The 143,078-nt window shown below is 41.7% G+C and overlaps 5 protein-coding genes across 20 annotated transcripts in view; all 5 read left to right on the top strand.

The window, feature by feature from the left end:
• The window catches only part of srgap2 (SLIT-ROBO Rho GTPase activating protein 2), a 57,475-nt gene extending 34,707 nt beyond the window's left edge, over positions 1-22,768 (top strand). For 7 of the 9 annotated variants that reach the window (XM_026168308.1, XM_026168307.1, XM_026168312.1 and 4 more), the window contains 22 exons: positions 757-949; positions 5,001-5,163; positions 10,061-10,123; positions 11,245-11,460; positions 11,779-11,907; positions 13,087-13,308; positions 13,398-13,499; positions 13,613-13,807; positions 13,936-14,020; positions 14,607-14,634; positions 14,933-14,963; positions 15,605-15,665; positions 15,876-15,953; positions 16,060-16,194; positions 16,280-16,385; positions 18,531-18,755; positions 19,595-19,674; positions 20,007-20,205; positions 20,927-21,064; positions 21,244-21,460; positions 21,558-21,668; positions 21,764-22,768. In XM_026168308.1, the coding sequence (XP_026024093.1) occupies positions 757-949; positions 5,001-5,163; positions 10,061-10,123; positions 11,245-11,460; positions 11,779-11,907; positions 13,087-13,308; positions 13,398-13,499; positions 13,613-13,807; positions 13,936-14,020; positions 14,607-14,634; positions 14,933-14,963; positions 15,605-15,665; positions 15,876-15,953; positions 16,060-16,194; positions 16,280-16,385; positions 18,531-18,755; positions 19,595-19,674; positions 20,007-20,205; positions 20,927-21,064; positions 21,244-21,460; positions 21,558-21,668; positions 21,764-22,294 (3,308 nt within the window). In that variant the 3' untranslated portion in view covers positions 22,295-22,768. Of the gene's footprint in view, positions 1-378; positions 503-756; positions 950-5,000; positions 5,164-10,060; positions 10,124-11,244; positions 11,461-11,778; positions 11,908-13,086; positions 13,309-13,397; positions 13,500-13,612; positions 13,808-13,935; positions 14,021-14,606; positions 14,635-14,932; positions 14,964-15,604; positions 15,666-15,875; positions 15,954-16,059; positions 16,195-16,279; positions 16,386-18,530; positions 18,756-19,594; positions 19,675-20,006; positions 20,206-20,926; positions 21,065-21,243; positions 21,461-21,557; positions 21,669-21,763 lie in introns of those variants that run through there. The other 2 variants (XM_026168313.1, XM_026168305.1) reach the window with 2 other exon arrangements.
• A 2,970-nt stretch (positions 22,769-25,738) lies between these two features.
• On the top strand, positions 25,739-42,175 carry ikbke (inhibitor of nuclear factor kappa B kinase subunit epsilon). 3 transcript variants are annotated; one of them, XM_026168314.1, is made up of 21 exons: positions 25,739-26,040; positions 27,575-27,674; positions 27,909-28,046; positions 28,142-28,271; positions 28,349-28,530; positions 33,773-33,933; positions 34,091-34,201; positions 34,328-34,507; positions 35,385-35,584; positions 35,780-35,838; positions 35,953-36,044; positions 36,161-36,262; positions 36,704-36,761; positions 37,374-37,486; positions 37,576-37,652; positions 37,739-37,778; positions 37,883-37,984; positions 41,191-41,287; positions 41,458-41,549; positions 41,690-41,761; positions 41,851-42,175. In XM_026168314.1, exons 1-21 carry the CDS (start codon positions 25,754-25,756, stop codon positions 41,912-41,914), a joined length of 2,457 nt encoding a protein of 818 aa, XP_026024099.1. In that variant the 5' UTR covers positions 25,739-25,753; the 3' UTR covers positions 41,915-42,175. The 3 variants fall into 3 exon arrangements, with proteins under 3 accessions (XP_026024099.1, XP_026024101.1, XP_026024100.1); XM_026168316.1 differs by lacking the exon at positions 25,739-26,040 and adding an exon at positions 26,048-26,266; XM_026168315.1 differs by lacking the exon at positions 25,739-26,040 and adding an exon at positions 26,048-26,294.
• A 2,137-nt stretch (positions 42,176-44,312) lies between these two features.
• On the top strand, positions 44,313-69,469 carry rassf5 (Ras association domain family member 5). Of its 5 annotated transcripts, none has more exons than XM_026168300.1 (6): positions 44,313-45,417; positions 56,794-56,921; positions 66,336-66,446; positions 67,296-67,629; positions 67,717-67,832; positions 67,949-69,469. In XM_026168300.1, exons 1-6 carry the CDS (start codon positions 44,649-44,651, stop codon positions 68,090-68,092), a joined length of 1,602 nt encoding a protein of 533 aa, XP_026024085.1. In that variant the 5' UTR covers positions 44,313-44,648; the 3' UTR covers positions 68,093-69,469. The 5 variants fall into 5 exon arrangements, with proteins under 5 accessions (XP_026024085.1, XP_026024083.1, XP_026024086.1 ...); XM_026168298.1 differs by having other exon boundaries at positions 44,314-45,417; positions 66,333-66,446; XM_026168301.1 differs by lacking the exon at positions 44,313-45,417 and adding an exon at positions 48,249-50,910 and having other exon boundaries at positions 66,333-66,446.
• Positions 69,470-73,662: 4,193 nt separating this feature from the next.
• dyrk3 (dual specificity tyrosine phosphorylation regulated kinase 3) lies at positions 73,663-83,951 on the top strand. 2 transcript variants are annotated; one of them, XM_026168296.1, is made up of 7 exons: positions 73,663-73,707; positions 74,231-75,206; positions 77,249-77,358; positions 80,069-80,274; positions 80,391-80,694; positions 80,783-81,199; positions 81,295-83,951. In XM_026168296.1, the coding sequence occupies exons 2-7, from the start codon at positions 75,164-75,166 to the stop codon at positions 82,027-82,029; spliced, it is 1,815 nt and encodes a 604-aa protein (XP_026024081.1). In that variant the 5' UTR covers positions 73,663-73,707; positions 74,231-75,163; the 3' UTR covers positions 82,030-83,951. The 2 variants fall into 2 exon arrangements, with proteins under 2 accessions (XP_026024081.1, XP_026024082.1); XM_026168297.1 differs by lacking the exons at positions 73,663-73,707; positions 74,231-75,206 and adding an exon at positions 75,223-75,294.
• A 19,250-nt stretch (positions 83,952-103,201) lies between these two features.
• mapkapk2a (MAPK activated protein kinase 2a) lies at positions 103,202-139,639 on the top strand. The gene is made up of 10 exons (XM_026168295.1): positions 103,202-104,088; positions 123,552-123,691; positions 131,051-131,115; positions 131,315-131,394; positions 131,525-131,651; positions 131,760-131,835; positions 131,930-132,054; positions 136,410-136,495; positions 136,740-136,820; positions 137,814-139,639. Exons 1-10 carry the CDS (start codon positions 103,843-103,845, stop codon positions 137,955-137,957), a joined length of 1,170 nt encoding a protein of 389 aa, XP_026024080.1. The 5' UTR covers positions 103,202-103,842; the 3' UTR covers positions 137,958-139,639.
• The last annotated feature ends 3,439 nt before the right edge of the window (positions 139,640-143,078 follow it).

Here is a 143,078-nt window from a genome sequence, read left to right as displayed (position 1 = left end):
TATGGGAGCGTAGCATTAATCTGTCAGCTGTCAGGACTGATCCAGCTTATCACCTCTGTGTGTGTGTGTGTGTGTGTGTGTGTGTGTGTGTGTGTGTGTGTGTGTGTGTCCTTGGCTGTGCAGAAGTGCTGCTGTGTATGATTTGTGTCTCCTGTTCTGTAGCTGCAATGAGCAGGATTCTCCAGAGAACTTTTTTGCGGCCCGTGATTGAATACGGTTACTGAATGTGCCTGCACTGAGTGCACTCTATTAATTTGAGGGCCAGACTGGAGAGCAGCGAGGAGGGCGAGGAGGGAGGAGGCAGGAGGAAAATGAAAAGTGATAAGCTGGGATAAATGACTGCCTCTGGAGATATGTCTGTGTGGAAGATGATATCTGATCCCGCACTCACAGATGCACACTTATAAATATGATGATGCGCACGCACACGCATGCTTAGCCGTCTGTGCATTGCGGACGGGTGGGAGGGGAATGGAGTTCAGCCAAGCCAACACAGTGCCAGGTGTTTTACTGGAACATCCAGTCATTCAGTCAGCTGTAAAGGGGTTGTTTTAACATCTTACACATCGTTGTGAAATGTGTGTTAATGGTAGTGGTGTATAGCCAACAGCAACATATGAAAAGGCCTTTGATTTTTAGCAAAGACCGATTGCACATTAAACATCGATTCGTGTGTTGATTTCACCTGGCCCATGGCTATGTTAACCAAAAAGCTAACGTCATCTCTGACTCTACTCCTTCCTTTTACCCTTTCAGAGGTCCGTGCTCAGCTGGTGGAGCAGCTCAAGTGTTTGGACCAGCAGTGCGAGCTGAGGGTGCAGCTGCTTCAGGACCTGCAGGACTTCTTTCGAAAGAAGGCAGAAATTGAGATGGACTACAGCCGCAACCTGGAGAAGCTGGGTGAAAGATTCCTCACAAAGACGCGCAGCACCAAGGACCATCTACTCAAGTATGAGAAAATCACACAGACAGCACACGTAGTTTTATTTTGACAGTAAGCCTCAGGTTATGGCTTTTGGTCGCATACGTGTATTTTTAAGTGCCTGGGGCAATTAATATCCTGCCCCTGTAAAAGTCCCTATGTGAGACAAAACTGACCCAGCTTCCATATTTAGCATTTAAAGAAAAAAAAAAAACAGCATTGCTTCAGAGACTGGTGACTTCCTTCCTGATAAATGTGAAATAGCTGCTTGACTTGTAGCTGCGTGCACACTGCATTTTAAGGGCTCCTTTCGACTGTCTTTGTGGTCCTGTGAGTCAGTGTTCGTGTCTGAGGGAGGGAAATGACAACTTTTGCCAGAAATGGTCAGGTGGTGATTTTGTGCTCTGACTATTTTGTAGTGTCTTGCTGTGAGTGGATCATTGCCCAAAGGATTCACTGAACTGCTAGCTATTCATAAACTACACACACACAACATATCCTATTGGATAGTACTGCCTCACTGCATCTCACTTCCATCTTTTACCTTGTGAACAGGAATTTGACCGCCAACTCTGAGGATTGCTAAATGCTGAGATATAATACACAGGTTTATGCTGGCAACAGCCTTTAGATGCAATAGTACATATAATGGGCGATCCCTGCCGTTTAGCTGAACAAGCAATAAGCTCCTGTTGTCGTTACTGCAGTATCATTAATACGTCATTAACCAACCCATAGGGACACAAATAGCTCCACTAAATGTCTGATGACTTGTCACACAGCTGTGTGTCATCTGTAACTGCTTACTCTTAAATGAGCAGAGACAGCCCTTTCTGCAGAAACAATATCGTCATCCTTCTGTGCGTTTGTCTCTTTCGTGTTCCCTGCTAGGACTGAAGGCCCAATTAAAAGAGTCACATGAGAAAACAAAGAGACACACAGATTCTGTAAATTGAAATTTACCCTCATAGGGTTTCAAACCAGCTTTCAGGTTTTTTTTTTGTTTTTTTTTATGTTTGTCACGAAGGCTTTACATTAAGGGACAAAAACAAGCATTTGATTAGACAGAAACATAATTTAGTACTTTGATTTGCATTGCCTTGATGTAATTAAGGCTATCGTACAGATTAATATGTTTGTCTGTCATGCTCAGAAAATGGGAATTCATTCATGGAGCAGCAGCTTATGTTCAAATGCTAATTGATGCATTTTGTTAATAATAATGGACAGATACAGTGTTTAACCCTGTGTTTGTGAAACTAACTGGTAATAACAATAATCAAAAAATCATTAGCAGAGGCGCTTTTAGCTACCAGCTTTTGGTTTTAGAAGTGTTAGAGGTATAGCTCATTTCCACAGAAATGATCTTTTGAATTTTCGATACTCTGGATTTTCCAAGTTAACTGAAACTGTAACAAAGGACAGGGACTTTTTCCTGCTCAGCTTTTCTATATTTTCTTTGACTTCCTCTAAACTATTACCTCCTAAATACCAGCCTTCCTCTTTCTTCCATAGAGTGACTGTTCCCTTTTCTTAAGCACCATGCACCCTTCCAGAGATATTAATATCCCTGCTGGGGGCAAACCCATGTTTACGTGCTCTCTCGCAGACTCAAAAGGATCAATAGGTCCTCTAAACGAAACCCAATTCCGACCGTGAGGACATACCCCACATCACACACAAATTCACTCGGCCTCATACACACCCTCCAGCCCTGATCAATACTGAGACAGTTTCAGATTGTGCGATGCATATTGGTGGGGTGGGCGAGGGAAAGAAGATGATGAGGAAAAGGGAGAGCAATAAACAGAAGAGAAGATGTAGGTTACCTGCTCGACTGGAGCTCCAGCAGCAGCAGGTGTTCTCCCATCATATCCACTAAGTCATCGTAAGGCACCAAAAGTATGACTGAAAACTGTTCAGTTTGTAGTTTTCATTCATTTCTGTGCTCTTCTCCCACCCCGTTTGCTTTTCTTTTCTCCCAACATCTGTGTATTTAACAGTCTTGCTGCATCTGCTGCTGCTCAGTCCGGGTGCCATGCTGGAATTTCAGTTATTTTCCGGCTATTTGTGCTTATTTGTGTGTGTGTGTGTGTGTGTGTGTGTGTGTGTGTGTGTGTGTGTGTGTGTGTGTGTGTGTGTGTGTGTGTGTGTGTGTGTGTGTGTGTGTGTGTGTGTGTGTGTGTGTGTGTGTGCCCTTAGGCTGACAGGCTGATTGGTCACATGGAGAAGCCCTCACAAATTGTGCACTCATTCAAAGCCTGCCCTTATGTTAAATATTAGGACAGTTTGACTGTTAATACGATGCAGCCTCTTGCACAGTCCAGTACTTGAATGAGATTTTTTGATATCTGATCACATGATTGCATGACCACCCATGGGATGAAACAGTAAAAATCCGTTTTATATGTGCTGTTACTTTTTAAGTTTAAGTCCACGGCTTTATCTATTTGCTCCATTAAAATACCACAAAATCAAAAATCATGCACCAGGAATTAAAATCAGTTTTCACACAGATTCATGAAAGCACATTTTAGTTCTCCCAGATTTCACATATTGCCCCGTTTTTCTTTTTTTGTCATTTGTATTGTCTAGTGTCACTGTCTAAATCAGGCGCTCAAGTAATCCTCAAGCACAGATGGATTGCTGCAAAAGCTGTAATGCCTGCGAGGAAGTAATGAAAATAACTTCATGCGGGGATGAAGCCTTTGTAACAGTATGGAACAGCATCTGCACCATGTGACCTAAGGGGGGCCAATTATGTTTCAGTGTTTACCTTGCAGTAGCTGAAGGTCAGAGAGGGATTTGGATGATATTTCACCCAGTGCCGCAGTGCCATTGCCATGGTTATCGCTGGTGGATTCAGGGTGACGAGTCACATGGTGGCGTTGAGGCTGTCTTCTTGAGCTTACGGAGGAACTGGAGTCACATTTTGTGTTTGTTGTGCAACCAGTAAAGACAGACGCACCGGACATGAATCAGACAGAAGAGAGAAGTTTGAAAGGAAAGTGAGGTACATCCACATAACAAGTGCGAGACGGGTTCCAGTATTGAGGTGGTGCGGATGGATTGTCTGTTAGACTCATGTAGTTAGTCATATGACATTGAGACCAGTGTCACCCAGTACCAGTTTATCACATCACCACCATTGAGTCATCTCATTCGAACCACCCTTACACCCCCCCAGAAAACCTTCTTTACTCACACACATGCACACAGTCCCCTCACCGCCCCCGCTGTATACCCCCACTTAGTCAAATCAAAGACTTTCTCTGTCTGTTTGGCATCGTCTGTGCTGGGGTCACTGTTCTACTTTCCGTGACCCCTGTGTGTGTGTGTGTGTGTGTGTGTGATATAATTGCCTTGCAGCTCTTTGCTGTCTCTATCCAGTTAAAGCTCCTCTTAACAACACAAAGGCCTTCTTTCATCCACTTACACTCACTCATAATCCATTTTACCCACTAGATCATCCATAACTCATACTATAGTACACACACACACACACACACACACACACACACACACACACACACACACACACACACACACACACACACACACTTTTATAGTGTGCACACCCCATAAAAGCTGTTGTATTGTCATGTAAGCAGGGCATTAACAGCTTTGCATTTGTGTAATGGCTTTGAAACAAAGAGTGCAACACCACTGAACCATTATATCGTTAGTCAAATGATTACAGTCTTCAGATTGCCCTCTTTTTTCCATCTTTTTCTGCTCTTGCTTATTTCCCTCGACAGCAGCTGTGCTTGCAGGGGAGCCTTACCTCTTCCTGCTGGGTCTTGTACCCTGGCTGAATCCTGCGTTGGGGCTGGCTTACCAACCCTTTGTGTATGTATGTGTGTAAGAGAGTCTGTCTACAAACTCTCTGTCTATCCCTGTTATCCCAGTGCCCTGTCTCATGTTTGTAAAAGCTGTATTATGGGTGTACCGTTTGCTTGATTTTGCATATAACATAAAGTAGACCTGTGTGTACAAGTTTGCAGTGAACGTTAGATGAAGGAATTTAGATTACAGCTTCCCTTGAATAAAGACATGTCATTTCTCTCTGTGCATACAGGAAGGAGCAGAGCATTTTATCTCCGGTGAATTGCTGGAACCTGTTGCTGCAACAGGTGAAGAGGGAGAGCCGCGACCACGCCACTCTGTCTGACCTCTACCTCAACAACATCATTCCCCGCTTTGCACAGATCAGTGAGGACTCAGGGCGCCTCTTCAAGAAGGTAAGCACCCACTCAAACACGCAGAAACATCAGAGCCTCGCTCTGATTGTTTTTCCTCACTGTAATTTTGTTTAATTGTCCATCGCGGTTAGCTTGATTTATGTGGGGAACCTAACGGCGTAAGGATTTGCCATTCTCATGTGTGAATACATTTTAAATCCATGCTGCTGCTAGCTAGATGCTCCTTCCCCATTCTTTCACTTCACGTAAAGAAGTGAAAGAATTCGGCCCGATGTGCTACATCCATGTCATATTTTGCCATGTCCAACCCCCCCCCAGCATCTGTTTTCTGTCTTGGCTGATTTATTGACTGACAGCGAGGCAGCAGAACCTCAGGCCAGGAGAGTTTATACTGTCTGTTTCATACCGAAACCTCCTCCTTGTCCGCCCTGATCTTTGCCTTTATAGTCTGAGAGATGAAAGAGTAAAAATGTGGAGGAAGAACAAAAAAAAAGAATAAAACAAAAGAACTGGAACAGAGCGAGTGGGCTTTACATGACAACAAATGGCAAGGAAGTATTCTCCCCTGGGAGTTTGCTGCTCATCTCCAGGATATGAGACCAAATAAACAAGCCCTTAGTGACAAAAATGCAAATAAAATTTCACTTACTTTTCTCCAGCGCTTCCTTTTTGCTCTGTGTGAGCTTCAGATTGTGAACATTTCTGCAGGGCATTCTGGCATTTTTTAGCAGCCGTATTGGAGCTTTGAGCGATGGACACAAAGGGCTGAATTTAAATTTACAGTAAGTGTTAGTTTGGATATTAAGAGTTGACTCTAAGGTAAAGGTCACATTGAAGAAGGCTAGGGATGGGCGCAGGGAAAAAATTTAATCAGAGGAAAGCCACTCCAAGTATAGAAAGATAAGTGTCTGCTCCGACAGCAAAGTGAGGCCATCTGTGAGTGGAATGTCACGGCAGAGGCTGCTGATTTCCAACCCGATAGGCTGTCTTTGAACTACATTTACAATCAGATCCCAAGTGGCAGGAGCGCACACAAACCTCTACTTTCATTTCTCTGCCTGTCCGACATGCAGCACTCATTCCTGCCCTCTAGCCTCTTGGACATTGATTTAAATTTTTCACGTTTTTTTTTAATACTGGGTGCATGTGCATGTGGGTTGTTTCCATCATGTCTAGGCCATAAGCAGGCTGCACAGAGAATGCTCTGATGGCTAATTAAGTGGATAATTGGTTCATTTATAACATTTCCAGTCAGTGGCATGAATACCAGTAGTGCCAGGGGCTGTTATACACAAACACAACTCATGGAGATGCAAAGCACAACCCGTATTAGAGAAGCTAACACATTCATCTCAGGCTCTTGAAATAGAGTGGGAGTGTGTGAGATTTTAGTCACTGGCCAACAGGAAGCAGTAATGAATCAAGCTGCACTATTAACACGTACACAATCTCCACCTAAGCCACAAACATCAGGACTAATGAAGCCGTTGCTAGTTTCTGCTTTGTAGTACCTGTAGAGTGTAAAGTAGACGACCACAGGCAAAACAGGAAGTTCAAAGGTCGACATCCACGGTAGGAGAGCTTAGCCATGACTATTGCTTTTTGATTGGCTGTGGTCTGGGCTTTGTCACCTAATGTGTGCCTCTTTAGAGGGCAGGAAAACTACAGTTATCCTGTTACCTCTTTTGTCTGCCGTGCTATCCTAAATCTCCTTCCGTACCACTTTATCCCCTCTGTTCCTGACCTTTTTGTCCCTTGTAATGATGTCACATAGGTTCGACATTATGATATCTGATCCCCTACACGCCTCGCCTTGTCTTTTTCATATACCACCTTCAAACCTCCCACCCTTAACCTTTTTTGTTTTCGCTGACCTGTAAGCCTCCGAGCCTTCTCTGCTCCTTTTTGCGCCCTCATCCAGGAGAAGACAGATGTTCAACATGCTCTGCTTTTGCTTTCAGTCTGCATTCCTCTTCTTTTTTTGTTACTTTCACTGTCCTATTTCTCTCCTCCTTTCATTTCCCCCCTCCCTATCTGCTGCTGTCTCTCACCATTGAAGCCAGATTGTGTACACAGATTTGCATTATGTGTAAATCTGTGTGCACACATATCGTAACCACTGCAAACACTTCCAATAGTAAAAGGGATATTGTTCAGTTAATGTGTCAGATATTGGTTTCCTTATTTCTATGAGTTCCAGTGGCAATCAATCTGACCTTTTACTCCCACGGCTAGATTATCACAGAGGTACATGCCACGTTTTACAGAAGGCACACATGCTCTGAAGCATATCTGCAAGAGGCTGCAATGCAATTGAAGTATATCGAAAGAGGAAGCTCATGTGTGAGTTTGTGTTGAGTGTGTTCTGAACCCTGTCAGTGTAATTTCATGTCATTCAATCACCAGTCCGAGCTACAGTGACTATGTCACAATGGAATGCAACGGCCTTTTTGGCCTTTTGGGTTTCTTTTTTTTTTTTTCTGCAGAAACAATTATGAATTTAGAAAAAGTAGAAAATCACAAAAGAAAGCGAAAACAACAACATGATTTCCATATTTTCAGCTGCCATTGCAACCATCCATCCATCAATCATCCTTTTCTTATTTAAATCAGGTCCACGAGGGCGCACTGGAGCCTACTCCAAACTGATTAAAAGGCTGGGATACCCACTTGGACAGGTCGCACCTCTGTCACAGAGAGACCAAACAATTACTCTTGCTCACAATTACAGCTCCTTCATTGTCAGTTTAGAATTACTGCTTAACCTTACATGCATGTCTCTGGATTGTGGGAGGGAGCCTTAGTACCCGGAGACAATCCACACAGGCACAGGAAGAACATCTAAACTCCCCACAGAAAGGCCCCAGCCGGCCAGTGCTAGCAATGCTAACAGCTACACCGCCATGCTGCCCACATTTGCTACCAAATGTTTAATATGTTGCATAAAAGTTGGGAAATTGTGGGACTGTCTTGAAATATCAAATATTGATAATGTATCACACTCCAGTGCCTTCTTGTCACTCTAAAATAGGTCTGCGTGTCTGCTGGGAAAAACTGTGTAATGCAATCTTTTCTGCTTCCGAATTCTGATAAAACTAAAATGATCAAGAGCAAGAACTGACAGAAAGATTTTTGTTGGCAGTTATTGTACTCTTTCTTCGGATCAGCTTATCAAAGATATCACAAAGACTTAAAAATGTCTTTTCTGGTGTTGGCTGTCTCAGACAATAATTCATGCTTTTGTTTCATCCGAATTGATTATTCTAACTTTTTGTTTTTAAGGTACATAAAGTCTTCTAAGCATAAAACTCTTTGATTTGATCCCATCTCAACAATTTGGAACTTGACTTGAATTAATTCTAACCTAAACAGATCTGAAGGAGGTTTTGATGATGTACAAAATTCAAAATGGGAAAAAGTGGCCCTTCATCATTCTGAAACAGTCTGACTATGCTCTTAATACAGTGAGAAGCATGAGCCCTTTCCTATTCATATTGCGATTTGAAAAGAAATCAGCAAATTCCAGGGCAGTTTCCTGTCATGGCACCACAGACATCTGCCTCCATGACTCTGTTTAGGCCTTAAAATCTAACCCGGGGACGTCAAATACATTTTACGTCTTGAGCCACATACAGCCCACTTTGATCTTAAAAGAGTCGGACGAGTGATTTTCCTCTTTTTGTCAGTATAAAGATGTTTGACTACACATTACATCCCAGAGATATCTTAATACAAGAAAAGGAAGTGCAATTTCAGCAGCATGTTTAAGATTTTCTACATGATAAATGTGCAAAATTACAGAAAAGGTTTTGGTAGCTGCCCAGATTGTCCTGTGAGTATAGAGTTTTTGTTAATTCACACTGGAAATGTTCTTCTTTTTTTTAAATCAAAATTTGATAAAGAAAAATGTGATGACAAACAGGAACATTTCTATCATTTAATTCTCTGAATGGCCTTTGGGAAGGTCTTTCTCAATAGGAAATACAGTTAAAAACCCCAAAATGTATGCCCTCTTTTTCCAGCCTTCCAGTGGCCTGGATTGTAGTCTTTGTCGGGCTGATTTTGGCCCGCGGGCCCTATGTTTGGCACCCCTGATCTAAACCTGATAATAATATTTTCTCTTTATTGTTCAATCGGTTGCTCTTCTTTTACCTGTCACCAGTTATCATTTTGGTATCTTCCTACCTTGTATGTTCACACTGTACATTTTCCATATGGATCCATTCTGAACACACAAAGCATGCGTTGCCAGTCAGACAGAGGTATCCTTTGTCTGTTACTCTTCCTGTTTTTTGGGACAGGCACTGTCCTGAGGCAAATCTGTGATACTGAGTGATTTTAAAATTTTATGTTTCGGTTTGTGATAATATTAAACCCAAGTCTGGACCCTGGTGCCCTTTTAGCAGATTAGCAAAGTCCTAACATAGAAATGTTGAGAAGGGCTCTGAATGGATGTGTGTGTTTATTCATGTGTGTGCACTAATATGTGTGGAGTCTACTCATCTGTGGGCTGCTGTGAAGTCATCAGTCAGTAGTGGCTCCTGGCAGTTATGTCTGGAGAATGGTAGCGCCTGTATGACTCCCTGTCCTCCCTCTCTTGTTTCTTTTTCTGTCTTTTGCCACTTCGTCATCCCACCCTGTCCTTAGCTCTTTTGTCCTCTCGCCATCTTGGCCATCATGTAGAGATCAGTATCTGTAGCTCCACATCCATCGGGACCATTACCGCCTCACTCATTTGTCTGGATTAGACACTTGTCCACTGCTGTTTGGCCAGATAATCTACTCTTGATTTATTGATCGACCACATGGCTGAGTGGGTATAGTGGGACCCCATCAGTGGACAGCCCTTAGAAGCTGCAAGTTATAACACTGTGTCAATGGTTGGGACTGTTTCACCACATGTGCTCTCTGTTTGTCTCTCTCTCTGTCTCATCAGAGCAAAGAGGTTGGCTTACAGCTGCAAGAAGACCTGTTGAAAGTTCTTAATGAGCTTTACTCGGTAAGGAAAACCCTTTTTATTACAGTCACAAGCAAGATTATAATTTTGTCTCACGATCGCCTGCATTTCATACAGAACAATGAGAAAGAGCCCTGCCCTTGTTGTGCTATGGGTAGGTGTTAGCAGACACTAAAACTGCTTTCTTTTACCTTTTTTCACAGTGTATTTAGACAAATATGAGCTCATAAGAAAGTAAACAGTTTAACTACAGTTACCTCAGTCATTTCCTTACGTTCTGTGGAGTACGACCACCAGGTGTGAGTTTGAGCAGCATTTCTTGCCGTCATCAGCTTTATGGTGCCTTCAGGGCCCCTAAAGTTTTTAGTTAGCAGTATCGTCACATTCATATTTAATATTTTGCTCGATCTACTCCTTTGGTTCACCACCAAAATGCCTGCAAAACTAATGACATCAAATTCAACTGTACCCTGTTTTTAAAGCTGATTAGCGGATGTGCCAAAGCTAAATGGTGATCGTGTTAAACATGCCAAACCTCACTGTCTTCTTCCACCATCACGGGCATCTAAGAGTCTGGCTCCACATTTTCATGCTACTGCCGAAAGCACTAAAGCAGTCTGAGTGTGTTTCACTGTCTGCGTGTGTGGGTTTTCTACTACAGCTTAAAGCTTCAGCTAAGGCTCAGCCAGGCCCATAAAAGCAACTTTTGCACTGTAATTATAGTCTATAGTAAGAGATAGGAATAGATCTGGTTTGAGTGACGCTCACATGCTTGCTCATAGACAAACCAGTGTGTCTGTCTGCAGTGTTGCTGGAGGGTTTGAGCAGAACAGCATAATGATGGCTCTAGTGGTGGTCGCTTGAATAAGGCTGACGCTGCACACGCTCTCGTTTCACGTGTTTAACTCTTCACGGTAAACTCAAACCACACCCCTCTGCCATCCAGCACGGTGCTGTGACGCCTTCTCTTCAATATTTTGAAGCCAGCCATTGCTCGAGGTTTATCCAGAAAAGAGAGCCAATTGGTGTTTTGAGCTGTGTGTGCACTGAGCTTTGGTGCTTCGCTTGCTCACTGGCAAAAGGCCCGCTTTTGATACGGAGCCAGAAGTGAGCGAAGAGACACACATCTGTGTTTGTCTACAAATCTCGACCCTTGTTTCCAGGTGATGAAGACATACCACATGTACAACACTGACAGCATCAATGCTGAGTCCAAGCTCAAGGAGGCAGAGAAGCAGGAGGAGAAGCAGATGGGGCGCTCTGGTCGACAGGATGACCGCCAAACGCCGCGTTCCCCAGACACCCTGGCCAGCATAAAGATGGACGAGAAACCCGTCCGGCGTTCCAGCGTCAAAAAAATCGAGAAGATGAAGGAGAAGGTGAGCAAGCCTGCGTGGGATTAAGGGGGGAGGGCAAATCGAGGGGAGCGAGCAGATAGATGAGCAGATAGATGACGGCTGTTTCTGGGCTCCCCACCTGTTGTCAGACAGATCTATGTTTGTGTCTCATGAATGATTTATAAGTGTGCGCTTGGCTTATTGCTAACCCTGTTTATTATTACTGGAGCCTGTCACACCAGCACGGTTCCTCTCTTCTTATTACCGGCAATCAATACTGAGACGTTACACTGAAACACATATTAACCCTCTCTCTTCCTTCTCTCATTCTGTCCCTATTCTTCTTTCCTCTCTTATCAGAGGCAAGCTAAGTACACAGAGAACAGACTGAAGGCCATCAAAGCCAGAAATGAGTACCTGCTCGCCCTCGAGGCCACCAACAGCTGCGTCTTCAAATATTACATCCATGACCTCTCTGACATCATTGATGTGAGTATAAGCGCACCGCGTTGTTGTTGTGTCTGCGTTTGAGCCAGCGGTGGCTCCTCTGCTTGATTATAACGCGTCACGGCCTGTTGAAATAACGAAGCAGTCATCAGCACGTTTCATTTCTGAAGAAACTGACACGTGTCTGGACAAGCAACATTTAACTAGGTAGGAGGTGGCATGTAGCAATACATCAGTTCTATTTATTTGTTTGTTTGTTTTTTTACAGGTTTTTTTGTTTCGTTTTAGTTTAAAAATTGTGTATAATTTTGCTTGGAACCAGCAAGCAGGTACCAGCTGGAGACAGTGTTCCTATCATGCCTGTGAAGCAAATTAAGGAAGCAGTAATCATGCAATTATTCATGTGTATGCATAAACAGTTTCTGCAAGGGTGACCTGAAAGGGCAGCGAAACAGGCTCATGACCTGAGTGTCACAGAAAGCTCCAGCGGCCCCAATGGCACTGGACAGCTTCCTGTTGCTGGAAAAGAGGATACTTATCTCAGCATGTATTCAGCCTTTTTTCTGTATTTATTCATCCTGTAAGTAAACTGCTACACCTTTAGGTATTAGATTATATCCAGTTTTATGTTTTAAAAATGACACATCTTTATGGTACTTCATGATAAATAACCATGAAATCACTTAATAGTAGCAGGTACAGAGAGAGGGACATATGCTATCGTAAAACAGCAGAACCAATATTATTATCAGCACTTCTTTTTTCTTTTAGCAAGATATTCCTCCTCTCCAATATCACAATGTTCATTCATTCATCAGACTTCGAGGGTCAGGTTTAAAAAAGTTCTTTGTAACAGCTTTTTTAAAATATATTTTGAATGAATACCATTAAGGAGAAGTTAGGGTAGACTACGGTTATTGTAGTAAGACGATATTGATCGTACAGCACTTTCCACTTGTATTTGATAAATGATGCTGACATAAAAATACAGGTCAGCAATGTGTGGGAGAAGTCTAGTGACACTGTCATATACCATGTTAATTCAGTGTTTCTGGTCTGTTTCTGGCTTTCTCTCTAAACATTTCCCATGTGCCACTGAATAAATGAATGAATTGCAGAACAAAGGGGCAAAACTATAAAAATTACAAAGTTAAAGAGAGTGGGGTTGTTTTTTTTTAACCAATAATGTTTATTCATACCATATGTCTGCATGTGTGATAGTGCTGTGACCTGGGCTACCATGCCAGCCTCCACCGAGCGCTGAGGACCTACTTGTCTGCTGAACAGAATGTGGAAACATCCAAACAAACAGGGCTTGGTGCTCTAGAGGGAGCCACAGAGAGTCTTGAAGCCAACGGGGACAAACAGAAACTGATGGAGACCTACAACAATGTCTTCTGCCCACCAGCTCGCTTTGACTTTCAGTCCCACATGGGAGACACGGTAGAGTCGCGTTGCTCGTTTGTGTGTTAGAGTAAGTGTATAAATGTGATTGTTCTAATATGTGTAGTTTTTATTTTTTTCATTTATAGATGGGAGTGATGTGTGCACAGTCGCCACTTGAAAGCGACCTGATCCAGAGGTGTCAGCAGCTGCAATCCCGCCTCTCCACGCTTAAGATTGAGAATGATGAGGTCGGGCATGTTTCTTTTCTTCTTCTCGTTTTATTTATACATTTAGCCTCCCACACTTTTCACCTGCGCTGCGTGTTAATCCCAGCCTGTTTTATATCATTGCTGCCATTCAGGTGAAGAAAACCATGGAGGCTACTCTGTCCACCATTCAAGACATGGTGACTGTGGAGGACTATGATGTCTCCGAGTGCTTCCAGCACAGCAACAGCATGGAGTCAGTCAAATCCACTTGTGAATCCTATCTCAGCAAACCCAGCCTGGCCAAGCGACGGGCCAATCAGCAGGAGACGGAGCAGTTTTACTTCACAGTCAGTTCCAATTAATGCTATCATTTATCTAGCAATGACTCTGGTCATTAATGTTCATTTGTGTTGGCTGGAAAGGATAATCTGCACAAACTGTAACTTCATCATGTGTGTCTTTGTATGTGTTGTAGAAGCTGAAGGAGTTTCTGGAAGGCAGGAACCTGATCACCAAGCTGGAGGCCAAGCATGACCTCATCAAGAAGACCCTAGGAGAGGGTGAGTATGACTGCCAAAATGTCCTTCATATCTTTTAGAAGTTGATCTTTTTTCCTTCCCATCTGGGTGAGTGTTTACGTGCTGGGAGTCCTCCAGTGGGACTGAGGAGGATTCAGGATTCATGAACAGTCCGGTGCCCAGAGGCTAAACAGGGAACAAATCTGAGAGATGAGTGGTGCAGTGGGGCGCATCAGTGAGCAACGCAGGGAAGCAGAATCACTTTAATATATCTAATATCCACACGTTCAGTGTGTGTGACAGAGGGCGAGGGTAGGTCAAAGTGACAGTGACCATATGTGGATGCAGCTGTTTGCTTAACTTAGTTTGTGTGTGGGGAAGGTGTAGCAGTGGGCTGAAAGTGCCATCCAGTTCACAGCGTTGTGGGAGAACCCCTCCTGAGTTGTGTGTGTGTGTGTGTAAAGCTAAAAGTGGGAAGTGTGTTTCTCTTTTTTTTCTGTTCCATCAGACAAATTTCCTCATGCGTCCTGTTTCTGCTATAACTGCCTATCTCTCTCTTCTCTGTCATAACTCCCTTTACCCCACTCCACCCCCATCCCCTTTTCCTTCCTGCTTCTCCCTATTTTAGGTCAGAAGACTGACTGTTGCCTTGCCAGGTAGGTGTGGCGTAGGAAGGAAATATGCTAATATACACATATAGGGACCCACACATGCGCGCACACACACATATATATTCACACACATATTTACCAAAGCAGTGTTAAAGCCTGATTTCTTGGCAGGCAGGGTTATTATTTTCCTTGTCAGTGTTTATAGATATCCTCAACACATGTCCATGTGTGTCTGTGTATACAAATAGAGTATTACCAGAGTTGGGAGTATAAATAGACTTTCTCTGGAGACATAATGACAGAGTGCCGTTCTTTTTTTCCCTTTTCCCTCTCTGCTGCGTAGCGGACGGAGAAACTCAACAGTACGGAAGCAGGTAATTATTTTTTGAGCATTTTGTGTGTGTGTGTGTGTGTGTGTGTGTGTGTGCTTTGTTTTTAACTCAGGCCACGTGATTTCTCACAACATCCTCCTCCCATAGGGTGAATTTGTACCTATTATTTGTATCGTATTACTCATTTTAATGTAACCCGATATAGCAATGCACAAACGTACATGTCTGCTTCTACAGTTGCATCTGTAGTAGCTGATCAGCAGGCAACCTTTTCATGAGAGAATCTGGTGTTTGTAGCTCCCCCTTGTGGTTGTGTTTGTTTTAAGCGCTGGCTTAAAATGTAATCCCAGTAATTGTTAATTTTAAATTATATCTAAAAAAAAAAAAAAAACATAACTGTGATGAAATATCTTTATATTCTGAGCATGTACTGTCTAATATGGATTCCTTGGACTCACTGCCAGAGATTTTTTTGGAATCCCCAAACAAACAAAGGGAAAAGGAAAAGGTGCTGTCTCCTAGCAACAGCTGGGAACCCAGTGCCCACTGTCCTTCCCCCATGTCTGATACCCGTTCCTTCTAAATGTGTGCACCCATGCATGTGCATTTGCAGACATGTCAGAAGAAAGAAATGTGCCGTTTTCTTCCTCTGACAGGAGTAACTCTTTTCCCTCTTATTGCAGGAGTCGGGCGAAACCATTCCCCTGATGGTTGAGAGCTGCATCTGCTTCATCAGTCGCCATGGTGAGGAAATTCTGCGGTGAAGTGATAGGTTTAGGATCAGCTTTTTTCTCTCTGCTGATTGGTTAAACTACTACAAATGCGATTGGTTCTGGATCTCTTTGAACTGGAAAAAATGTATCAGAATTCTTCCCTCTAATTTCAGATTTGTGAATCTCTGAAATTGAACAAGGGAATTGATATTGACTTGTGTGCGGTTGTGTATGTGTGTAGGTCTGCAGCATGAGGGAATCTTCAGAGTGTCAGGCTCACAAGTGGAAGTCAATGACATCAAGAATGCTTTTGAGAGAGGTAACACTGTCCTGCAGGAAAAACAAGCATTTCCCCTCTGTTGTGTTTATCTAGCGCGTTATTATCCGTTGTGTCCCACGGTCCCTCCTCTTCTCATCCGGTGTAGGTGAGGACCCGCTCGCAGGGGACCAAAATGACCATGACATGGACTCAATTGCTGGTGTGCTCAAGCTTTACTTTAGAGGCCTGGATCACGCCCTCTTCCCTAAAGAAGTCTTCCATGACCTGATATCCTGTGTCTGTAAGTGTTACTTCCTTTTGGCTGTTTGTGTGTTTATGAATTTGAGAGTGTGAGTAATCTCATGGGGGTTCATTTTCATTTTCAGCAATGGAGAGCCTCACAGAGCGGGCAGTTCATATTAAGAAGGTTCTGCAGTCCCTACCAAGTAAAACCCTCATCATCATGAGATACCTTTTTGCCTTCCTCAACCAGTGAGTACCAGAGCGCTCAGAGGCCAGATGTTTGGGATTAAGCTATAGATGTATCACTAACTACAATTTTGAACATAGATGGTGTGTATTAATGTGGTAGCACAGTCTAGTGTAACGCTTTGTTGGGAAACTTACTGGGCCACACCTTTTAATCTTTGAATTCAGGTGTTTTCACTTCCTGTGTCGCACATAACCTGCTCCTGCTCTTTGACACAGTAGGAACAGTGGATTCACTAATCTTAAAACAAACAGCACAAAAGTAGGCATGCAAACCTATCACAGAGCTACTGCTAATAATTAAATGTCATCAAACTGTTGATTTGGACAACAGAGTTCAAAATGTATGTATAAAAATGTAAGTAATTCACTGAATCTTCATTCATGAAGAAATATACTTTCAGTATCAATCAATGTAGAAAGAGTCCACAGAGCAGAAGTCTAAAGGAAGTATGGTTGAAAACAACATCTACTACATAAAATCTAAAACTTGCTTAACCACGTGTAAAGGTCACTATAAGCAGCCCTATTCTGATCCACTTGACCTATAGCAGTGGTTCCCAAACTTTTTTGCTGGGCCCCCTTTTGTTTTACAAGAAAAGTGTTTGCTCCCCCCCCCCCCACACACACACGCACAAACACATCCTCGAACCACACAGAGTTCGTCACGCAACGTTAAAGGTATGTGCCTTTGATCATGTCACGCTGTGCGCACGTTATTGTTTACATGAGATGAACTGCAGAATGATAGAGACAAAATACTGTTAATCTGACTATCTTCAGGTTTTACACGCTTACATACACACGCGCAGTTACTGTCCCTCAATTTAGAAAGGCAGAGGCGTCACGGTGTGATTATTTTACGTGTAGTTGCTTTTTTCCTGTGTAATAATATTCAACATTGCTATCAATACATTTCTCAAAAAATGCCTCTCTGTGCAAAATGGGTTTAAAAACATAAGCAGCTGTGGGATACTGTTTGTCCGTGATTTGAACCGGGGGACAAATCGTGGCAGGATCAGCCTGATATTATTTGTATCCTGCTGTAACTTTACTGTATAAAGAGCTAATATCTCCAAAATGTCAGGAGTAGTTATTTATTACAAGAAGTGTAATAAATCACTTCTTGTAATAGTTTATAATTACAAATCACGGACTGTTTGTCCGTGATTTGGAGAGCCCAGCGCTGCTCCCGATGCAAGGGAAACTAATTCTGTCGCAGAGACCTACCTCAGCAAAGGAAAGATATGCTTCACCATATTTTCTAGTCTTTGGCTTGGAATGAAGTTGGTTTGGAAACATATTTGGTGATGCTTCATCTCCAGCTTTGCGTTTGTGTGGGAGCCCCGTCACAAAACCAGTCAATGATGTCCAAGGGTTCTTTTTTTGTTTTTTGTTTTTTGCGGGCCCCACACTTTGGGAATCTCTGACCTATAGTCACTTGATTATTTGGTAAACATCCGATTTTATATGGCCATCTCACACAGAATCAAAACATCCTTCAACTTTCATGGAAAGTCAAGTTCGGGGTCATAAAAGTCCACAAAAGAAACTATAACAAGCCCTTTATTACTCAAGAAACTGTAAGCCTTCCTCTCTGTGAAATTAATAAATTTCCTCCATTGAGTTTATTTTAGTAGTTCAATATTCTGAAATGGACTCAGTTTCATCACACTAGCCAAAAATCCAATCTCTTTAAAAAAAAAGTGAAGGGCAAACAAAAAAGCTTTTTTAACAAAGGTACTAATCTTGTATCAGTTCAAAGAAATATTAAACTAAGAGCAAGACCACAAAAAAACTGTCTGAGTGCATGTACGGCACGCAGAGACGCAATCCATTCTGTCCAGTCCGTCCTTAAAAGCCGTGACTAAACCCTTCAGTTAAAGGGAGAAAGGGTAAAAAGCAATATGGTGTGGGAGACGTGACATTTGAGACTCATGGGTAAACCAAGTGGTCCCAGACAGCTCATGTGGAGAAGGGGAGTTTCTTTTACGTGAGTGATTTACAGTCAACCCCTAAACTCCTGCTTCTTCTCACTCACTGAAACGCGCACACACATCGTCAGAGTCTCTCCATCACCAGGTTATAAATGACTTGTCATGGTTGTTTGGGTTTATATGTTGAGACTCTGCTTTCTCTTCTGCCCAGCCTGTCTCAGTACAGCGAGGAAAACATGATGGACCCCTACAACCTGGCAATCTGTTTTGGCCCCACCCTGATGTCTGTCCCAGAGGGTCATGACCAGGTTTCTTGCCAGGCCCATGTCAACGAACTCATTAAAACTATCATCATCCACCATGACACCATCTTTCCTGGACCGCAAGACCTGCAAGGCCCCATCTACACTATTCCTGGAGTTGGAGATGACTTCTGGTGAGGCTTGGGGAAGAAACCCCATAAATCACAATGGGATGAAACTTAAATTACTAAAGCTTCTTGAAGCTAACTGGATATATCTTCCAATTGTTTTTCAAACTGCTGTAGAAGGGACTTAGAGATGATGAGTAGGCCAGAAATGGGGAGTGGGGGTTGATTTAGAGGCTGCCGGGGAGTGATGGAGGCTCAGCTTGTCTGCCCTACTCTGGGTAAGGGGCCACGAGGATCAGCTTACCCTCTGTCACACTAAAGATTAAAGCCCCGCCTAACCACAGAGCACAGCGTGTACACACTCACACACCACAACGCACACAATGGTTACTTTCAGTTTTACTATAATGACAAGCCCGGGCACCAGTTATTATGATTGCTGGCAGTCATTCCGGTTGTACAGACTGTATGTCACACAAAGTATGGTGACTACATTCACGCTAGCATATGCTAACTTTATTTGAATCGACCAGAATGATTCTGTGAGCTTGTGTCATCGCTACAGAAAATATATCCACAGGGTAGTCGATTGTTTCATTTCAATATTTTAAACATCTTATACAATCCCTGCAAATGACAAAGAAATTCCAGCAGTCTGTGTTTTTCTGTTACATTCAATTCACCAACCTTCCAAAACAAATTTGTTTTTGATGGCAGGCAGCTCAGAATGGGTGAACACCACGTTAAGCACTATGTAGAACCTGTCTAACCTTAAAAGGCTCTATATAACTGCAGACCACAACTTGGTCTGCAGTTATAACTTGGTGCAGGATTTTGAGGTCAGATTGTGAGTTATCAGAGAAGTATGGCATCCTCTAACTCCTGCTGCCCTCCATTTACTGTAGTGACAGTCAACACTGTGAGCCCCCTCTTGTGGAAGAGCCAGCACCTGACACTGTCTCTGTCAGCCATAACAGCGAAGATGGTAAGTAACATACAAAACTAACTACATGCACTGTATGTGCTTTATATACTGGCTTGTTTTTCATTAGTTTAGGAGATCTCATGCTTTCCTAACCATTTACTGTGGCTTAAATTTTTTTGTGCAAGCTCACGTCTTGCTCCCATTAATCTGTTTTGTTATTGCGCAGCAATTTTTAACGTGATTGCAGTCACTGAATGAAACAGCACTAACCTGCCATGCGCTAATCAGGCTTCCTCTCTCCTACACCTCTCTATTCCCTCATTTTTGCGGCTCCTCTGCTCCTCTGCTCCTCTGCCACATCCCCTGTCTCTCCGCCGTTCTCTGAATCTCAGGCTCCTTGGCTGTTTCAGAGTCTGATCCAATCGAAGCCATCGCTAGGTTTGATTATACAGGCCGGACCGGTCGGGAGCTGTCATTCAAGAAAGGTGCCTCTCTGCTTCTATACCACCGAGCCTCTGATGACTGGTGGGAGGGACGACACAATGGAGTGGATGGACTGGTGCCACACCAGTATATTGTGGTCCAAGACACGTAAGATCTGTTCTAGTAATTAATCTACGTCATACATTTTAAGAGGCTGACTTTTGTATTCATTAAATTAGATGTTACTTTAAAATTTTTGTCTGATATGAATGTTGGTTATAATAATAATATTTTACCCAGAGAACAAAGAGGCCTCTGTCAAAAGCATAAACTGGAATGATGTCAAACACTGACCATGAGTAAATACAGAAACTAGTCCAGTGGAAATCCCCGTTGCTAAGGAAGTGCAGTCATACAGACTGCATATCATAGCAGATCAATTTCCTCTTCAGCTTAGCCTCTTGTTTAAACAAGCATGCAGAGAGGCTTGTTGCGTTAGTGTAAGGATTTTCCCTCCCTGCTACCCAAGCACAAAAATCTGAACCTCATGTTCACTTTGCTGTTGCTAACTGTTCTGCAACTGCATTGCAAATGACTACAATGAGATCTGGGATTTATATAGAGAAATACCTTATTTCTTTTGTACAAGTATAAATGTAAGAGTAGGTCAAGGCAGATTTCTATTATTTATTTAATGCAGCTAAGACTGTTTTTTTTTGACTGCTCGTGGTTCGCGTGGAAGTAAAGAGCAGCTGCTATATAGCTTTAAAATAAGCTTTTTCTTGCAGATGTGTCAGTGTGCGTTATATTCTCTGCTTTGTAGGTTTGATGCAAGGCAGAGGCAGAGCGGGAGTAACGCGATTTTGCTGTGTTTCTTTTTTCCCTCCAGGTCTGATGTGGGGCGAGGAAGTCCAAAGCCAGACTTGGACAGCAGGGATCTGCTGGAGGATAGAGTACCCACTCGAGTCAGTGCTGCCTCTCCTACAGGAGCTCATGTAGCTGACATCTATCTGGCCAACCTGAACAAGTGTGTATCGTGTGCAGATACGTCTCAAAATATATACGTTTCAGTCAGATGACAGTTTGTGACATTAGTCATGTGTGGTTTTATTCTTTTCAGATTGTTTTTCCATTAGCTCCATGAACATTTCGTAATGATTCACAATAGTATAGAAAAGAAATGAGTAAAACATTTGTGTTATTCAGGCTGAGGAAACGGCCGGAGCCCGGGAACATCAGAAGAACGTTCCGCTCAGAGAGCGACAGCACAAGTCCAGGAACCAGCGGAGGCGGGGGAGGAGGAGTGAGGACCGCTTCTCTTCCTGTTGGCGGCGCTCTTGTAAAAGAAACCGGGGACAAGCGACCCGTGAGCGCTCATAGCATCCTCAACTCAGTTACTCGCCACTCCTCACTCAAGACCAAGGTACTGTAACTGGATCTCCTTTTGTATGCAGACATGGAGTGACTGCACTATTGCTGTCTGGGAAAACATTTAATTGAGGCCATTGTGCTGCTTTTAGGTGGAGAGTCCACAGCTGCGGAAGACGACTACAGCAGGGCGCTCCAAGAGCTTCAGCAACCACAGACCACTGGACCCTGAAGTCATAGCCCAGGTGGATCCCCTCTCACAGGTACTGCTTTCATTTCAGCTTCAAGTTTAAACATCTGGAACATTTCAGCTTTCTGTGTGTGTGTGTTTACTTTATGTCGGATTCCTTCATTACAGGACATTGAAACAACCTTAAATGAGTTCAGTAAGTTGGAAAGACAGAGCACCCCGAAACATACACATACCCCTGACGTGGTGCTGGACACCCTGGAGCAGCTGAAAAGCGGAGGAGGAGCTTCAGAGCCCTCTAGTCCACTCCACTCCCGTCTGTTGCGGGACAATGAGGGAGGCTCACACGCCCATTCACTCCAGCGCAGCGCCTCCTCAGCTAGCGACGTGCCCTCCTCCTTCCGCCCTGCCAAGAGCCAGCCACGGAGCCCCCTGCCCTCTGCCACGTCCCCGTCTTTGTCCACCTCTCACTCCTCATCCCTATCTTCCTTCAGAGAGTCGCGCCCGCCAGCAACAAGGCCCAAGCCGGTGGTGTTCCCAAAGGGTGGAGGAGGTAGCGGCAGTCCAGCAATGGGCTCCCCAACCTCCACTGTTCCCCCTACGCCTCCTCCTCCACCTGCAGGCCACACACACTCTCTCCCCCACACGCCTCCCCCTCCCCCTCCATCCCAGTCTAATGATAAATCTTGCCCTGCTTAAGTCCCAAAATGGAAATCCTGATTCTTGCAAACTCTTAAGATTCTTGCAGCTCTTCTGTCAGGTGCCAAAAGCGCTTCGCTTGTTACACATAGGACCCATAACCCAATTCTCACATGTAGCATTCACTACTTGGAGACCAGATGAGTTCCTTATGATGCCATGTTCAATTTAGTGTCAAGTTTTTAATCTGCCCTCTCCTGCCAGCTCTGCTTTACTACAGCTCAACTATCACTGATAAAGCAAAAGACACTTTTTCTCTCTTTTTTTCCTTCTTGCCACCACAGAGATTCCAGACTTTGCTGGATTTTCAAATCTTGTACAGGGGAGCAGGACTCAGGGTGGACTCATACAGGCCCTGGAGCTTGCATACACTAGTTTGCGTTGTATGAAATTCCATTTGAGTGGGCGTGCAAGAGTGTTACTTGCCTTTTATACACAGATTTATGTGAGGAATAAAAAGCACTGTTTTTTTAATTTGTTTGGTTTTTTGTATAGTAGATACGACAGCGTTTTTTATCTTTTTAATGACCCCGTGACTAGCAGACCAGATTTCAGAGAACAGACTGTGAAATGCTAACCTCTAACTCACACACTGACCTGCTGCTTCAGAAGTGGAAAGCTGGAGGTAAAGGCAGACTTTTGGGATGATAACGAAAAGAAAAGAAAACTGGTCCAAATACCTGTGCAAGTCATATGATGGAGAGCTTTACTTTGCCTTTTTCCTTCAGTGTTCAATATCATTTCGAAATATTCTTATTTTTTAATATTTCTTTTTTTGTATTCGCACCACAACAGGAGCATAAAATAACATGGCCAACAATAATTTTAAGTCTACGTAAAGCAATACAAATGCTAAACCCTGGTAGTTTGTGGCATTATGTGCTGCTCGTCTCCTGCAGCTCGGTTTTGTGTGTAGGGGACCACTGAAGACCCAGCATTTTCCTATGTAGTGTTGGACTGTACATGCAAACGTACGTTTTCTTTAAACGTATGTGCGTGGCAGTGCTTTTGTTTTGTGGCAGCTAAACCCCTTTCAGGTTTTCCTTGCATGCTGGGGGCCGCTGACTGCAGCCACTGCAGCAGCAGCAGCTGTCCGAGTCCAACTCCAAACAGAGCTACATTTTGCTCCTTTTAACGACATCCTTCAAACATAGCCGTAAAAAAAGGAGTTTTGATTATTCTAACAGTGTGTATGTATATTTAATAATCACAATGATAACTGGAAGCACGGAGCTGAGATTCCTCCTGAGTGTGTTTATATAAAAGCACAACCAACCACCTCATCAAATACGTTCTTAAGCAAAGTTTGTTTATATTCTCATTTGGGGTTTTTATTTTTTATTTTTTGGGTTTTTATGCTCAGAATTTGTAAATTGTGGAGTTTTGTAGCCACCTGGGTAAATGCACATGCGTGCTCCTGTGTCAGGCACGCATTGGCAGAGTATGTATGCACCTCACCCAGCCCTTGCCTAAGCAAAAATGGATGCCAACCAACAGCGACTGCCTGGAGACACACAGAAACTTCTCCGGTGTTTTGGAGTGCTGGCCGCCTGAGCGCTGAACAAATATGCACTGTATAAATGTCACCAGATAAAAAGCGTACAGGGATACTTAAAATGTCTTTGTTTGCCAGTTGTCTTCACCCAGATCCAAGAAAGAAAGCCTTTTTTTGTAACCGTGTTGAACAAATGCTAAACTCACATTACCCAGCACATAGTGCACTCATGGATGCTCTCTCTCTCCCAGGCAATGATTTGTTAGTGTTAAGGTTTATTTTTAATCACTGTATACTGATTGTGTGTTACCTTGTGTATTTGTGTTGCTCTTACCTCATCATGAGAACTGGAGGGATTGTGCGCGCGTGCATGTGTGTTCGTGTGTGTGGTTGTGGTGCAGAAACATGAAATGACATTGTCGGCACAAACACTCTCGCACATACACACCATGCATGTGGGTGGTTGGTGTGTTTTGTCCCAGTTGTGCTGTCCAAAGGGAACTGGGAGCCTCTTTTGATCTCAAATCAATCATCGTGCACTTGAACAACTTGGCTTGCATGTGGACTAACTGTGTGGGGATGATAATGTAGGCGTTGAATATTGTTACATATGCATTTTTGTGTCAGTTTGAAAATGGCAGAACTTAAAAACAAAACAAAAAAAAGACCGTAATGTCAAATCTATTTATAGTTGTCTCTGTATTACTGGAGAATCCTGTGTTCAGATTTACTTTGTAAATACAATGTTGTACATTACAGAGGTACACTCTTTTTTTGGTACAATATTGTACAGTAATAGCAATAGTAGTTTAATCAAATAGGCCTTATATAATATTCCACGTGTAGTTCTTGTTGTAGATCTGCTTTTTTGTTCTTTTTTTTTTTTTAATAAACATTGCTTGCTATAAAGATTCTTGATTTGTTTGTAACAATAAATTGACAACATGAAACTCCCAGGAAGTCGTTCTTTAAAACGTTATTTCCAATTTTATGTCTGTCCACTGTTATTTGTTTATTACGTCTTACTATTGTGCATTAGTAAGACGTAATAAACAAATATCCACGGCACGAAGATACAGCTGTCCAAAGGGGAGTTTAATCGATTTAATGTTAAGAAAGTCTGAAAATCCCTTAAGCCGTGCAGAACTCTCAAAGAACTCTGCAAAGTGCCACACAGAAAGTTGGATGAATGCATATATTATATATCTTCAACATTAGAAAAGACTGTGAAACGGGAGAAGAGTCGGTCAAATATGAACATTAAATGGGGGCAATGTAGCATTGTGTGGTGATATTATGTTTATACAGGGACACCAATTATCTATATTTTATTGAAGTATTAAAAAATATCATATTGCCATCAGTCTAAAAAGGTCTGATAAGGACTGGCTGGATTATGGTGTAGTCACAATAACACAGTAATAAAGACGATTGCAAAATAAGTAATTTCTATATAACCCTTCCGTAAATCCGGTTGATTACAACATATTTTCCATTAGCAAATGCTTAACTCATCATTTATATCTCATTACTCCTCCTTAGTATGCCATTTATAAATACAGATCTGATACTATGATGATTATGATTAATGCTGGCAGTGATGTAGAAGGAGTGACAGCTGTACATAGTTACAGCATGTACAGCAGTGATAGCTGTACATGCTGTAACAGTAACAGGTGGATAAACATAACACAAATGGCATGCTAAGGAGGAGTAATGAAACACTTGCTAATAAAGCGCTAAAAACACACAAACAGCAAAATTAAGCGGCCAATTTTCATTTTAATCTAATTCTTTGGGGAAGTCAGTGGTGAAAGGAGCAAAATGCACAGAGATAAATAAGAGCATTCATTACCAAGTACACTTAAAACTATTGTATGGTTATGTAAGAGAGTAGCAAAGTTTTGTTGGTGTTTTTTGTTTTTTTTGCTACAACTTCCCTCTAGCAAAAACATAATCCCAGTATGGCTCCTGGGTTTTCCAGCCCCAGTTTCTCTGATCTGATCTGCGTACTCTCACGGCAGTCACTCTCACACAGGCACAGAGGGAAACTACATTTCCGCCTTCATCTAAAGTCCGTCCCACAACGTGAAGTCCGCACTTCCCAAACGATAACGCAATGCGGCCAGCTGCTGCCTCTGAACGAACCCTCCTGGATCCCCGTTACAAAAAGTGACCCACGGCACACTGAGCCCGTGTCCAGCAGCACCTCCTCTCCGCGTCTCACCTGTTCGGAAAGGAGCCCTTCCAGGTATGAAAGCTGCTTCTAACTGCGGAAGAAGTTTCACACGTAGGCGTATTTTGTTTTCATACGAGCTGGATTTACAGTAACCCAGAGGGCAGTTGGAGTTAGTAACCAACATTACCAGCAGTTATTTGTGGCGGCACGGCTGAAAAAAAGCGGTTTTCTTGCTCCTGCCACGTTACCGTCAGGGCTAAATTAAAGGACGACTGACGAGCAGCAGCACCGGGTCCAGGTGAGGTCCGGCTACAGCTCCTACATAGGTTAGTAGCGCGAGCCCTGCTAAACTAATTAAACACCTAGCTTCAAGTAGCTAACCGCGTATTAACGTCGTTTTAATAGAGCCTTTGATGTAGAAGTTTAGTAAAATGTAAAAAATCGTGTTAGTGGAGATATCCGTGGAGGTATTTGTCTACTGACAGAGCTTTAATTAATGTAACACCTGCTTTTACTGGGAAAAATGGCTGCTGTGACGACATGAACTCAACTAGCCTGTTTAAAGCGAATAAATAAATGCAAATACTAGAGGTGGGCGGATCGATTCAAAAATTGAAAGTATCGATACCAACGCCGGTATTGGTGTCAGATCGATACTAGCATAATAGGATCGATACTTTGTTTTTCTATTCTCAGTTTGACATGTAGCCCACTGCATTGTGTTAAATTATTTATTTATTTTAGAAATATAAAAAAACCTCACCTCAAACATTAACCTTATTAGTGTCTCGGTGTGGGTTGGAGCCTGTCATGCAGTATGAAAGATGTCTCAACCTTGTTGTGTTGACTGTCACATTGATTTTGTTTATAGCCTACAGCACATTTTAATTAATAAAAGATGACCAAAAGTGCTTTACAGACAGGCACATTTACATTCCAGGCCTCCCCCCAAAAAAAAACCCAGTTTCACAATAAATGAAAAGCCGAAAGGTTTTGTTTTAACAACTAATTGTTGTAGAAAGTAAAAACCACCATGATTTAGTGATCTCTAAATCTGTTTAGAATACTTTTGTGCTGGTGCACCTAAGAAAAAAGTTAGGCACACCAGTGCAACTGTGGCAAAAAGTTGGTCTTAAGCCCTGATTAGATAACTGCTTGGCTAATGCTAAATGAATGCTCAGACAACGTGATTGGTCAGTTGCGATGGTGATTGTCGACCGACACCGCTATGATGATGTAGGAACAACACCAACGCTGGGATATCAGCAGATGTACATCTTCCATTAGGACAGCAAACAGAGGAGTTTTGTTTAGAATATGCAAATTGATCCTGGTGCATCTCGTATGTCATGATACACTGCTATACCCCAGGTAAAGTACCTTTACAAGTCAAAAGGTAATGCTGGCCCTGCATTACTTGGTATCAGATTGACACCAGAATTTGCAGTATGGCAATGCACTGACAAATACTACAACAGCAGGCCGTACGGTTATCCGATACTAACCTCTTTATTTTAGCATTTGTTTGTTTTATGATTGGATAACCTTGGTTCTGTCTCCCAAGGCTTTTCTAATAATAGTAACCCTCCCTTCTCATTTCTTCCAGTATGTCAGGTATTACAGCCAGTACAATAAGCTACCTGTGGTCTGTAGACGATGTCCTCGGGCAGGGGGCTACTGCCAGCGTCTACAAAGCACGCCATAAGGTAACCACAGGATGGTTTTATCATCTCATCGTACTCACAGGAAAAGTCATTCACATCAGTGCTGCCGTCATTATTGAAATTTCAGCCTGCTTTTCTTCTTCTTCTTCTTTTGCTCAGAGCAATACCAGGATGTACGATAAGAAAAGCTGTGGTTTCAGAGATGCTGTTGATTGCTGACACATTTGCGCAATTCTGTGATGTATCTGTGATGCAAATGTGCATGCGTGTTTGCAGAGGTCGGGTGAACTGGTGGCCGTCAAGGTGTTTAACATAATGAGCTACAACCGCCCCCACCAGGTCCAGATGAGGGAGTTCGAGATGCTCCGGAAACTCAATCACAGCAATATTATCAAGCTATTCACCGTGGAAGAGGTAAGAATACAAAAAGATATCTATATTAAAAAAAAAGAAAAATATTAGCAACATGTAAAAGAAGCACACCTCACGGTTAATCCCTCACCTTTCAGCTGCCCTCTAAACAGAAGGTGCTGGTGATGGAGTATTGTTCAGGAGGGAGTCTCCTAAGCCTGCTCGAGGAGCCGGAAAACGCCTTTGGTCTCGCTGAAACAGAGTTCCTCACAGTATTGCAGTGTATAGGTGGGTGTGTATATGTGGTATCGGTCTGTAATTTTATGCACCTGTTCCTGAAACTTTCCACCCTCTGTTCTCTTCAGTGCAAGGTATGAATCACCTGCGGGAAAATGGAGTGGTACACCGGGACATTAAGCCAGGGAACATAATGCGGCAGGTTGGGGAGGACGGCAGGTCTGTTTACAAGCTGACAGACTTTGGAGCAGCAAGAGAGCTCGAAGATGACGAGAAGTTTGTCTCCATTTATGGAACTGAAGAGTATCTGGTAAGATAGCGGACTCACTGAGCAAACCTCTGCCAGGTTTCCTACAGTGGGGCAAAAAAGTATTTATTCAGCCACCGATTGTGCAAGTTCCCCCACTTAAAATGATGACAGAGGTCAGTAATTTGCACCAGAGGTACACTTCAACTGTGAGAGACAGAATGTGAAATAAAAATCCATGAATCCACATGGTAGGATTTGTAAAGAATTTATTCGTAAATCAGGGTGGAAAATAAGTATTTGGTCACCTCAAACAAGGAAAATCTCTGGCTCTCACAGACCTGTAACGTCTTCTGTAAGAAGCTTTTCTGTCCCCCACTCGTTACCTGTATGAATGGCACCTGTTTGAACTCATCATCTGTATAAAAGACACCTGTCCACAGCCTCAAACAGTCAGACTCCAAACTCCGCCATGGCCAAGACCAAAGAGCTTTCGAAGGACACCAGGAAAAGTATTGTAGACCTGCACCAGACTGGGAAGAGTGAATCTACAATAGGCAAGCAGCTTGGTGTGAAAAAATCAACTGTGGGAGCAATCATCAAAAAATGGAAGACATACAAGACCACTGATAATCTCCCTCGATCTGGGGCTCCACGCAAGATCTCATCCCGTGGGGTCAAAATGATCATGAGAACGGTGAGCAAAGATCCCAGAACCACACGGGGGGACCTGGTGAATGACCTGCAGAGAGCTGGGACCAAAGTAACAAAGGTCACCATCAGTAACACACTACAACGGCAGGGAATCAAATCCCGCAGTGCCAGACGTGTTCCGCTGCTGAAGCCAGTGCATGTCCAGGCCCGTCTGAAGTTTGCCAGAGAGCACATGGATGATACAGCAGAGGATTGGGAGAATGTCATGTGGTCAGATGAAACCAAAGTAGAACTTTTTGGTATAAACTCAACTCGTCGTGTTTGGAGGAAGAAGAATACTGAGTTGCATCCCAAGAACACCATACCTACTGTGAAGCATGGGGGTGGAAACATCATGCTATGGGGCTGTTTTTCTGCCAAGGGGACAGGACGACTGATCCGTGTTAAGGACAGAATGAATGGGGCCATGTATCGTGAGATTTTGAGCCAAAACCTCCTTCCATCAGTGAGAACTTTGAAGATGAAACGAGGCTGGGTCTTCCAACATGACAATGATCCAAAACACACCACCCGGGCAACAAAGGAGTGGCTCCGTAAGAAGCATTTGAAAGTCCTGGAGTGGCCTAGCCAGTCTCCAGACCTCAACCCCATAGAAAATCTGTGGCGGGAGTTGAAAGTCCGTGTTGCTCGGCGACAGCACCAAAACATCACTGCTCTCGAGAAGATCTGCATGGAGGAATGGGCCAAAATACCAGCTACTGTGTGTGCAAACCTGGTAAAGACCTATAGTAAACGTTTGACCTCTGTTATTGCCAACAAAGGTTATGTTACAAAGTATTGAGTTGTATTTTTGTTATTGACCAAATACTTATTTTCCACCCTGATTTACGAATAAATTCTTTACAAATCCTACCATGTGGATTCATGGATTTTTTTTCACATTCTGTCTCTCACAGTTGAAGTGTACCTCTGGTGCAAATTACTGACCTCTGTCATCATTTTAGGTGGGGGAACTTGCACAATCGGTGGCTGACTAAATACTTTTTTGCCCCACTGTAAATACTTTGGGGACCTTCGAATAAGTGAGTGAAGACTGATTACAGTTTATTATGTTTTTAGTGCTGGTTTGCTTGTGATAGTAGCATTAGCAGGGCTCTAGAGTGCGACCAATTAGGTCGCACATGCAACCTAATTTCTGAATGGTGCGACTAAAAAATATCCTAGGTCACACCGGTGCGATCAGCCGTTTGAGTAAAAAAAGTCTCCGCAACTCTGTCTACGTGTGGTCAACAACAGACACACATTATGCCCATATCGTGGTCTAAACCAATCAGAGATAGTCAGGGGCGGGACCTCTCTGGTTGGCCCTGGTCCAAATATTCCTGTAGGCCTAGGTGTCTATACGTTTGAAAGTGCAGGCGGATAGAGAGAGGTGAGTAGTCAATAATCAATTTGATTCATTATATCCTGATATAATATAAATATATTTTATCAGAAACGCCAGAATCTCAAGTTAAACCTCACAAAACTATTTCAAAAACCACCAAACAGCTAAAACAGTAAATGAGAGCAGGGAAAAGGATTCCGGACAAAGACGTAAACACAAAGCATGGACCCGATGCATCAGAATCTGTGAGATGTCGGTGTGGTGTGAATAAGTCACGGTGGGACCACAGATCATCATTTAGAGCCATTTATTGTTATCAGCTGCAGCTCTTAAGCTGCCAGCCACGCATCACATCACACCACAACTTCCAACCCACAACCCCTGCTCCCCCGTGTTTTAACACAGCGGGCGTGATCGCGGATGCTGTGCAGGTGCGTCTGCATCGATGACCACGCCTCACCACAGTCGGCTTTCTCACCCAACGGCACTTATGCCCCCACGCTGTCGGGGCTGAAAGCCGACAGCTCACAGTGAAGCTGCAGGTGTTGTCTCTCTCCAACCAAAATTCACTGAAGAAGATCAAAACTACACTTCACATTTGATAAACATCGCCATTAATTCCCTCTTACTTTTGCTGTTTTGCTTCCACCATGATAAAATAACACTTCCTTCACAGCTCTTTCTCTATTTTGAGAACAGTTTCCCATCTCAAATCTGTTTTCTTCGTTATTCATTCGCTTGTTACAAACAAGTCGTGTACAGCGCTGTCGGCCGCTGTTTTTTTTTAATTGTATTTTTCCCAAGAATGACCTCTGACAAGAAAACCGAATTTCTGCTGTTTAATACTGAAGAAATGTAAACTTTTTTAAAATTATGCCAAATTGCAAAACTAGCTGTGTCTCTAATAAAACCTCTGTAACACTGGTCCAGAGACAGCATCAGATAATGAGCCACATACGATTGACTCCGAGCCAGAGCCCATTGAAAGCAAAAGGGGGAAAGTATATACAATAGAAGAGTGGCTTGACCAGTTTCCCTGGCTAAGATACAGATAAAGCTGACAACATGATGCACTGCATTTACTGTGTGGAAGGACCATGGCCGGCAATACTGCAATTGTGACTGGTGCTAATACTTTTCGAACTGAAATGCTGAGACAGCACAGTGTATCCAGAAAGCACATTATATGCCGCGATAAATGCACTGCCCAGGTGTCCCCTCTCCCCACTGCCTTTCACAGCAGGAAACAGGTCATCAGAGGAGGCAGAGATCATGATTAAGTTTAACATTGCCTGCAATATTGCCAAAGAGTGGCAAAGTGCCAAAGCACTTTAAGCACAAGCACTTTTTCAGTAACTTATCTTTCTTGTAGAACTGTGCTCAAAATAAAGAACTTTGTGCTGACAAGATTGTTAGTTAATCATTTACAAATCAATATGTCTGTATGGACAGCAATTAAAAAAAAAAAAAAAAAAAAAAAGTGAATATGTAAAACTGTCGTGTTAAGCGATGCGGTTGAAAGATTTGGGTGCACCTAACTTTTGTGCTGGTGCACCTAAAGCCCTGATTAGATAACTGCTTGGCTAATGCTAAATGAATGCTCAGACAACATGATTGGTCAGTTGCGATGGTGATTGTCGACCGACACTGCTATGATGATGTAGAAACAACACCAACGCTGGGATATCAGCAGATGTACATGCTTCCATTAGGACAGCAAACAGAGGAGTTTTTAGCCACCGCACACGTGCTGCCATGCAGTCCTTCAAAATCCTACTGTACAGCACTGGACTTGAATCACCTAGGAGTCAATCGAATGCTGATTCACCGTCGAGTGGACCAGAATAGAAAAGGGAGAATGTGGAAAAAAAATCAAAGATTTAAAAAAAAATACAGCAGGAAACGCACAGACAATAGCTGTAGTGGATACTTTCCATCGTTTTTGTCTGTGGGATGAACAACAGGACAGGGAAGAGTAGCCCACTCACTGACTGAAATACATGTTTTTTACACTGCCTTCATCGACAGCAAGTGCTCTGTGCAGGTCCACTATCCCGCCTAAAGAATAAAGCAAGCAGTGGTTAGTGGACATAGAGTTGTCTTATATTATTTTTTCAGGTTCGGGTTAGCCTGCAGGTGGCCTTGACATGGTCCGTTGCATTTATGCTCCATTTGCACTACAGTTAAAAACATTTATGATGATGCGTTTTTCCATCTGTAGGTACAGTGGTGAAAGAGTGCATTCACTCCCATCTAATAACTGGGGTCAATAAAAAGTATATAACATAACATGTTCGCAAGGAGTGTTGATTTTTAAAGTAAAAGCTTTAAATCGATACACTTTCATATTGCAATAATTAAGATGCTTCCTTCAGCACTCGGCTTGCAGCCTTGTCCCCACTAAACTATTTTGCTTTTCCCAATTTCCCCAATGGAATATCTTACCTTGTAAACTCTGATGTGAATCTCTGTGTTATGTTAGATTAGGTTGAGACCAACACCTCTGCGAGTGATTTAACCTGAGGTAGATGTGAAAATGTTTTGTTACCAGGGTCCGATTTCACAGCAAAGTGGACAGTATCCAAGTGACATTTAAATGACAATCTTCAGGAGCCCAAATTTGAATATTTAAAGGCAGCCTGCATGATCAGGACTAGGTAGCCATCTAGTGGTCAAATCTATTAGTTATAACAGCCATTCCTAAAATCAAGAGTGCTGCAGCCCACTTAAAAACCAGAAAATCCCATGGGGCTCATCTAGTCTTAAATCTTCACTCACTAATCAAAATACAAGTGATGTATTTTCTTGAAAATTTTATCAGAAAACCATAAAAAACACGATTATGGCTATAAATTTCAAATGCTACCCAGTCATATGTAACGTCTTAAAGGCCAATGTGTGACCCACCTGCCACTGGCACACAAACTTTGATACAAGAGCAGCGACTTTAGGCTAAAATAATGAGTAATATCCCAAACTCACAAGCTTTTATCGCCAGTTTTAAGTCACTTTTTATATAAATAAATATATTTATAAAAGTACATACATCTGAGGAATTTCAAACTGACCTTCTGTTGTTTCTGCGGCCCATCTGTGGTACCTTTGCACCCCACAAGGGGGCCCCAGCCAGGGAATCACTGCGTTATCAGAACAAAAGGTGAACTATGTAGACTTGACTGATACACAGTGCTGGATCGAAATGGCGCACTGTGGCTCACTATGAAGGTGCTTTGACTGTTTTCTCTTCTTCATGTGTGTGTGTAGCACCCAGACATGTATGAGCGCGCAGTGCTACGTAAGCCTCATCATAAATCTTACGGGGTGAGTGTCGACCTGTGGAGTATTGGTGTGACCTTATACCACGCTGCCACTGGGAGTCTTCCCTTCACACCATATGAAGGACCACGCAGGAACAAGCCCATTATGTAAGTTAATACATTAGAGTTCTTCAAGCCCCCAACTGAAACCATAGCTAACATCTGTACATCTACATGTACCAGCCATGATCAATGTTAGTAACTGTGCCTTAGGACATATATTTATGTATTTCCTCTGAACCATTTTGGGGGTTTTGTTTTATAGGTTCAAAATAACCACAGAGAAACCTATGGGGGCGATAGCTGGAATACAACGGAGAGAGGGCGGACCTATAGACTGGAGCTATCACCTACCTCACAGCTGCCAGCTGTCACAGTATGCCACCTAATAAAAACAACTAAATCCTATTTATACACACCTTGTCACCATCAAACCCTCATGGTTTTTTTTGTCTCTCTTTGTTGTTCCCTTTTCTTGCTCTCCCTGTCTCTGTGGCTGTAGGGGTCTAAGGGTGCAGCTGGTTCCAGTACTAGCAGGTATAATGGAGGCTGACCAGGAAAAGTGTTGGTGCTTTGACCAGTTCTTCACAGCCACCACAGATGTGTTGCAGCGGCAAGCAGTTCACCTCTTTTCTCTGCAGCAGGCCATGGCACATTGCATCTACATACACCACTACAACACGTAAGTCTGCAGAGGCCTTTATGGGTGGCCTTTTTTTTTCCTTTGGCTGTTTTTGTTTATTAAAAAAATGTAGTGCAAGCTCAGTATCTTGATGAGAGTTTGAAATTTTTACTGACAATGACGTGAAACCATTTTGTTTTCTGGAATTTATACAAGAAATACGCAGCAGAAGAACTCGCAGAATAATGAGGTGTAATATGTGTTATAGTTTTAATGTGGTAATGCCAGTAAATTCTGTGCTGAGCTGTGGATTATATCTGTAATCTCAAATTGCTTTTTTAAAGCCTTTCACTCTCAGTTCATTGAATCTGTGCAGTAGAACTCAGAGCGTTTGAGGACAGAGCAGATTTGTATGTTACGTTTGTAATTTAAGAAATAGTGATTTTTATGCAAACATAACTGCTGCTATTTCCTCATCTTTTTTCACCCCATGTTTCCTGTTTTTGTCTCTGCCAGCACTGAAAAAAAGACAAAAAGCTAAAACAAATACAATAATTATTTTACATTTATTTTTGTATAAAAATATGTCTGCAACTCAGCTTTATGGTAATCTGACCATTATTATTTTGTCATTGTTTATGAAGCGAACTAAAGGTTTAAAAGACTTACTGACACATGTAATCACCGAAATTTAATACACTTTATTTGTGGGGATTTGGACATTAATAAGAAAAACACCAATGACAAGAACAAATCAAAAGGGTATTCAAAGCCTCCAGCTCCAGGAGAAAAGTCAAAAAGAAAGAAGTTAACTAAATAAGCTTCACTCCAAACAGCAGCGACCAGGCGCACTGAGAACAGTCTTAAGAAGCAAACTTGCTCCTGAAATTTAAAAATGTGTCTAACAAAATTAAAATCTGTCTCTCTTCTCAACCAGAGTATCAATCTTCTTCGAAGAGGTGGCGTCTCAAACAGGTATAGGGGTACAGCAACAACATCACATGTACCTTGGACATGACCTGCTCTTGGAGGGCAGCATGAAGGTGGTCAATCTTCCACGAACTTCACCTTCTCAGCCCCTCATTCTGCTCAGCTATGCAACTGATGAAGCAAACACCAGCCTGCCATTCAGAGAACGTAAGACCGAGACTTGCATAACGGAAATATGTGTGTGTTAAGTTTTGAGAAAAAGGTGTCAGTTTCTGTCTCAACAGAAATATTTTAGCTGGTTTGGTGTGAGCATGCAGTTGTTATCACACAGTTGCACAGACATGATTGCACATTTTCATGAATTCTATATTTTTTGCGATGTATTTCTTTTGTCCTCTGCAGCAGAGAGTCCCGTCATCCCGGCCAGGTTTGACGTCATGGCAGATTACAATTTCTCCAAGGTAAATGCTCCCTGTTATTACCGGTAGTTTAAAATATTATTTAATATATTATTTTATATACTAAACACTTTTCATATCTGCCTTCTTTTCCCCCCGATCCCCTTTTATTTTTAGATTGTAGTAGGTGTAGTCCACCAGTATCTGAGGATAGTACGGCTGCTGCACACGCACCGGGAGTTGCTGCTGCAGGGATATTACAGCTACATGTGAGACACAAACACAGATAAAAATTATTTGTTAGTCTTCTTGGAATTCTGGGCCTCCCGGGTGTTATTTCCCTTCAGTTTATGTTCTGCGTTTCCCTATTTTTCTTGTTTCTTAGAATGAAATTGCGCAACGAGTGCAGAGAAGCCTTGCACAGTATTGCCATGGTCACCATTAGACTGCAGTCCTGCCTCAATGCAGAACACGGGATTCGCACACTGTAAGTTTGTCTGCACACTTTTTAACCCTAAGCTGTAAAAGGCTGAAGAGGTATTGTTGTTGCAGCAAGTTTTCTGGAAATCTTGTGAATGTGATAGCTCAAGAAGGGAGTCACCTGGGATTTTCAAATGAATACATACAGTGTATCTACTAGAAGGCTGAAGGGTAGCACTGGCACCCGTAAGTGTTTTTAGAATAAGCACAGAAAATTAATTCTGTAAAAGTGCACTCGAGATGGTAAAGTGCAGTGTTTGCAATAATTCGGGCATACTTGTTACCTGAGGTAGATTTTTTTTTTTTTTTTTTTTTTTTATCTTGACAAATGAGGCTAGGTCTTGTGTAAACATAGACACAAAACATTTCTAATGTTCCTGATACTGTAATAATGCCATCTTTAACCTATAACCTTCCTTTCTCCTCCAATATCTGCTACATTTCTTAGAGACCCTTACACTTCAGAAAATCAAGGCTCAGCTGCTAATGGTCAAAGGTTGCGGCAGGTGAGTACCAAGAGCAAAAAACAGAGACAAGCTCGACTGATGCAGTTATACAGGTCCCAGTTAAAACTGTACAATTAAAACTCAAATTATGTCTTGTCTTTGTGAAGGTTTAATACCTTTTTGCTGGTACTGTAGTAGTAGTACTGGATGCTGCAGTTTGTGGTGCACCTGATTTACATGCTGTTATTCTAAAAACATCATAGAGGGAAAGCAGATATAATCATCCTGCTTTTTATGCTACCTATTGGCAAATATTAACACTGATTGAGTGTCTTTGAGATGGATATTTAGTTGCTACTAGAATTATAAGATACTGTATTGTAGTTCAAATTTTAGAGGATGCTAAATTTTGGTTTATTATGAATTTATATATAAACAGGCACATTGCCTTAGTGTTATAGTAAGATTTAAACCTGGTATGCAAAGGAGTTAGAGTTCCCTCGCAGTTGACTGAAATTCAATATCATGAGAGACAGGCAGACAGCATAGCTTATATTTGATGCGTCTCATATTGAATCCCCTAAATGTGAGTGCTTGAATCATAACTGATTGCACAGATTTGTGCTTTGTTGATGTGTTGTGTGTAAGAATCTGAGATGCTTGTCTCCTCAGGTTCATCAACACCTACCTTTGTACAGTGCTGGTATCCAAGAGTTTCAGAACCGACTTGATCAACTGCAGATAGAACAGGCCAAGTTGTCAGAGACTCTGGCCAATGATAAGAGGTACTATCGGGGGCAGGGATTCAAAACTGCAGAATGGACAATTGGTTTTATTTATAAGTGTTTATTAGAACTAATTTCTTTTCTTATAGCTGCCAGAAGATAGAGATGCTGCTACAGAAGATAACAGCAATTCATCAGCATTATCGTAAAGACAGGCTGACTGGCAGTATGCACAGCTTCTCTATAGATACTATAAATTTCTTGTTTGTGTTTCATATTATTCATCTGACAGATTTCTTCTTTTTCCCACAGAGCTAGCATACAATGATGAGCAAATCCACAAGTTTGAGAAGTGAGTGCGTGTGTGTGATTATGGATTTGTGTTCCCACAGCTATGCCCCAGCCTGTAAAGTACCTGCGCTGTCGTGTAATCTGTTTGTCGTTCTTCCTTGACAGAATCCACCTGTCGAGCCACATTAAGCGAGTGAAATCTCTGTTCAGAGAAGACTGTGTGCAGAGATACAAAGAGGTTTTAGACTCAACAAGAACATGGAACAGGTCAGAGCAAGCTACTCCTTCATTAAAATAACCTTTAGCAGTCATTCAAACAGTTGATCAAAGCTGATATTGTATGTTATTGATTAACCCTGGTCATCATCACTGTATATTTGTGTAACATGGAATACAGGTTACGTACTTTATGCACTTTGATTCTCTGTCTTTCAAATGTGTTTAAGTAGAGTAGAAACATTTTATTTTAAAATACAGGTTAAAAACATATATGGTATAAAAGATGGGTGGAGCCACGCAGCTTGTGAAGCCTCAAACTGAGAATTTTTGCCACCTTGACCAGACAAACGATTGTGATTGACAAGTCATTATCCAGTGAATACGTGGTGACTTATCCTTCTTTTTGGCTCAAGTAATGACCATAATAAGGCTGGGTGGTTCGCTCCCTACTCCAATCGTCCTCCTTTGGATGATAGCATCACCAGCAGCAAGCAAAGATGTTATCCACCCTCTATAATACACAATATGTGTTCCAAACAAAAACACACAAAGAAAACAATTCTTACTTCCACCATGAAGAAATGTCTCCATAGTTGACACACAATACTGATTGATTTAGCCATCTGCAATTTGTTGCTGGATTTCAGCTGAATCCAGTGACATTTTCTTCAGGTTTATTTATTACAGCTCCAAATCACAACAAGAGTTACCTCAAGGTAAGGCTTAATATTTTAAGGTGAAAAAACTACAATAGCACAGAAATAACATAGAAAACACCAACAAACAGAAAACCCCCAATGAGAAAGTATTTGGCGACAGTGGGAAGGAAGAACTCCTTTTTAACAGGAAAAAGCCTCCTGAAGTACCAGGCTCAGGGAAGGGCAGCCATCTGCCGGCTGGGGGTGAGAGAAGGAAATCTGTGGAAGAGAGCCACAGATTAATAATAATTAATAATTACATCAGAGTGCTGTATAAACACATGGACAGGGAAAAAGGTGAGTTTTTCATAGGAGGCTCCAAGCAGCCTAGTCATATTGCAGCGCGACTAAGGGAGAATTCAGGGTCACTTGATCTAGCCCTACCTATAATTTTTATCAAAAAGGAAGGTTTTAAGCCTAATCTTAAGGTTTGACTTCTCTGAGGTCCTCCTCTTTTCCCCCTGGCTGGCAGTTCAGTATTCTATATCCTTTATCCAATATATCCACGGTCCCTCCTTCAGTTCAGTTCAGTTTTATTTCAAACATGTGCATTCACAATCATTACAAAAGATCATTCCATTATTTTGTTTGAAAAGGAGTAGGCAGAAGTATACACTTATTAGTCCCTACCCCCTCAAGTTTTACGTCTCATTGATTTAATTTTCTTTTAGTCTTAAATTAAACAAACAACATATGAAGCTAAAGCAAAGACAAAACAAACAAACAATAAAACAAAACAAATAAACAAGCCCCACCACAGTATAGTTACTTTCATATAAATAAAGACAGAATGGTTACATTGGCAGATTCACAAATTATGAAACAAACAAACTAAAACACCATTACCAACAACATTACCGCCCCGGGATAACCCTGTTTTCTTCATTCTTATATTTGTTTAAAATGTGTTTTTTATATTTTATTTTAAACTGGTTTATGTTGTTACTTTCTTTAATTTCTTCTGTTAGACTGTTCCATAATTTAACTCCTGCTATGGAGATAGACATACTTTTTAAAGTTGTTCTAACACTTTGTATTTTAAAATTCCATTTCCTTCTTAAGTTATACTCACCTTCTCTTTCTATAAACAATTATCAGATTTCTTTTGGAATTCAATTCAATCCAATTCCATTTTATTTATATAGCGCCAAATCACAACAAAAGTCGCCTCAAGGCGCTTCATAGATACAGAGAAAAACCCAACAATCATATGACCCCCTATGAGCAAGCACTTTGGTGACAGTGGGAAGGAAAAACTCCCTTTTAACAGGAAGAAACCTCCGGCAGAACCAGGCTCAGGGAGGGGCGGCCATCTGCTGCGACCGGTTGGGGGTGAGAGAAGGAAGACAGGATAAAAGACATGCTGTGGAAGAGAGACAGAGGTTAATAACAGATATGATTCAATGCAGAGAGGTCTATTAACACATAGTGAGTGAGGAAGGTGACTGGAAAGGAAAAACTCAATGCATCATGGGAATCCCCGGCAGCCTACGTCTATTGCAACATAACTAAGGGAGGATTCAGGGTCACTGTATCCTGGATTATTTATTAATCTAGTGGCCCTTTTTTGTATTATTGTTATTGTTTGTGTATTACTTTTGTATGTGTTTCCCCAGACCTCTACACAGTAGCTCATATACGGCAGTAGTAAAGCACAGTATAATATGTGCAGTGCTTTCTTTCTCCAGTATTTCCTATCTTTCCCCAGGACGGCCATGCCCGGTGCCAATTTCCCTTGAACATAAGTAATTTGTGGTTTCCAACAGACCTTGTGGTCAATGATCACACCAAGAAATTTTATTTAATTCACTCTTTTTTTAAATATACATTGTCAACACATATTTTTACTTTGATATTTTTCTTTTGGTTTCCAAACAACAAAAATTTGGTTTTATCTAGATTCAATGATAATCTTTTTTATATCAAACTTCTTTAATATCGTTAAATCCTGTGTGATCATCTCCAAAACACAACTCCTCTGCACATGTACAAACCACCATTTTCTCAGTAATGCTTTTTTAAATTATCTTTCATCGTCGTTATAACGTGATTGGACAATAAAAATTAAAAAGAAAACCCACCACCACCATGATTGTTTATCTATAAGCATTTGTTTCATTTGGCAGCACTGTCTGTCAGTGGATATCCAATCTCCGTGGAAAATTACTTGATGCTTGAGCAACTAAAACAGGAACAGGATGGCATTTTTGTTTACTCGTGTGGCCAGCGATAGCTTTCCCATGGCAGGCAGTGGAATAACTGGAGCAACAGGAAACTCTGGCTTAGGAAAAGAAGGTGAAGGAGTGCGAGGCCAAAAGGACACAAGGGTGAACAACATTTTTGGTATTCACTTGATGGTTAAAAATTTGAAGAAAAGGTTATTTCTATGAGGTCGTTGAGCCTTAAACCCTGCCTAGTTACCAGCCTAATGATGGTGTTTAATAACTGAAAGCAGAGTGGTCTTTCCAAGAATGGTGCAGGATGGTGGGTGTGGGTTTGAAAACCTGTCTGTTACCAATTAGGTTTACTCAAGTGTGCTTCTACATTTGTTTGCAGCCTTATGCTGGAGCTGCAGACCCGACTGCAGGACTTCAGTTCTTTCTCTGCAGGCTTAATAGCAGACTTAGAGATGAGTGAGCAGTGCCAGAATAAGGTCAGTATCACTCTTTTCATGCCTAGGAGACAGTCTTGACACCTTATGCATAAACATGGAGTCTGACATGCATTTTTCCTGTGCTGCCTTTTTGTTTGTGCTCAGTAGTTATTGTATTAGTGATGTCGAGCAAGTCAGTGACTATGTCATGTCTCATTTGTCGTCCTCAGGTTATGGACAGAATCCTTTACACTCTGCAGTCCAAAAGACCAGAACAACAGTCAGCAGTCATACCCAAAGACAATGACCAGATGGTCTCCAGGTGTGTGTGTGTGTGTGTGTGTGTGTGTGTGTGTGTGTGTGTGTGTGTGTGTGTGTGTGTGTGTGTGTGTGTGTGTGTGTGTGTGTGTAAAATTAAGACATTTCCCGACTGCCATTGCAGTATTTCTTTCTTTTTTGTAGGATGCACCATTTGAAGGAGGAAATGGAGATTCTGGTGAGGGAGCTACAGTGTAACAACGGTATTATAGAGAGGTCAGTGGTGTGACCACCTTACTGTTAACAAATCTCATCTGTCAAAGCACACGCAGCATGATGCTGATGGTATTTCTGTGGTTCCATAGCCTGGGAGCCGTGAACTCTCCTGCAGCTCTGGAGCCGACTCTGGCCAGACCTTCTACACTGTGACACAAGACCACTGTCTCTGGATCTTGCCTCTGAGAGGCGCACGCACACTCTCTGAAAATCACCTCATCTTAAGTGCCATTAATGAATGTACTGGCCTTTCAAGGACCATCTACAGTGTTTGTTTTTATCTGCTTCCTCTTCCTTTAATGATCAATGAAATGTCCTTTATCAATTTAGAAATAAGATAAGCACAAAGAGAAAGGAGGATAGGCTTCAGGTGTGTGTGTGTGTGTGTGTGTGTGTGTGTGTGTGTGTGTGTGTGTGTGTGTGTGTGTGTGTGTGTGTGTGTGTGTGTGTGTGTGTGTGTGTGTGTGTGTGTGTGTGAGAGAGTATAGCAGTAATAAGATCAATAAAATCTTCATTAATGCCTTAAGTGTTATTGTATTTGTAATAGGCTGCCATAGAGATAGTCAGCCAGGATCAATGAATGCATAGTCAGCTCTTACTCTGTTTTTTGTGGTCCTTTGTTTCACAGAAGAGGAAGAGTAGGCTCTGGAGAACCTTGAATAGTATATTTATCCAGACAGAGTGTGTACTAGTATGCAGGTTTTGATTATATTTGGGATATAGAAACATTATTAAAAAACAGTATAAAATGTTTCTGTACAAATCTGCTTATAAACAGGGTAATGGTTGTGCTTGTAGACTCTGTTTTTCTTTGTGTCTGTGTGTTTTTGATGAAAAAGGCCTTCCAATGATTGATCATTCCACTTGATGATGAATTTGCTCTATTTCATCTTTTTAACCCACATTTGTTTCTGTTCCTGTTGGTTTTTAAGTGGAATGATAAAATAATTCTGTGTGTTTCATCATGGGAATCCCTGTAAAAGAGAAGCACGACCATGGGGAACTCAGGACTCACCACAGTGTCTTCTTTCTCTTTGCAGAAGGGCATTAAAGCTAACACTTCGATAACAGCTGACCAAAATGACATTATAAAGTGACATTAGCCACTGTGGTGTATGCTGGGGAAATCCCAGCTTTGTTATTTGTTGATTATGAAAGGCGGTATTTAGGGGGGAAATACTTGCTGTTTTTTCAACTTTTATTTATTTATTTGACTGTTTTGTAGTCTTTAAAAATAATTCAGTCAGAGCCAGATTTCAAACAGAAAAGTGGATGAAATCCTTTCCTGGCCCCTAATGTCAGGTTATGGTGGGTGTGAACGAATATCGTTGCTCTTAAACACCAAAAAACCCTGAAGTGAAAACGTAAAACAAGTGTGAGAAATTGAAAATGAAAGAAAGTGTGTGGGCAGGGCGTGGGCGTCCTCGTGGACTTTCTCAGATCAGTTGGGGGCGATGAGCTCAGCTGCCTCTGTGGTTATTTTTTTCAGCTCATGACGTGTTTCTGGCAAATTGGAAAACTTTACTGTTTTTAGCCCACACAAACAAGTGTAACAGACAGACTTTGTGATATTTTACATTGAGACAAAATTTGCGATACTGTCAGTCCAGAGTGAGGCCTACAAATCAGATTCATCAAATGTGTGTTTTTTACGCCTCCCGGTCAGTAATAGTTGTAGCCTGAGCCATTCTGGGTTTATTTTTTTGTTATGTGAAATAAAAACTATGCTTCTAAAATAAATATATACATATATTGGACAAGATTTGAGTTTTTGTCAGTTTGCTCAGTTTTGGTTTCACACCCTTCCTGATGAGGCTTTGGCACTAAGGTCTGTTGAGACTTGTCTTGTTGGTTAGAGACTTGTTAGTCTGCTGCCCAAAAAATGCTGTTTGTCTTGCAGTACCGAGTCAGAACCTTGCATTTTGCCCCTGACAAATCCCCTCCATGCAAAATAATACTAAAAATAATAGTGAAACTGAACAGAGTCAAACAGAAACAAAACAGACTCGACAACAAGAAACTCAAAACAGAAATCAAATCATTTGAAAATAATGTTTATTTCTAAGCCCCCATTAGAAATAAACACACATAATCACAAAAAGTGATTTTGTCCATAATTTAAGAATTTAAACCTTAAATATAAAAGGGATGTGACACAAGATGAAAATATTTACCTGAGGGGTCAAAGATGTAATCTTTGGTGTAAATTCAAAGTCTACATATCTAATCATCTTCCGTAACATATATCTGGACTCACAGCATAAACAGAACTTGACTGGATGGCGGAAGCATACAATCTCGAGGTGGTAATTCCACTTTTTTTAGAAAAATAAAATAAAATTGAGGTAAACGTGTGGCATGTCAAATATCTTGGCCTTTAATTTGCTGTCCCATTAAAAACAAAAAACACCAAAACAAAAAAACCCACTTGAAACGGACTATTTAAATAAGAGAAGATTTATCATTTTTAAGCTATTCGTTTCATTATCCAGTCCGTGGTATTTCTCTGCATATCCCTGAACTGTGATTCTTTAAGAAACGCATTTTCTGGTTTCAGGAGATTGTTGCTTTCCCTTCATTTACAGTAAGTGGCCGGCTGGAATAAAACAAATTTCACTGACTCGTCATCAAGTTCAATATCACCCAGTGATGCGGGCTGGTTAGCGTGCTAAAACGTTAAACAGAAATTCATGCGCGCTACTATCCCTCGTGTCTTTGGGGAAGCGCGCTCGCGCTTTAAAAGTGTCGTTTCCCTTGCGTCACTACTACAGGCGTGACACGGCGGGGAGAGCTGAGTTTACAGTCAGGGCACGGAGTGAAAACACGCACACTGACACCCCTCAAACAGACGAACACACGCGCTTACAGGAGGGGGTTTGACAGGATAATGGCGTCTGTGAGTGTGGTGGGGCAGCAGCCGAGTCCGCAGTTCTTCGGGCAGCTCGGTGGCAGGAAGAAAACCATCCTGCCGAGGAAAAAGTCCTGGGAGATGTTCAGGAGAAGCTCAGGGAGTGGGGAGGAAGATGTGTCTGTCACTGCTGGAGGAGACACAGGGACGGTGGTGAGAGGAGGAATGATGCCCGGTGAAGGATGCGGGGCTCCGTCCGCCCATTCTGCGCCACGTAGCCCGGAGCAGCAGCGGGACAGCGGCGCGGGCACCGCCGCTGGGGCACGGCAAAGTCACAACGGGCACATCACCGGCGACTGCAGCAGCAACAGCTACATGGACTGTCACGCCAAGCACACCGCCCGCGGGGGTCGGAGGAGCTCCTCGCTGAAGGGACCGGGCACTAATGTCATACCGAGCGAATCGCTGGCGAGTGGACATAAAAGACTGCACCGGCATCGGAGCGCGACGCAGGCAGATTCTGTGAACGGAGACAGCGGACGTCAGAGCATCTCCTTGCGGCATTCAGCGCCAGGGAAAAGCGGCGGTCTTCCACTGGAGCGGGTTACGCAGGGCAGAACCGGAGTGGTGAAGCTGGCTCGTCCCGAACCTCACCGCATGGAGGCCTGGTCCATCTTCTCTCAGGGGACGGACCCCCGGGTGAAGACGGAAAGGGGTGAAGGACACCGTTTCGAGGCCAAGCCCGTTAAGCAGGACTGGTGTGACGCGTGTAGCCGGCAGGTCACTGTGGAGGCACTCAAATGTCAAAGTAAGTAGTTAAAGCAGGCTACTGCAAGTGAGTTGCTTTTTTTCTTTCCCCGTGGAAATGAGTGATTATAGGCTTATGTGGTGCCACGCCACACACTCGGTGTATACCTGCTTTATTCACTTGTGTGATTACTGTTTCATTTCCCCACACGAGACATCGTGGAACAGACTGCGCACGTGAATGCAGAGTGTTTTGAATTAGAGATCCGCGTCTTGTTCCTGCAGCGCAGTTTTTATGAAGGGCACGTTGTAGCTGGGTGCCAAACCATAGCTGTGGTTGTGTGTTTGTACACACACACACACACACAAAAATTGTGCATGTGCCTTTGTGAGTGACTCGGAGTGACAGGGAAGGACATTTCCAAAGATTTTTTCACCACAGGCAGCCAAAATCCTTCCACGGAAAGAGCTTTATCTAGTTCTGCAGCTGTGCCTCCCAGAGTTCCCACTTTGCTACCAGACTTAGAGAAAGAGGGCGAGATGGAATCCACAGTGGTGTACTGGTGAAATCCTGAGTAGTGGAAATGTCTGCTCAGACACATTTAATGGGGACAATATATTAAATACATCAGTCTGATGCTGTGGGATGTGAGAATATGTTCAGAGACAGAAAGCAGCATCTGATGATGCCACTCCTAACATATCTGCATGGCTCTGTCACAGACAGTTTGGACTAGAACTCAACCTGAGGTACCTTTGTGCTTCTCTGCACACCCACTGCACATGCGTTCATCCTCTGTGTGTGTGTGTTTGAGTGTATGCGGCTGCTGAGCAGGCATTGTGTCAGCAGTAGTTTGTCATGGCGAGGTTGGAGCTGCAGAGTAGTGTGAGATAAGGCAGGATAAAGGATGATTGGAAAGGGAGGGATAATGAATGAAGCAGGTTAAAAAACAAACAAACAGTGAAACAAAACCAGGAGGAAATGAAGGAGAAAAATAAAGGATGGCATGTGGTTGCAAACAGTGGGTGATGGCAAGTGACGGGAATCAGGAGAGACAAAGAGCTAAGAGCAGAGAGTGCACAAGAGAGAGGGATGGAGGAAAAAGAGCGCAAGTTTGCCGGCACTGCCGAGCTGTCTGATTTAGTGTGCTATCAGCAAGAGCTCACTGAGGCAAGAGCAGAAAGATTACTGGAGCATATATACCCACAGAAACATGCACACACACAAAACACACAGTTTCTTTAAATCTCAAAAACTTCACTAACTTTTTCACTCCCCTTCACAATTACTCTCTTCATGGATAAAACCAATTAGTTGTACATCTGCTCTCTCTTATCAGAAGACATCTGAGGTGAATGCGGTGAACAGCCGTGAAGTTCAGCAGGCAATACAAATGTAGGCATTTTAAGGTATTTTTGCGGTGGAAGAAATGCAGCCGTGACTGCCAAAATAGAAACGGCACGCACGCACCCCGCTCCCTGCAAATGACAGGGAGTGAGAGACAAGAGGCCCTGCAACCATAAACAACCATCATTCTCCATCTTTGTCTGGTTGCCTCACTCGCTCGGCCTTGTCTGTGTTTGCTTTGTTGCATACGAAGCCCAAACAGCTGTGCAGCGTGCACCCCTGGGACAGTTGTGGCCTTGCTCTGCACTGGAATCTGTCAATCTCCCAAGAGTTCCCAGTCTTCTAGTCTGCTGCTCTGTTGGTGTACAGGCCTTTAACTTTCTTCTGCTGCCTTTCTTCTGTGTTTATGTTTTCTTTATCTTTATTGCGCCTCTTGGGTGATGGATGAGAATGTGATTTGTGGTAAAGCTTAAAGACTTTACTCACATATATGAGCCATATGTGACATCAGGCTTCAGTGGAGCACGACATATGAAAGCATAAAGACCAACACAGATTCTGATGACTGTGACAGTCAGGACATTTATGAGCTGCTTTACTGGCGCTAGTCTGTCCCAGTAGGAGACACCCCCCCCCCCTTACCATTATAGGCAGAAAACATGCACACAGTTTATGTTGTGGGCCACATACGGCCCACTTTGATCTTAAGTGGGCCATAAAGATGTTTAACTAAACATTAAACCCTTAAAATATCTTACGATAAGAAAAAGAAGTACAATTTTAACAGCATGTCTCAGTTTTTATCTGATAAACGTTGAAAACTTTACTGATATTTCCATAGATGGTGATTAAAAAGGAACATTTCTGTCATTTAATTTTTTAATTATTATTACTTAATTCCTTTGGTTTAGCTTGACTGGCCATGGAAGAGTTCTTTATCACCAGGAAAAGCTGAAAAACAGTCAAATGTCCAAAAATGTATGCACTGCTTCTTTTGCTTTGGCTGACTCTGGTCCCTAGCCCTTATGTTTGACACCGCTGCACTACACATATTATTACGACTTGTTATAAAATGCTAATTTAAACACACTAAAAAGAAATGAGTGTGTAGCAGATGCATACGTACATCTGTAAATCTATACACTATACCAGGGAGGAGGAGGGGTAGGGCACTCCCACTAATCTCAGCTCTGAGTGTCTCCAGCCCTGGGATTATCTCTCCAGAGTGGAATCACTGGGATTACAAACAGACAGGATCAGACGTCAGATTAATATTTAATTAAAGCTTTCAGGGAAGCGTGCTGTTGTGGCGCTCGTACACTGATATGCTGGATCTGGTCATCTATAAGACATGTGGCACTGTCTGTATTTACACTGTTTCTTCCTAAATGCTATTTTAACCTCTTTGTAGTTAATCCCTGAGCGTAACATTCAGGCAGCAGATGAACAATTCGCAATTTAATGTAGATGTAAGCTGATTTATAAGTGTCAAATGCAGCATAGCATGCTTTGGGATTTGTTAATGTGTTATCTGGGGCCATTATATGCTGTATAAGAGGGCTATGAGAGCCTCAGAGGAGGAAACATGGCTACTGACAATTGCAGAGATGCCCTTAAATGTTTCTCTGTACATTCAGTTAAATAAACAGTTTGAAGGGATAGAAACGAAACATTTCAAAGAGAAACCAGAAGGAAGTGAAAAGAAAACTGTCAGAGTTAGCATTTTTCCTCATTGGTTATGTTGTCCCAGCACAGTATGATGTGCAATAATATAGAAAAAGAACAAAAGACCCCTGAAATGCCCCAAAGTTTTGAAGCAACAACCAGAGAATCTGAATCCTCATTTTATTTAACTGCTAGATTACTCAAGTAATTCAACTATTTTAGATCAATAAGTTTTTCAGAGATTGTTCACGGTGGCCATGTTTGCATGAACTTGTACTTCGACCACCGTTTGTGAGCTTTGCTATCGGTTATTCTGCGTGTCTCTGCTTCTCATGTCAGAGGTCTGTTTGACAAGGTGAGCACCTGAGAGGTCAGTGATCCTCAAATTTATGACAACAGCAAAAGCATTCATGAACAAGTGTGTGAGCCCACACACGTCTCTGTATTTGTCTAACAGGAAGCCTGTGTAAGTGTACACACACACACTTTTCACCTCGGGGCATACCCCCTGTCTGTCTAGGGACTGTATTATTTCCCTGAACTCCATCCTTATCCTACCTCTTCCTGTGGTCCACACAGTACAGGCCTTGTCTCAGCAACTGCTTTCCTTTGGCCTTTTTCACCACTGAAGAAGAAAACATGGGAGGAGGGTTGTGTTAAATGGTTCATAACCTTCTTGTCCCTGCATACCGCTGCTGCGCTCTGCCAGCGCTGAGCTGAATATAGTTTGAATAAGACTTCATCCAAAGCATTCCTTTGGAGCTCATGTGTCTAAAGTTGAAATTAAGTTGAGTCTGAGTACAAAGCTGCTTTGAGTATTGAACAGAGCTTGATTGAACACCTATATTATAATCTGTTTATTTTTAATGTCATTTCAGTGAGGCTTTACACATCAGGGTGATTAATATGTTTAGCTGTAATAGAAGCAGAAATGTAGGACATGAAGGGTTTTGTTGTATTTTTGCAGAAAGACCCGTGTGGTGTTTTGTGTTTGCCTCACTTTGCATTGCCACTCTGCTGTATGTATATGGGGGGTTCAAGCAGGCTATATTTAGGTTGCCCTTAGTGGATATTGATAGCAGGACTGTGTAGGAAGAGGTGGTTAGAGCAGTAAGGACCAATGAAAACATTCTCAAGAACCTGTTAGGTGAGGTCGATTCGGGGGATTTTAGACTTTAGCAACACACATTACATCACAGGTTAAAAAAACAAACAAACAAAAAAACCAGGCACCTCAGTGGGAAAAAAGCAGTGAGAATAGATGAAAATTCTTGTAATGTAATGGATTTGTGTGAGAATGGTGAGCATCTCTTTCCTTTGTACTGCTCAGTTCTGTAAGTGGGGCAGGACGAGAACTCTCAGGAGCTTTCACTCTCTCTTTCACAGTGCATATTAAGAAGCAACGGACTGCGTGTCACAGCGACCCACACAAACTCACACACACACACACATACAAGGTGAAGCATATCCTTCACACTGACAAGATTCAGTATGTCACTGTTGAGGGGTTAGACAGCATGGCTGACTCACTTCCTCTTCGCCATGATGTGGATTTCAAACCAAGGAGACAGAAAAGTGGGGAACGGCGCTGGGAGCGTCTGCAGTGATGCCTGTGACGTCTGAAGATGTCTTCAGATACTGAATGAAGTGAGGAAAGTCAGCCACTGATGGGACAGAAAGACTCCTGTTGCTATAAAGAGAGGAGAGAGGAGAGAGAGAGGGTCAGAGAAGCTAGGGCAGTGGTTGCATTTGGGGGTCTCTGTCTCTTTAAGCTGGCCGTTCTTCACTGCGGAGTGTGTGGGTGCTGCAGCAGAGACAGAGGGAGAGACGAAGAGAGGATGAGAGAGCAGCGGTGAGAGAAGCAGCAGGACGACAGAGGAACAAGTTGTACCGCAGAGATTTGGGGCTCGTGTCCTCACGCTGAGGGTTGAAGACGACTGTTTTCAGGGGTAGACCCGAGGAGGACAGTGTAGGGCGAGAAGAGGGGGTTGAGCACTGGGGAGGGTGTGAGAAGTACAGGTGGAGGGGTGGCAGAGCGTGTGGAGAGGGGGCTGTTTATTCGGAGCGTGGCACCGGTGGCAGAGTGGCTGCGCTGGGATGGCAGAGGGGGGCAGTGGGGGGGCTGGCGCTGGTGCAGTCCTCAGAGAGAGAGGGGCGGCCGGCGGCAGGACAGGAGGTCCTCCAGCGAGGGTTACGCACACAGGACGGTGCCTGCCGGATGGTGCCACCATGTTCCATCCATGGCACAGATAGCACCTCCCGTCCCAGGGCAGGAGGAGGCAAAGGGGGAGGCAGCAGCTGGAGTTGGGGCTGGGGGAGCAGAGCGCGTTAGGGTGGGCAGGACATTTCTCGGCCAGGTTTCACTGTGTCTAGAGGAGGTGACGGGTGAATCGGAAGGGGAGGCTGGCAGCGCCTGCTTCGGTCACGTGTCGCGGCGGCTGGGGCGGCTGCTGAAGAGGCTGCCCAAGTCTCGCTCCTGGAGCGACAGCTTGCGAATCCTCCGGCGATCATCCTCCAATGGATCTCTGCTTAACAACTCAGGTATGGAGATGATCAAGATGACCGCAGAGTGTGTACAAGTTGTGAAACCTGGAAATGTGGGCATAGGGCATTGATTAGTTAGGGTCAGTGCTCTGGACAAGGGGAAAGATGATGAGTAGACAGGTTGAGCTGGGTTGGCCTCAGAGGTCGGCCATGTGCCAAAATATTTGTGTATTGTGCGCACTGAGCCATCTGTCTTTGAAATGAGCCGGTAAGCTGTGTTAGTCTTTGTCAGTACCCCTAACGGGTGATCAACCCCCTGTGTGCTTTTGTGTACAGCACACAGTAACTAGAGTTTATTCTTAACCTGCACTTTTTCAGTCTGCCTGGAAAAACCTCTGTAAGTCAATTATCATATTGACTTTCATATTTGTAGCAGAAATTTGAGATTAAAGTGAGCCTGCCTGAGGCTGCATGCCATTGATTTTTCCCATGTTTTCTCCAAATAGAGGACTAATGTAGCATCAGCACAAAGTGTGAATGGGTTTAAAAAAAAAGAGGCAGGGAGTGAAATGGCTGGGTGCTGCAGAATCATTGATTCAGCCAGGGAGTGACAGCAGCTGCTTAAACCCCCACCACCACTAAAAAACAAAGAAAACTTCAGCTTATTTTGTGTGAATGTGTGTGCACATCTTTTGGGGGAAGGTGTAGGAGCGCCCTCCTGTGTGAGCCTGATAAGAGCCTAACTAAACATGACTCAAGGAGCAGGTCATCATTGCACCACCTGAGTAACGTCATGCTGCGGCCTCAAAAGCTTTAGAAACACCATCAGTAGTACAAGCTGCCACAGACAGATAGCAGCTATTTTTGGATGGTGTTCCCTCTAAGGAAACCCTATTCATCCTTTTAAGAATGAACCTGTCCAATTTGGATTCCTCTGTTCTGTCTTCTACTGCATCTTTAGTCTATATTTGTCTGCCAAAGAGTCTTATAAATGGTGGAGGATCCCCGGGGCGTCTTCTTAGATGCTGTAACCTGCTGAGAATATAATAACTGACCTGAAACAAAAGACACAGTTACATAATTATATCAGGGGAGGCTTTTGACAGTTCTTCCTGCCAACACGGGGCTATAATTTAGCGCTACTGCATATTTACAGAAATAACTAGAAAAAGTGCACTCTGTCAGTTTAAAACCACGTCGCCAGGGCTCGGTCTGTGTATCCGTAGCCCATCAGAGGTTGTGCTCAGAAGCCAAATGGAGGCCATTCCATTAACCATAAAGTACTTTTTAAGCATTAGCACACAGAACATGAAAAAAAAAAAGAAACTGCACAACATATAAAACACCATATAGCTACGAAAATGTGCCAAATTTATTGCGCTGCTATAAAATCTTCCTGTTCTCTCAGTCTAAGTACAAGTAGTATCAAATCTGAGCGCTCATTGAGTCAAGCTATTAGTGGCTTATCAAGGCTTCTGTCGTGCACATTTTAAAAGTTTTGCCTCACTGGAACGCAGTTTAGTGCAGTTTACTACGCTGGACGTTCTTCTATTGAGGTTTGAGAGTCATTTGTGAATTAGAAACTGGGAAATATTAGCACCATAGAATGATGGGAAAACTCTCAAGGCCTGCTTGCTTGTTCAGTTGTCAGCACAGAATGAAGCTTTACATTCGTGACAACAGATGGGGACATGTGTTAAGCAGCCTCAAATAAACGCTATATGGACATACTGTACAGTCAGTCTGCTTTACTGTAACTGTATTTCATTTAGCATGTAGTATCGATCCATCCATCCATCCATTTATGACCGCACTTCAGATGGACTCATTTAGTTAATAGTAGGGTGATGGTTAGGTTGGGATCCATAACTTTATATGGAAATTTTGCTTATTTGACATTTATGGGGCCAACATGCATGTATGGACTTCATATTTTTTAAAAATGTGCTGTTTGTTTTTTTTATCATGCAGCCTAACTGTCATCATTCCAAAACATTCACTAACGATGTAATCATTACCCACAAAAATATTCAGCTGTATTTATTTACAGCTCACAGCACAGACTAAAAAAAACAAACAAAAATAAAGCCCACTTCCTGTCTTGTTTGTTTTGCTTATTCTCAGAGCATCTGTAACCTCGCAGATGGGAGTTTTGCGAGAGGAGAAGACAGACTCTGCCGCGATGAAGATTAAAAATGTCAGCACGAAATATGAAATGACTGTTTACACAAATAAAAACAGATGTCAAAGGGGTAAGAGGGTCAGATTAAATTCAGATTTGGGATTAGATTAGATCTGTTCATGTCCGATTTGGCAGCATATGGAGGGGTGGTTTGAGTTATGAATAAGGATGGAGACAAGTATAAAAACGGAACGGTAATATTTTTATTCACCAATGTGCCGAGAGATGAAGAACAGCTACGCAGTAGGAGAACATGGATAACTGCTTCAAATCAGCTATGATGGGATCAGACTAGCTAAAGGCCCCCCAAAGACCCCCAAAGCTACTCTAAATCCTACAGAGCTCCCTTCAGGTTCATTAGTGTGTTAATATCCTCGCCCCTTTTTTATCGCTACCTAATCCCTGTGTAACCCCTTCATCCTCAGCCAGACGAGGAGTAAATACAATATGCCCCCCCTCGTTTCTATCTGGAACCATACAGACATCCTCCATAGCCAAAAACTCACTGATAATCTCTGTTTTTACCCACGCCTGTGTCTCCCACACCCACCATGTCGCAGAAAAAACAACCACAACCACCCACATGCCCTACCTGCCGATTCTTGGCATAGTCAAATTTGTTTGATTGCGTACAGGAACGTCTCAAAGTACTTCAACTGAAACTAAACAAGGAAGAAAAACCCCCCAGAAAGAATGAAAACAAACAAAACAGCCTCATCCTCCTCTGAGATCAGAATTTACTTCACAAATCAGAGCTCGTCCTCCTTCTGCTCACAGCGGCTGTTGTCGACCCAAGCTCAACTGGTCTATCCGTGGTGACACTTAACACCAGAGCCCTTCTTCACGTTGAAACAGCACACAGAAATAGCGCAGAAAGAAGCTAGGCTGGTGGCAGTGTACTTTGCTACATTCTCAGGAAAGTTTCTGAGTATCGTGTACCTGCTCTGCATTCTCTGCCAGCAAAGTGTCTCCACCTCATCCCCATTTAATCAGAAGTATTTTACAGGGGGAAAAACAACAATTCAAATCCTGAACCCTGTAATGATGGGAGAGAAAGCACCAAAAAAAGTCCCCACAGCTTTAGAAGAGTCCAATGTGGACAGTGGTTGAAGTTTTTTTTTGTTGTTGTTGTTTTTGAAAGGTAGTTTCCAGCCTAATTTCACATAAAGATATGGAAGTAAAATGGCATTTCCTGTAAATATCTCCTACTGCAAAAATCTAAAACTCCAGCAGGGTGGAATCTATTTAAGATTGAGGAACTTCTCCACTGAGTGGACGGCGTAAGAGTGCACTGTACTTTCCAGAATAGAAAGTGGAAAGCCCCTTTTGCAAGTCCCAGCGAGGAGCTCGGGGCTGGTGGGGTCAATTTGCATTCAACTGCAATTACTTAGAAAACTCACACAAGAAAAGTGCTTACTCTTCTCCTACTTACTCTTTCTGTTCTGCCTGTGCGTACGTCAGCACGCCTGCATGACCTTCAGAAACCCTCTGGTTCACTGGATCTGCTGCTACTCTTTTTTCCACCTGCTCATTAGCACTCATCTGAAGGAGTCTCATGTAATACCAGGCCTGCATGCACCAGCATGCCAGCAGACGCTCAAACATTTACCCTGAACATACAAGAAAAACCTGAGCTCAAACAATTCAAAAGAATGGGATAAGGAAGGTGCTGAAACCTGTACAGGAACACTTCTGTGAATTTTCAAAATACTCCAAAACGCTGAAATGCCATTTCCATTCTTTGTTTGTTTATGTGCGAGGCAGAGGTATGCTATCAGCGTGGGAATAACGTGGAGTTTAGGTGAACAACGTCTTGCTGACAGCGGTGTATCATGTAGGTGTGGAGCAGGGAAAGACGTTCCACCCTTACATTGTGGCTGTTTTCCTTTCAGCATGTCCCAACTTTTGCAGTTACTTATCAGAGAAAAGGGTGGGGTCCGTCTTTAAGTTGTCACCCAACCAAACACCAGCAGTGGTTTTTCTGTGTAAGCGTAGCCAAATGCAGAGGAAAAAAGGCACAGAATGCCAGCCAGAGTGTGGATGGAGGGAGTGAATGAAGAAAAGCAGGGCAGGAAAGGAGTTTCTCCTTTTCCTTCCCCTGCGTGCTTCCTTTCTATCTCTCTTTCTCTGCAGTGACCTCTAAAGTGTCACGAGCAGAGCATCCCCTATCTGAACTCTCCTCTCGCTTCAACACATCCCTCCTGCCGGTGAGGCACTGACGTCCTTCTCTCTCTGCTGAAGCTACAGACACACACCAGCAGTTTAGAGGTCACTGCAGAGAGGCGTCTCAATCTGAAGTGACTTCTAAACTGTCATGGGAAAACTTTTTCCCCACGTAGCCCGGCTTTAAAAAGCAAGCCCACCATTATCCAGTGTCTTTAATGCCCACATAGACCTTTCTGGTTTTTTTTAATCAGTAGCGGATAATAATGTGAAACTGCTAGCTAATTTTCCAATAAGAAAAGCTCCACACACAGCATTAAAGCCCTTCTCTTTAACAGTGGTCATTAATTCAATTCAATTTTATTTATATAGCGCCAAATCACAACAAAAGTCGCATCAAGGCGCTTCATTAACAAGCTTGTTACTATGGTTACTGATGCTGAGTGTGAGAGACGCAGTGATACCCCCCCCCCCTCCTCTTTCCTCCCTCCTCTAAGAACAGCAGACAGAAAAACAACATGCAGGGCTCAGCCTTACTCATTCAGCTCTAGCTGCAGCAAAGAGGTGTAACAGAAAACAACACATGCTGATTGAGGTTTGATCTCGCCGAGCGCATGCAGTATAGCGCACTGTGTGTCCTTTATGAAGCTTTAAGCTCAAAAACCATGAAAGGCGTCTGACTCAGAGCTTCCACAAAATACACTTCTCTCTTTGTCCGTGCAGCTCTATAATAGTAATCTTTTTTTTTTTTTTACTATATCCTTGTGCATGGATTATCTCACCGGCGGAGGAGAAGTGAGATCTGAGGCTGCGCGTTGCAATGGGGAAAGTCTCTGACCACAATAAAGTCAGCAGGGCATAAATAAACAGACGCTGACATACGCGGAACCACCTAGAAATTAAAGAACAACGATGGACTATTTGGGGACATTTTAAAAGGGGGGGGGGGGGGGGGGGGGAGTTGAATCTATTCTTTTCTAGCTGGGCGGTCGATGGGAGTTGACCAATGGCAGCATTGCACCATTTGTTCCCTTTAAATGGAGTAAGCCCATCAGTTGTTGCGGTGCATTAAAACTGTGTTACATTATGCATTTGATTTTTAATGGATGTGACATGTTCGTTATTGACTGACTAATGTAGTTCCACTGGAGGGGAATTTACTTCTCTGATCCCTTCTCTGAGCAGTAATATTATGACAGCCAGATTTCACCGGGCCTTAAATTAGTCAGTATCAGGTAAAGTTGCTTGATTAGAGCACATGTTCAGGTATCAATGCCTCCATTTTTCCTGAATCACTACACGCATGCATATAATCTCTTAGCAGTTTAACACTGTATAAGCTGTGAGTCTGCCCTTAGCCACTAGATGGAGCCAGATTTCTGTGCAAATGGATCTTTTGAATGATTTCACCTTTGATTAAGTCAGAACTGGGTCTCATTTATAACTTACATGCGACTAATCACCATTTCACACTTTCACAGGGGCCACATTATTAAATCACCACATGATTAAATTCGCTGCTGTTCCCTCTCGGTTCTGCGCCTCTGTTCTTGTCTCTGACTGGAGTGTTTTGTTTTTGTGTGTGTGATCAACAGACTGCAGCTACACATGTCACCTGGAGTGTAAAAGTAAAGTACAGATTGACTGCAACAAGAGGGACAGAGAGCCCGAGGAAGCTCCTTCTCCCAGACGGCACAGCTCCTCCACAGCCTCTCAGTTCAGGGTAAGTATTTTAAAAGACATGACAGGAAATGGGTGCCATTTTTGGGGGGGTACAGAGGAAGAGTAAGCACTTTGACGTGTGCAGCAGAGGTGTACGTGAGTCAGGGCTGGGTAATGGAAGAGTTCTTTCCTTCCGTGCCCACACTTTTACATAACCATCCTCCACTTTGACTGCATGCGGTCTCTCCTCCTTAACTCTCCACTTAAGAATGTATTTATGCACTCATTTGCTTTTTTTGGTCACAAAGTGTTCCCAGGACAAAATATGCTACGTCACATTAGCGTCTGCTCCCCTACTTTCATGACTTCTCTTGCCGCCCTCTCTCTCCCAGCTTTGGCTCTCCACCAACTCTCTCCAGAAGTGTAGAGGTTTGCTTCTGGATGTCCTAACTAGGGATGGGTATCGTTTAGGTTTTATCCGATACCGGTGCCAAATCGGTACTTTTGAAACGGTGCCGGTGCTCAAACGGTGCTCAAACCGGTGCTTAAAGAATGGAGAACACAAAATTGGTCCAAAAACCTCTCATGTTCAGCTGTTTTTTGTAAAAATATAACAATGTTAGCCTTTTCTGCAGCTATGGGGCATATATGGTATCACTCTTGGCTGGAAGCAGTGCTTAAACAATGGAAAAAATACAAACTTTGTCCAAAAACCTCTCATGTTTAACTGTTTTCCACTTTTTCTTTGGTCATTTTAGCCTTTTTAGCCAGGGTGAAGGGAGCATCTGCCATCAAACAAGAGGACAGCCGCATGTAGCTATGATGATGTTTGCTAGTTCACCTTACATGCATTAATGTAATAACGTGGTTAGCCTACTCAACGTAAATTACACACAAACAACATTAAGCTACTCACGCAGAGAAGAACGGCTGCTGCTGCCATCAAATACGGCGCATTTCTCGGCTTTTAAAAAAAAACGCTATGCGTCGCCAGGTGTTTCATCGGATTTGAGGTGTTACCTCCTTTGACAGTATCACAGTATCAGCTTAAAGCACTTGTTGCTGCTGAGTTTGCATATTTTGCTGTGAAGTACAGCCAGACTTTTGACCGCTTCGCCTTGGACATTTTTAATCTGTAGCTCTGCATAAAAGAACGTACGTACCTGGCCCCGCCTACTATCCTCGGAAACGTAAAATGATTGGCTAGAATCTAAAGTGTATCACAGCTCAGGAAAAAAAAGCACCGAAATAAAGCACCGAAATGTGCGCTGCTTTTCGGTCTGGTTACTACCGTTGGATTGCTTAATGAGTTTATTAAGTGCTTTTTAGTTGCATTGACCACTCAAATGGCTTTATTCACACACCCATAAAGCACTTTATCAGTTCGGCATACAGACAGGAGGAGCCGGAGAACCACTCACACTGCAATTAGTGGACATTCCTTGTCCACAGCACTAACTCTGTGTACAGGAACCTTATTTGTTGCTTGCTCTATATCAGAGTTTTTAGATGTTAAAGGAATATGTAATTTTTAGTATCCATGGATGATGGTAAGTCAGTAACCTATATAAAGAAGAAATCAACAGTTTTAAACTTGAAATTCAAAGTTTCAGCTTTTAGCCTTGTTTCCTATTCTCCTACTGTACAAGTCCGGAGGCGTCCAAGTGATACAGTAGTTACGTAAAATCCATCGTCAAAATAGTGCCTCATTCACTCTTTGTGTAAGCACATGGTTGTGTTTAGGGACCTATAAGATTGTGAGTGTGCTGCTCTTGGCATGCCATCCACAGTCACCCACGCGATGTGGTCCATCCACACACGCACAGACACACAGATATCAGGCACAAGAGTACTCTGGCTAACCAAGCAGGCCTGCAGCAAAATGTTGGCAGCTCCTCTTATGTCCCGAGGTCATCTAGCGAGTGTGAGCGAATGCATAGAGCGTAATACGATCAAAACAGCGTGCACAGAATTGGAGCAAAGTGTGTTTGTCGTTTGATCCAATAGCACCACTTGTTCTCTATTGGTTTCAATCAAAATCTCTAGTGGAACATAAATGCCACAGTCCCAGTTGTTTCCCTTAGTTTTTAGTTGTTTCTGGTGTCATTTTGTTTCCGTGCATCATGTTTAGCATCATTTTCCTTGTTTCAGCGTGTTTGTTATTTATTTGTCTTTCAGTTATTTCCTGTTTTACTTTGAAGGTTTATTTTCTCATGTGTGGTGTTGTTTTATGTACTTCCTGTTTTTGTTGCTTTCCTTTCTTTGTGATTGTCTGCTCGCCTTTCATTAGTTTTATATGTGCTTTGTTTACTTCACCCGCTCCTTGTCCCTACCAGTGTCTCATTTTGCAGTTAACCCCAGAGGACAAAATCATTATGAATTTTTTTTTTTTTTTGGTCAAACTTTCCCAAGTGCTATTTTTAGTAGAGCAAGGGATTTTCATCACACCAGCTCCTATTTTATACAAACACTAGTTTTCTTTAGAAATTATAAATTATTTCTATTTGGCAAAAGCAAAAGACATCAGTTTAGACTTGAGAAAAAGAATTGTTGATGCTCATATAACAAGAGAGAGATATACAAAGTTGTCACAAAAAGTGTCAAGAACTGAAGAGAGCCACACAGTACAGAACGAGCCTGGCAGAGTTAGGAAGCAAAAGATTTCAAAGACTCTGGAAAGAAAACTAGTGAAAGATGTGTTTAAAGACCCCAGAACAAAATCAAAACTGAAATTCTCATAGGAGGGTTAATAGCCCTGTCTTCATCTGTCCATGTGGACTTTGTGTTTCCCTTTGTTTGTGCTCAGTGCTTTTCCCCTGCATTCCTTATGCTTCTTGTGCTCTTATTTTGGATTCTTGGTTTGCTGCTGTTTGGACTTTGTGTTTCTGTGTTTTTGTAATCGCCATTACCGGTTCCTGTTGTGTTTACTTCATCTGCCTTGGTGTCCTACATTCAGGTCATCTGTCCAGCTACACATGAACAAAACAATAACGACAAAATTGCTTTTATGTATTTTACATTTAGGCCATTAGTCAGCATGTCAGCATTAAAAGATTATGTCAGTTTTAGTGGCATATGAACTTAGTGACTGGTGTGCTTCAAATAAAGCCTCTTGAATGGCTAGAGGAGAGACGACACTTTGTTTCCTGCAGCCCCCTTTTTTCCATTGCTCTGTTTTATAACTGTAACCATGTGTGTGGTTAGTACGAGTCCTTTTTGTGTGTACATCAGCAGAAATTGATCGCCTTTTGCCCCATATGGACGGAGACTGCTGCAGCCACACAAAGGATCATCACGCTGACCAGGTTTCATCGACTTGAGACCAGTAGTGTGTGTGTTCTAGTTTGTGTGCAGCACCCCCTGCTAGCACTCTTCTCCTATACTGATTACGCTGATGGAAGCGAGGAGCAGAGCTGCAGGTTATCAGTCATCAGCTGACTTAAATCTGATGAAAAACACCCCAGTAAAAGGCTGACACACTGTCGGTGCATGCCACAGTTCTCCCAAAGCTTATTGTGTGATTTTAAAATCTTGCTACATGCACTGAAGCAGCCGACAGACAGATGGGCACATCAATCTCAGCAGCAGCAAGCGTCGGCTGCTTTTTGGCAAGGGGGTCGCTGCCAGAGTTAGAGGGCAGGTTGTAGGGTCGCTCTGAGGTTAGGGGTCACGGTAATCTCTATGCTAACAGCCATCATTCTTCATTTTCTTTCTCTCTCTGTGGGCACCATAAGCCTATCCCTCATCACCAAAACAGCAATGATTGTGCACCTTTTTGTTGTAGTACTGTGTCGGTCCCTGCCTGTGTTTCGGTGCTGACAAATTAAGAGTCGGGATGGTTCTACATAAAAGTGACATTTACGGCGGTTATGATGGTTTCCAGTCAACCGTTGCACGCTGCACCCAAATATCAGTTGCAGAGCAGCCATCTTGCCCGGCTTTTGTGCTGCTTCCTGTTTGTGCTCGTGTTTTGTATGTCATACAGAAGTTACGGGCCTTCATATCTCTCACTCATCAGCATTTCTTTCTATTTACACATACCTCTCTCTTTCCCCTCTGTGAGAGGAAGTGGCCATGCTTTGCAGGGTGCAGTCGCTTACAGGAAGAGAGAGAGAGAGGGAGGGAGAGAGAGTAGAGGGAGAAGGGGAGGGCGCTTGCAGACTGATAACACGCTCAACCACAGATGGTTGAGCAAGGTTGCAAGAGAGTGAGGCGGTGAAGCTGGTGCAAAGACAGGCTGAGAGAAGAGGGAGAGGATAAGAAAGAGAGGAGCTGAGTGTGAGGATTCTGTCCTTTTTTTGGTAACATTGTCAAAACGATGGGAAGGAGAGCAGAGAGGAGGTAGCAGGGGATCTGTGAGCATCTCGTTTCTGCAGTCGAGGAGCTCTGCTGCTGCTATTTACCCAAGACCCTGGGGACGGATGGATGCTTACACAAATAAATGCCAGCATAATTGACTTGGTTGTGCATGAGGGACTTTAGTTGGACTGTTATTCGCTCCTTCTCAGTGGGTCTTCACAGAGACACAGAGCAGGATCAAAGCAGGATGTGGTGTTGCTTGCATGCATGCCTTAACGAGTGTGTGTTTGTGGGCATAACAGGTGCTCTCAGGTGAGCGAGCTTAACTTGAAACCAGTCTGTAAGCTGACTCCATCACTCCGCCGTGTGCCTACGTTTGTGCGTGCGTGCGTGTGAGGTAGTTACAAGCTTTGCGTAAAAGTGTCTGTATGTCTAGCTGAGAATACTCAGGTGCACATACAGAATGGCCTGTTTGTGACTCTCACACACACTCACACGCATGACAGGAGGAAGTGACACGTCTGTTGCTCGCTCTTGCATTTCCTGGTCGTCTCTCCGGTAGCACCCAAAGTGCCGAATCGAAGCAGAGTTCACCTGTTTCGCCCTCGCAGGTGGGATCTAAACCCTCTGGATGCATCAGCACAGGAGCGCAGACTATTTCTGGATGAGTAAAGGGCAGTTGTACGCGTGTAGACTCTGACTGTGCCCAAGCGTCACTTCGAGACAACCCATCGCTTCCTCGAGCTGCCAACGTGCTATTCTGGTGCTTTTCTGGTGCCAGAGGCTGTCCTCGGACCTCTCCATGACCGTCAACACAGTGCTGACCCCCTCCATGACCAGCAGTAACAGCATGAGCAGTGGGTACTGCAGCCTGGATGACGAGAGCGAGGACTTCACTTTCTTCACAGCCAAGACCTCGTTCTTCCGCAAGCCTAGGCAAACAACTAAGGTACAGAATCAGGAGTACAGTCAACCTGATAATTGAAATTTTAATATCGGAGCAAGCTCAGTCAGTGCGCCAATCGTGCCGGCAAACAAACTCTACTGCACTTTTTCTATATTTAAAAAAACAAAACTTTTATCCAAAAAGGAGAAGTTAGGAGAGGAAGCGGTGGCGTTTGTGCATGGTTAAGTAGGCCTCTAGGTGTGTGTGTGTGTGTGTGTGTGTGTGAGAAAGTAGGAAGGGGTTACTGTAATACAGCTGTATTGTTCAACGTTGATCTGTTGGCTTGTCAGGTTTGCTTGTTTTTAACAGACTGATTTCATGGAGGCTTCTTCTCTACAGTGTGTGGGAGTGGAGAGGTTTCCATAGAGGCAAAGCTGATACTTTTGCACGAGAGCAAGTGTGTGTGTGTGTGTGTGTGTGTGTGTGTGTGTGTGTGTGTGTGTGTGTGTGTGTGTGTGTGTATACTGTTTAACTGCACTTTTCTAGTTACCATAGCAACCCATTGCTGGTTTTACTGGCAGTCTTCACACTTCCTGAGATTTCGTTTAGCTCTACTGTACATTCAGTGACCTGATTGTGTAACAAACCATAACCAAAGTATTTAAAGTAGCACTTGAAAGAAAAGCAGCGCTGTCAATACTATAGACGAAAAAGAGAAAAGAGACCCAGGAAGTGGGAGGCGGCCTGACAAACCAACACAGACAGTTGGTGTTCATGTAAAACCTGCTCATCCCCCTTCTTTGCTGTCCTTGCCTTGTGCTGCCTTTGGTGTCTGACTTGGAGAAGGTATAATCTCTGAATAATTGACCAGCTATGCTGTCAGGTTGTGGAGTTAGGGTTGCAGCCAGGCTCACAGCCTAAGGAGGCTGACTTGCCTGATCTGAGAGAACAGAAGCTGCCAGCTGATTGAGACTGATGACCCCGACGCCCTGTAACCAAGAAATATTATATGAATTATAATGTAGTAGCACTGTTAGCTAGACAACATGGTAGCTAGTCTACATACCCAATAGAAACTGAATTGTGTGCTTGCGTTAAATGCAGCCCTGTGGGGCAGTGCGTCTTTAAAGAGCAAAGTGCTCTGTTTATCCTCGTGTTTGAATATGGAAAAGGAGTATGCAAAGATCTGAGATGCATCTTGTAAATAGAGACATTATCATAAGTTTTGTGCATAAGGAAGTGAACTGAAGTGTGTGTGTGTGTGTGTGTGTTTCTCTGGTATGGTCCAAATAAATGAGTTATAACACTGATATTCACCCGGAAACCTGTAACCTTTTATTCAGAAACAGACCGTGTTATGCTAATAAAACAAGAATATTGTGTCTATTACTTCCTCCTACATTATCTTAGCTAATAGAAACTCTGATATGATCCAAACACATCAACCTGTCGTGAAATCTCTCACTTCTTCAGTGTACAACCAAGTGTTACTGTGTCACGTAGCTTGCCTTATTAGCCACCTAGCTACCTGTGGGGCCCAGTCCAGAGCATCAAGTGATGCTAAATCCAAACCAGCTGAATCAACTGTAGCTCTCGTGTTAGTTAGTCATTGCACAGATGATTGTTACTGCTTGCACTCAAACATACAACATATTAAAAACTGAGCTACAATCCTGCTCTAAATTAGCATCGCAGTGAGACCACGAACAACAACCGTAGATATCTGCAGTTTCAGTCATCATAAAAAAATGCAATAAGTTGTGGTAGTAAATCTATTTTGATGCTGGTGCTTAGGTTTTTGTGCGTTTGTTGTGTGAGTGCACACTCATGCACAGACCTGCACTGCTGGCAGTGATGGCACACACACAGCGCTCTGTGGGCTGTGAAATAGAATCAGCTTGCACTTCTCCTTGACACTTGACCCTGTAAAGACAGCGCTCTGAAACAAACTGCTGACAGTTTGCGTGTGCATAGGTCCATGTGTGTATTTTATGTATGTGATTGCATGTGACCATCGCACACTGTTCAAAATGTTTGTATTTTTGTGAAAACGCTCATCACTCGTCATGTTGTCGGTCTTACAAGTTTGAGTTAAAAAGCTGGTCAGGTGATACACACAGACAGGTGTGATACTTGATTTCATATCGACTACACTCCCGTGATATTTCAAGCAGTCGTAAAACCTCTTGTCCAGCTTCACAAGAGTGAGAGCATCAACACTTATCTGCGTCACCTTGGAGGGACTGTGTCTGTGTCTGTGTATGTGAGAGACTCTTATGTAACAGTCAGAGATATTTTATTTATATTTTTCATGCTTTTTAGATACACATGTACCTTTAGATGCATTCAGCAACAAGAACAAATTTGAGTTGCTTCAGGTTTGCCTCAAGCGCCCTCGCCAACACAGTGAAGCTCAATCAAGTAGCATAATAAAAGCTGTTTATGTGGTAAAAGTGTGGTATCTAAATTATGAAAACAGGAGCGTTTAAAAACCAACATGGCAACAAGAGCTGATTGTTTCATATGAGACTGAGACAGTATAATCAGATAACTTATTACATGTATGCATTAGATGATGGAAGTGTGCTTGCACATTGGCTAAGAGACTTTCAAGCACTTACAGTCTAAAGATATCTAACTATCTAATGTAGTGAAACACTTAGCTCTGGAGCCAATAATCTACAGTGCAAGTCCATCAGATGTGTTTTCCTGGAATGCCTCTGCAGACTCTGTGCGCCTCTGCGACCTGGTCACAGTCAGGGCTTTTGCCGACCTCACAGGAGCGAAAACTGTACTATTGTCCGGCTCTATTGTCCTCTGATCACTCTCGCTGGTATGCAGACAGGCAGGGCAGGGCACTGCTTCTGATACATTTATAAACTCACATACAAACGCAGGAATTCCTGCGAGGTTCTTTGCATTTTGTTGCTTTCCACTGCACGGAATTCTCGATACGAGTCCGCTCCTCCGTATCCCTCAGATTCCTTTCCTAACCTTGGATTGCACAATGTGCTCTTTATTTTATTTATGTTTTTATGAATGCAGCTGGGTCAGTAAACTCAGTGGCTTTTTATGGGTCTTGTGAGATGCAGAACAGAAGGCTTCAAATTCCCCCATGACAGAGATACTTACATTCATGATCCAGATATGAGGCAAAAACACTCGTATTTGGGTCCTAATTAGTAAAACATTTTATTCTCAAAGGCGCCACCTTCATTCTGCTGCACTGCTGCAACTTTGGCATTTTTACAGAATTGTGGGACTATAATTGGGCAGAGTCTGGTAGCGCAATAAGAAGAGCAACAAAAAGAATAAGCAGTGCAGCGTTTCCCCTGCCAGATGCCCAGTTTTAGCCAGAATGGGTCCTTTTATTTGTGTCGTTTGTTACCATAAGGGTGCACTTATTGCATTTCCATTGAAAAAAGAAACAGTGACTTCATCTTCAACCTGAGGACTTCCCTCTAGAAACCATAGCTGCATCACATTTTCTCTCTCTCTCACACACACAAAGACACATAATCTCTCTCTCCCACCTCCCCGGAAAATGCAAACGAACAAGTAGAAGGGAGGAAATTTTACATAAATAAAAAAAAAAAAAGCTATTGTGAGATAGAGAGGATGCATCCCACTGTACTATAAATAACCTAGTCAAACTCTGTGTTGCTAAGGCTGGCTCAGCAGCCGCTTTTTCATCACTCCTTACCCCTTCTTTCGCTGCCTCCCACTCTTTGACTCCCCCTCGTCTCCTTTCGTTGCATCCTTCCTTTCTCTCTCTCTCTTGTTCTCATCCTTATTCACAAAGGGAAATGAGTAAGAGGGAGGCAAAGCTGTCAATATTCTTGCGCTGAGATGCTGAATGCACGATTAGCTCCATTCACAACATTTCCTGTCCCCGTGCAGAGCTGCGGGCTAGTGTAACTATGCTTTAGCGTGTATTCAAAGCCCATCAGCTGCAGTCAGAGTCAGCTTTTTCTGTGTGAGGATGGCAAAGATGGAGGGCAGGGTAGTGTCAAGAGAGACCACCCTGCAGGAACTGGCCTAGATTCTCTTTAGTCTTATTTGTGAGCCAAGCATGACACCCACAAGGTCTGCAAGTCTGTGTGGAAGGTGAAAGGGTTTTTCCTGATTGTGGTTCATCTTTCTTCAGAAACTTGAGCAAAGACTATTAGACCGTTTTTGTTTTTCTGGATAGATTGAAGCGGCACCATCTGCTGGTTAAAGATAAAACATTCCTGCTACTTGCGACAGTGGTGCAGTGCTGATAATAATTTTTTCTTTGCCTCACAGCAGAATGCAGCAAAGGAAGAAGAGAAGGGAGCGACAAAAGACCTATCAGTGGAAGAAGTGCGGGCCAGGATTGAAGCGTATAACGCTCAAGTCACAGAAAATGGAATGAAATTGGTGAGAGTTTTGTTTTTTAAACAAATTTGTAAATTTGCACTATTCAGTCTCAAAGTCACAATGAAACCTTATTATTTTAGCTTCCCTTTTTTTTCATTAATGCACACATATTAAAAACAACCAAACAAACCTGGATGTAGTGTAGAAAGTAAAATATTAAATTAGGAATAGTATTTCGGAATACTTAGTTTGATCAAATAAAGTAACACACTTTTATATATGTAGCTTTTAACTGTTAAAAACAAAAACAAAACAAAGTACGGGAATGATTTGAAAAACACAAAAGAGATGATAAAAATTGCTTCCCTGTTGGAAGCCTTGATTTAACTTAGCTTACAGGTGCAAACACCTGGGACCATTCAAAGTTCATTTTGGTCTGCTGGTCTGCAACATCACAAGAATAGCAATGCACCAGGAAGTGGCTGCTGCCGGCGAGAAACATTTTTCTCATGAACTATGCAAACAAGATTGAACATGTTAGAGTGCTTTCGGGGTGGTGGTTGGTGGTTTTTTTGTAGTTTGTTTTTTGACAGGCCTGTGAATTTTCATGCAGTAGGTCTTTCATAACTAACTGCTCTGTCATGTTTTTCCACTTATATTAGAAAAAAAATCATAACTGTAACTAAAGATTCATTTTTTTTAAAAAACTGTATCTTTTGTTAAGTTCAGAAAAAAACACATCTTTCACATTTTCCTAATTTCCATGTTTCACTGCATTAACCTGTCTATAAATTGAAAGATCTTAAACCACCACAAGTTTGGTGGACATTAGATCCTAAACAGCATCATTAGGGTGCATTTTGTTACTTTGCACACATTAATGCACGACCTTTCCCTCTCTTGCTGTAGGCTTCAGACGGCTCATACACAGGCTTCATTAAAGTCCACCTGAGGCTCAATCGACCAGTCACCGTCCATGGCGTGGACCCGTCAGCCTCAGAGGGTGCGTCCAAGCAGGTCAGCGACCGCCTCCAAGCTCCGCCGAAGGAGCAGGAAGCTACAGACTCTGAGCATTCAGAGAAGAGAACGTCCTTCTATCTACCAAGCGACAGTGTGAAGCAGCTCCACATCAGCTCTCAAACCACCACAGGAGAGGTCATCAAGGGCTTGCTGAAGAAGTTCATGGTGTTGGACGATCCACGCAAGTTTGCGTTGTACAGGCAGACGCACCGCGATGGACAGGGTGAGGACAACACATGTGCAGCCGCTAGCTCGCGTGGTTTCCAGAAAAGTAACTGGTGATATCAACGCTATGTTTTTCTTTTTGCAGACCTCTTCCAGAAGCTTCCTCTCTCTGACCACCCTCTTCTTCTAAGGTTGATTGCGGGACCAGATCCAGAGCAGCTCAGCTTTGTGCTTAAGGAAAATCAGACCGGAGAAGTAGAGGTGAGAAGGCAAAAAAACATGCATAAGTTTATTACTAAGCTGCAAATGTTAAGAGGGTAAGTGCCTCCAGAAGTGTTATAAATCTGCTCCTTCTCTTTTCCCTCCTAATCCCACAGTGGCATGCATTCTCTGTCCCCGAGCTTCAAAACTTCCTGGTCATCCTTCAGAAAGAGGAGGCGGAGCGCATTAGAGCAGTGGAGCAAAAATACACTGTTTACCGAAAGAAACTACAGCAGGCCCTTCAACAACATACCCCCTGACCCCCGTCACACATAACGTCATGGCTTTAACCCAGGGAGAGACTGACCCTTTGAACTCCGACACCTTCGAGATCTATTCGCAGAGCAGAGCCCGAACTAGCTTTTCTTGGAGCTCCAGATATACACGCGGACGTGCACACATGTTCACACGTGGTTGCATAGCCTTTCTCAGGACGCATATGAGCCCCTCTCACCGCCACCACAACCCCTCATACGTCGCCTCCTTGTGAAGGGAATCGGGAGTCGAAAGCGTTGTAAAAAGCTACAGAGTGTGTGTTGTCTTCTAGCTGATGGGACAAATAGTGCCAAGGACGCTTGCACACACACACACATACACACAGAAAGATCTGTACTGTAACTCAACTCGAGTTGAGACTGATAGATTTTCATAATAAGTGGTGTTTGTAAAGATTCCCTCTTCTTCTGCTACCGCTGCTGCTGCTGCTGCTACTGCAAGTGTTACTTATGCATGAGTCTGAGCTCATCTTCCCTGCACATAGACTTAGGATTAGAACAGTAGGCATGATTACTTTTTTTCTGCATCATGCAGGGATGGAAGGACAATCATACTGTGTTGTTCCTGGAAATGATATATCAGTTATCAGCAGATGTGCTATTTTATCTCTCTGGAGTTCTAAGGGAGGTATTTAGGGTGGGAGTTGAAGTACTGGCAACCCGTGCTTCTCCTTAGAAAATGTTTTCTTAAGGAGTTTCGAAATCTCAGAACAGGTATAAGAAAGCGAGATCCATTCTGGGCTTTTTCTCAGGGAGCATGAATTGGGAACAGAGAAAAGCTAAAGGAGGAAAAAGATAGCCCTGTTCCACGTAGAACAAGCTCGTTTTAGCCCCTGCTTATCTGTTCTTATTTGCTAAATTCAGTCAGTGCTTCTTCAGCCACACCCAGTTGGCACCCTTCTCCATGCTCCTGCAAAACATACACATAATCCAGACATGTTCCAAGATGATAACTGTCATATAATTTCCATTTCCCCTCTCACTTTAATCGCAATCAAACTTGCATGAATTCCACTTGCAAACTGCATGAACCCCACCTGCGGAGAAAAGCCTGCCGAGGGAGGTGAACCACAAACCTTTATCGACACACTTTATGTACACTGATGGAGTTGTATATTAAATGTTACAGGACTTTGATGCCAAAGCTTAGAGAGGGGGCACATCTGCCGAGAGTGATTAAAGCGATTACAGACAAAAGTTTGTTGAATTAAAGGTGGTGTATGTGAGGAAAACTGATTCTGTTTTGCACATTTACAGTAGACGCAGGTTAATGATGGTCCAAACATCTGGGGCTGGGCATGCGTTTAGGTTTTCTTGAATCTACCTGCCTTCCAACCTAAAAAAAAAAAAGAGGAAATAATAATATATAAATTTCATGAACATGGCTATGATGTACCAATGATGTGTTTGCAATGCATATGAATTATGTAGACACTGGAAAAAGAGTGACAAGGTTTAACTTAACTGTTGAAATGAACATTTTTAGGTATCATTCCTACTGGTTGGTTTGTGTGTGTGTGCGTCTGTGTGCGCGTGTGTCTGCACTCTCATTTAGGGCAGTGAGGATCATGTGAATAGTGTTTTAAAATGAGTGTGTCTGTCAACAGCGCTCCATCATTGGGCCTCACTTACAAAGATGTGCATTTAGTGCACGTATAATGTAACGGATCCTAACTGCACATTAGCTGGCTGCTAAAACATCTGGAGTGCATGCATCACAGAAAACATTCAACCTTGAGAAGTTCTTATGCTTCTTCATTTAGTGCATAAAAGTACTGATACACGAGGCCTGTTGTCCATGAGCACATGCGTCCCTCTGTACTGTTTGTGTGTTTGTTTGTTTTTTTTCTTACTTTTAACGCCACCACCCAAAGCCTGAGCTGTTCCTGCTGGCAGTGCCTTTTTTTTCTTGTGCCCCTGTGTATCTATGTACTGTGTTTCAGCACACAGGTGCCCGAGTTAAATGTATGGGTGCTTTCGCATGTGTGCAAACCTGTGTCCCTCGGGTGGTGCTGTTTCTCTCATTTTTCTTTCTGTCCTGTAACACTCATGTCTTTCCACCAAACCCTCCGTGTGTGTGTGTGTGTGTGTGTGTGTGTGTGTGTGTGTGTGTGTGTGTGTGTGTGTGTGTGTGTGTGTGTGTGTGTGTGTGTGTGTGTGTGTGTGTGTGTGTGTGTGTGTGTGTTATTTATTTCACGGTTCACACCATCCACATTGTTATTATGTGAGGGATGTGTAGACCTGATGCTTTTATTGCGATTTTATTTTGTTTTATTTGAAGAAGTGTGTGTGTGTGTATCAGTAGAATTGTACAAAATCTGAAAATGAAATTAAAAAAAAGGAAATTCCTTTATTGAAACTTTCTCCTTTGTTTGTTTGTTTTTCTTTACAGCAGTATAAAATATTTCAGTCAACAATCTTATACTGTTAAATCAATACTTATTAAATGCTTTACTGCGATACAAGAGAGGTCTGTGTACAAAAGACATAGAGCTTAACAAATTTATTATACCACCGCTCAATGTAAAGTCACAGCTGCTCTAAATCAACAGTACTCACCAGTATGTGCAAGCTCCTTAATCAAAATTATACTTTGGCAACACTTTATAATATGTCCCATAACTAAGGTCATAATTCCCCTGGAATTAAATTGAATTATGAATTTGTATATTTACCAAGTAAGGGTTTTTTGTTTGTTTGTTTTTACCCTCAAAACGCATAACTATACTGTAAGTAAGTTTAAGTAGTGCAAAAGTAATTTTAGGTTCTGCCTAAATTCTGGGTGTTTTACAAAAAAGGAGACAGAAATTATACTGATGCTCAAGCAATTGTAAGCACTGCATGAATAATTTTATACAGTACTTGGTAATTTTGTGGAGAAACAAACAACATTTCCCAGGCTTACATTGTAAACACACTGTACTTTTTGGATTGGGCATTTTAGGGAGTGGTTTAACTTTGCCTGACTTCCAGGTATTTTACAGGGAAAGAGACACTCCTTTCCTGTGAAATCCTTTTGATGGCTTGAACAGTGATGTGAAAGGGAAAACAGTACATTAGCCTTAGCTCCATCAATGTAAGGTCACATAGCCCTGCAAAATGTTATGGTATTTATTTTTTCTTGTAGGTTAATAAGGGAGAAATAAAACATCCATCATGCACATCAACATAGTGAACATTAAGTAAAGACTTAAAAAGCCAAGTATGCCCTTAGTTGCAGGCCTTATTATAAAGTGTTATCGATGTTTTTAATGCTAAAATATGATTATTGTTTTTATCCATTGGCTTTTCACATTTACTGTTTTACATAAAAGCAGAAAAAAACTATAAAGCACATTCATGCTCATCAGTTACAAATAGCACATGCATGAGTAATTCCAGACACATAAATATAACCTTATAAAGTGTTAAATCAAATCAGACACAGTGTCTTTTATCAAATTTGAGGGCGCAATTATACATTTAAAATCAGGGTTTCCAAGTTCAGTGTCAATACAAAGCCCAGCTGATGTTGGAAAGTCTTGTGACCTGCACTCTAAGCACTGTATTCAAATTTAAGCAAAGAGCAGAGGTTACCCGGCCACGGTTGGATGAAAACCTTGTAAATGAACACCATCCAGTGCTGCTCTCTAAGGAGGAACATCCTACATTCTCATTCAAGATGTAATAATAAATAAAAAAAATCACAAAGCACTCTGATATTCTGATATGAATAAAGAGGCTCTGTGGATGGTGGATGACAAAGTAAAATATATACGAAGCACAGACATGTGTAGATTGTACAATGATCTTACACCCTGTGAATGAGAGTTGTGGCACATGCTGAAGCAGGCAGACGTTACGCCACCGCACTATGATTCACTCATTATGCAACTGTTTAAGTAAAAATGAACAATAATCAAAGATGATGTTTGAGGATACAGATGCATTATTAAATGTTAATGAAAATATAACGGCCCACACGATCTGTGCTTTATTTACACGGAGTAAATGAACAAACTGTTGCAAAAATCATTTTAACACCGTCATAGTGGACTTTACTTTGGGTGAAAAGATGCTCAAGAACATAAAGTGATCCTGAGCACGGATGAAATGTTTGCGTAAAACATAAAACACATAAAAGTGTGTAAAAATACATCTTTTGGTGCCCCCTACTGGCAGATTTATGTACATGCAGCGTGAAACTTGTTTCCTGTGTACAAACCAACGACAAAATAACAACAGAGAGGTAGTAGCTGATAAGGCTGACCCAGTTACTGTCTGATCTCGGCAGTATAGTTTTTCTCAAGAAGAGCAAAAGAAAGATGAGGTTACTACAGACCCGGAGAAACTCCTTGTTTGTTGTTGGGCATAAGAGAGCTGGGTTTGTATGCAGCGCATCAGAGGCAGCATTAAGGAAATCAACCTTTGTGGTAACATTCAGTCCCTTTGCTTCCCTTTTCCCATAAACTGTGTGATGCACAGTAGTTCATTTTAAGGAACTGCTGAACCACTTAAGATTTGCTCTGTGAACTCTGTGGGACACTCCTCCCATCAGATGGTGCTATAAGTTTTAAAGATCTTAAAGGGTGAAAAGAATGAAATGGAAATAAAATTTGACATCATTTTTTATGATCAGTATTTGAATAATGAGTTTCTGGTTTTTACATTTTAATAGTGTACTGCCGTTACACATATAAGCATAAAAATAACCTTACTATTACCAATATTAAAAAATGTAATTGTTCTTCTTGTCTTGCTGTTTCTAACAAGACAATTATGCCTTCTCCGCCAGAACCAGCTTGCATTGCTGCAAAATCACCAGCAGGTGGCGGGTTCTTATAACAACAGCAATCACTAGTAATCACTGTGTAGTAACAGGTAGTGTGAGTTCATGCACAGCTCCATTATTTTGTTTTTATATGTTCTGGTAAGAAAGTATTCACATTTTGACACGTATCCTCCCAGATGAGATTGTTTTCAAGAGCATTTAAAATGTGGTGTCAGGTGAATAAACCCACAAGTGTCAGTGTCTGTCACACAGCCTCAGACTAAATACAGCCAGACCCCCCCAGACCCCCACCTCGAGGACCTATAGGTAGCTTTGCACCTGGTCCCATTGGGCCGCAGTTTTAAATTCACTTCACTGCGATTAAAAGTGGCACATGGTCCACAAGCTTACACCTTGAAACCTCTTGAGAGGCAAGTGCAATAAGCAGATCAGTTTATAGGCATTGTCACCCTACTCACTCTATACACCACCATCTAAGAATAAGCAACAGGTTTTAAGGGTCGGTTGCTGCCCCGGGGGGGTCTAAATGAAAGTGTGTCAGTGTATGTATTTGTGGCAGCAAATATAGAGAGACCTCCTCTTCTCACCTCTGAGAAAGAGCTAAGATTAGAATCACCCTCTGCCCAGCATGTATCACTATCTGAATATAGCCTGCTCCCCTTCTCATGCCTGCTGGGTCTCACTCCGTCTGTCCTCTGCCCTGCCTCTAACTATATCCAGCCTTGTATAGATCTCCAAACACACTCCGGTTTCAATCCACAGCTTTCCCTCATAGGGTATGGAGAGGGAGAGGAGAAGCCATGCTTAATTCTTGGGCTGCAGATCACAGGTAATCATATTCTTAAAACATTAACAAACAAGCACGAAAAGGGTATTGGCACAGTATATTATGCCATATATGTGCATCTGACTTTATTAGCCCATCAGTGGACCTATTGTGCTGTAGAAATGTCTGAAAACAGTAAAAACAAAAACAAAAAAAAACAACAACAAGTAAACAAAAAAAAACACATTTAGCATGTATCCACAGTTCAAATACAGGAATTAGCAAATTATTGACCCTTTTGCACCACTTTCTAATAAAAACCACTTTTATAATTGCTTTATAATATATAATAATTACTTTGAGATAATAGCATTGCTAATGAGTGTTGCTTATAAGCCTTTTACAGGACTCTTGCCGCAGGAATAGCCCGGGTGTTTCTGAAACTTATGGCTCTCTTCTACACAAGTGCACCACTTGCTAATTCTTTACATCAGTCTTTTGTTTGTTTGTTTGTTTGTTTTTCCCCCCTTGCTTTTTCGCGCAGTGATGTGAGAAAAAACAACCTGTGATGTTCTTATGCATGCAGAAGCTCGACCACTTTCCTGTTGGCTCCTCTGCAGACCTCCATGTGGACGCTGCAGGGCGCCCTTCTGCCTGCCGTCTGGATGCCCGGTAAGCGCCGCCCTGCTCCCTCCCTCCGTCCGCCTGCTGACTCTGAGCTCAGTGAAGACGCCCTTAGCAACAACACACAGCTGCACCGTCGAATAAGATACTCGCAGCGCACAGGAGAAGGATTTAACAGTGCAGCGTTACTGCACTGACCTCAGGTGAAGATTTTACGCGACGGGGATTCTGCTCCGGTTATTAGTGCAGTATAAACATGAGGCGTGAATACAGTTAGCCTGTTCTGGGCTAGCCATCCCCGAAGACGAGCGAAGCACCCCCCAAGCTGTCCCGAAGGAGGACAAATCCTGGGGGCTCTTGTTTGCTAACTACCAAGCCAGCTTACCAGGAATAGGCACGGGAATGGTGCTCTGGATCGACTCATTGTACTGTCAGAGAAAGGCGAGGGGCACATGGGTCAGACCATCGAGTTGTGATATTTGGACTCAAACTAACGGAGGAAGCGGCTCTCCGGCGGACGAGTGTTTCGTGGCTCTGCGAGCTAGCTGGCTAGTTAGCTGAGGGAAACGACCCCCACCGCCTGTTCATTTTTTTAATTGTAGCTTGGCCCATGTTAGCCAAGACGAGTGTGAGAGCAACACATGAAAACACAGTAAAACTAAGAAGAAACTACTGCTTACACTGGGAAGAAAGCTTGCTGATACAGAAAGGAAAACAACTTGAGTTCAGTCGAAAAGACAACTAACGGGTACTCGGACTGCTATCAAAACACTGCAACAGCAGACTTTTTAATACTAGTAGCTCAGTTTGCTAGTTTGAACTTTTATTCTCCTTTTTTTTTTAATCTGATTTTTCCCCTCACTTTGGATGCTGGCATCTAATATTAATTGCAATCATGATGATAATAAGCCGGAAACCAGAGGGCCCAATAGCAACAGGTAACCAAAACAAAGTAAAACGTTGTTTGTCTGTACGTTCGCTTCCTCGTGGTCGTGTGAATAGGATTTATTTGGGGGTAATTTAGAGGTGAGTATGATTGGGATTTAAAAAAATGCCCTCCAAGTAGCTGCAGAACTGGTTAATTTCACAAGTGTCTTCGCGGTCACGTCGCGTCTGTGGGGATAGAGCACGTATATAAGCTACTGTAACAGTGCCGTGGGCTTCTCACAAGACCCGACATGTTAACAAGTTTTCTTTTCCTTTTGCTTACCCTGATCAGTTACAAGACTTTTATCTAAGAAGGTTTTGAATGTCACACCAGGAAGCTTATTTTATTTTCTTATTTTCATCTTTCTCGTAAACTTTTATTGTTCTATCAAAGGGTTGATAAGCAGTAATATCTCAGTTGGCATCCTTTTAAGACGCGCTTTTGGAATTTGTACTATGACCAGTGTTATTATTGTTTTATGACACTGTGACTGATCTGTTTTTGTTTGCTTATGTGCAGATTTTTTTTCTTAATTTTATTTTTTTAGCTGGTAATAAGAAAGAAGCCAAGAAAGAAAGAATGAAAAATGACAGGGCTGTCATCGTTATGTCATGTCATATGAACCCTGTGGTTTACCTTGCCTCTGTAAAACACACTTTGTCCAGAATGCCAGGAAGAGGACAAAAAGCTGAGCCTTTCCCCCACCACAGCCACGCTCACACGTTTTATGACACATGAGCTGCTGTGTTTGTTTGCCTGAACCCTGTTCTCTATCCTTTACAGTGCCGAGGAGTTTTCATAGTGGGGAGAGCTGGACATAGTGGGCTGGATGTTTGGGGTTACACAGATGTTTGCTCTCTGTTTCTTCTCTTTTTTTCCTTTCAAGCTTTGCTTGGACAACAAATTCAGATTCTGTACAAAAAGTGCTGAGCACCCACTGAGCGATTAGGAGTTTGCTAAGGGCTAATGGAGTCTGTGCTTGGCTAATATTGTGTGTGTAGTCCTAATGCCACTGTTTGCAGTGCTGTGCAGGTTTAATGCGTGCGTATCCAGGCAGCAGGTCTAATCTGTCCAGAAGCAAGCCTGTGCTGGGAACATAGTCTCTGACGCACCTACACATGGTTACAGCACTCTCTGGGACTCACGAGGGAGAACGCCAAACTCGCCACAACTTCGGCTAATGAGCTACTCACCCTGATTTCAAGCTGCACTTTACACAGTTAGTTTTAATCAGTTGGTGTATCAGCTAGCATGTAAGCTCGATGACTGTTGTGGTAAACAGTTGGCCAATGGGAGCGATTGCCATTTTTGTAATTGGCTTCCACCCACAGTCCCAAATGCCGTGCTCGTCCATCTACTGTAGCCGTATCATCTCGTATTAGGTGTTTGGCTCAATGCCAAAGAGGTGAGCATGAAACACAGCACTATTGAATGACAGGCACAAGCATCCCTCTATATTAGCTCTAATTCCAAACACACCTGGTGTGTGCGCCACATGATTTGGGCTGAATGGACAGATGGGCAGACGGAAAGATGCTGTCGTCACAGAGGCATCTGTTAGCCCCATTAGGCCAATAATACCACTTGCAGCGCTAGCGATCTGGGACCCTAAGCCGCGTGTAAGCTGGTCAGGTTGGAGCGCTGGCCTTAGACACAATGTATTGGGTACAATAGCTACAGTGATGTATCTGATAATGGTGGTCTTTTCACTGCAACTGTGAGCTAGCCTGTTGTGGGAGACCGTATTCATCCCCACTGGCATACAGAGATCGGTGTAATGCAAGATGTCTTGCTGTGGTGGCTCAAGGGATTTGTCTAGTTGTACAATGCAGTTTGTTTTAGCATCAGGGTAACTAGAACTGCTGGTGTGATTGATGAGATGATTAATAGGACATTGCCTGATTTGGTCAAACAAGGATAGTGCGTCTCAGTGGAGAAAATTAAATTGCATTCTGTTGACGTCACCTTCGAGGATCGTTCTGTGCTTTTGCTGCAGATTTAATAGCCTCACATCATCACACTGATTGACTTTGTTCATCATTGTCCCTGCAGCTCGCCATGGTGACGGTCTGTACGACTCGTACATGAGGACCGACCACATCCTGAAAGACGAAGCAGACACAAACAGTCCGTCGGGGCTACCCCCAATGCCCAAACACACAGTAAGTATACACACACAAACACGCACGCATACGCGCATAGCCAGTTAAGCCCTATTTCCTGTGCTGGAGCACACTCTGTCTCCAGACTTCCTGCTCCTCTGAGAGATATTCCCTTGCCTGTGTTCCTGTTCATCACATTTGTACCCCCCCCCCTCCCTCCCTCCCTCGTTCCACTGTGTTCTGGCTGCGTAGGATGGGCAGCTTATCTGTTTCCTTATCTCCAACATGTGACTTTCAGTAGATTTTTATACCCTTCATTTAATAGCATTGTGTGAGTAAGACTCATTTATTGTCCTAGGGCATCAAAGTTTGGTGCCCCGGCAGTTCTCGGTGCTTGCGTCAGGGAAACTACGGTGAATTGGCCAATTTGTTTTTTCGGCTAAAGTGAATACAGAGTGCGCTTATCTTGCCTTCATCTGTTTTTGGACACGTCATTTGACTCAAACCATGTTAATGAGCAGGTGATATATATGCATGTTTACGGTGCTTACGGTAACTTTCATTGAGGATACGACCTCATTAATCTCAATAAATTGACCCATATACCATAATTACTTTTTGCTGTTCTGTTAATCCATTCTGAAAGATAATTAGGGATTTGCTTTGAGTTTTTTAGGCAGTTTTACATTAAAGGAGGGTTATTACCAAAAATAAATGATCTGTTTTAGCCTAGGTAAATATATATATGTGATCTTATAAATGTCCCCTATGGCAAAATAAAATGCACATACACACAAACAACAATAGTCCACAGGCCTACATGTCAGTAGATGAAAAAGGCTGGTTTGATATATTGTAAAGATTTATTGGGCTTGAAAATGTGACCCACAAACAAACTCACCAATCAGCATTCTCCCCCTCTCCTCCCCTTCCCCTAGCTCGTGTAATCCTCCATCAGTGGGCTTGCACAGAGTTTAGGCCTAGTTTTCTATTCTAGTCCCATCCTTCTTCCTTTGTGTTTTGTGTCACGCTCACAGAGTTACTGTCCTCTGGTGAATGTGACTGACAGTAACACTAGCCTCATGCTCTATTAAAGTAATAAACTGATAGATGAGGGCTTGATTTGCTTTAATAAATTGTACTCATAGTAAGTTGAATTCATGAGCCCCCACCTTTTATAGCCGTGTTCTGACTGTCACCCAAATTACGGCAGCGTAATAATACCATCATTTGCTTTGTTTGTGACAGAGGTTTGTGTGGTTGCTGCAACCTTGTGTGAGCTTCAGAGAGAGGAGAAAAAGATACTGAGGTGTTTCTGTAGCAGAAAGAGATTAGCTCTCCTCCATCTGTTGCACCATGCAGATTTGCACACAGGGGACTCCACCCTCTGTAATACCTGAGTGAGAGAAAATGCCGCACGCTCTGATTTCTCTTCCCGTTTGGAGCCCTCTTACGTTTGAATTTTTATTGTATTTTTCAGCCGGGTCAGTCAGTAATCCATCACAGACGCTGTTCCCCGTGTGGAGAGCTTTGATATGTATGTCAATATTTGTGTATGTGTCTGGGTGAAGGGGCTCGATCAGTGACATTCACTGTGTACTTTGGAACAACAGCTGCATGAGACCCTGGGTCAGCAGCAGAGCTGTTGTAATAAGTTAAGACTATATAGTTACATGTATGGAAACCCATCCCGCATTCCCACTCTATTTTTAGAGAGCCCAAACCTGGTACAAAAACACACTCTCAGCTGAGTCCTTTCTCCGTGGATGATCAACACCCACTTTTCCTAAAAAAAAACAAAACAATCTTCCCAAAATCGGTCTGCCCTTAGAGTAAAAAGTGTACATGTGTAAGAGAGAGACAAAAAGCGCGAGGATATATCCCTCTCCAGTCTAACTCCTTGTACGAAGGCTTCGGTGAGTTCATGTCTTAACAGCCACACATCTTCTATAGTTTAACAATATAATTCAACTTTAATGACCATCATTTCCCTTGTGCTCCATAATCTTGCGGAGCGTTCTTTCCGCTAGAGAGAGAGAGAGCGAGGAGGAATGAATTCCTGGGGTTGCTGAAACGAAGCTGCTCTCCGGCGAGACTCGAGACCGTTCTTTAAACTCCTTTAACCTTCACCCCCAAGCAAAGGTGGAACTGTCACTTTTAAAGTTTGTGGACAGTTATATTGGGGGGGGAAATCGCCTAGTGACTGTGCGATCACTTTCTTTTATTCTGAACTTCATTTTGTACGTAGATGCTATTTGCAGTAATTAAGGAGTAAGTTAGAAGTTAAATGTTTATAGCAAGATTATGACAGCACTAACAATGATTAGTGGTATCTTTCATCTAAGCAAGGATACAAACAAGTAGGTGGGGATGTGGGTCGTTTTGCATGTGTTGGTAGGAGAAGAGGGGACGTTGCGCATTAGCATTTGCTGCCAGACTGGATCTGGATCCTGTCGTGCTGGTTAACCAACTGCAAACTGGATGTCTGCTCATTTCTCTCCACCTGAGACTCTACAGTTGGGTGTTGATATTTTGATCTGCATCAAATACAACCTTTTTTTTCTTGTTAATAATCAGGATTTAAAAATGTTGCAGACTCTGTCTTATATGTGGAGCTGGAATGATGCAGGATAATATTGAGTTTTGAGTCATTTTTAGAAGACCCTCAGTTAAGAAACTGTTTTCTCTTTGTAGAGCAAAATAAACTGCATTTGCTCTGATATTCACCGATTGCGTCTTGTAAAGTCTTGTTTTGCCTCTGTGTCAATAGGTTGTCAGTAACAAGGCTGTAATGAGGGATCAGGTGACCATCCGAGGTGCCCCGTCAAAGGTGAAGTACCTGTATGATGACTCGACTAGCAACCGCAAGGTCAACGCCATAACCACAGCAACCACACTGAACAGTGGGACCACTCATGAGACACCCACTAAACCTGCCCCAGCCTCCAGCCTGTCCAAAGAGCACAGTGTGGACAGGTGAGAAAGATGGACATGCTAACTAAGAGCATGCTAACTAAGTAAAATGTTACAGGCGAGATGATGACCAGTCAAGCTGTCGGTTAACACATTTGTTCCATCCTCATTTGCCACAGCACTGAATCCAGTAAGGGCTCTGTCGAATCCTCTGGCCCGCATGGAGCCGGGAATGGCGTCAACAGCAGTAAAGTGTGCGGCCCACTAACTCCTGATCAGGCTCTGAGACTGTACCGAACTCAGCTCACCACCCTGGAACAGGCGGAGATCCACTCCTACCCAGACATTTACTTTGTGGGACCCAATGCAAAGAAGAGGCCCGCAATTGCAGGAGGTAGCAACAACTGCGGCTACGATGACGAGCAAGGAGGTTATATTCACGTCGCCCACGACCACCTGGCTTACCGCTACGAGTTCCTCAAGGTCAGATGTGTTCTGATGTTTGTGGCTTTAAATTTGTTCTTTCATTTTTAGCTAAACAAATGCTTGTCCTTTCTCTTACTCTCTACAGATCATTGGTAAAGGTAGCTTTGGCCAGGTTGCGAAGGTATATGACCACAAACTGCAGCAACACCTGGCTCTGAAAATGGTGCGCAACGAGAAGCGTTTCCACCGGCAGGCGCAGGAGGAAATCCGCATCCTGGAGCACTTGCGGAAGCAGGATCGTAACGGCACCATGAATGTTGTGCACATGCTCGAGAACTTCACCTTCCGCAACCACATCTGCATGACCTTTGAGTTGCTCAGCATGAACCTGTATGAGCTTATCAAACGCAACAAGTTCCAGGGCTTCAGTCTGGCACTGGTCAGGAAGTTTGCGCACTCCATCCTGCAGTGCCTGGAGGCTTTAAGCAGGCACAGAATCATCCACTGTGACCTCAAGCCAGAGAACATCTTGCTCAAACAGCAGGGTCGCAGCGGCATCAAGGTAAAGGCGGCGCCTTCTCGTCTGTGCTGTAATGGGTCTGTGCGTTTGGTTTTCATTTTCATTTATATCATTTCTTATTCTCTTGCCCCTACCAGGTGATTGACTTTGGTTCCAGCTGTTTTGAACACCAGCGGGTCTACACCTACATTCAATCTCGTTTTTATCGAGCTCCGGAGGTGATCCTCGGTTCACGTTACGGCCTTCCTATTGACATGTGGAGCTTTGGTTGCATTCTGGCCGAGCTGCTGACTGGCTACCCCTTGTTCCCCGGCGAAGATGAGGGCGACCAGCTGGCCTGTGTTATGGAGCTGCTGGGGATGCCGCCGCAGAAGGTCCTGGAGCAGGCCAAAAGAGCAAAAAACTTCATCAACTCCAAGGGCCACCCTCGGTACTGCGGTGCAAACACTTTGCCCACCGGAGCCACTGTGCTGACAGGGTCCCGCTCGCGCCGTGGCAAGATGAGAGGCCCTCCAGGTAGCAAGGATTGGAGTGCTGCACTCAAGGGCTGCGAGGACCCCGCCTTTACTGACTTCATAAAGAAGTGTTTGGACTGGGACCCGTCTTCTCGCCTCACCCCCAGCCAGGCCCTCAGACACCCTTGGCTGTATCGCAGGCTTCCCAAACCAATACCCGGGACAGAGAAGAGCCAAGGAGCGTCTGTGAAACGACTCCCCGAGCACCACAGCACCTCCTTTCCCTCTATTCTGGCCAAGGGGGGGCCTGGCTTAAGCTCTACAACTGCCAGTAACAACAAACTTAGAAGCAACATGATGGGAGATTCAGGAGAGGCCATACCTCTTCGCACGGTCCTACCTAAACTTGTCTCGTAGAGAGAAAGCGAGAGATAAAATCCTCTAATCTCCTCCCTCGCCACGTTTTCCCACTCCTCAGGAGGAGTCAGAGTAAAGGAGAAAGTGGTTTTAAAACAGCTTTGTTTGTTCTTTTATTTGTTTTCTACTGCGAGGTGTCGACACCCCAGTCTTTGGTTTTTAATAATAGTTGAAAAGAGAAAGCGAGGAATAATAAAAGAAACACTCAAAAGTTTTTATACAGCGGCTGTGGATTTTCCGTTTACAGCCACAGGACGTGGTTTGATATTAGATAATGCTTTTTAAAAACAAAAGAAAACTTCCTCGTGTGAGTGGACAGCTTGTTCAATGAGAAAATATCTCTAACCTGTGTGCGATCTCACGTAAGTGTTGTGTTTTGGTAAAACGCACTGAAGCACACCTGCACTGTCACTTGCCTCACTTCACTCTCTTAAACTTGAAAAGGGCTACAGAGATTACTCTTATCAAGTTAGACTTAGCGAGATTTGTTCAGCCAATGGATTTTAACTAGAAGACAAATTGTTAGTTTTTGGGTTCTGCGAACACTTAACTCAGTTATCCCTCATATATACAACAAAAATGCCTTCAGACTGGTAATACAGGATTGGCTTTATGTAGCGACAGATTCTGAAAACAGAAGTAAGAAGTTTATTTTTTCCTCTTTCCTTTTTCTCCCCACAAACACACACACATACACCACTTTTCCTCATCCCTTGCACTTGTGTGTCAGCTCAGTATGTGATGTTAATACTATGGAAAACGCTGAGAGGACATAGGACAACCTATTTATAGCCCACTGTCGTCCTCCTATTTTCACCGTACACGAGTGGGGAAAAAATGGGGAATCGGAAGAACAGTAGAGCTACTCGGACTCGGTCACAAAGGCGTCGCGTTCGGTACCTCACAACTGGTTTGCAAGATAGAGAGTGAGAGGGAGAGAGCCGTAAGTCAAAGCACCTAAACACCTTTGGGTTGATTGGCTGGAAAGTTTTGTATGAATGTCACCTGCCCGTGCCTGTAATTGGCTGCCGAGATTGTTAGCGGTAGTGGTCCTAATGGGTGGGTAGTGCAAGGAAAGATAGATCACGGGATAAAATGAAGGGCAGTATGTTCAATATGAGCCAGGATATTTTATTCTCTGGAGGAGAGATGTGTGGAAGACGAGCCAGTGACAAAACGAACGGTTTTAATGGTACTGTTGAAAGAAACGTTTCTCAGGGAGACATACTTGATACATCCCTTAATCTTAAAATTTACTGTGTTCCACTTATAGTCATGTATCCTGACTGTGGATGAAGATGGCATGCAAGCCCAGTCCGCTCAGAGCGAGAGCATTTACGAGAGTCTGTGAAGGGGGTCTGCATGCTCCACAATCTGACCTAGATTCTCTCTCCTCCCCCACATTCACTTTTATCGCTCCTCTTTTTTTCTCACTCTGTCTCATGTAGGGCAGGGAACCTCTTAAACGCTCACATACACAGTGAATAATGGTGCTGTCCAGAATGCACACGTACAGACGCGCACACAGAAACATGTCAGGTGCATGTTGGTATGGACCACACCATTCAAAGAGTTCTTTCTCTTGTCCCTCATTTTCTAAGTGAAACTGTCAGGGATTTCTACTCTGTCTCCATTTTTTTTTTATAGAAGTGGTTTCTAATGCTTTTCACTCCTGAATATCAAAGGATGTCAAATGCAAAAAAAAAAAATGAAAAAAAGAAGAAGAAAAAAAGAGAAAAGTCATATACTGTCATGTTGTACTAGTGGTGTGAGTTAGTAGGGAGGGTGTTTGGTGTTCAGCATGAAATCACAACCTGTTATCAAAACTGAGTGACTATGAGAGAAACTGTACAGTAACCAAATGAAGTTGTGATAGTTTCTTTTTCTAAGAAAAAATAAAAATGATTTCAGTGAACTGTTAAGCTTTGGGGTGATTTCTGGATTGAAATGGGCTTTTTTTAATGAATTTTTAAAATTCCATGAGACATGTATTGCTCATTTGTCACCTAGTGTGAAGCTCTCATCTCCAAAGAAACCAGGTGTGGGGGGGGGGGGGGGGGGGGGGTTGTTTTGGGTCTTTTTTCTGCCTGACATCAGGAGCTTGTGTCAGGAAAACAGTGGCTTACACTGCAGTCAGCATAATGAATCACTTTTAAGTGAACTGGATTTCAGTCAGCGATCAGGTTACAGACGGTAATGAATGAGTCAATAGCCTTTTATACTGAGGCTGCCTTGTTGTTATGCCACCTTTATTAAAGTCATAAAGATGTAAGGAACAGATGTGAGAAAATACGCAGCACACATACGGGAAGACGATTCAGCCTTCCAGGCTATTGGACTGCGTTTTAGTTCTAGGTAGTGAAACAAAGTAAGTGTACCTGCTACTTGTGTTTGTGCCAGAGCCGAAACAGCTGCTCTGCCAACAAAATTAACAATGAGTACAGGCTATCTTAGTAAACTGATGAGGAAGTGCTGACAGTAATGTTTTTGTTGTTGTTCATTTACAGCTTCTGTGACATGTGAAACTTCATGTTGATTATGCTAAATTATGACCCTGCTGTCTGACTCCTGTTCCTAGCTGACAAAAGTGGCACCCGGTGTGGTCTTCTGCTCCACGGATCTAAGTGTTGTGCTCTCAGAAATGCTCTTCTGCATACCAATAAACAGTTATTTAAGTCACTGCTGCCCTCCTACCAGCTCGATGCAGTGTGACCTCTGACGTCAGCGGGGGACTTTTGGCGGGAGTGCAGCAGCTCACTAAATGCTTTCTCCTTTTTGGACAACACTTATCTAACATAAACAAAGATGCCATATTCCAAGTCACTTAAATCACCTTCCTTCCCTTTTCCGATCCTCAGTTTGAACTTCTGATCGTCTTGACCGTGTCTACATGCCTGAACGGCCTGATTTGCTGCCATGTGATTAGCTGATTAGATCTCATTATATATAGATTAAATTGCCCCTCCTCCTGATATTTCTCAACTTTTCTCTTGTCCTTTTATGTCCTTTGTGTCTCGTGTCCTGATGTGAGACAAAACCAAAACACAAGACTGCTAAAAATAATCCTGTCAAGAAAAATTTGGAAGAAGACGCCTGCTTTCGTAAGATCGCAGACACTGGTGATTCATGGCTGTTTACACTGTGCAGGCTGGTGTCCAGTGGGATGAAAAAGTCAGGTACACATGCAACAGGAGGAGGAGAAACCGGTTGAGCAACATGACTGGATACAGAAACTAGAGAAGTGGTTTGTGATGACTAGGTAGCCGGGTATACGTAACAGAATTTGACACAGGTGTTTATTGCCAGCTGATCTTGAAAATACGAGGGTTGCCTTAGGGTAAAAATGATGTGTGTACCATTATTTTGCCTGAGCCTGGGTGTGGCACCTTCTTTCCATCAGCAGTAGGTCAGGGTGCCCTTATTAAAATCTTTATTCAAATATGAGGCTAAGCAGAACAAATAAGCAAGCAGACAATGCATGCGAAAAGACAGACCATCTCATTTTATTGTTCAGGGAATTTAAGCCTACAAGAAAACTTCTGTCTTTGTTTTGATGTGGTAACCCGTCCTTGTAAAAACGTTCTCATCTCACGTTGTTTGCGCTGTAGCAGAAGAACAGGTTTTACAGGGATGCATTTCTCCTGTATTCAGCTTTCCCTTTAAAATGATTCGTACAATCAGCTAGTAGAACTTGACAGACTCTAAAGCTAAGTGATTGAATCTTTCTCTCTTCATCTCTTTTGATTAACATAAAAGCAGATTAGACCAATCCCATTAGACATCAACCCAGTCACCTTCTGACCATATGGTGTAAAGCTCCTCTGTCCCTACATCCACTTTGACACACTGATTTCTATTTCTGTCAACCCCACACATCTCTCTCCCACACGAGAATCTCCCAGTGAGTCTAACCCTGCAGACCATATGGAGCCACAGCAGGATTTTTGGTGCTGAGTCTGAACGAGGAGGGGCAGAGTGGTGACAGGTTTCTGGTTACCTTGCAGGTTAGGAAATCTTGACCTGCTTCTTCCTAAAAGTTTGGCTCTAAGTGTAAACATGTGTTTCTGTCTCTCTACAAGCTCCGCTATGCCGTCGATTCGATCGGATAACTTTATTTTTATTTGCCTGTTATTATACATAATAGGTTTCCCTGTAGTTTAGTGAAAACATATTCATTCCTTTAAGACTTTAAGGTTCTTTATTTGTGTGCAGAAGCTGTTGCAAACCTTTGCCAGAGCAATATAAATTAGTGTCATCTGCCAATGATTTTAACATTTTAGGCATGTTGCTTACAGTCATGTGAAAAAGATAAATCACCTCATGATTCAGTAGCCTGTGGAACCACCTCCATCAGCAGTAACTTGAAGTAATGGTTGTGTATGTCACTTTGTCAGTCTCTCACATCGTGGAGGGATTTGGGCCTGGCTTCTTAAAATGTTTCTTCTTGTTTCTTAAGGTCTCACCACAGTATTTCAATCAGGTTGAGGTCTGGACTGTGATGTGAAATTGAAATATGTTGATCGTTTTCTGTTGTAGATTTTCTGCCGTGCTTGGCGGCATTGTCCCTGTTTCATTGCCCAGTTTAAGCCAAGATTTACCTGTCAAACAGACGACCTCACATATAACTCTAGAACACCTTGGCATACAGAGAGTACAAGGTTGACTCAATGAATGCAAGGTTTCCGAGCTCCTGTGGCTATAAAACAAGCCCAAATCATCACCCCTCCACCACCGTGCTTGACAGTTGGTATGACATGTTTGTGTGATATGTGTTTGAATTTCAGCAAACACGACGCCGTGTGTTAAGGCCTTCACACACCGGACGTGTAAAAAGATTCGTGTGAATATTTCATGCCTTTTTTCTGAGCTAGATTTTTCCCATTTTTTGCAGATGTGAATAAGTAAATGTATTCGTAGCTCAAAATGTGCACCAGTATTGACTATATAATTATATAGAAATATTTAAATAATGTTATTTTACCTCAGACACACAGCTAAATGCTGCTCTGGGTCAGTTGGTTCTCTGAATTTATTTCTCTGCCTCCTCAGATGCAGTCCTGAACCAAGAAAAGCTTAACTGCCCAACTGAAATCATGCACTATCTACAACAGCAGTCATCCCGCTTCAACTCCTGAATCAAACCTAGAAATTCTCCCTGCTGATTCCTTCTTGTGAAAACTGGATAAACCTAGGATCTCCTTTTCCTCCTTTTCTTGTTTAGAAACATCGGGATCATATATATGTGTTACACAACCAGAAAATGTGGTTGTTTGCAGTGTGTAAAGGCCTTTGTGGTCCAACATCTCCGCTCTACAGTCCAGAGGACACTCAAGTCTTGTGGTTTGTTCAGATGCCACTTTGTAAAGCTAAGCCGTGCTACCACGTTCTTTTGAGAGAGAAGAGCCTTTCTCCTGGCAACCCTTTCAAAGGAGCTGTACTTGTTTAGTCTTTTGCTAATTGTACTGTCATCAACTTTAACATTGCTGGCTGAGGGCTCTGATATGTAGCTTGTGGGTTTTCTGCAGATTATTATACAGCCATAGACTGAATTTGTTGCGACACTCACAGGTGGAAATGCTCCAGACAAGCAAACTGCAAACAACAAAATATCTGCTTTCACAGAAATGCTCACATTTGCTGATGATCAGGTGCTGAAATGCATTTGATTAGTAGCTCCTGGCTGCTACTTATACCCTCTTAAAACCTGTGGAAGCAGTACTTTAAAATACATAAAAAGTGAAGCCCTACCTCCAGTTGTTTCTTGCCATGTAGCCAGTTTTCAGAAATTCAGTTCATTTGTCTCAGATTTCTGTCTTGCTCCCAATAAAATAAAAGTTTTAGTTTGTGTGAAAAATGACATTTAATCAAACACAATGTTGCAGTTAGACTGGACATAGAACGCTAACTTTCAGTCGACGCAAGAATACATTTAGGGCTTAATCTGCAACTTGTATCTGCACCAGAATTTGGTGCTGCTGGCTGGAGTTTCAGCAGCAGTTGTTAGGCCCTGGCACCTCCTTCTTTTAAAATAAATGGTGTTTCTAAAGACACTCGGGGTAGCATAGGGACAAGAGGATATGCCAAAGCTGGATTTATTGATAGATATTAAGAAACATAAATAAGAAAAACGTGGTTTTAATAAAGAATGAGGTCATTAGTAATTCTAGTGATTTATTAAGTAGAGTATCAGGTTTACCCAAAGAATTGGCCAAGAATTTGTTTTTTATTTTCTAGTGCAGTCATCTGTGACTGCAGACTTCTCTAGCCAGTGTTTAAGGATGAGACAGAGACTGATGTTTCTTGGTAAATTAAAAGGATGCCTTTAGGGGTCTGTCGAGCCTCTTTTTGATTTAGTTTGTTCACATATTTGCATGTTACAAAACTTCGTTACGAAGCTCGTTTTATGTAATTTTGAGCTCTGTGATGATCCACCAGCGGCAGCCTATTAACGCTGCCTGAACTGAACTGTCTACTGGAATGGCGATTCTCTGGTGAACTCCATAGCTCATTCTCTTATTCCTCAGTAGGCTCACTTCAGCTCTCCAGTTACACAAACCTTTCTTTTTTTGCACGATGTTGGAATGGACAATACTGTCACACACACACAGACACAGCCCCAGGTCACGGAGTGCAGACACACACCAGAGCTATGAGTGTCGTCTGGCTTCGGTCCACTGGAACAGCTGAGGTACGAACCAGGCGAGGGAAGCAGCAGGCGAATGCCACATTAGTCCCTGCTGTTGCACCAGTACACAAACTCACACACAAACACAACACATGCCTCCACATGCACAAAAGCAGACTGACTACAGCTCACTGTTCCTTACTCATGTGCACACAATGACACACTCACAGCTGAGCTCGCACTAGTCACACACACAAACACATGCACAGCTGAGCACATGTCTATACAGGCTGAACAGATGCAGATCGTTGCGAGAGGTGGGGTAGCACTTCAAGAACATTTGCCCACCCAACCCACCAATCTACATTCCACACAGACTGCATGATACACCGTGTGCACACTTTGTTCCCCCCCATTTTTAAAAAAATGTATTTTAAAAAGCATCCTATTGCAACCTTTAAATTAATCTTTCTGGTTGAAACTGTATCTATTCCTCAATGTATTTGCTGCCTGTACATACAGCCCCCATATTTAGTTTGCCAGCTTGCTAGACTTGTTTACATGACCCCGGCTGGATCACAGTTGGGACTGGAATAGAGGATGACTCATCCCCCTGTCTGCAGAGGTGAATCTGACTGTGTGTCTTTTTCTCTATATGTGTATGTAAGTTAGTGTGTGCTTTCTTATAGCCTTAAGTAACCGGTCTGCACAGCAACACTCTAGGAAGACGCTCCAAGGGCGCATCAAAGCAATCCTATCTCAAAATCTGTCTGCCCACCTACTCAAATTTTCCACAGTCTGGTCTTGCTCAACATATTTATTATTAACCAGGCGCTCGAGAGTGTTTTTCTTCTGACATTTTTGTTTTCATCCACCCAATAATGTGTCAGGCATGTGTATTTGTGTTGTGTCTTTCGACAACAGGTAGTTTGCATGAAAAAACATAATATAAGATAAACTTGAGGTTGTATAAAATTGTTTACTCAAATTGGATCTTAAAACTATATAAAATGATTAAGAAACACTGAAATTCAGTATCAGATAATGTAAATAAACAGATAATAAACAGGGAAGCTTTAGTCCCTGACTTTCAGGACAGAAACCACCATAAAGGATATTTATCTTGTGTGATCGGGAATGTATGCTGATGTGGTTGACTCATTCAGGCTTTATGATAACTACACCTACAAAATTACTTCTAAAAGCCATAAAAGGCTGCTTGACCAAGTGGTGGCAAGCTCCTATCCTTAAAAGTCTTCCTAAATGACATCACCCATCTATTCTGTTTTATTTTCTTTATCTTCTTTCCCTCCCCATCAAACATGCATGCACTCCCTTGTATGCTCCGATAAGCCTGGTGACCCAAGCCTGTCCACTTTAAACATGTCACGGCAGCACAGCAAATCATTGTACGTTGTGCTCGATGTTTAGCTGTCGCTAAGAGAACGCGACCTGCAGGTTATCTGTAGTAAAACATCAGACTCGTGTTTTCTGGTAAGGCACCTGCAGCCTGGAAACTCTTGCCCCATCTATTCTGTTGCTGGGTAAATGGTATATTTATGGTGGGTTTCGGGTTTCCTTTAAAAGACAGGATAACCTTTAGCAGGGAATTTTTGGAGTTTGGAAGACAGTCATGTTCTGGTGTGAACCTTTAGTAAACATCAGCACTGACAATCAATTTACACCACCTTCACTGGCCTATAGTTTTGGAAGCGGTTTGGCATTTGTAAAGTAAATAATAAAGTAATTTCGGGTGCTGCTTGTATATATTTAACACATTCATGTGTGTTGTGACTGTCTTTGCATCAGTAGATGCACAGAGTAAACACCGACTCATCACTTTCTGTCACATGGTTTATCTTGTTTGTACTTCTACAGAGTCCGCTTTCGAAGTATGGGAATCTGTGTATTCCAGTGTTGTTGTGTTGGAACAAAGAATTCTGAGAAATTTCAATTTTGTATTTCTACTGGACAACAAGATAATCGATTTACTGTCCTTTAGTCAGGCCAGCTGTTCTCTGAATGCTTTCATAACCACCCGTAATTCTTTATCTGTGGCTACTTGAGAAGTCAGCTCAATGCTGATTACACTGACTGTAGTTTGAAGAGGGCATACTGCATTACTTTGTAACAAGGGACAAAAGCTCCACTGAAATCACCCCTGAAGGTATTACACAGCACATTATATGCTGGCGTTTGCGGGACAGGGTGGCACCAGTGTTGTACAAAGATATTTGTGCATATGTTTGTAAGTTTGCGTCTTCAGGGGAAGCCCCACTGGCCTCATTCTTCTCTATGTCCTCTTTCTGAGCTCTCTCTCTATTGTTAGCAGCTGCTGAGTGGATTGTTGTCCTAAGAGTTTTTTCCATGGCAGAGTGTGAGGAGCTGCTGTTACTGTCTGCTTCTGACAGGAAACATCCTGACCTACTGACGAGAGGAGAGCAGCGTCTCCCACAGGAGCCAAAACAGTGAAGAGCACACTTTGAATTAGCCTCTTCTTTCTGTATTATCCTACCCCTTTGTCTTATACACACCAACACACACACACTGGAAGAGGCTAAAGCAACGACTGAACACAATCCATCAGCTGAGCATTAATAATTCAAGTGCTCTGCAAAGTGTTAATGTTTATGTTTCACTGGCAGCTGAGCGCAGACTTAGTGCTACATTAAGGCCTAAGGCATTGTGTTAAGAGGCAAACTGGCTGCTTAAACATCGCAAGCAGGGTAAAAAAAATCCTAATAAAGGGAGAGACAGAAAAAGAAATGAACAGAACAGAAAAGACGTGGCAGTATCATTTGATTTGTAAGTCCTTTAGTTTTAGTTCTAGCCATTTAGTGTAGCTATAGAGCTAGAGATCAGTAGAGCACCTCTAAAACCGCCTAATAGCAGATTGTGTTCTTTGATGAATCTATTTTTTTTTAACTAAAAAAAGACAGTTCCTTGTTTGCTGGTTCCTGGTTTTATGTGTCCTTTGACTTTTTTTCCTCCTTAGTTTTCTTTTTTTGGTTTGGAGCAAGTAATTAAATGGAGTGTCTGCTGGTTTCCTGGAAAATACACAGAGCCAAGAAACAGTCTGGCACATAACCCACAACATTTTGCTTAGACAGGGCCAGGCTTGCTCTTTCCACTGTTCCCAGTCTTCAGACTAAGTGAAGCTAACTAGCACTTGACTGTATCTTCTTCACTTTTAATGGGCAGATATGACAGTGGCATGCATCTCCTCGACTCATCTTCACCACAGAACAAAAAAGCATGCATACAACAGTGTGCGAGGCCTGCTGCAGTTAACAGTGGTAGTGCACTGGTCGTGTTGCCTGACAGTCCTGGGTTCAAGAGTTCAGGGCTTAATGTTACTAATCCTGTCAGTTGGTGAAAGATACACTGGGAACGTGAGGCAGGGAGGGAGATATTATGTATATACAGTATGGATATACTAAAAGTCCAAAATGGTCTATTTATGTCATCTATCCGTAAAGATGGCATGGGTTCACATCATCTAGATAAGCAGGTGTGGTTGTTTCTGTTAGTGCTGCATGCCCATGATGGTTTACTGTATATGCATGTCAGGGGTAGGCCAAATAGTACGCAAGAGGCGTGACAGGACATAATATTGGCAATGAGGAATATACAGTATGTTTTAGGAGTGGACTCCAGGAATGGAAAGCTGTACTAGCAGGGTGTGTGGGTCACACAACCATACAAGGACATAGTAGAGGCAATGGTCATACCAGCCCTGCACAAGCACATACATCAGTGTGGGTGTGTGCATGTGTGGTGTGGGGGGTGGTGGTGCCAGCTGGGCAGCTTAAAAATAGTGCCGAGTGGAGGATTGCAACTGCATGGGACTCTAAGAACACATGACCGCAAGTCCAGTAAATCACAGCAGATTTCTCTCAGCTCTGTGATGTCTGCTGAGACAAAGAGGATGATCATTAAACCAAGTTATGTCTTAGGATTCATCTCAGCTCTCTTTCTTCAATCATAAGACACCAGCAGAAGTGTGATGCAGGCAGGTTAAGGTGATGCTGTAAGTCAGTTAGGGCTGTATTAACAGAGCAAGTACGCCAAGAATATGGAATATTCTGAAGCAAATCTAGTCGATCAGACGTGTTAGGGCAGTGGGGCAGTAGGCTGAGTGTAGGAGGTGAAACGTGATGAGGATCAGACTGGCAGGATTAAAGAGCACTGGCTGGGCTGACCTCTGCTAATACGCAGAACACAGTGGAGGGAGGAAGAAGCACCGCTAGGCTGCAGGAACAGCTGTTCATTAAAAAGAAGCACAGCGCTCTTCTCCATAACAGATCAACACTCATGCACAGATGTTAATACATTTGATTATGTACAAAACATGCAGCAAATGTAATCTATATAAAATGTCGGGCTGATTTAAACTGGACCATATTCCCATGGACAAAGTGGCTCTTTCACCTCATGTAATCTCAGTTTGGATTAACATGGATTATTGGATTACGAGCCCCCCCCTGCAGGGAGGCAGGGACACAGACTGAGAGAAAAAAAGATGGACAGCTGAAATTTACACTTGCAGAACGAAGCTGATACCAGTAACCACATAGCTTAGCTTAGTTTAGCTTATCTTATGTTAGCATAAAGACAGGAAGCTGGGGAAATAGCTAACCTGGCTCTTAAAGGGTAACAAATTCCAATAAGTGACTGAACTAAAATTCATACAGTGACTTGTTTAAATAATTTAGTATAGAACCTAAAATGACATGTTTCTGTAACACAAAGTTATTAAGCTAAGCTAAGCAGGCTCATATATAGCAGACAGACAGGACAATGCTAACCTGCCAGAAGATGAGCTTTAATCAGAACATCATATAAGCTGTTAGTGAACAGTCAAGGAAAAGATCCATAATATATATTGGGTTTACCTGGTAGAAAACACAGAACTTTGGTGTAGTAAAATAATAAAGTTTTGGTCCACATGACATTTAAAGCTTCTAATATTTTTTTTCTAAATTTTCCAACACAAATGAGATTCTACTGTTTTGAAGTTTAAAGCGTTTTTTCTTCAGTTGTGTCTCTGCCAAATGTTCAAAAAATTATAAAAAGTTAATGGTGAACTAGACTTTACGCTGAAGCAGAGCATAAAGTGATTTACGAGCCAGCCTTAAATACCATGAAAGATTTTTTTATTTTCATGGGATTCTGAGCACTGAGACAGATGCTCAAAGAGATTCCTGAAACTTACTGTGAACAACAAATATGCTTGGAATCACTGTCTTGTTCAAAAGTCCTGTGATTACCAATATTAAATTTCCAGAGGACAGAGGACATCACATTCATTTTCAAAATTACCTATAATATACACAAAAATCCAAGAGTCACATAATCAAGTTCCCGCAATGGCAAGGGACACCAACCACCTCCACCAGTGCCTGATGGGATGGACTTGTAGCTGATCTGCTAGGGCCAAACATTTAATCACTAAAACTGACTTAGAGAACTCTGTTACTGAATCTCTGTAACGTCACCATGAGTTTTTATCTTACTGACATCCATGTCTCTTAGACTTTGATCATGTATTGAAACAACTTGTCAGGTTGGTGAAATAGAATAAATTCTTTTATAGCTGGATCCTAAGGTATTGCACCTTTACATGGCTTCTGGAAGCTTAATTATGTTTTATTACAGCTGTAACTGATCTTAAATGGACGACTGAACAAAGGAGAAACGGGCCAAGTTTGATATATAAACATGCCATGTACTTGGCTCAGTGAGAGAACACTGATTTAAAGCATGGAAACTTGAACTGAACTGAATATGTAAACATAAACATACACTGTGAGCTTCATGTTGATATCTCAGGAACAAGCAGAACTGCGGTTAGTGTACCATGCTGTTTGGATATTCTGCATATGCATCTCCATCCGTGACAAAATAACAACCGCCTGGGGTCAAAGCAGCCCTTTGAGTCATCTTAAGGTGCTGAGTGTGTCCTAGGGTCGTATCAGACAGATTTAACTACCAGCAATAACTGAGTGAGTGTGAGAGTGTATCTTCTTTCCAAGACTGGGTCAGTGGACAGGAGTGAATCATTGGGGAAAAAAGCAGCATGGAATTGTTGTGTCTGGTTGGAAGTGGGCCTTATGCCAGTGGACCAATAAATGCAGAAACTCTCTGTGCAAAATAACTGGAGCATCCTGCAGCCACATGCCACTGGGTCAGCAGAATCAGACCTGCATATCTGTGTGTGTGCCCAAAAGTGAGAAAGAAACAAGAGATGGCCAAAGCTGTAAAATGAAAAGGGGGCGTGTGAGGCTGGTTGTTAGTAGGGTGGAACTGAAATTAGGGCATTCTTTACAGCTGAGCAGGGCAAAAGAGGAGCTGGCAGCAGAAGTAGGCTAAATAATCATGTCCTATCATCAAACAGTCTCTTGTTTATTGGTCGGGGGGTCGGGGGGCAGAGGGGGACAGGAATGTTCATGTGACTAAAACGTGAGAGCAATTGGTCACACATGAAACCCACAAGTTGTTGTCCTTCTATCCATGAAAGAGAAAAGAAAGAAAGAAGGAAATCTTGTTCATCTGCTTATTTCTTTTACCAGCTTAAAAATATCCCTCCTCAGCTCCACAGAGGACCAGTTTGAAAAAGGCCAGACTATGTGACCATGAGGGCTCTCGTGCCTCTGCAGGGACCTCTGTGATATAGTCTCTGTTCTCTTATGAAAGGGGGATTCCAGTGACGGTCACATGCTTCCTGCGGCGCTATAGAAGAGGCCAACTACTGCATGGAAAATAAGCCGTACATGGTTTTCCTTTGTGTCTGGATGCATGTGCATACAGCATTTCTATAGCGTTGTGCAGGTCAATGTCAGTCTATGCTTAACGCATTCCTTTTTTGTCTTTAGTTCCACAGGTATGTACCATAAGTGTGTGTTAGAGGGAGAGAGAGAGAAGTGAGTTTAATGTTTGGTCTTTGTCATGAGGGCTTTTATGTTTTATTCTTTCATCTGCTCCCTTTAGCGTTTGCCACAGCAGATCATCTGCCTCCATCTCACCGTATGCTCCTCTGTCATGTCAACCCTTTGCATGTCCTCCTTTACTACTCTTCTAAGGTCTTCTTATTTTCCCTCCTGCCTGGCAGCTCCATCTTTAGCATCATTAGTTCAGTGCATCCACTGTCCCTCCTCTGCACATGTCCAAACCATCTCAGCCTTGCCTCTCTAACGCACTAAGTCACTCCCAGTGAAACCCTTAACATCTTCAGATCTGCCACCTCCATCTCAGCTTCCTTTCTCTTTGTCAGTGCACCATCTCCAAACTGTACAGCAGAGCCGCTCTCACTACTACCTTGTAAACCTTCACTTTCACTCTTGATGCTATATACTAAACAATATATATATTAGCTGTATAATACCAGTAGGCCAGCTCTAATAGTAATTTGGTATGGCTTCGCGGGCCAAATGTAATTAGGCTGTGGGCCAAATTTGGCCCGCGGGCCAGAGTTTAACACCTATGCTTTAGATGGTTGACCCCAGATATTTAATTTCATCTGCTTTCACTACCTCTTATCCTTGCAGCTTCAGTCTTATACTGTACCTCTCTTCCTCTCATCCACACACATGTATTCTGACCTGCCTCTGCTGACTTTCATTCCTCTTTTCTCCAAAGCATACCTCCACCTCCCCAGGCTCTTTTCCACCTGCTGCCTACTCTCACTACAGATCATAATGTTATCTGCAAATATCATAGTCCACGGAGACTCCTGCTTGACCTCATCTGCCAGCTTGTCCATCACCACCACTGCAAACAAGGGGCTCAGAACCAGTCCCTGATTTAATCCCACCTCCACTTTGAACCCATCTGTCACTCCTGCACACCTCAACACCGTGTCCTCAAATATCACATACTTCTCTGTGACTCCTGACACCTTCACGCAGTACCACAGTTTATCTCTTGGCATCCTGTCATTGGCTTTTTCTAGATCCAGAAAGACACAGTGCGACTTCTTCTGATGTTCTCTATACATCTCCATCAACACTCTGAAAGCAAAAAGCACATCTGGAGTGTCCTTTCAAAGCATGAAGCTCACCGATTGTCACTCTCACTGATAGTTTCTTACCCTAGCTTCATCAACACGTTCCCATATCTTCAAATTATGCCTATCAGCTTTATCAGCATACCACCTTTGTTCTTTCTTTCTGTTCCGTTATTTGAGGTTATGGGTGTTATTTGACTGGACGCAAAACTCAAAAACACACGAGACGCGCCATTACTCCAATGAGTGTCCTTTGACTACGATGACCTGGATGACTGAGAACCTTCACAGACACAGTGTCCTTTATTATTTTTCATCCCCCCCACAACAACCCAGCAGAAACGTTCCTACCTCTTAACATTTACCTGATACTACACCCCCCTACTAAATAGGATGTGATGCTGGGATATAACCAAGAAATCAGATTAGACCCGCACGCTTTAATATGATGTTTCTTCGGGCTACGAAGTGAGCATCCAACCTCCTTTTAACGGTCTCATAATTGCTCGCCTCTTCGGGAGTCAGGTGCAGGGATACCTGCCTCCTCGCCCATAGTGTAGATAAGGGCGTTCACTTGATTTTCGTCCGCTTGCGTCTCCAAGTCAGACGCGATGCGAAATCTATCAAAACGCTTTATCCATTTGGTCCAGTCGTCGGACCTAAAAGTGAATGTCTCCGGCGGGGTGACTTGAAACTGACTCATGACGTCACGTCTCTTTTCGCGCAGCTCCTCTATGGCTGACCTTTAACCTGGCACCGACGCCGAAACCTTTCGCTTATACCCAACTAACGTTTCCAGTTGTCTTCTGACACCATGTTCCGTTAGTTGAGGTTATGGATGTTATTTGACTGGAGGCATGACTCACAGACACGAGACGGGCCATTACTCCAATGAGTGTCCTTTATTATTTTTCATCCCCCCACAACAACCCAGCAGAAACGTTCCTACCTCTTAACATTTACCTGATACTACACTTTCTACTTTCTTCATCTCCCTAACTATCCCACTGTTCTTTGCCACCTTCTTTTTTGAATATATATCAGCTTACATCTGTTCCAATCACCACTCTCTTCCCCTGGGGACACTCTCTACCACTTCAACCATCTCTTCTTCCTTCCCTCTAGTTGGCTTCAAACATGCCTCCCCCATTCCTCTTCCTTTGTCTTCGGCCAATACTAGAACAGAATGAGGACCTTGTTCATTCTTAACATAGCCCGCACTGACCCAATATGGAAGTCTCATTCTTGATGATTGGTATGTTTGATTTGGCAGATTTTACACCGGATGCCCTTTCTAATGTAAACCCACCGATTTGTGTCTCCTCTTGGTTAAGTGAGTGTGTAAACTGTCTACACAAACGTGCTCCATGAGAATATTGTGAAAGAACTTGTACTACTTTATGAGATGAATTAATGAATTATTTTCACTTCCGTTAGCACACTTGCACACCAACTCACGAATTAACTCACGCTTACACTATCATCTACAGACCATGACATATTCCAGAAATGTATGTAGTGAGACTGCACGTGTCTTTGCACACGCTGTATCACTCCACCACAAGCCACATGACTGGACTGCCTCATAGCTAGTGACTATGACTTATCGTTGTGATATTTACAACCTACTATGTTTGAGAACATGAGAAAGAGAGGGATACCGTGAGAAAGGAGGCTAGAGAAAGGGAAATTTCAGTAATGCATTAAATTACTAAATTAAATTAAATTGTCTTTAAAAGCTACTGTAGATCTGTTTCTAACAAAACTAGAACAGAGAAACCAGATCTCCTGAGGAGAGAGCATTTTATTATTGGCTTTCTGAAAAACCAGACCATAAGCATGGAAATAACTGAATTTCTAGTTGAAGATTCTACAGATTATTGTTTTTTGGCTAAGTGAAATCAGACTGCATGCAAACAGATGCAGCTAAATCAGAGTAAAATGGGAAAACATTAATTTATGGGTTCTTGTTGTTTCACATAACAATTACAGAGACATGAGAGTCAAAGAGAAAAGAGCCAAAGTTGGTGGGAGACAAAGATCATAAGAGGGCATTATAACGGGTGTGTGTCTGATTGTGTGTGTTTGAGTGCATCAGTGGGGTGAGCAGGTTCATCGGGTCCCATGTTGGGCAGGAGGGTTGGAAGTGTTCGGGTGCTAGAATCCTATATCAGAGCCAGTGCTGACCATGGGTCTATATCAAGAGTCGGCTAGAGTTTCAGCCCTGCGCGGAGGATTATTCTGAGAAAGATGGGTTCTAGCCAGCCTGAAATAACTGATCCAAACTTGCTTTGACTTATGCACTCTAATGAAGAACAGAGAGGGGTGCAGGAAATACGAAAGGAGATGCACCTCCTGCCCCTGTCAGGAAGTTAAAAGAGGTGCTGTGAAACAGGAGAGAGTGTCTAGGGAGCATTCTGGGAAAGAGTGGAGAAAAGGAAAATGTCAACATGCCAAACTGTGCAGCCCTGTGCACCGGCCACGCATTCCTGATTCTTGTAGAACAGGATAAACTTTGGGACACTGCTGCATAACCCATGGATAGAAATCTTCTATGTTTAGTTGGTGTCATATAGTCACTCAGGTTGCTTTGATAATGAAGAAAGGTTGGAGCCAGGACACTAAACCCTAGGTGAATATTGTTATAAACAGGTCAGACCAGTGTCTGGGTAGACACTATATGTACTCCACGAGTTATGTAAGGAGACTGTGTTAATTCATCAGTACAAAGCTGTCAAAAGCTCAGGCGAGCGTTTCCATTTTCAGAGCCTTCACTCAAACATTCCGCATGTGGTATATGGAGTCTGTATGTGTGTTCACGTGCTTGTGCAAAAGTGTTTTATAAGATGTACTCTCTGCATACATATATATAGGTGGTCCGTCAGGACATGTGATGTGCTTCTCTTACATAACTGTGGATAAAGAGGCATAAAGACAGAGATGTGCCTGTACACCATGCCAGAGAAAATTTCTGTTGGTTGGAAATTTATGAAGCTTGTAAGATGTCCTTTATCCCTGGCATATTAGCTTACTTGTAATAGGAAGCAGTTGGTTAAAACAGCTGTATCATTTCTTCTGCTGTGTCCAGGTAGTATATAAAATCAGCTTTGGCAGAGCTTGGCCACCATTTAAGTCTGTATGGTGAAGCTTATAGGAGCTACCATTTTTGGATCTTGATCTGTGATAAAAGTCCTATTTTTGTGGCAAAGATTCATGCTAGAAACCTATTGAGAGATCTGGGTCCATATTGACATGATAGCATCACAGTTCTTTGTCCTGTTCTTCTATAGTGAAGGTGCTCTGGACTGAGATTATTGCGAATGCTGCCAGTGTTTTTCCAATCTTTTATTATGAATCTGCGTAAAATTGTAGCCTCAGTTTCCTGTTATTAGCTAACAGGAGTGACACTCTGTGTGGTCTTCTGCTGCTATTACACAGATGCTCTTCTGCATACCTTGACTGTAATGAGTTACTGTTAGTCTTCCTATCAGCTCAAAATATGCTCACCATTTGCCTCTGACGTCTGACATCAACGAGACACACTTTTTTGTCCAGAGAACTGCCTCACTGGATATTTTCACCTTTTCAGACTTTTTTCTGTAAACCCTAGAGAAGATTACTGGGAAAATCTCAGTATATCATCAGTTTCTGAAATATTCAGACCAGCATGATTGCCACCAATAAGAGTTGTGGTCAGTGAGCATATGTCACTAGAATAAAACGCGGCGTTTCTACATAATTGTGAGCCAATTACTGGCAGATGAGTGTATGTGTATTTCCATTTAAGGTTTTTAATAATGTGGCACTACTTTGGATAAACCTTTAAAATCTTGATTTCACACATTAAACATATCTTAGTTGTATTCTCTCATTTCTGATGGCAGTGAAATAGACTTTGATTTCATTCAGCAACACTTTCAGGTGAAATCTATCCCACTCACAGACAGAAAGTTAACCAAACTGACCTGTGACTGTTGGAAGCACAATGAGAATGACCACATGAAGTTTTTGTATACTACATATGAATGCTGCAATAATGTTTGTGTTCAATAACAGTCCAATTTTTATTAAAAGGTACTTTTTAAGTTGAAATCTTCAGAGCCGGTGCAGCATGATTGAAATAAACAATACTTTGCACAAAAGGAAACCAAAGCATATACATTGTTGGAAGATGGCGTTCCAAACTGATTTTTCAGATTGTTTTTAGATTTGGCTAATTACCATTTGAACTACACAACTACATACCAAAGCATTTCAATGGAAAAAGCATTGCAAGCTCTTCAGATCACTGTTAACATTTTGAAAAAGTTAAAAAATAAACAAATATTAAAACATTTTAATGTGACCCACATTGTACACTATACACTGTTCATATTCTTCTCCAGTGAGATTAAAAACCCTATATTAATATGCTCTGAGGAAGGCGTTTCGTTAAGACTTGTCTGCCATCTCCTGGTAAAAAAGAGGCGCTGCATTCAATTTATAGCTTCTCTACCGCCATTAGTTCCGGACCAAGTGCTTGACACTGTAGTAAGAAATTAAAGTGGCAGAAAAATAAACAGAAATAATGTGCTCATCTATTTCTGCACGTTTTTTGTTTGTTTGTTTTTTGTTCAAATTGCAGGCTCATTGTTATTGTGCCAAGGCCAGTACTACACCATATTAACTTGAAAAGGGAACCAATTTTGACAGGATTTGGCTAAAGTCACTTTGCTGTTCCTTTGGAACAACCCCCCCCCCCCCTCCCAAAACAAAACAACAACAACAACAACAAAAAAAAAAACTGCTTGCACTCATACACTTTATCTTTTTAATATTTCAGAGGCCAAACAGGAGACAAAGAGGAGACCTTTTCTCCAGGTGCTTAAGTGCATCAGTGAACTCACCAGAACAGCTGAATGTAAGCATGGAATATCCTCAACACACTTCCACTTGTTTCAGAACTTCAGAGCAGAGTGATGCTTTAAAAGTTGCTCAACGACCACTATTTTAGTTTCAAGGACACATGAAGAATACACCTCAAAGTCTGGGAAAGAAGGAAAGTGGACATCTTTAGGTTTGTGAAGACGCGTCACCTCTCATCTAAGAAGCGTCTTCAGTTCTGAAAATAAAGGATGGAGAGACCCAGGTATTTAACCCCTAGCGCCTAGTGGGATTTCTCTCCTTTGGAAGTAATTGAATTCTCACATGAGCCAAGGTGTGAAAAAATGCACAGGTCAATACCATCAATGGCGGTTAAGGGTTAAAACACTGAGACCTCACCCCACCCTGTTGAGGTCACCTGAGGCAAGGTGTGAGGGAGGGTTAAAGCGCCAGGGAGGGGATATCAAAACTGCATTGTAGGTGGCTGATAGCTGGTGTTGTAAGCCACCACTCCTGTTCACCAATGGCTGTTCACAGTGGACATAAATGACCTCCTGCATTCCTCTTTCAAACCATCTGTCTTCTTGGTCTAAAATGTGGACATTCTCATCCTCAAAGAGTGACCTTTCTCCTTTAAGTGATGTACAGCTTGGGTCAACTGTACTAGAGTTTCAAGACATAGGTCTCTCCAGCCTCTTAGATGATGTTTCCACTAACTTAAAGAAGTCCAGCTTCCTTTTTTTTAAAAAAGCTGTTAAGACTACCTTGACATGGACAACTGAGAACCTACACAGACTGACCTGCAGAGGCCCATCTGCTCAGTTTCCTCCTCAGTCATGTTGGTTACCATAAGCCTTCCCCTATCCTAACATTTTTTGTAATCATTTCTTTTCCACAGTTATTGTGCTGTCTTATTCCCTTGCAGATTAGCAACACAATGTATCCCTCTGAAATGCAACAATGCTGCAGTGATTTAGGCTCAGAGACAGCCTACTGTAAAGGTACCACAGTTTAATTAAAACGTACGGCCCAAAACACCATGTTATATCTGTATCTTGTGTTGAAAGTGGAAATTTTATATCCTTGAGGAAGTTTTCATTTAATAACTAGAATGTAAAAATGATAGGCATTAAAGTGATTGCACAGGCTATTGTTAGCATTCAATGCTGCTTTTAGGCTAATTAATAAGGTTTCATTTTTTGACAGTCACAATATTAGTAGTTGCATGGAAAATATTTTATATATTGCTGCCCTTTGACATACATACAGAAAAAAGACAAAGCAAGGTGTGTGTGTGTGTGTGTGTATGTATGTGTGTGTACAATCCTGGTTGCTCTGTAACTTCAATACTTTCATGCAGATCTGGGTTCTAATTCGCCAATATCGTACCTTTCTCAAAACAAATCAATGTGAAAGTAGGAACAGCAGACTTAAAGGCACAAAAGCTCTAGCGCTGAGGTCACCTATAGCACTTTGGTCCTTCTGGTCAGAGATTAGTGTGTCTATTTTCGTCCCTGTTAGACTGCTAATAAACTCTGGAGGGGGGTCTCTTGCCTGAAAGACTGGCAATTAAAACCTGCGTAACGCTTCATACTGTCACACAGGAAACGCACAATAAAAATGCAGGCTACTCTTAGATTATCTTTTGGCAAAGTAAGTCTCTGTTCTTGTAAACGCCTGTGCGTGTGCCCTCTCCTGGCCGACGCTCCAGTCTGTTGTATGAATCCAGTCGTTTCCTCTGGCGCACTTCTCCTTTAAGCGCCGAAAAAAAGCCCCGGCCATATGACGTCAGAAGCTAAACCTGCTGGGTGTCTGTCCGTTGGAAAGTGAAGTGTGTTTGTCGTGCTATTGCTATCGGAGTTTTTTCTCCCTGTGTTGCCTGTCTTTCGTGAAGTGTTTCTGTTATTTTTGTTTTTACTTCCCTCGAGAGGTTTCACGGTATCGACTGGAAAAAAAACTCTGCCACTGTTGCCCCCTTAGAGGATGTTTTAGAAAAGTTCCTGAAGCTTTCTTTGAGGAAACCGGTGGACGGCGGACACCACCGGAGATGGATAAGCTAACCGATAGCTGAGTTGTTAGCTGAGAATCACAGAAAAGACTCGAGCTACGATGCTAATAGCTAGCTAGCTAACTTGGCTTTTTACCGGCTAACCGAGCGACTTTGTGAACCCGTATCGTTAGAACTACTGCCAGATTTTCCTCGGGCCTGGACGCGACGCGGTGAGCAGTTTGTCAGAGGCCAGCTAACTCAGGAAGACTCGGTCTCTGTATTGAGAACAGTATTGTTGAGGGGAGGCTGCTTACCTCTCAGCCCCGAACTATGAACATGCTATCAAACTCACAGAACCAACCACTGTTTCCCAACCCGGCGGGGCAGCAGAACCCAGCCGGGCAACAGAACCCTTCGGGCCAGTTCCACTCCTTCCAGCCCAGACCCACCTTACAGATCAGGAAGAACGCAATCACTGACGAATACAAGGTGACCAGCCAGGTGTTGGGGTTGGGAATCAATGGAAAAGTGCTCGAAATAGTACAGAAGAGCACTGGCGACAAGTATGCCCTAAAGGTAGGTCATATCTGTAATGAAAGCAACACAATTTTGTCCAGCTATGAGTTCATGCAGTGGTCACTATTTTGCAATGAAGACTTTTAAAGTTCAATTCTACACCACTGGACGCTTTAATAGGCAAACAGAGTCAATCAGAGCAGTTCATTTTTATCCCACAGTGTCATTTTTAGACTTATTATTTAGGCATATTTCTCCTTGTTTGTTGTCCTGCAAAGTATTAAATTTAGCTAGCAGCCTGCTGTTTAGATAAAACATATCAAGACCTCAAACTTTCAGGAAATTCGACTTTCAGCGTGCTTACATTTTACAGAGCACCAAATTTCTGTTTTTTTTTTGTCTTCCTTTTCATTGATGTGGCAATGTTGGTAAAAGTGTATCCACGAATTAAATTTTTGATCACCTTTGGCAATAATTTCTTACCCTAAAACATGTCCCGATGTTGTCCAACGGGTGATTTTTAACTCCTATTATTAGAACATGTAACTTCATCATAATAAGCTGGTGCACAGTGAACCTAGAGTAACTTATAAGCAAATAATGAATTGATACACAACAGGTATCTCTAGTTCAAGTGTGCAGTGCTGCTTCTTGTGACTGGAGGTTGCTATGTGATGTTAAAGCTTTTTCTCAGTTGTGTGCGTTTTTTTTTTTTTTTTTGTTTTTTTTTTTTTTTTTTTGTTTTTTTGATTTCACATTGTCATTGTTTTATTTGTCACCCACTTTCACCACGTAGAGTAACAAGGTAAGAATGTCATACGTAGCTTTAAAAAAAAGCGTGTATGGGTTGGGGCTGGTGGTTGTTAGGGTTGTGGCTGTAAAGTGACACTGCAGTATCAGGATCTACCTCTTAAGAGATCATTTTCTGTATTGGTCAATGATTGATAAAGGACAAACGTCACAACAGTTATAAACACACAAGTAACTGAAATGTTATCCAGTGAGGCTAAATATCACTGAAGGCTTCCCCCCCATCATTATGATAGAGAGTGTAATCTTAAGATTGTCAGCATACATAACTGTTGCACAAAATCTTCTACAAGTGAATGAGTCAGGGAAAGACAAAACGAAAAATACAAATCTAAAACCTGAAAAAACAGGTGTGTGTGTGTGTGTGTGTGTGTGTGTGTGTGTGTGTGTGTGTTAAACAGCAAATTCACACAAGCTCCCACGCAACCGTCAATCAGCCATGTTTTTGTTTGTTGTTAAAACACTTGTAACAAGTATAAACTTAGAAAGTCATGTTGAACTTTCAGGCCTTCTCAATTGTCTTCTCAGCTGTTTTGTGTGAGCAGGGGCCTTATACATTGATAGCGCTGCATGTAAAACTATAGTTGCCTTTTATGTGAATATAGTTGTCGTTTTTAAAGTGGAAGTGGACTCAGTTCACAGTGAAGTGTAAAACATTTCTAGTAAAGCAGTATTTAATATCCAATAGAAGTGCAAAGCTGAAAGGAAGTTGGCAAAAGGCTCCCATGATTATTGTTGCAGTTGCTCAGTAATTCATGTAAAATGGGTGCCACTCGATTAAAAATCAGTTTTATGTTCACCCTGTGAAAAAATTTCCAAGCTAAAGGTCCACAGATTACACAGAAGTGGGCTGAAATTCTGTACTTCTTAATTTGTTTCCAGGATTTTTGAGCGCTTAAGGCTGAGGGAGTAGAGAACTTTTCTCCAAGTATGATTTAATATATTGGGTCATTCTTTTATTAAATCTTAGTCTTATTAGGTTGTGACTGAATGTGTCCTGGAGGGTAAAATCACATTTGCAAATATTGTCAATTTTCCATCAGTTTCAGACCACATATATATAAATTCTTTCTCAAAAGAAGTAAAGAAAAGATATATGAACTGCAGCTGGTAACTAACTAGTGTTAGCTAGATTCTGTCTCATAAGTGAGTAATTCATTTTAGTGTAAACTTTCTAGAAAAGTAGTGACAAAGCAGTGGTTAGGTTAACATAACATCTTGGAATATGAATATAATTAAATCCATTTCCGGTGTCAGTTAAAATGATCCAAAACTGAAAGATATTTTGCACATCTGCCTTATAAGATAATTGCTTAAGAGGGATAAATGACAGGCTGTGAGAGGGAGACTTGGGAATCGGTAATGAAATAATTTTGTTTACATCATTGTAAAATAATTTTATGTTGTAATAATAAATCTATTTTCTTAATTTCCTCAGTACCAAAACTAGGGATGTTTCTGGCGACTAATAGACCTTTTCCACTAGTGCCTAGTACCTGCTTGGCTCGACTCAACTCCATTTTGTAGGGTTTTCCAGTATGTGGTAGTACCTGGCACCAGATACCTACTTGGCCAAGGTTCCAAGTGATCTGAAATAATCCAAAAATGTGAGGTCAACAGACTCCATGCCACTGATTGGCCAGTAATTGTTGTCACTCAGTGAATCATGAGAGCAGCTCCTTCACAAAAAATCAAAACCACAATTTTTTTGAAACCTAGCAACAAGGGAAATGGCTACACAAAAAACAACATCAGTGTTCGTAGAATTTAGCTAACCAAACGTAGCAGTGCTAGCAGCAGCAGTGGCCTTCTTTTATCCTAGCATTCACACCCTGACAAACGGCCACTTCTTTTTTTGGGGGGGGGGGTGACAGCCATGCTAGCCGGCTGTCATCTGTTTACTTTTCCCCTTGCTTGTTTGCAACTTCCCTTCAAAGAAAAATTAACAGACAGAAAGGGGGTGGCATCTGTCTGTCAGAGCTGCAGCCCAGGTTAGTGGCCATTGGGGTCATAACATCTTTGAATCTCTAACTGCTTTTTTACATTAGGTCCTTGCCCTTTAGAGACAGTATCTGAATACCTCTCCTGTATCCTTAATGACATGTTTTGACACATCACTAGATGTGGTTCAACTAATTCTGACATCCTTAATTCTGACATTAGAATACCAAATACCAAACTAGCAGAGGTATTTACCAGCATTTTTAACAAATCTTTATTAAATGCTGTTACTGAAAATTTTCTTTGCAACTGTAAGGATCTTAGACTTCCATCTGGTCACACCCCTCAACTGAGAAATGGACTCAACCCTGAGCAATAAACTCCTGAATCAATCCATTAAGCCACTACAGACTATTCATAGTCTCTAACACTGGAACACCCCATTAGATGGCAAAGGAGCTTTTTTTTTTTTTACCAACTTTGTTTAGTTAAGGTGACAGATACTTGTTAAATTGGATGCATTAATGACTAGCCCCTCTGTTTGTTCACAAATGCTAGCAAAGTGTAGAATGTGGTTCATGCAAAAATATTCCTTTTTTTCTTTACACAGCAGCCCAGGTTGTCATCAGTCTAGTACAGGGGTCACTAACAGGCGGACCGGGGTCCGAGTCCGGACCCAGTCGCCATCCTATATGGACCCGGACCTATAGTTAACAAAATATTAAATTATATTTAATTTTGACGGGGCGATTCAATTTTAAGTAGTAACCTTACATTGTATTAGACCAGGGAACATACTAACCAATTGTGTGCGAGTTATGCCACCCACGTGACACTACTTAGCCAATCACATCTGCGCATTGAAGGCGATCGCAACTCTGAGTGCAGAGACAGAGAGAGGAAAGACATGGTGAGAGGTGAATGACAAGCGAGACGATTAACGATACAGTGAGATAAGACGTGAGCGGGAGTCACAAGAGGTAAAACAACTATGGCGCTTTCAAAAAAGAGAAAAGTAGACACCGAAAATAGAACTTTCAAGACTGAATGGACTGACGCATATATGTTCATTCTTCCGGCCGCAAGCAGCAAACCAGTGTGTCTCATATGTTCAGAAACCGTGGCACTGATTAAAAGTGGCAATGTCAAACGCCACTATGAGACAAAGCACAAAGCTTTTGAACAATCATACCCACCCAAGTCTGAATTCAGGTCCCAGAAAATTAGCAGTCTCAGAGCCCAATATGATCAGTCCACAAGGATCTTAACCAGTTCTTTCACCGCCCAACAACGTGCTCATGAATGTTCCCTCAGAGTTGCTTGGATTTTAGGTCAACACAAAAAGCCCTTTGCAGATGCAGGTGTTGTCAAAGAGTACATGAGTGCAGTAGCAGAAACATTACTTGAGGGTAAACAAAAAGAAGAGCTTCATGACAAAATAAAGCAAATACCTATGTCAGCATCAACAGCCACAAAGAGAAGTGAATTATTAGCTCAGGATGTGCTATCCCAGCTGGAAGAAGCTATTCATAAGACACCATGTGTAGGCTTGGCTGTAGATGAGTCCACTGATGTGTCTGACAATGCTCAGCTGTTAGTTTATGTAAGGTTCTTCAACAATGATAAGAAAGAGTTCTGTGAAGACCTGCTAGGTGTAACTTCCCTTCACAGCACTACAAGAGGAGAGGATATTTACCTGGCCATTAAGGAAATGTTAACAAAGCGAGGAATAGAGCCAAACCAAGTGGTTTCAATAACCACAGATGGAGCCCCTGCTATGATGGGGAGAGAGAAAGGAGCTGTAGCAAGAATGAAAGAGGACAATCCCGAGCTAATCTCTTATCATTGCATTATTCATCAGTCAGTGTTATGCTCCACCCTGTCAGACGAGTATGCTGAGGTGATGAAAACAATGATGAAAATGATTAATTTTCTCAGGGCATCTTCTTCTTGTCAGCATCGCATGCTCAGGGAATTTCTCAGAGAAGTTGATGCACACGCTGATGATCTTCTGCTTCACAACAATGTGAGATGGCTTAGCAAAGGCAGGGCATTGGAGCGATTTTGGTCCATCAGAAGTGAAGTAGCAGCTTTCTTGGAAGAGCTGGAAAGTCAAAAAGCAACAAACTTTTCTCTCTTTTTAAATGATGGGAAAAACATGGATATTGTGGCCTTTTTGGTTGATATCACTTCACACCTGAATGAACTGAATTTGAAGCTGCAGGGCAAGGACAATTCAATTTGTGAACTGATGACAGCTGTCCGCTGCTTTCAGAGGAAACTTGAAGTGTTCAAAGAAGACCTGCAAGGAGACTATGCACACTTCCCAACAGTGAAGGAACAGGTTCAGGGACAGAGAGATGTGTCCTCTTTTGTTGACTTTGTTGATAAGCTGATTGAAAACTTCAGCAAACGTTTTGATAGCTTCAGCTTTGGACAGCAGCTCACCATGTTCATAAAGAACCCATTTGCCATCACTGATGTCAGAGGGTTCTCAAAGGAAGTCACACAGCACTTCAAGTGGGCAAATGCTGGGCCTCTTCAAATGCAACTAATTGATCTCCAAGCAGATGTGGCCCTGAAAGAGCAGTTTGGAAGAACTGAACCTGCCATGTTTGGCTCCACATACAGCTGTGAGGCAGCTTTCTCCAAAATGAACATAATAAAAACTAAATATCGTTCCAGGATCACCAATGAGCACCTACACATGTGTATGAGAATGGCCCTGACACCATTCCAGCCCAGATTTAAAATCCTAGTAGAGCGAACTAAAGCTCAGTTCTCTCACTGAACAACAGAAAGTTGGGACGTGGAATATAAGGGGGAAAGAAAGAGAAACTGTTGAAAATGTATTGAGACTGTTAAGTCGAGATGTAAAATGTAAAGAAAAAGGGAAACTTTTTTTTCTGAAATTAATCACTTTGTTTTAAGATGCACAATTTAGCCATTTTATTTATTTTCTCTAATTCATTTTAAACAGCAGCCCTATATCTAATGTAGGCCTACTGTGTGTTTCAGTGTTAACAATAAATTTTGTTGAAATGTTTTAACTTGTATTTTCATTGATTTGACAGTCTATTGTTCATACGTTCAGATATAAATTAAAAAAAAAAAAAGGTTGCTTCTCTATCACAATCATAACGTAAGTTAGACATTATGATGTCCTGGACCTCTGCTTGAGAAGATTTTCTCCAACTGGACCTCCTCAAATTTTAGTTTAATACCCCTGGTCTAGTAAGTAAACTGATCCAGAGGTACAGGCAGACTCCTGAACACTGTCTGCCTTGCAGAAAATTAACTGCTGGGTTCGGTTTAGAAGTAGGTATCAGTTTAAATGACTTGAAATGAGAAATTGTTTGCTTAACACTAACGCTTCATCCAAGTTTCTGTGAATCAGGGCGTTCAGGACAGTCCACTCAGGGATCCTTTAAACATGGCACCCCGAGCTCCCAAAGACAGGTTCCAGAACCGTGTTTCACCTAGAAACAATATAAGAATAAGATAAAATTGTAAGAATAAGAATATTGTTTCCATAACACTTCAAAAAACCCTAAAATTGTAATTCTCAAACTGTGACTATGATCCTAATCCAATATGAGGTATAATAAATAAAGCAACTGCTGCTGCATCTCCTGACTCTGGTCACTTGGTGAAGTTGAGTAGTTGCCATTATTGCACATTAATATAATTGTTTTGAATCTTCAAGCATTCCTGTGTTGAGAGTTGTCTGAATCTAAAATGAATCACACTGAGCAAACCCTGTTTTGTGGCATCTCTCCAACTAAATATACAAGTCTGAACTAAGTGAAGTTGATACACATAAGCCGCCAAAAGGAATCCCCCCCCCCCCCCCCCCCTCCTCCTCCTCCTACCTGCATGCGCTATAATTTACTTTGCCCGATTCCTTCAGTCCTGAGTGTTCATTATTCTGGTCTAGGTGCTGGGAAATTTTGCTATTTTGTTACTGTGTTCAATGCTGTAAATGCCCGATTGAAAAACATGGACCTTATGCAAAACTTAAGGGAGGTTGGGTCATGTGATTGCTTGAATGACAAAGATGCTGCAGTTTGGTGTTTTTCTTTTTTGTTACTGTGTACAAGCTGACTATTTAGATGTCTTTTTCTTCTGTTGGATATAGTGGCTTGAATGCATCCTTTTTAGATGTTTTTTATCTCTTTTTCTTTTTACTGCCGCTACATTGAGAATGTTTTATGGCACGCAGTATTATCACATCTCATTTGATATGCCAGCTGTAAAGGTTGTTGACGTCTGAGTGTAATCATGTGGAGCAACAGTTTTGGTTTGAAGGTGGGTGGTAGGGTCATTTAATTTTAGACTGGTTCACGTGGGAGGGGTTAGCCCTTAGTAATTATGGTGTGGTATGGGTGTGTTTATTACCGGGCAATAATAAACCCTGTCTTTTGCATCTACCACTACCCCATTGTCCATGCACATCCACAGCGCCTAAGTCATACTGCATCTGCTAATGCAATCAACTTTTTAGGGGCCAATATGGGGTTTTTCTTTAGCGTTTGTTATCGTCAGACTCGAGATCGTGTCCAAGAGGCTGTCAACAGTGGATCATTTTTATCCTTTTAATCACAACACAACAAATTTCTTAACTGCACACATTAGGTTCACTAAAATGACTGAAGTTATAAAATCTGAACACTTGTCTCCTAAATTCAGGTGACCTCGCAGCCTTATAATTTTAGGTGTTGGTGCACATCAGTACAAAGAGTTTCTGAGGAATCACTTTTATCTTACAATGAAATATTTTCATCCTGATTTGAGTCCCTCCGAGGGCGACAATGCACAAGGTGGGGAGTCACTAAGTGGTTGATGAAAATTACATTGTCAGACACTAGATCTCAACCCAACTGAAGTCCTATTGGAAATTTTGGAGTTGCATATTCAACAGTACTGTACACCATCATCAAAACGCCAAATGGGGGAATATGTATTAGTTTCAGAGACCTACAAAATCTCTGCCAAGGCACATTACAACTGGCAGCACTTTGCGGCTCATAACCTAAGATATGGGGTGCCATGTAGATTTTCCCTTTTTGGTCATGTTGCCAACCCCGAATTTCCATCAGCAAAGCAGTCCTTCCCCTGATATGAACTTGTATATTTAAAAATATTTGCCAGAAATAGCTGCAGAAAGTGACAGATGGCTTAATTAATATTATATTGTTGATAGTACAAAGTCAAAACTGTTGTTAGGACCTCACTGATAAAATGCAATTGAAAAATTGGATTAGAAGACATGTTGCTGCAAAGAAGCCCCTAAAATGGAAGAACAAATAGCAGTGATGAAGGATAACGTTTGCACAGAACACTTGTTCTCTCTCCTAACCGGAGACAGAAGTTGGGGGGATTTGCTGTTTATGTATCACAGCTACAGGAAAGTTAGTGAAGATTTTACCTAATCTTTGTACACTGTTTGAATGACAACATAAATATGCTTCCACATAAATATTCTTATGTTTTAGCATCTGGACAGATGGCTTTGTTAGCTGCCTGTCTAATTTCATAGACTCAAACAGTAATAATTATTGTAAAAGGCTACTTTTTATTTCTTCCATAAGACCCCTGAGCCCCCACTAGGAGTTGGTTTAAAAAAAATTGATTTTCCAATTCTAATCGATTTTGAATTGAATAAAGCAATATCGATTCATTACATCCTGAATCGATTTTTAAATATAAATGTATTTTTTCAGAAACGCCAGAATCTCAGTTTAAAGCTCACAAAACTATTTCAACAACTGCCGAACAGCTAAAACGGCAAATGAGCGCAGGTAAACGGATTCCGCACGAAGACGTAAACACAAAGCGCGGATCGTTCACCCTACACAGGAGCTGAAAGCCGAGATGTCACAGATTGTGAAGCTGCAGGTTTTGTCAGTCTTTCACCAAAATTCACTGAACCAGCAGCAAAAGATCAAATCTAGGTTTCATGTTTGATAAACATCGTCATTAATTCCCTGTTACTTTTGCTTTCTGCTTCCAGCACGATAAAATCAAACTTCCTGCACTGCTCTCTCTCTCTCTCTCTCTCTCTCTCTCTCTCTCTCTGTGTACAAGAACCGTTTCCCATCTCAAATCTGTTTTCTGCATTATTCGCTTGCTTATTACGCACCAGTCAACTGTTGTGTACAGCACTGTCGGCTGCTGATTTTTGTGTTTTTTCTTCTCAAAAATGACCTCCGACTGGTAGAAGCCAAATTTTTTTGAAAATTACGCCAAATTGCAAAACTCTTAGCTGCGCCTCTAATAAAACCTCTGTAACTTTGCTCTGCTTCACTTCAGCTGTATCGGGTAATTTTCACATGTTGATTCATGGTTTTCTTGCGTTTTTGATCTACTGCAGAATATCTTTAAGGCGGTCATATAATCTTTGCATCTGCTGTGATGCTTACACCTCTGATGAAGTCTCACAAGTGTCAGCTTTGTTTTTATACATAGATATAAAAATGTGGATATGTACTGATAAATTATCATAATTATAATATTTCTGACTGGATCAAAATGGAATGGAAACGAATTGAATCGGGACCCTGTGAATCGGAGTCAAATTGATTATAGAAATTAGGGACGATACCCAGCCCTAGCCCTAGCCCCAACCACCACCCTCAGGACTCTGCCGACATCTCCCACAGTGGCGTCACCTTGTAAAATGTTTTCTTGAACCAGGTTTTATGGTAATAATACAGATGAAAAAGTCATGATTATTCAGCTGTGCATGCAAGAGATACTGTGATAAAGAAGTGGAGTCCCTTAGGGCTGCACTATTTTGCATAAAATGAGAATCACGATTTTTTTGGCTTAGAATTGAGATCACGATTCTCTCACGATTTTCTTTTCCAGTATAAATATTTATTGCACTTATTAACTGCACATCAACTTCGTAACAGTTGAGACTGAACATAAAAACAATGAATAAACATAAAAACAACAAATGTCTCACGTTTTGTTGTTGCCGCAAAATGTTGTACTGCTTGAAATTCCGTCTCCACCGTTGCTCGACACTGCGTGTATAGAGCAGGTGGTGCAACAATAGAAAAATAGTTGTGGGACGGCACTGTGTAGCGTTTGTCTAGGGTGTTGATCATTTTCCTAAATCCCTTGTTTTGTACAGTGTTGATGGGAGCCATATCTTTGGTCAGGTGATAAGTAATAGCCTCTGTAATTTCTTTGTGCCTGCGGGAGTTCGACGGGTATAGGGAAGCGCTGTATAAGGTTCCCGTTATTGATGCTTGGGTGGTTGACCGGGACTGATTTTCTCCTGTCACTTTCTCGTCATCCCTGACGTGCTCTCCATTGTTTTTTCCCTGCTAATTTTAGCAGCCAGCTTCTGTATCACGTGGTATAAGGCTCCGCCCTTGTCATTTGTTGAGCAGGAAGAGTGAGCGCTTGTTTTCATGCAGATTACGTCCCGGATCAAAATGCGGTACAATCGTGGTCGTCTTTTTTAAAAATCGTTGTCATTTGGAAATGAGATCGCACATAAGTATGAATCGATATCGCGATTTTTCTAACGATTAATCGTGCAGCCCTAGAGTCCCTTAAATAGTCAGTTGCAACCTTCTGATGTATTGTGCTTAATATAGTTTGTCACACAGAAACACTAGCTTTGACTTCTTAACTTTTGTGGGAGACAGTGTTGTGTGTCCTTGTTTGAGCGTTTCTTGGAGGCAGTGTTCAAAATATGTGGTGCAACCGGGTCCGCAGGCTACTTGTGCTTGTGGTGTTGAAAAGGGCGAATTATAGCATAAAAAGAGAAGTGAGAACAAGTGTTTAAAAACTATGAATTGTGTCCACTGCAGTCACTGTCTTTGCTTATCAAATTGAAATTTTGTTTGTTGATGGAAGCAACAGGCTTCGTTCTGGAGGTCACTGGAATAGGAGAAGCCTGTTGTACCCTTCCCTATTTCGGCCCACTTTTTAGCCAACTGGTATTTGCCCCCATGTTTGTATACATTGACAGTACCTCTCCATAGGCAAATACCTAATGGATGCATCTGCTGTACCGTAAAACGGGCACGAATTGGTTTATCTTTAAAGTGTCGTAACACAGGCGAACCCTTACAAGGTGTGAAGCATTGCAGGTGTTGTCTTACAATGCCTGCATTTTAATGCTGACAAGCAAGCAGGTTATTGGAAGCGCTTAAATTCAACGTCACATTTTAATCGAAACACAAAGGGTTTTATTTGTGAAGTTGTTAGATGACACAGATAAGAAAATGAAATGCCTCCATACAGTCCTAATGGGATAAGGCATTCATTAGACTTGCTTGATGCCAGAATGCTACACAGTTTTTCAGTTTTACTGCTATCATTTTTTTTCTCTTTCTCTAATGTGTGGTAAAAAATGGACTTCAGTGTCAGGACTCCTTGCTGTGCAATTTCAGTGGTGTCTTCACAGTAACTAAAGAGGTTGAATACAGCAGGCACTTTAGAGGTTTAAACCTGTAGGATCTAGCCGGGTACATTTATTTTTTAGATCACAGAGGATTGTGCCTGTTTATATAGGCTTGTTATACATTATGACTGAACTGTGTTCCAGCTGGAAGTGAAGTTTACAGTGAAGCCTGTTTGGTTGACAGAAGGGTTATTTTAGTGACATACTTTAGTGTTATGTGATTGTAGTTGGCTGCAGTTTGTATATTATTTAAATAAAGACAAATAAATGATGTTAGATGAACACTAACAAACTAACAAAACCATAAAAGGGAATGCAGAACAAGGCTGAGAGGGCTTTAGGCCTTCTAGACTATATGGGCTTAGAATGAGCAGAGATATTTTGGAAACTGTAGCGATTTCTGGAATTAATACATCACCAATGGCTTTTATAATTTATTTATTCTGTGTGGGTCTATCATATATTATTATAACTATATTTTCTGTTTTGGAAGAAAGCAGTCATCTTGCTGTAGTCAAGTATTTTCACTAGACTAGGATGTTCGCATAATGTTGACCCACAAATGTGAAATTAACAGTATGTTTTCAAAAGAAGATATCCCTCTGAAGTTTGTTCGTATCTGGAAAGGAACTCCCTGTACTGTGCATTTTTAAGGTGTTTAAGCACTTTCCACATGAACTGAATTTTATTCCTAATGCTTTCTGTCTCTAAATTGTCAGCTTCCTAGTATGAAGTCAGCGTGATGTGGCAATGTGTGAGTAGTGCAGGTAACTGTCACTTGGACATCGTCTGTGTATTGCAGTATTTCTTGTAGTGAGAGGCGAGCTTCCTCTTTCTGCATCAGAAATAGCAACTTTGAGCAATATCCCAAACTGATTCTCTTGACATTGTGTGAAAATGACAGTAGACAGAGAAACTAAATCCTCTGGTCACATTTTCAGAGTTGTTCCAACAGTTGTCCCTTCTGAGGTAAAAAGGAAAAAAAATGCTTGACTTATTCAAGTGAAGTAAACACCTGTCAAGGTCTGTTTAAGAAAAGAGGAAGTGGTGATCTTAGGCAGTTTAAATGTGTGTTTTTGTGGTTTGCATTTCCACAATTTCACTTGAACTACAGAGCAGAGGAAACCTGTCTAAATGGTGCTTTAAAAGTAGTGTTTTTTGAAACGGCTAACAAAAAGTCTAACATCATAATTTCTTGTGACTTTATGCTGGTAAGGGGTCTGATTAAGTATTATCACTGATGGAGGAAAAACTGCTCACCCGTTAATCATGAGATGGCAGGAAAAGGAAGGACGGGGAGGAAGGAAGAGGTTCTCTTTTGGTCTCCTTTGAGTTATTTCTCTACCCTTATGATTTTCCCCTATGAGTTTGCCATCTCCTCTCTCTCTTTTCATTGCTTGATGATGAGCTACTTCCATTATGCATCTGATTACCTGCTTAAGCAAGATTGAAATCCCCCTGCTTTCAGCATACATTTAGTCATCACTGATTTGCTGTGGAAAGTGAGTTAAACAGAATGTATTACTCAATAATTTAATCCTTAAATCTCTAAAAGTATTCTTTTCATTTTGCCATCAGATACCAGATGTACCAAACTTCTGGCTAAAAATGTTTTTCACTCTTAGAACACATAATTTCGCTAACAGGCACATTGATCCACTGAAACTCTGCTTTGAAGGTAGTGTGAAACTGAAAGACAGTAATGTTTTTCATTTTTAAAGAGTGAAAGGAAAAGGGGAATGTCTGGACAGCAAGAATAAAATGAACTGACTTGATGTTATAACTCAGTGTGTATATGTACCTTTTATCTGTGGGCAGAGAGCCAACTGTTTACTTATTCAGTCAGTAGCTACAATGATGCAGATCATAGGTATGACGCTGAAACAAAACCTTTTGGGGTTTTGTTACTCACTAGTTATTGGCATTTTGGTCTAGACAACCCAAAATGTGATCTCCACATATGTGGACGCCAGGAGGTTAAGAAGAAAGACCATTGTCTACTCTTTGTGCTTGTTTTGTGTTTAGTCTGAAGGTCACAGGCTCAGTGACAAGTGGGATCTGTATCATAGCATTATTTAAATCTTTATTGCTGTCAAAATGGTGGCATATTTACCCCCAAAAATGTGTTTGACATTTGCCACAAACAAAGAGATTAGCTCAAGCCTCATAAACATCTCAGGGGTTTAAGCTTCTTTGGCCTAATATGATTTAATCAGTTATGTTGTCTGTGATCGAGTGTAGTAACCACCCAAAGATGTAGATGTTGCTTGACTAGTAGATAAATGAGGTATGGTGCATCTCTTCTTTGTGAATGTGGCCCCTGTGAATAAATAACTAAATTTCAACTGAAACCACCCACACATACTGACCATGTCTTTTTCTTGCATCTCTTTCTGTGGAGGGAAGTGCTTTTGGAAGGATGTGGTATTGTGGTTGTGAAAGATGGTCCCAGATGTAGGTAGGCAACTGTAGATGTGACAGAGTAATTTCCAAGTTGATGCAGTACTTTGTGAAACTAAATTAGCCCCTGTTTCTGTGTACTTGCAAGTTCTTAGTTTTTTCATGTAACATAATTAGGCATATTTTATGTATTCATCCTCACTTTTTTGTTCTTTCTTCATGTATTATTTTCTGCTCGGGTCTTATGATCAGTTCCTAATATGGAAGCAGCATGGTTAAATAGTGCTGAATGGTGTTAACAGTAACGGGAAGTGAGTGGTTTCTCTTGCTCAGAGTTCATTCATGCAACATATCACATAGATCTGTTGCTTTTGTGTCAGTTGTGACACAACACTCTAGTAATTCACAGATTTGAAGCTAGTTATAGTCATTTAAAAGCAAAAGTTGCTGTTGTGCAACTTTATTTTGAAATTGTGAAACAAAATAAAACTGCTGAACTCTTAAGGATCCTTAATATGCAAAAGAGTGGAACTTCCTTATAGCTTAACTGTTCTGGGAACTTGTCCTGCTAAACATCTTAGTTTGTCTGTCTGAAAACACTCTCACACACTCACACCTGTGACTAACCGGGAACTGGTCACATTGTTGGCCTGCTGTCATTTGAAAGCACTTGATAACACGCCACTTTGCTTGTATTTATATAGTAAAGCCACAAGTGCAGGTGGGGATTTACACAATGAATCACAGGGTGGCCAAAGGGAGGCGGTACTGAGGCTAGCTAAAAGGAAGGGTTATAGTCAAAATGTTGCTAAATGTCATTAGTCTCTATTTCACTATTTCACTTCTATAATAATTCCATCCACTGCCTGAAACGGTTTTCATCTGTCCCAACTCAGCTGCTTCTATTTTAAAAAACAAACAAACAAACAAAAAAAAACAACCCTCCATCTTCCAGTCTATATTGGGAAGTGAGACAACTTGGTGTTTTTTGTCATAGAGACATAGTCCTGTCTCATTTCCTTCTTTTAACAAGCCACTTGTTTTTTTTCATGAATTGAAATGCTTTAAGCCATCTGTCCTGCTAGGTTCACAGTCATTATTATTGACAGAACTTCACAGTGCTGTTTGGTCACTGGTGAGACATTCAAAATGTAGATTTAGTTTTTTAAATTAAACAAATTCTCACCTCAAGTGCCACAGTTGAAAACTGTGTTTACTTGCCACAAACAGTATGTTCTGTGCAAATGTTAGCTTTAACCAGCTGTCACAGGACCAGAGGCAGAGCACATCTTGGACAGATTGTCTGTCCGTCACAGGGCTACGCATGAACAAGCTGCATTATTATTTTTTTATGTGTTTTCTAGCTCAGAGTGACAGACCTATAGAACTCACTGGGAATTTGAGGCCTTTGTTTTCGCTCTCAATTAGCCCACCTTACTCTTACCTTTTGTATATCTCTCCATGTACAAACATTTCACCCAACTACAAACAGTATTCACCCATGGATGTCTAATTTGCACTGTGCAGGGTGAATTTGGATCTTTGCTTTGTCTTGACATGCAGTCACTCTATAAAATTCTGTTTGTATTTAGCTGAAGAAATGAACTTTTTATTGTACTGACTGCAAAATTGTACGCCTTTGTATCTGTATTAAACAGGAGTATTGGAGACTGCTTATTGAAATGTTAGTAAACGTACAGATGTACGAATCTAATTACATAGATGTGCAAAACATGATTTCATGAAAGTGTGCAGACACACAACAACAGATGTGATTGTATTTTGAGACTTAACAGATGTCTTTAATCAGATCATGTCCTATTAACACACAAACATGTTTGGTGCTTCACTGAGCCCACAAAAGGAAAAAGTCACATACAGAAGCAAGTCTACTGCTACAGTGTTGTTTAACCCTTTTTTGTTTTTCTAATTGAGCCTAGCTTAACCTATCGCCTCTCCACTGAATTTCACTTCCCTACCACCCTCTGGTCTCACTCTAATCAGCCCTGGGCTTTTCCTTGGCTCAGGAATAGCAGGTGGAGGATGGTTACTTCCTTTAGCGTAACCCCATCCCACCTCCCACTGTCCTGCTCTGGGCAGGGGAGCTTTTGTGCCGGCTAAAGGAAGTGTATTGTGTGTCCATCTGTCTTCCACATATCCCTCCTTCTCTCCACAAGCTTCGGTCTCAAAGGGCTACCAGCAGATTGGAGGGGGGTTGCAATGCAGTAATGCATCAGCTGAAAGGTGACAGGAGCATGTTCATCTGTGCCCATATACTTAAAGATGTGGTGTGAGTGTTTCATACAATAGTTTTGTTTCCAGTACATGCATGCACACCAGTCTTTAATTAAATTGTGCTTTTACAATTGGACAACATAATAATAATAATAATAATGATGATAATAATGATGATAAGATAATGATGATGATAATAATAATAATAGTAGTAGTAGTAGTATAATAGTCAGTGTAACAATAATTCAGTCATTCTCAGTCACAAAAACTGTAACTCTTGCTCTCTTTCTAGTGTTAACTATTATTAGTGAGGGTGGACAAAAGACCAGAGGGCTAATATCTAGAAATAATTAATAAATAATACCAAATTTAAAAACATTGCCACAATATCGGACTGTTTTGTTGTTTCCCCTTACAGGGTGAGTCCCAGGTTGTGACCGATATTTAAAATGTTTAGTGTTTTAGTTTAAAATGAACACATTTCATGTAAATAACTATTGCAGTGTTTAAGGCCTACTCCATTAGCATACTCTTACTGATGGAAAACAGCTGGTGCACTAACGTGTTCCCAGTGTAACTCACACTTTGTTATTGTACTTGTTCTGTCCAGAGAGATATTACAGTGTATTCGGTAATTAATTGAATCACAGAATGTACTGAACTAAGGGAGTTGGTTTGGTCTGTCTACTGCAGCAGCTGTCTGTGTTTTAGGCTGCTTTTTTTGATCTTTTATCCCTTTTTTTTTTTCTCTCTTTTTTTTTTTTTTGCACCTCTTCCCCTTTGTACTGAACTCTGCTTTCAACAGCATTTGACCTACGCATAGCATCGTCACCGTCTGGCTGTGTACTGTTTTTGTAAGCCTGCCTTTGAAGGTTGCATACCCAAAATCATTCAATCTACAAATGCCTACATGAACAGACACAAAGACAAGACAGCAACACTAATTTGTTAAATATGCGAGATGTATTATAAAATGGTCTATAGTAATTTTATATACTGAATGGGGAGCATATATGTGTATATGTCCTTGTTTTATGTGTTTAAGGTATTGGGCTGTTTTTTTGCGTATGTTTGTTTGTTCCATTTTATTTGTATCTAGGAGCTGGGGTATGTTTGTAGTTTATATTACCTATTGTTCCCGCCTTCCCAGACTCCAGGTAGAAACTGGCTGCTGACTAATTCTGATACAGTGGATCTCTTCCTCCTGTGACGGTCGTGTTATTATGCATAGTCTCTCACAAGTGAAGTAAACCAGCAGTGAGCTACTTTTTATTTTTTGTATTTCATTAATTTTTTTTTTTTATATTTCAAATGTGTAGATTGTACAGCCTGCTGTCAGGATGAAGGACATGTAATAATGTGCCACGCTGCACCGTGGATTTTTAATTTTCAAAATCCATTTTTTTAATTGATTCACAAGATGTGCACAAAATATCAACTGTTATGTCACAGAAGCTTCTGTTCCCTTCATGCCTGTGTGTATCCATAGACTCGTTCCTTTTTTGACGAAGGAAGTAAGACCCACCCTTGTTTGTTCTGTTGCAAAGGGTGGTTGAACTGTCCTGTGAGTTCAGTGTTGACATAAAGTGGACTCATACATCACACCATACTCCTCCTGGGTAACACTGTCACTTTTTAATGGTCAGTGAGCCCTAAGACATTTGATTCTCACCTTAACAATCCATGTGTTTTGTACCATGCAGGGACATTCCAGTGAAAGGTTTTGACACATTGACTCTTTTGTTTTTCCCTGTTTTCCCACTGGAAAGCAGTGGTGACATTAAAACAAAACATAAAGCATTTGGATATGGGTAGGAAGTCAAAAAGTGTAGTGGAAAAGTGGAATTTTCAATTCCTCGCACATCTCCCCCTTATACTGATAACAAGCTCGTGCATACTTAGCATTCTCTTGGCCAGCTTCATGATAGTTGCCTGGAATTTCTTTCCAAATTCCTTTAGGTGGTTCCCTCATGTGGTCAGCAATACTCCAGTTCAACCTAACCGTCTCAGTTTGGGTTAAGTTAGACAATTATGGAGGCCAGATCATCTGATGCAGCACTGTCACTGACATTAGTCTAATAGCCTGTACATGGTTAAGTGTATTTTGTCATGTTAAAATTGTGTTTTTTAAATGTACCCTTAGGTGGTGATTTGTTGAAAAATCTAACTCGGAGCTATTACTGATTTGGGTCGGAAGCATTTAATACTAATGCTGTTTTTGAACTCCAATCCAGAGAAAACATTATTTAGCCTGATGTTACTGATGGTCTGACTAAAGGTTGAAGAAAGTTTGTACATAAGGCAAATAAGAATTTACTTTCATTGTATGATAAGGACAGAATGCTTTATAAAGGTAGGGTATAGATGATATGACTGAAACTGTTTTTTAACACTTTGCTTAATTTCTTGTTTTCCTGGTATTTCAAGGGAACGAGGTTATCATGTATGTAAATGTAATGATGCTCAGCCAACAGACTGGACACTCCAGCTGGAACTAAACCGTGTGTGTGTGTGTGTGTGTGTGTGTGTGTGTGTGTGTGTGTGTGTGTGTGTGTGTGTGTGTGTGTGTGTGTGTGTGTGTGTGTGTGTGGTAGAGCTGGAATGTAATACACAACAAAATAAACAGACGGCGGCTCATTGGCTAAGCTACATGGCAGAATTCTTTCTGTGGGCTGACAAAGATATTTTAAGGTTGTGGGGCTACATTAATTATCTTTTAATTAAATTTGTAAATAAAAACATGTAGTCATGCACTTCTATCAGCAGTGCAACTGAGTTAAAAAAACAAACAATTCTCTAGAGACATTTTGAAAAGTGTAGTTTATGTTTTCCTGCTTGGTATATTAATCTATTTTCCTTTATTTGCTATTTAAGAAAGGCAGGAGCTTATATTTTAGACCTTCAGGTCCTTATTTGTCTAAGGAACTATTTTTACTAGTGTAACAGAATCGGCTGGTTTCCTGTGTCAATCTCGTAGGCGTTTTAATGTGTTATTTACAATGGGCAGGGTCATAACACCCTGACCCTTTCCTTTAACTTACATTTACACTCTTTGCTAAGTTTAATTACATGTGATCATAATGTAGCAGTATTGAATAATAGAATAAACAGAATATTACATACCAGCTGAATGTGCATGTCGTCTACCAAGGTCAGTTGATTGATCCCTAGCTCCTCCTGTCCATGTGTTGAACTATCCTTGGGCATTTTACTGAATCCCGAGTTGCCCTCCATGAATCCATCGGAGTGTCTTTGAATGTTAGGCAAAGTGCTTAGGTAGAGTTAAAGGCATTGCATGATTGTGTATTACTGGTTGAATGAGACGCCTAGGTATGTTATAGATTCCAGTCCATTGCATTTACTGTATATTGTTTCAATGGCTTATAATGTTGAATGGTGCATTGACCAGGTGTAACCAACAGAGGGTGCCACTTTCACATGAATGGAAAATGGAATGGTTCATGATTTTTGTCACCTGATGGCAGCACTGCACTCTTAATGGTTGGTATTGATGTGAATTGGAGGCATTCAGTTGGTCTGCAAATTCAAACTTTTTATTCTCTACTCCAATTTAAAAAAACAAACAAACTTTAATATACACCTGATAATTTTAATATAACATGGACTCCAGTTTCTTCCTAAAGCCTGTTAATTTCTCATTGTTATTCTTATTGTTATTAACCTCAATGTCCCTCTTTGTTGTTCTACTCAGATGCTACAGGATTGTGCCAAAGCCCGCAGGGAAGTGGAGCTTCACTGGAGGGCATCACCTTGTGACCACATTGTGCGTATCATCGATGTTTATGAGAACCTCTATCAGGGCAAAAAGTGTCTGCTTATCGTTATGGAATGGTGAGTATACAGTTTTGGGGTGCCCCCCCCCCCCCCCCCCCACACACACACACACACACCCACACACTGAAAATGTGCAATTGGGTCTATAAGTAATTAGACAGTGACACAGGCTTTACAGATTTGACTCTGTACACTGTCCAAGTAGATTTTGAATCAGTCAGAACTGTTCCACTGACAGTTTGATACACAGCAATTTGTATACATTATCAAAAAAGTCAGACTCAATGAACAAACTAGTAAAATTCTGAATTTGAGGTTCATTGTAATTAATTGGATTTTAGTAATGCTTTTTCTCGTTCTTTAAGTTTAGAACTCATGGCCATGACTAAATGCTATGTTTCCCTTCAGATTCTTTCCCAAGCCTTTACTGCTGCCACATTCAGTTGATCCTTGTGTGTCTGCCTTCAGTTTTGTTTATAGTAGCTAAATATCCCATTTCTCTGTCGTCACTGTCCTTTTAAAAATGTACTGTTGCAAAATTACTTGCCTGAGTTCTTTTGCACAAACTGTTTCTCAGTTGTATCATTTTATATTAAAATAAACCTGCTCAGATTTAAGTTAAGACATAGAGTCACCACCATGCTACTGTGGCACCCAAATGTGTGACCATTTGCCCAAATTGAGTCATGCAAGAAAAAAATGACCCCACGTATCGTAGCAAATCTACAGCAGAAACTCTTGGGAGGAAAATAGTGTTGCAACGTCCCAGTGAAAGTTAGGACCTCTGCATGATTGAAATGCTTTGGCTTTACCTTAAGAGAACTGTGCATAAACACAATACCCACAAACCTCAATGAACTGAAGCAACCTTGTAAAGACGTTCCTCAATATCATACTGAATTGTTTTCTGTAAGACTGGAGTCATGCAGAAAATTATGTTATTACTGCTAAAGATGCAAGCATGATGCCAGCTAAGATTAGATGAGCGTCATTGTATGCACAAGTGTACAAGAAACTGTTGAACTTGGTGCACACAGACAAACAAACAGGTATTGATGGGTTTTACTGTAGCTTTTCAGAAGACTGCAACAGGGCAGTAATTCGATTTGAATTTGATAGTGCTCTGGCTAAGAGCTGGAAAACGTGTTAACTCTCTGGATACTTTTTTTTGGGTGGGGGGGGGCTTCCCCTTCAGAGTCAAAATCAAAATCGTCAGGTGGAAGAACCCATGCATTTCCCAGTCGACTTGCTTCCCCCTCGACCTGCCCGACCATGCAGAATGAGCATCTAACCACTTGACATAGTCATACATTCTCTGCATATTACTTTGAATAAGGATCTTTGGTGCTGGCTAGCTAGCTAGCTGCATGCAGACCAGTAGGCAAGCATATTTACCACTTTCACTGATCATGGAAGAAAGGTAACTTCCTGATGCACTCTGAATGCACTTACCTTTTTCTGAAGAACAATTAGATCATAACCTAAAAGACTGAACTGTGAAGAAAAAACAATATACAGTGGGGCAAAAAAGTATTTAGTCAGCCACCGATTGTGCAAGTTCCCCCACTTAAAATGATGACAGAGGTCAGTAATTTGCACCAGAGGTACACTTCAACCGTGAGAGACAGAATGTGGAAAAAAAAAATCCATGAATTCACATGGTAGGATTTGTAAAGAATTTATTCGTAAATCAGGGTGGAAAATAAGTATTTGGTCACCTCAAACAAGGAAAATCTCTGGCTCTCACAGACCTGTAACGTCTTCTGTAAGAAGCTTTTCTGTCCCCCACTCGTTACCTGTATGAATGGCACCTGTTTGAACTCCTCATCTGTATAAAAGACACCTGTCCACAGCCTCAAACAGTCAGACTCCAAACTCCGCCATGGCCAAGACCAAAGAGCTTTCGAAGGACACCAGGAAAAGTATTGTAGACCTGTACCAGACTGGGAAGAGTGAATCTACAATAGGCAAGCAGCTTGGTGTGAAAAAATCAACTGTGGGAGCAATCATGAGAAAATGGAAGACATACAAGACCACTGATAATCTCCCTCGATCTGGGGCTCCACGCAAGATCTCATCCCGTGGGGTCAAAATGATCATGAGAACGGTGAGCAAAGATCCCAGAACCACACGGGGGGACCTGGTGAATGACCTGCAGAGAGCTGGGACCAAAGTAACAAAGGTCACCATCAGTAACACACTACAACGGCAGGGAATCAAATCCCGCAGTGCCAGACGTGTTCCGCTGCTGAAGCCAGTGCATGTCCAGGCCCGTCTGAAGTTTGCCAGAGAGCACATGGATGATACAGCAGAGGATTGGGAGAATGTCATGTGGTCAGATGAAACCAAAGTAGAACTTTTTGGTATAAACTCAACTCGTCGTGTTTGGAGGAAGAAGAATACTGAGTTGCATCCCAAGAACACCATACCTACTGTGAAGCATGGGGGTGGAAACATCATGCTATGGGGCTGTTTTTCTGCCAAGGGGACAGGACGACTGATCCGTGTTAAGGACAGAATGAATGGGGCCATGTATCGTGAGATTTTGAGCCAAAACCTCCTTCCATCAGTGAGAACTTTGAAGATGAAATGAGGCTGGGTCTTCCAACATGACAATGATCCAAAACACACCGCCCGGGCAACAAAGGAGTGGCTCCGTAAGAAGCATTTGAAAGTCCTGGAGTGGCCTAGCCAGTCTCCAGACCTCAACCCCATAGAAAATCTGTGGCGGGAGTTGAAAGTCCGTGTTGCTCAGCGACAGCCCCAAAACATCACTGCTCTCGAGAAGATCTGCATGGAGGAATGGGCCAAAATACCAGCTACTGTGTGTGCAAACCTGGTAAAGACCTATAGTAAACGTTTGACCTCTGTTATTGCCAACAAAGGTTATGTTACAAAGTATTGAGTTGTATTTTTGTTATTGACCAAATACTTATTTTCCACCCTGATTTACGAATAAATTCTTTACAAATCCTACCATGTGGATTCATGGATTTTTTTTTTTTCACATTCTGTCTCTCACAGTTGAAGTGTACCTCTGGTGCAAATTACTGACCTCTGTCATCATTTTAGGTGGGGGAACTTGCACAATCGGTGGCTGACTAAATACTTTTTTGCCCCACTGTAAGCTAGGGGTGGGCAATATAAACGATATACGATAGAAACTATATAAATTTGGCCAACGATAGAGATTTTGACTATACCGCGATAGCGCGTGTTGATGATGTCATCAAGCTGCACCTGTTTTGGTTGAAAGCATCGCAGCAGCTACAACCATTATCATCTGCAAATTATGCCGGGCGACAGTCATAGCAAAGTGATGAAGCACTTTTGAAATATGGGGAAAGCCAAAAACTGCGCTTCCTCCACTTCCGTAACATTGATTCATTAATGTTGAATTTTCTCGCAGCTGTTCTTTCCCATGTTGTTGCAGTATATTAATAACTAACCTCGTATTGTGGATGAATAATCTCAGTTGTTCTCCTGACTGAAGTTTGCCCCGTGTATAGCATCCTGCTATGCGATTGCATTTGTCCCTAACCACCAGAATCCCTCACGTTAACTTTTATCGAGTGGGGGAAAAAAAGTTGGCGTTCATCCTCCAGCTTCACTGTGCTAATGTTATGCTAACATAGCTGTGTTGCTAGCAATCACGTAGCACAACATTATATACCAGGTAGTCCAGCTTCAGTAACCCTGCAAACACCACTGCTGTTTAGTTTTCTGTCTTCATTTATGTTGGAAGTGGTAGCAGAGCTGTACCTTTTAATTAGTTTCAAAAATCTCTCAGTCAGAACATGGTCTGTCAGGTTTAGGTGGAAACTAGCGAGCTAACTTCCTGTTAACTTGTAACTCCGTTAAATTTAATAAATATTGTTTTCATGGATGCCTGGATGTTAAACTTAATTGTTACACCTGTTAAAGCAGCAACGCTGATGATTTTATTAAAGATGAAAGAATTTAGACCGTTTTTAACTTTCAGTGTTCATTTGACTTTGGGATCTGAAGGGACGGAGTTTTGGACCCAGATTACTCCGCGAAGCTCCTCACTACGGCAGCCGCAATGTTCTGACAATCCATCAAGCTGTGCAGCTTACCAAAGTTGTACTAAAACATTTTTTTAACAGATTTCTGCACGCCAAAATCGGTTCGAGGTCAGTAAGCACAACCAGAATTCATACATAAGGCACACTCTCGATTTTTGAGAAAATTAAAGGATTTTAAGTGTGCCTTATAGTGTGGAAAATACGTTATACAGAAGAAAAGAATATATCGTGATATATATCGTTACCGCACATGCTTCAAATTATCGCCCGGCCCTAATGTAAGCACAAATCAAGCTCAAAGTTTGGAGGAACTTCTAGTATTTAAGTAGAGTATTGTATTGAATGCAAAAGGGCTGACCCAGACCTGGACACAGTCGGTGGCTGCCATTGTGCTCAAATGCAAAACTGAGGATTAGGTAGAGATAAATTAAACTTAATACTTTATTACTTATGGATTACATTTTTCATTAATGATACTTTCTTCTTTATTATGTCTTCATTAAAAAACGCTTAAATGGCGGGGGGAAATATAAACTTTTCAGAAGGTTGTAAGCAAGCTTAAATTAGAGTGATAACAATGTGTTCGATATGTAACAGGATTGACAGGATTTGTTGGGAACAATCAAAGTGTTGGTGAGCAGCTTGTTTTCTTTAATCCTAAACGTAAATTTATCTTTGTTTTAAAATACATAAGCCCACTCATCTTTAAGTATTTCTCGTCTATGGGCTATTATGCCAAACCATAAATCGAGTGAAATTTTCATTTGTTATATAGTTTTCAGTTTCTAGAATTGGTAAGGTAGGTAAGGTAAGATTACCTAGAACAAAGGTGAAGTGATACTCATCTCGACCTCTCTGTTGCTCTAAGCAAATTTCTGCCAGGTTAGTTATTGTAAATCACTTGTGTACAACCTTTGAAATGACCCATTTCTTCTAAATGACATTGGTACAATTTCCTTGCTTTTGTAGTTCCACTTGAAGCATTTTAAACCACCCTTCCCCCATCCCCCACTACCAACTTCAAACACGTGCACTCATTAGGTTTGCGGTTTCAATTTGTAGTCGTCGGCGTTAGTGGACCGATCTGCTTACACACTGACATGCGAAAAAATGGCGCCGCTGATGACTCATTTCCTTGAGAAAATGTGCTAGGCATGAAACGCCAATGAAGTTTTCTGATGAAGCTAAAATGATTCCTAGAAAATCACCTGTGGACAGAGAGAAACATAGTCAGGCATTTCTCTTTTCTAGATACGCTGAGTAACTGAGTCAGTGTGATGACCTACATTTTTGTTTTCTCCCGTGTTGTGTAAAAACCCAACATGTGAATATGTCAGGTCCGCAACATAATTTTGGAAATTCGGTGCTGGTCATCTCTCCTGCATGACAAACTGGAAGCGGAAGTCTGTCTGGGACTGCTGGATAAACATGTTATTTGTACAACCTTCAGCACAAACTTGGTGGTTTGAACCGTATGGCATTGTGGTTATGGGATTTCTTTAATTTCAGAGTGCTAACCACAGTTGCTACTACCACTCCTGATTGATAGAAACTTTGTTCTTAGTATTACACTCTGTTATTAGAGTTTTAGATCCTTAGAGCAAATACAAACTTGCCTTTATGATATATTCATTGAGAAAATCAGCTTTAAAAATCCAGTTTTATAACACTGTACCCTCCACATGTACATGTGAAAGACTGTAGCTTAACAAGTGTGTTACAGTTTGCTGCTGTTATGGTGTAAAATGTATGCAATTCCTCTGAGCTTTTGAAAATATTAAAAGAAGTGTGAATTCTCAGCAGAACAGATGCTTCAATAGATTCATTTACATTGATGAACCCTACTGCTTGCAGTGCAAAAGTATAAGATAAGTTTGAATAATGGCTGGATCACCTCAGAACTGGCAGTTTAACATGTTGATCTCTCACACTTTTTTTTTTTTAATCAAAATGAGTTCAATCAAACTGCTGCCCATTTTTCAGTATGCAAAATGTGAATGATTAATTTAAAGAAGTTCGAAGTGTGCTGTGGTTTAGAAGCCCTGTCCCGTGGCGTCCCCGGATCTTGCTTGCTTGCTATACATACGCACACTGCCATATACCATTAGACACACTCGGATACAAAATTGACGTTGATGATTCTACCTGAAACTCTCACAGTCATACCGTGTGCAATGAGATTAAATGAAACTTAACATCAAGCATGCTAAGTGCGAGTTTCTCATACTCATTTAAATTCAGGCTAACATTCATTAGTTTACCAGTGGTCAGCATCTGCTTACATCGACCTTTTCTTCAAGTCTTTTCACATGCATATGTCTGCGCCTCATTGGTAATACATAGTGTGGGGTGTTCCTGTGTGTTATCATAATGTGATGAGGGGCCATGGATGTGTAAGCAGTATTTTACTAAATCTGACTACAGTATAAATATAGATACTTTCAAGATGGTTCATATATAAAAGTACTCTGCATAACACGTTTTTGGAACGAAAGGGGGCATTTAAAGACCTAGTTTATCAGCTATGTTGAACACATTAACATTCTTTTTAGAGCAGTCTTTAACATTTGCGCAACACAGGGAAGCAGAAGATCAATCAACCAGCAATCTGTCTGTTAGTCATACTAGAAGTGTGTAAAAGACCATAGCAACCTACTTCTGTCTTTCACAGACTCTAGCTGGACCTAGTAGATTGCCAGTAAAATAGTAGTAATTTTTATCGTAAATTTACTTGAACTAACTTAAAAAAAAAAAACCATGCAAATTTGAATTGTTGCCATGCACACTTTGTGGTATACAAGATGAACTAGTTACATTCATGGAAGAAGGAAGTAACTGTAAGATTTAAATACCTTACAGATGGCGGATTAGATTAGTTTGCAAAAGGTGTGAGAAAAAGTCATTTTATTGGTTTCGCACACTTTTGTTGGTCAACCAACAGACCGCAGACCACCTCTACAAGGCAGAGGAAGAGAGCATCCTCTTTGCTTTGAAACGGCTTGAATGGTGTGCTGTATTTCCTACAACTAGGGCACACACCAAACCCCACATCCTGACAGCTATTTTAGCTTTTGTGCTACCCCCCCCCCCCCCCCCCCACACACACACACGTTTCAGAGGACATGTGTTTTAATGTGTTTTCGCACTGCAGTTAATTTACCAGAGTTTTTCTCTCATTTTAATTTTGTCCCAGTGAGAGCAATTTCCTCTGTCTCTATTGGTATCATTGCAACAAGCCACCATAATTGTTTGTTTGGACATCTGGTAGGGTATCACGCTGTACATGCAATAACCTGGAATCAAACATAGAAGACTGTAAAGCACGTGTATTTACTGACATAAGGCTTTTTTTTCTTTTTTTCTTTTTTAGCATGGATGGTGGCGAGCTTTTTAATCGAATCCAGTCCAGAGGAGACCAGGCCTTCACAGAGAGGGGTAATAAACCTATATTGCCCTAAAAATCCCAGCATTTCTTACTATGCTTTATGATGTGATTATGTAGAAGATTTGATTAATCATAAAGACATATGCACTCTGATACCAGCTAAATACATTCAGTCTCCATTTGTGACGCTTGACATTTGCTGACACAGTCACTTAAAATCTGTTAAACTGAACTGTCTCATCACTTCAGAGGCTTCTCACATCATGAAGAGCATAGGTGAGGCTATACAATTTCTACACGCAATCAACATCGCCCACAGAGATGTCAAGGTACGTGCTCTTTGCATTGCCTTATCATACTTATTCATAAGAAATAAACTTTTCTTTAAACTGAGGATGACTTAAAGTTACTAATGTTGTAATCTTATCTTTATGCTGGATTCCTGAATACTCCCTGCAGCCAGAGAATTTACTGTATTCCTCAAAGAGACCCCGTGCCCTGCTCAAGCTCACAGACTTTGGTTTTGCCAAGGAGACCACCTCACTTAACTCTTTAGCTACTCCTTGCTACACGCCCTACTATGTTGGTAAGAACCTGTTTGTGTTTATTACTACATTACAGCTGCTCTCATTGATAACTAGTTAAAAACATCCCTCTCTTGCCTTTTCCTTCTTTTCTTCCTTATGGCATACAGCTCCAGAGGTTCTCGGCCCAGAGAAATATGACAAGTCATGTGACATGTGGTCGTTGGGTGTCATTATGTATATCTTGTAAGTTCTTGTTTTTTTTCCTCCCTCTAATCCTTTTGTTATAGATGTCACATTCAATACGGAAGCATATAATGATGTTTTACACCTTCCACAGGCTGTGTGGATATCCTCCGTTTTATTCTAACCATGGTCTAGCCATCTCTCCTGGGATGAAGAAGAGGATCAGAAATGGTCAATATGAGTTTCCCAACCCTGAATGGTGTGATGTATCAGAGGAAGGTAAGATCATAAAAATAGACTTTGTTAATGCAATGTCGAAACTAATTTTTTTTAAACTTTATATTGACTTGTAATATTTCCTCTACCAGTCAAAGGTTTGGACACACCATATCATTAAATGGTTTTTCTTTATTTTCATGACTATTTACATTGTAGAATCTGACTGAAAGTATCAAAACTATGAATGAATACATATGGAATTCTGTAGTGAACACAAAAATGTGAAATAACTCAAAACATGTTTTATATTTTACATTATTGAAAATATGCACCCTTCGCTTTGATTACTGCTTTGCACACCTCTTGGCATTCTCTCGATGAGCTTCATGAGGTCGTCGCCTGAAATGGTTTTCCAACAGTCTTGAAGGAGTTCCCAGATATGCTGAGCACTTGTTGGCCTTTTTCCCTTCACTTTGTGGTCCATCTTATCCCAAACCATCTCAATTGGGTTTAGGTCAGGTGACTTTCTAGCCAGGCCTTTTGGCGCAGCACTCCATCACTCTCCTTCTGATAGCCCTTACACTGCCTGAAGGTGTGTTTGGGGTCATTGTCCTGTTGAAAAATAAATGATGGTGTAACACACCCAAAGAAAGATTCTAGGTCTGACCAACCGTCTCTGTCGTGGGCAAAAAGATGACAGTCAATAAAATTCTAAAAGATAATTTATTGACAAAAAAATATATCAAGAGATAAAAGATAAAACAGTCCAGTGTCCCATTTATGAATTATATAAAAAACACACAGTCCCAAGGCCAGAGCCAGCTATGCCACATGGCCAGTTGCACTCCACGTGTTGCCTGTAACAGGGTTAGAAGTTGTCCTTGGAGACCCACCACCCTGCAAGCATATAGCCAGTGGTCACTCCAGCCTCTGCAACTCTGCTACCTTTAGGCTGTGGCATATAATAGGCCCTGGCCTGCACAGAGAGACAAAACGACACTTTCACTATAGAATTCATAGCACAAAATCCATCCATCCCAAACATATCTGATTTCATCACATTACATACCTGCACAGAGAGACAAAACGACACAGCAGTGTTTGTAGTGTGGGCTATAAGTTGACCAGTGTATCAGTGCAATCAAGTACACCTGCCTCTAATTAGTCCAACCCCATTCCAGCCATTGGCTCACCAAAAATGTGACTGACACACACACACACACACACACACACACACACAAAACCACTCCCAACCCAGTGCAACTTCACACAATAATATGGAGCTGAATTAACACAGGCACATTAGTCTACCATGTTACAATGGTCCTACTAAACGCAAACCCGGTGTGATGGCATGTTGCTGGAGGATGCAGTGGTAGCCATGCTGCTTCCGTGTGTGCCTTCACTTTTGAATAAATCCCCAACAGTGTCACCAGCAGAGAACCCCCACCATCACCCCACCATCACACCACCTCCTTCATGCTTCACGGTGGGAACCATGGATGTAGAGACATCCATTCACCTTTTCTGTGTCACACAAAGACATGGCAAGTAGATCCAAAGATATCAAATTTGGACTAAAGCATGGATTTCCACTGGTCTAATGTCCATTCCTTTTGTTTCTTGGCCCAAACAAATCTCTTCTGCTTGTTGCTTTTTTTTAGTAGTTTCTTGACCATTAATTCCCGTATTCGCACAGTCTCCTCTAAACAGTTAATGTAGAGGTATGTCTGCTACTGGAACTCTGTGCATTTATCTGGGCTCTAGTTTGAGGTGCTGTTAACTTGGAATTTCTGAGGCTGGTGACTCGGACGACTTTATTTAGCAGCAGAGGTGACCCTTGGTCTTCCTTTCCTGGAGCGCTCCTCATGCGAGCCACTTTCACTCTAGCATTTGATGGTTTTTGCGACTGCACTTAGGGACACATTCAAAATTGTAGCATTTTTCCAGACTGACTGACCTTCAGTTCTTTAAGTAATGATTGACTGTCTTTACGTAGCTGATTGGTTCTTAATATGAATTCTAACAGTTGTCAAATAGGGCTGTCAGCTGTGTACAAACCTTGACTGCGCAACACAGCTGAGGTTCTCGAGCCCATTAAGAAGGCAAGAACCCCGACAAGGCACACGTGAAGTGAAAACTAGGGCTGCCACGATTAGTCGACTAGTCACGATTATGTCGACTATTAAAATCGTCGACGACTAATTTAATAGTCGACGCATCGTTTGAAGCTTTGTAAGATCACAAAGGACGCAGGAATGAGTAGTAGGATTTAAGAGTGTAATAACGGACTGAAACAGAAGATGGCAGCACTGCATGTACAAGGATGCCAGCTGCCGTTAATCCCCGAAGAAGAAGAAGCTGTGTCCCAGAATTCATAGCGCAGCCCAGCGCAGTTGTCAACAATGGCGGCAGCTAGTTAGTTTTAACTTTACTCTTATTATTCTTTCTGGGTCACAAAATAAACGTTTAACATATTTTCAGGCGAGAATGTAGCTGTGTAAACCTCAAATATCTGCTCAGTTTATCAAGACACCACATTACCCACTAGCTCGTTAGCTAGGCGGGGGCAAGGCTAACTAGAGCCATGAGAACACCGGACTCCCGGCAAATCGTTTTCAAACCCACCGCCGTCTTTCGCTAGTCAGGTTAAACATATATATAAGTCACTTAGATAACTTAAAAATGTTATTGTTTGGCTTTCTTTAGTATTTTATTTGTTCCTGAGTAAATCGGTTTGGCTGAGATTAAAGTTATAGTTTTTGCACAGCTAAAACTGTCAAGCAGACAGCTGATTATCAGAAGTGTGAGACGCTGGAGAATATACTCCGGTGTCCTGTTATATTTTAGAAAGCAAGGAGTTTATTAAACTTCACCGAAACAATCTGCAAATTTCATTAAAAATTAATAAACTACCATCTTGTCTTTATTTTTAGTTAGCACAAACACTTCAAGCTGTAAGCTAATGATAGTTATATAAGACCAGATGCTGCTGGTGCAATAAGCTGTATGCTGTACGTCCAATGGATGATGATCTGATTAGTCGACTAATCGCAAAAATAATCGGTGACTAGTCGACTATCAAAATAATCGTTTGTGGCAGCCCTAGTGAAAACCATTTCACGTGACAACATCATAAAGCTCATTGAGAGAAGGCCAAGAGTTTGTAGCACTGTCAACAAAGCAAAGGGTCGCTATTTTCAGGAATCTAAACTAAAAGTTATTCAACAATGGTTTCTTTGTTACAAAATTCCATGTATTTTGTTTCATATATTTGATGTCTTCAGTATGTATCTACTGTAGAAAGTAGTAAAAGTAAAGAAGAAGAAAAAACATTAAATGAGACTGTGTCCACACTTGTGACTGGTGGTGTATCTATATGTAAAATGGAACTATGGAGGTGCCTTATTTCTAAACAAGAAATTTCATAATGGTATCACTTTCAAGTCTTTATAAAAGATTTCACCTAAATATGACAGTCAGACTGGTCTTTACTTTATTATCAAAAATTAGAAACTTGATGTGTTTCACATCCTTTACTGTCGTTCACATTTTCTGCAATTGAAAGTGATGCATTTATTCTGTGATGGATTTTTGTTTAAAAGAGAAAATGCAAGCTGGTGTTGCTCTCTATACCTTGTAAAATGACTCTAGTTTTTGTGGAAGTTGTCGACTGATGGGTTGTACTTACTGTAATGCATTACTCAAGAAGCAGTGCAGTATTTACTGCTGATAAAGTCGTCTACTTCAGAGTGGGTTTTTTTCTTTTTAACCACAAAACAGACAAAGCAGTATATCAAAGAAAGATGAGCTCTAGTGTTTACAGTGTTTTGGTTAAGGCAGCCAAAGTATTACCATCATACCAAATCTTACACACTTTTTTTTTTTTCTCAATTCACATAACCTAATTTAGGAAATAGGCGACAGAGGTGCTTAGCACTATTGTACCACATTAAAAAGATTTGAACTTTGTGGTTGCCTGGGTCGTTGCTGTGTGGAGTTTGCATGTCATCTCTGGGCACTCTGGCTTGCTGACACAAGTTATTGGTGATCTTAAATTAACCATTTGGACTGGTGACTTGTCCAGGGCGTGGCCTGGTTAAGAACATGAATAATTTGGAAAAGTTTTCAAATATGGGATACTATGGACTCTCCCTGAACTGTTATTATATCATTACATCTGGAACAAACAGACATTCAAAATGCTAATTAGGTTTGAAAGTCAAAGGTTGCTGAGATCACATTACTCAAAGAGTTATTTTGGATTTTAAGAGTCAACTTCACTCTGACATAATTGTCTACAAAACATTCTTTTTGATTCATTTCCTTAAATCAGATTTGTAAATACATACAAAGGGTGATTTCATACAAATGTCTCTTTTATTTTTTATTAATATAATAAAATTTTTTTGCAGCGAAACAGCTGATTATGACTCTTCTAAAGACTGAGCCCACCCAAAGGTTGACCATCACAGAGTTCATGAATCATCCCTGGATCAATGTAAGCACGCAAGTTAACTTCTGCTTAAACAGCTTACTAAATTTTATTTATTTGATCTTTTATTTACCCCCTTTGGTTAAAATCATGAGTGTTTTTCACCATTTTTATATATATATATATATATATATATATATATATATATATATATATATATATATATATATATATATATATATATATATATATATATATATAAATAAAAAAGTAAGAATGAATGAATTTGCCTCTGTGTGTCATCCTAAAGCAATCAATGGAGGTTCCCCAGACCCCCCTTCACACCAGCCGGGTTCTGATGGAAGAGAAGGACGCATGGGAGGAAGTCAAGGTAAAAGATGCCTGCTTATCGTTGCACCATCCATATGTTGTCAGCTTTTATGGTGACAAATAGTCAAATAGAAAAATTACTTAATGTGAAAGTTGACACCTACTACCTGTTGCGGTTTCAGTTGTTTGATAATTGCAAAAATCCATTTACATTTAAGAGTTCTTTGGGGGGGGGGGTTTCCGTGCAAAAATAAATTGTGTTCCAAGCAAACATTTTAAATAGCTCATGGATATCAGAATCCAGAATTAAACATGGAAAGTTGTATTTTTTCGTCATTTATTTATGAATCTGAAAACACAAACTGCAAGTTTCTTGTGTAAGCAAAAACAAATGAGTACTTGATGTGCTGTACTGGGAATGCTTGCAGCTAATATACTGGAACATCTGTGCTACCTGAACCGGTGTAACCACAAGCTTCAGCGGAACTGTATTTTTTTTTTTTCTTCTTCTCTTCCTCTAACACAGTGTCTGGTGAAAATAGTTATATTAATCACATTAGTTTTCATTCATGTGAACGGAAACTTTAACAAGGAAAAAAATTGCAATGTTGTCATTGAGACTGAGCAGCTTTACCAACCCAGCGTGTGGATCTAGGGCAGTGTGTGGAAAACAAGTAGTCTACCTAAAAGGAAAAACAAATCAACTTTTGGAATCATGTCATGATTTTTGTTTATTAATCTATTATTTCTACTTGAGTGTGTTTGCAACAGGCTCACCAAGTAAAACAGATGAAGTTATCAGTAGCTTGTTGGTCTCTGGTAATTTGAATGGATTAAATATCAAAATCTGGTGTGAGGGTATTTTGTCTGTGTTGGATTTAAAAATTAAAAACTCCCAGTAGTAGCTTCACATCAAGTGCATGCCAGGCTCTGGCACCTGCTTTGCTTATTTGATAAACCAAATAGTTTAAATGTATGTCTCCCATCCATTAAAACCACAGATTTTGATAAGTAAATAAAACTAATGGCCTTGTTTTGTTTCTCAATTTAACAGGAAGAAATGACTAGTGCCTTGGCAACAATGAGGGTCGACTACGAGCAAATCAGAATTAAGACCATCGAGGACTCGACCAATCCACTGCTAATGAAAAGGAGGAAGAAGGCAAATAACGCCGTGGCTACACCTGCTGCTCACTGAAAGATGCATGCATGCCTGCCTTCACATACAAACACAGGTTGTGAAAAGGAAGCAATAAGTTGTCGACACGTGAGTCGGGTTGCATGGATTTTTCTTTCTTTTTTTTTTCTCAGTGTTTTATTTTTCATGACAAATTGTAATGTTTTGTAAGAGTGTTTGTTTTTATTACTCTACCATTTTAACAACTCGTCGCTCTGCAACAGCAGAGGGGATGTTGATCTGTGTTTTTACACCACTGAAGAGATTATGAAATTTAGAAAAGGGGAGAATGGGGAACTGACACATCCTCTTGCCTCTTCTTTCCTAAATATCAGGTTGTGTACTCACAGGGGCTCGAATGTTGGAATAGGAGATGTACGCCTTAGCATTAGCAGTAGTGATTTTACACCCCCCCACAAGCCTGCTCCAGCTCAAGCCCCAAACCTTTGAATGTTAACTCTGATGGCTAAATCCCAAAAATGAAAAAACAAAAAAACACAGACACACAAGGGAAGGTTTAGTTTTTCTTACATGCAAAATAAGCAGATGTATTTTGAACTGACAAGTGGAATGTAAAGACTCTGTCCTCGATTGTTGGAATCAGCTAGAAGTAAGCTGCTGATTCCCGGGACTCGGAGTGTGTGTCAGGTTCAGTTTGTCTTTGTGAATGTTGAACACAGGCCTATGCACTCACACAGGGGCCGTTCTGACAGAGCACCTCACTCGTGGCCCCTCTCTCCTATCTTTATCTACGCTTGTTTTTCAGGTACACAATTTTAGGGCAGAGAGGGAAGCCAGATTACAATACAGAAACTGGCCCGTCTTTCTCCTGCATGTAGCTCATAGGAGAGTTGGAGGCAGCCTATACTGTACTTTTTATGAATTCTATAAACGTTTTAGCATAGGCCTTAATGAGTACTGCTAAATCAGCAAATGGCTTTTAACTCAAACTTACCATTTGGTTCAAGCTTTTACCAATGTTTTGCTTCAGAATTTAAAACGTTGCCAGATTATATTTCAGGTTAATGCTATGCAGATGTTTTTTGTCATCAAATTACGAGTGATTTCTGTTTGTACATGTGTTGAAGAGATGTTGAGCAACTGTAGGGAGTGTTCCCGTGTTTTATGTAAGCAGTAGCATCCCCTTGGGAGTACAGAGGGCACACTGGTCATTTCCAGTTACTGTTGGTTGCACCAGGGTTAGTCAGGATATACTCAACTTGACTAATCTAGTGCAGTTCCATTATCATCTGTCAGTTCTTCACAATTCCTCGGAAACTGATAGGTTAGAAAGTACGTAGTAGCTGCTCCTCATCCTTGTGCACAGTCTGATTTACCACCAGCAAGCTGTCATCACATTCAGAGAAAGTATAATGGTCTCTCCTTCTGTAGTGTTTTGTTAATGCAACAGGACACTTCCCAGCTCACTTTGGGAATCATGGGAATATTATTGTATAATTTTGTCAGTTTAGGCCACTTCACTTTGTAAGATCACTTCCACTTTACTTGTCATATCGCACCTAGAAATTTCTTACAGGAAAAATGTTCATGAAATGTTTGTGACAATGTTTATTTTTTATTTTTTGTCCCTCTCAACACATTTTTGTAGTGGAAACACAGATGTGTCTTGGAATCTGTTCAGCTCCCGTACATTTGTCTGCTTCAGCTTTGGATTAAAAAAAACAACAACCATAAAACACCAACTTTCTCTTATCTCTTCTTTTAAAGAAAAAAACAGGATCTGTGTGTGAATGCCTGTGTTTCTGTATAGTATGGATTCAAGATCTCATCACAAAGCCAAGACTTTGAGCTCTAAAACCCTTTTCCGGTGCCCTCAAAGTAAAACTGAAAGTCTTGCACTTCAAGTCTGTTTTGTTGTATAACTGAAATTTTATGAAATTCAATAAATACGGGGGAAAAAAAAAATATATATATATATATATATAAAATATCTTCCTCATATTTGACCTATGCCTCCACATTCAGGGAATTTTTCAACTGAAACACTTGTCGGTTATGATTCAGGTTCTTGTGTCGATTTGGGAATTGTGGCTTTCAGCCGAAGTGCACAGACTCAACTCGTGACCAGTTTGTATCATCCCTGCTAGAATGAGTGACTCCTGGAATATACGCATTTGCGTAGCAAAACAGCACAGTGGCATTGAGTCAACACAGACATTTGCCAACAGTGGGGTGTTTAGAGCAGTTTCCCGCTAGTGCATATGGTTCAGGTGCAAGGCAACTGTAGACTTTGAGCTTCCAGCTCTGAGTGTGACGAAACCCACAGTCATCTCTGTAAGACGTGTGTCTCTGCCAGGTAAGTGAGAGAGGGGGTAAATTGGGCCCCAGGGGAGTCCCTTGTAATAGTAGTCCTGTGGAGATTCAACCCCTCACTACAAATGCATCAGAACCTTAGGGCGCCCACTCGGCATGCTTTTCACAAAAGACGGGTCCCCGGACTCTTTCTGCGGTCTGGGTGGGTAGAGATGAGCAGCATTGTAAAATGTCATCACTATATGTACATGTTTTCTAAAGTAATATTCTCAGCAGCTGATGTGATTTGTGATAAATGCGATCAGAGGAAGTTGGTTTAGATGCTTGTTTTTTTTCCCCCCTCATCAATTTAAAAACAAGTGATTAAATAATTTTTCCTGGTCTGGAAACTGTCAGCAAGTTGGCCTCCAATATGTTATTGTTGTGTTCACTGTTTTTAAAAGGTGTGGGGAAATGTAGAGGATGGAGACTTCTCAGCTGAGCTGGTGACACACAGCTCAGAGTTCTTTGAAGTGGCATGCCATCCTGATTCTCACACACAAACACACATCCTCTTGTACGTGCCGGCTCTGACTTGACCTGCTGCAGACAGTAGAGCCGTAGATGCGGCACATTACCTCAGCAAGAAACCCGCAGCACAGAGTAAACCAGACATGAAATGGAATCCTTGTGTTGTCAGTTTAGCATGTACAGTGGCTTATCTTTCACATGTGATGGAAATCCACATCATCTTACTGTCAAGAACAGCCCAGCGTGCATGTTGTGGTTAGTGCGGTTGCTTTGATTACGTTTTTCTGATAAATTTTCTTTAGGTCCCTGTAACAAAGGTGTGCTTCTTGATCTTTAAAGCTGAGTTGCACAAGGAAGTGTCACTATACATTTAGTATAGTGCAAGTTATAAATACTGGAAAGCAAAGTGAGGGGCCTTTCTAGAAATAATACAATGGATGGCTTTTGATTTCTCAGTTGCTACCCAAAGAACTTGTTTTTGTTTTTAAGAAAAGCTGCTTTTTTTTTCTTGGTTTCAAGCTTTAATAAATAAATTATTTTGGAGAACAGCTTATGAATTCAGGCTCTCAGTGGCTCCTATGTAATTCTCAGACTATGAGACCTGAGCTGATGGCAGTCAGACCACCTGTTGCTGGATTGTTTTTCAAGATTGTTCTCTGTGAATGAGGCTGCATGTTTAGGCTCATTGTGGTGCTACAAAATGAATTTGGCAGCTATCAGATGCCTCATTAATATTAATAATAGTAATAATAAGTCATAGTTATTGTTATTATTAACAGTTTTTGTGCTAATATTCTGCCATGAAGCATCATTTTCACAGATGCATGCGTGTCTGATTTTGTTGACGGAAATATAAACAAAAAAAGTCTTTCACTCATCTGTTTCATGGCTCACGTGTATAGGAAAGTAACAAACAGTGCACACAGACACATATGTGTTCCGCACCCTGTTTGTTACTTTCCTATACACGTGAGCCATGATGCTTTTAGATGTTCCCAGGTATAAATTAAAGACAAAGGGAGAGAGGGCGTTTGCTGTGGCTGCACCCAGACTGTGGAACAGTTTACCTCCTCACGTCAGACTCTCCAAAAGCCTAGAAACTTTTAAAACCGCTCTTAAAACTCACCTCTTTTCATTGGCTTTTAGAAAGGTTTAATTTATTTGTTTTATATATTTTTATTTTATTTTTATCAGCGAGGTGTTATTACGAAATTGTGTTCTATTGTATTTTTATCTGTATTTACTGTACAGCACTTTGGTCAGCCTTGGTTGTTTTTAAATGTGCTCTATAAATAAACTTGACTTGACTTGACTTGACATGAAACACTGTGATATTCATCTTATATGCAGTTATACAGTGAGTAGTTATAGTAGAATAGGATCGTACTGTGACAACCACATGCTTTGTGTGGCACTTTTGTCATTTGCAGAACATAACCTAATATGGTTATGTCCTTTTTCAGCAAGTACCCAGTTGTGCAATGTGTGGGGAACAGCTCTTAATATTGTGTTTGTGAAATCCGTCACAACATGATCAGAGCTCACACCGATGTCTTTCCAGTGAACGATGCAGAAAGGTTGCCAGGAAGAATATCCATACTGTGCCTACAAAGTGACATGTCATGCACTGTCCTTTTACTAATCGTGTCATGCCAAGAAGGTGGACTAATAACTCATAATTGAGTCTGTCACTTTCTATCTAAAGGGTATCAGTCTTTGAAGGATCTAAATTTGGTGCATGTGTGTGTAGAAATATTCTTTGCAAACATGCTGAATCTTAATTATTCTAAAAATAATGAATCATAGCTGGTCTATTTGACATCTGACTGCTGTTTCCTTTTCTTCTTGAAGATGCTTTTGTTTCCTCACATAGCTTCATGATTTCTAAACAGACTTGTACTTTTTTTTTTTTTTTTTTTTTAAATTAATAGAAAAACAGAGTTTGGTGTGGAATAATCTGACTGGCCTGTACAGAACCCTGACCTCCCTTAACCCCATCAAAATCACCTCTGAGAAAATATTGAACAGAAATTGCAAGTCAAGCCTCTTGTCCAACACCACTGTTGGGGGGTGGGCAATCATTCCCAGTGACACATTCCAAAATGTCATAGAAAGCCTTCCCAGAAGAGCGGAAGACATCATAGGTGCTCTGCCTACAGATGTAGGATGGGATGTCATAAAACCTCCTGTAGGTGCAATGTGAAGGTGACCGTTTTTGTCCATATAGTGAAGCGGCAAACTGACTGAACTTTCAATATGCACTTGCAGCCTTAGAACCAGTCTTATAAGAGGTACCTTCCCTTTGATTAATTGCCTCGTGATCGAGTACCGAAACCTCTGAATAAATGTTTTTTTTTC

This window comes from Astatotilapia calliptera, chromosome 5 (assembly GCF_900246225.1).
Source record: "Astatotilapia calliptera chromosome 5, fAstCal1.2, whole genome shotgun sequence".
Classification (NCBI taxonomy): Eukaryota; Metazoa; Chordata; class Actinopteri; order Cichliformes; family Cichlidae; genus Astatotilapia; species Astatotilapia calliptera.
Note: the sequence above shows the minus strand (reverse complement) of the source record. Positions and strands in the feature narration are given on the sequence as shown.

Excerpts from the sequence above, each read along its gene's own strand:
- mapkapk2a (XM_026168295.1), top strand. The coding sequence starts at position 103,843 with ATGAACATGCTATCAAACTCACAGAACCAACCACTGTTTCCCAACCCG. Across the intron at positions 104,089-123,551 it reads GCGACAAGTATGCCCTAAAG|ATGCTACAGGATTGTGCCAA; the intron begins GTAGGTCATATC and ends TGTTCTACTCAG. Across the intron at positions 131,652-131,759 it reads CTACACGCCCTACTATGTTG|CTCCAGAGGTTCTCGGCCCA; the intron begins GTAAGAACCTGT and ends TATGGCATACAG.
- rassf5 (XM_026168298.1), top strand. The coding sequence starts at position 44,649 with ATGGCGTCTGTGAGTGTGGTGGGGCAGCAGCCGAGTCCGCAGTTCTTC. Across the intron at positions 66,447-67,295 it reads CAGAAAATGGAATGAAATTG|GCTTCAGACGGCTCATACAC; the intron begins GTGAGAGTTTTG and ends CTCTTGCTGTAG. Across the intron at positions 67,630-67,716 it reads GACGCACCGCGATGGACAGG|ACCTCTTCCAGAAGCTTCCT; the intron begins GTGAGGACAACA and ends TTCTTTTTGCAG.
- ikbke (XM_026168314.1), top strand. The coding sequence starts at position 25,754 with ATGGCTCCTGGGTTTTCCAGCCCCAGTTTCTCTGATCTGATCTGCGTA. Across the intron at positions 36,762-37,373 it reads ATGGTCAAAGGTTGCGGCAG|GTTCATCAACACCTACCTTT; the intron begins GTGAGTACCAAG and ends TTGTCTCCTCAG. Across the intron at positions 37,779-37,882 it reads CAAATCCACAAGTTTGAGAA|AATCCACCTGTCGAGCCACA; the intron begins GTGAGTGCGTGT and ends CTTCCTTGACAG.
- dyrk3 (XM_026168296.1), top strand. The coding sequence starts at position 75,164 with ATGATGATAATAAGCCGGAAACCAGAGGGCCCAATAGCAACAG. Across the intron at positions 77,359-80,068 it reads CCCCAATGCCCAAACACACA|GTTGTCAGTAACAAGGCTGT; the intron begins GTAAGTATACAC and ends CTGTGTCAATAG. Across the intron at positions 81,200-81,294 it reads AGGGTCGCAGCGGCATCAAG|GTGATTGACTTTGGTTCCAG; the intron begins GTAAAGGCGGCG and ends TGCCCCTACCAG.